The sequence below is a fragment of the Hylobates moloch genome, unplaced genomic scaffold (genome assembly GCF_009828535.3).
Source record: "Hylobates moloch isolate HMO894 unplaced genomic scaffold, HMol_V3 SCAFFOLD_12, whole genome shotgun sequence".
NCBI lineage: Eukaryota > Metazoa > Chordata > Mammalia > Primates > Hylobatidae > Hylobates > Hylobates moloch.
This window is the reverse complement of record NW_026652287.1, coordinates 1,319,226-1,438,328: the sequence shown is the minus strand read 5'-3', so window position 1 is coordinate 1,438,328 and position 119,103 is coordinate 1,319,226. Positions and strand designations below refer to the sequence as shown.

Here is a 119,103-nt window from a genome sequence, read left to right as displayed (position 1 = left end):
TGCTCTGTAGAGTGGGAATCACGCGTGGCCGTTTCCTGCTCTGTAGAGTGGGAATCACGCGTGGCCGTTTCCTGCCCTGTAGAGTGGGAATCACGCGTGGCCGTTTCCTGCTCTGTAGGGTGGGAATCACGCGTGTCTGTTTCCTGCTCTGTAGGGTGGGAATCACGCGTGGCCGTTTCCTGCTCTGTAAAATGGGAATCGCAACGTCATGACTTGGGTGTGTTTCTCACTGGAGTCTGGCACAGATGCATCTGATGGTCAGCAGATCCCTGCACGCCCAAAGGCCCTGCGGTCGGGCTGCAAGGATCTTGAAATCCTCAATAATCTTATATTTGAATTTGAACTTTGTGAGTGAAGTCCAGTGGAGCACATCCTGGGAGCTCAGAGCCTCAGCTCTCTGACTCCCCCTCCTCACGGCCCCATCTCCCAGGCTGCCCATCCCCTACCCTTGGACGCTAGGGCCCTGGGGCTCTAGCCCTGCCCAGCCTCCCCTCCTGCCCTGTGACTGCTGCCACCCTCCCCCTATGCAGTGCCCAGGCCATGCCCACCCTCCATCCCTGTCAGGGGTCTGGGTCAGACACCAGGAGGGTTGGAGTTGGCGTGTGCCATGTGGCAGCAGAGGGTCCATCCACGCCCCACACTGGTGGGCTGGTGCTAGTCCCTGCATCTCTCCTGAGGACACCTGCCATGTATTCTTGCCTATTAAGTGCCCCCCACTGGGCTAGGTCTCCTGTTGCCTTTTCCCATTTCATACTCACCCTCCAGGAGCACAGATGCATCTGCATGACACCAGGGACACCCAGGGCTCAATCCCAGGTTTCCCAGACTCTAAAGCCCATGCATCAACCTGCACCAGACACTGCCTCTGAGTCCAGGAGGGTCAAGGGACGAGGACCCCAGACCTCGAGGCTCCAGCAACCCGGGGGACCCCACGGAGCTGTGTCAGTTGCCCCAGACCCCTCTCATGGTCCTATTGCCCCAGGCCTCAAGAGGGAACAGGCACCACAGAAACACTGCTGACACCGGTGGTGTGTCCCCTGACTGCCCCCAGAGAGGGCCTGGCTGGGATTCAGCACCTGGACTGTGCAGGGGAACATCTCCTCGCAGGAAATCTCCATGCTACGGTTTGAATGTTTGTCCCCTCTGAAACTCGTGTGAAAATGTACTTGCCATCCTCTCGGTGTTAAGAGGTGGAGCCTTTAAGAGGTGATTAGGTCCTGGGGCTGCACCCTCATAAAGGAATTGATGTCGTTCTTGTGGGAGTGGGTTAGTTATGGTGGGAGCGGGTTAGTTATGATGGAGTAGGTTAGTTATGGTGGGAGTGGGTTAGTTATGATGGTAGTGGGTTAGTTATGGTGGGAGTGGGTTAGTTATGATGGGAGTGGGTTAGTTATGATGGGAGTGGGTTAGTTATGGTGGGAATGAGTTTGTTATGGTGAGAGTGGGTTCGTTCTGGTGAGAGTGAGTTTGTTATGGTGGGAGTGGGTTAGTTATGGTGGGATTGGGTGAGTTATGGTAGGAGTGGGTGAGTTATGGTGATAGTGGGTTAGTTATGGTGGGAGTGAATTAGTTATGGTGAGAGTGGATTAGTTATGGTGGGAGTGGGTTAGTTATGGTGGGAGTGGGTTGTTATGAATTGAGCACAGCCCCTTGTGCTGTCTCTTCTCTCTGCAATCACTCACCCTCTTGTTTTCCACCCTTCCACCACAGGATGACCACACCAGAGGCCAGTGCCATGCGTGTGGAGTTCCCAGCCTCTAGAAACATCAGCAGAAGAAATGTCTCGTCTTTATAAATTACCATCTGTGATATTCTGTTATAGCAGCAGAGAACAGCCTAAGACACTCCATTTCTACTAACATTTGATGCAGCAGTCGTCCTGAAAATGCATGGAGAAAGTCTGCTCCAAAACCAATTTTCTGCTCCATAACATCTGCCTTTGGGGAATCTCATATAAATAAGGAATGAGGTGCAGATGTAGAAAGACAGTGGGTTCTGACAGCGTCATTCCAAATGGAGGGGGTCGTAAACGCCCATTAGAATTCAAAGAAAATATGAACTTCAGAGAAAGGAAAAATGTGATGTGACTCTGCACCCTCAGCTGAACATGGTAGAAATTATCCTGTAGAGAAACGGAACAGGGATAAAACAGTCACCTTCCTTAATTTGCATGTATATTATAATTCATTTCCAGACATGAAAGTAAGACTGAGATTTCAGCTGCTGAATTATACATCTTGATTCTTGCATATAGAGGACTCAAAAAATTTCCCCCAAAGGCCTAAATAATGATGTTTGGCCTTATTTTTCCTTCAACACACCTCACACACAAACAAGGATGGGCCATCCTTTCTGGAACTCTATCCCCAGGACATGCGGTGAATGTCACAGATAAAGAACCAAGCTGAATAGCCAGGGGCGTCCAAAAACACAGGCTTGTGACTCGATTGTGCAGCCGTTGGGAAGGACAGAGCCAGGACGGCCAACAGCACCATTCCCTCTGGGCAGCACTGCCAGCAGGGACCACTCTCGCCATCTTCACTGGAGACAGGGATCGAGGCTCTGCATGGCGACTCCAAGGAGCGCAGAATGGAAAAAGGAGAAGTCACTTTAGAGTGGAGAAACCTGGCAACCAGGCTCAGCCAGGAATCAAGGTCAATGTCAGCCGTGATGTCCGATCCATAACAGGGGCCCTCAATATGCTGCGAGAGACAGCCACCTTACCTCTGTACACCCCAGGCTAATCAGGAGCAAAGCACTGGACAAATCCCAACAGAGCGACCACGCACGGAACAGCTGGCCAGTCCTCCTCACAACTGTCAAGGTCATCAAAGCAAGGAAAGTCTGAGAAATGGTCACAGCCAAGAGCAGCCCGAGGAGACACGATGACTGAATGTCACCTGGGATACTGGATGGGAGCCTGGGAGAGTAAAAGGACATTGAGGAAATGAATAAAGTGTGACTGAAGTGTGGACCTGGGTAAAGAGTGATGCATCCGTGCGAACTCATTAACTGTGATGAATGTACCCTGGTAATGAAAGAGGTTAGCGACAGGGAAACGGGACAGGAGCTGGGAGGACTCTGTACAGTCTTCACACCTTCTCAGAAAACCTAAAGCCATGCTAAACTAGGAAAAGTTTCTTTTAAAACATAGGAAACGGTGGGTGTTGCGGTTGCAGAATCAGAGATGAAGAGCTGTAACCCTAAAACTTTATTTCCCAGCTGAAATTGGATGTTTTACAAAAGAGGACACTGGGGCTGGTAGGGCTGGCATTTTCCCACCCTGGCCAAAGTGCTTTCACCCCAGGACAACGTCTGTGTGCACTGGGCTCTAGGGTCTTTTTGGTGTTTTAGTTTTTTGCTTTTATGGCCCCAAAATAAGTCTGTGGTTTAAAAGTGTAGAGTATAAAATACACAGTGGGGAGGAAAAGAAGTTTCTTCTTTATTATTTTGGCCACGATGTCTCTGTGTTAGCCCTCAAAGGCAGCCGTGGTCACCTGCTCTAAAAGGTCTTTCCAAAGATAGTCTCTGCCGGGCATGGTGTCGTGTGCCTATAATCCCTGCGTCTTGGAAGGCCAAGGTAGGAGGATCGCTTGAGTCCAGGAGGTCAAGGCTGCAGTGAGTCATGATCATACCACTGCACTCCAGCCTGGGAGACAGAGCTAGACGCTGTCTCAAAAAATAAAAAATTCAAAGATAGTCTGTACAGGAACAAGTGCACACACATGCAAACATACAGACATGCATATGCACATATATGCACACACACACACACATACACAAAAATGGTAGCACACTTTTTTATATAGCATGATTCTTCCAAGTTGGGACCTTACAGAACCCTCATTATTTTTAATGGCTTCAGCCTGTGCTACTGTATAGGGGCCTCGTAATTTATTTAAGCGATTCGCTATCAACAGACATTTATCTTAGTCTTTTATTACAAATCACACGGTAATGAATATCTTTGTTCAGATGTCCTTGCGCACATTACAGCATTATTTTTAATGCCTGCTTGATATGCAATGAGAATGATGTACAATAACTCATATAATGCATCCTCTATTTTAAACGTCTAGATTGTCTCCAATGTTTTCCACCATTATAAACAATGCTGTTACAATACAAATCTTCACACACGCCTCTGATTGCTTTTCTTGGATGAATTTCTAGAAGGAAGTGCTGGGTGAAAACATTTTCACTTTAAGGTTGCTTCCAGCCCTTTTATGAGGGCTGAGTCTGGGCTGTTCACACGGTGGGGTGGGCGGGCGCCCAAGAATGGGCAGGAGAGGAGTCCTTCGAAAGAGGGGAGCACCAAGCCGCCTCTCCGGGGTCGGGGAGGGGAGGGAGGGCGGGTGCCTGGGACCCTCCTGGTTGTCCTCTCACAGCCCAGCTGGGCCCCGTTTGGGGTCATTTCCTCACTTTTCAGGGTGGTGCCGGACTCCAGAATTCCAAGAGCTTTGGCTGTTGTCAAGGAAGAAATGTCCGCGGAGGCTTCTTTAAACAGAGTCCCCACACGCCTGGGAGGTGCAGTGACGCATCCGACCCCGCCGAGGAGGGGTCCTCTGTGGGGTCACTTCTGCCCCTCTTCCCGGGGTTCTTTCCCTCCGGAGGATCACTTGGCCTCCCTCTGCCACTCTTGGGGCACAGAATGACTCGCACTTGAGCCTGGGGGCTCAGCCAGGCCCTCTCTGCCTGCACACTCAGCCTCCAGCTCGTTCCGGGTCTCGCTCCCTCCCTGACCCTCCCCAGGGGTGAGTCCAGGTCCTCGCTGCTCTGATGCCCCTTGAGTCTCATGGGATATCCCCTCCCTCCTGCCTCCTGCAGAGCTTACACCAGGCAGCCAACGCATCCCCCTTCATGTGTCTTCCAGGGGCCTCTCACTCTGCAATACCGCGCCCCCCACCACACACACCTCCACACTTGGAGAATCTCCTGGGTCCCAGCTGGGGCTAATCTCCCAGGAGCAGGAAGAGGGACCCCACGGGGCTGAGACCCAGACACTGAGGGCCCTGCACAGGAGGACGATGCAGGGAGGCTGGCCAGGGGTGGGCTGGGCTGAGCAGGCAGGAGTCCGGAGCTGCCTGCGCTGTTGGTAGAAGTGTGGCTGCTGGGGGGTGGCGCTCAGAGGAGCAGGAAGCAAACTGGAGGCCACCAGTCCTCTGTCGTTCCACAGTGGGCAGGTGTGGGCAAGTCTATCCGAAAGTCCGAGGAAGCTGAGAGGCTGAAGAAAGAGGCCGACACGTTCAGTTCCTTAAAAAGAAACATCTAATAGTGACTTACGAACAGAAGCCAGGTCTGTGTCTCAGACGACAGCAAGATGAGATGGAGGGTCCCTGCCCCATCACTCCCAGACCCAGGGCCCATGGACCATAGGGAGGGGTGGCTCAGAAGGGACAACTGAAGGATGGTAACCTTAAGACTGACCCAGTGGCAGGATTTAGAGTAAGTGCCTGCTCCTACACAAGAAACAATCAATAAACTGGAAATGTTAGAGGTCTTCTCGGAACAGGGGTTAATCAGAAGCCAACATGGTGGATTCATGAGTTGCTTTGGCCTCCACAGTCCTCCAGTCTCACTGCCTCCCCCTATGACCCCTAAGGCAGGGTCCAAGAGGGGTTTGCAGAGACCATGTCCCAGGGTCACAGGCCACAGAGGACAGTCCCCAGCTGAGACACCACAGCCCAAAAACACACATGCCTACCTTATGGTCCTGCATCCAGGAAAGAGACCAGGGGCCCACTGACCTGCCCGCCCTGCAGCAGACACACCCCCTTGAGGCTTCTGATCCCAGGACTGGGAAGTGAGGAGAGGGCACCTGCTGAAACTCTTTGACAATGACAGTAGGTGAGGCAGAACAGGGCAGAGCAGGGCAGAAAGGATCCTGTAAAAAGGCCGTGCACAGAGTCCACAGCCTGCACAAGAGAGCCTCTGCACACAGGCTGCAGAGAGAGGCTGCACACGGGCTGCAGAGAGAGGCTGTACAATGGAAGCTGCACAGAGAGGCTGCACACAGGCTGCAGAGAGAGGCTGCACACGGGCTGCAGAGAGAGGCTGCACACGGGCTGCAGAGAGAGGCTGCACACGGGCTGCAGAGAGAGGCTGTACAATGGAAGCTGCACAGAGAGGCTGCACACAAAAGCTGCACACAAAGACTTCTCACAGAAGCTGCACAGAAACTGCACACACAGGCTGCATACAGAGGCTTTACACAGAAGCTGCACACAGCTGCCTGTACCTGGGGAAAGCCAGTGAAGCCTCCACTGTGAGGGTGAGTGGAATAGTCCCTTCCCCATGGAAGTCATTCCTACAAAGAGTGTCTGCTCCCTGCACGCAGACTGGACCATCGGAGGGGGCTGTGGGGCTGTTCCTGGTTTAAGTGCTGAGCTCTCCGTGGTCTCCTTGCCAGAGGTGGGTGCTTTAAACACAATTCTGCTGGTTCAAATCACGTTTTAAAATATTTAAAACAGAGATTGCAAAGTAGTGGCATAGCAGGAAGGTATGTTTTCTTTTTTTTTTTTTTTTTTTTGAGACGGAGTCTCACTCCGTCACCCAGGCTGGAGTGCAGTGGCGTGATCTCGGCTCACTGCAAGCTCCGCCTCCCAGGTTCACGCCATTCTCCTGCCTCAGCCTCCCGAGTAGCTGGGACTACAGGCGCCCGCCACCACGCCTGGCTAATTTTTTCTATTTTTAGTAGAGACGGGTTTTCACCCTGTTAGCCAGGATGGTCTCAATCTCCTGACCTCGTGATCCGCCCGCCTCAGCCTCCCAAAGTGCTGGGATTACAGGCGTGAGCCACCGCACCCAGACTCCAACTTTTTTCTTAATGGGGGATTTCACATAAAAATCCATACTCTGAGCTTCTCATCAGGCATCCCCAGCTCATGCTCCTGCAGGATGCAACCAGTGCACCCACGCTGACTCTCTCCACCTCCACCTCTGCAGCATCTTCACATACAGTCCTGGCCCCCGGCGGCACCTGAGCTTAACATTTCTGGTGTGGGGAAAACACTGCGCTGGGACTCTTGAAGAATCGGGCTGTCTTCAGGACGATGTAAACACTTTGAGGTTTGGAAATGCAGAGGTTGAACGCAGAGCAGGTCAGTGAATCGGGAACTTGGTTGCCAAGACCACCCGTTCCTTGTGGAAGGAAATCATGACAGAGTCGGGCTTGATGTCTTAGGGAAAGAAAACCCTTTCCCACTTCGTTTCTGCCTCTGACATGGAAAAGCATCTTGGGTGTGGGAAAGGATGTCCCTGAGTAGCAAGGGCAGTTAGATGCCACCTTTCCAACATGGTTCTTTCATGTTTGTTCAACCCACCACAAAGATGTAACTTGGCAACAGCAGTAAATACTGCATGGCCTCACACCAATTCTACAAGTCACCAGCGTGTCCACACACACGTAAGTGATTACACGTGTGCCTAAGTTAAATCCCCCCAATAGAGACGCCGAATGCTTTTGCAATGGTGTAGGCCACAGAGCTGCGCTAAACGTATTGGCTCACTTGTCCGGTGGTTGCCACTCCATAACCCTGGTGTCCCTCCCTGGCCCTCTCCCCTTCCCTGGTCCTGGTTTCCAATCTTGACACTCACCTCTTCCTCCATCCTTTCTCATTTCACTAGCCTAAAGACGATGACGTTGGCCACACTGATGAGCAATAGGGTCCCTGGGTGTGGCCCCCACATGTGAAAATGCCCAATGGCAAAACAATCTGGTCTGAATCGGGACACCTCCATGGAAAAGCATGGCCGTATCTCCTCAAGCAGGACGCACGCCCACCCTCCAAACCATCAGTCCCACCTGTGATATATACCAGTACAAAAACATGTGAATCATGCACCAAAAGACACGCACATGGCCGGGCGCGGTGGCTCACACCTGTCATCCCAGCACTTTGGGAGGCCAAGGCAGACGAATCACCTGAGGTCAGGAGTTCAAGACCAGCCTGGCCAACATGGGGAAACCCCGTCTCTACTAAAAATACAAAAATACAAAAAATACCAAAAAAATTATCCAGGCATGGTGGCAGGCGCCTGTAATCCCAGCTACTTGGGAGGCAGAGACAGGAGACTCGCTTGAACCCAGGAGGTGGAGGCTGAAATGAGCCAAGATCGTGCCACTGCACTCCAGCCTGGGCAACAAGAGCAAAACTCCATCTTAAAAAAAAAAATGCACCCACATGCTCACAGCAGCACTATTTACAATTGCCCTAGAGTAAAATTACTCAAATGCCCACAGACTACTAAATAGATGATGGTACTATCATAATGGGCCATTATTCAGCAGTGAGAATGAATAAACTAGAAATAACTGTTGACCCAAAGGAAGAAACTGAGGCAAAATTAATACAAGTAGAGAGTTTATTTGGGCCAAACATGAAGATTGTGGCCCAGGAGCACACATTCAAGTTTCCCGAATATACACTCTGATTAGCAACCGTTACAAGTGGATTTTTAAAGGCAAAAGGAAACAAGGAGTGGGCTGATAAAAGTTATGTTAAGAATTATCTGGCCAGGCGCGGTGGCTCATGGCTGTAATCCCAACACTTTGGGAGGCCGAGGCGGATGGATCACCTGAGCTCAGGAGTTCGAGACAAGCCTGGGCAACATGGCGAAATCCTGCCTCTACAAAAAATTAGCTGGGCATGGTTGCCCACGCCTATAATCCCAGCTACTCGGGAGGCTGAGGCAGGAGAATCGCTTGAACCTGGGAGGTGGAGGTTGCAGTGGGCCCAGATCACATCACTGCACTCCAGCCTGGTGACAGAGCAAGACTCCATCTCAAACAAAAGGAAAAAAGAATTCTCATTAGTCTATAGAAATAACATTGACTAGTGATTGGCTGTACCTTGTTACAAGGTAGGGTGTGGGTCAGTGTCCAGTGTGGCGTTACTAGTTTAATTTACAGCTACTTGTGGCAACAGCCCACAGTTTGAAGAGAAAAGTACACAGCTCGAAGCAGGGAGAAGCATGTGGCTACCCCTCATTCTACAGTCTCTCTGGGCCTGATCATTAAAAGGACTTGCATCCCTCAGCCTAAAGTTCTTTACTTTTCTCATAACATTCCTCGGCCTAAAGTTCTTTACTTTTCTCATAACATTCCTCAGCCTAAAGTTCTTTACTTTTCTCATAATATACCATGATTTGGGAAAATCTCACAAACGTAAGTAAAAGACAACAGATTTAGAAGCATGCATACTATATAATTCCATTTACATAAAATATAAAAACAGGCAAAATCAACTTACCATGATAAAAGTCAGGGTAATAGTTACCTTAAAGAAAAAAATTAATCAGCATATCAGGTAATCAGCATCTCAGGATATATGAAAAGTCCATAACTTTTTTGTTGTTGTTTGTTTGTTTTGGAGATGGAATCTCACTCTGTCGCCCAGGCTGGAGTGCAGTGGTGCGATTTTGGCTCACTGCAACCTCCACCTCCCAGGTTCAAGCAATTCTCCTGCCTCAGCCTCTTGAGTAGCTGGGATTATAGGCATGCGCCACCCGGATAATTTTTTGTATTTTTAGTAGAGACAAGCTTTTGCCATGTTGCCCAGGCTGGTCTCGAACTTCTGATCTCAGGTGATCTGCCCGCCTCAGCCTCCCACAGTGCTGGGATTACAGGTGTGAGCCACCTCTCCTGGCCGAAAGTCCATAACTTTTAAATGCGTAAAAGATTTTAATAGACACTTCGCCACAGACTATATCTGGATGGCCAATGACCATAGGACAAGATGCTCGACATCATCAGTCATTAGAGAAACACAAACTAAAACCACAGTGAGACACACAGCCACTAGAATGGCTGTAGACAAAAGGACTGCCCACACCAAGTGGTGATGGGCATGTAACATGTCACAGCCACCTGGAAAACAGTTGGGCAGTGCCTCAGAAGCTTCAGCATGGAGTTGCCATACACACTAATTTCGTATTGCTGCTGTAACCGTTGAAAACGACACAGCTTTACCTCCTTCCCATTCTGAAGGTCAGAAGTCCACAATGAGTCTTTGAGGAGTTGAAACCCAGGTGCTGGCTGGCAGGGCTGGTTCCGTCTAGAAGCTCTAGGGCAGGGGTCCCCAACCCCCGGGCCACAGGCCAGTACCAGGCCTGTTAGGAACCAGGCTGCACAGCAGTAGGTGAGCGGTGGGCAAGTGAAGCTTCATCTGAATTTACAGCCGCTCCCTGTCAATCACATTACCATCTGAGCTCTGCCTCCTGTCGGATCAGCGGCATTAGATCATCACAGGAGGCCAGGCACGGTGGCTCACGCCTGTAATCCCAGCACTTTGAGAGGCCAAGGCAGGCGGATCACCTGAGGTCAGGAATTCAAGACCAGCCTGGCCAACATGGTGAAACCCCATCTCTACTAAAAAAACAAAAATTAGCCGGGCGTGGTGGCGCATGCCTGTAATCCCACCTACTTGGGAGGCTGAGGCAGGAGAATCACTGGAACCCCAGAAGGTGGAGGTTGCAATGAGCCAAAATAACACCACTGCACTCCAGCCTGGGCAACAGAGCGAGACTCCATCTCAAAAAAATTTTTAAAAAGATGATCACAGGAACATGAACCCTACTGTGAACTGCTCACGAGAGGGATCTAGGTTGTGAGCTCCTTATGAGAACCTAATGCCTGGTGATCTGTCACTGCTCCCATCACTCCCAGATAGGACCATCTAGCTGCAGGGAAACAAGCTCAGGGCTCCCACTGCATTGTGGTGAGTTGTATAATTATTTCATTATATATGACAATATAATAATAGAAATAAAGTACACAATAAATGTAATGCACTTGAATCATCCCGAAACCATCCCCACCCCACCCGTGGAAGAATAGTCTTCCACAAAACCAGTTCCTGGTGCCAAAAAGGTTGGGACCACTGATCTAGGAGAGAGTCCATTTCTTGCCTCTTCCAGCTCCCAGAGGCCATCCCGCATCACTCCAACCTCTGCTTCTATATTCACATGACTTTCTCCCGACACAGACACTCCTGCCTCCCTCTCATAAGCATCCATGCGATTATATTGTACACACATGAAGAATCCAGAATCATCGCCCCATCTCAAGACCCTCAGCCACATCTGCGAGGTCCCTTTTGAGTGAATTCAGAGTGAATGTGTGTATTCTGGTTCACTAACGAGTCTAACAAGGAAAGATGAAACAAGAATTCAAGACAGTAGAAGACAAAAACGGTCCATGATCAATTGCCGATGGATTGCACAAATAGAACCACATTCCTTCTTCTTAGTCCCACAGAGCACATCAGGCTCAAATGCTTCTGATCCCAAATGTATCATCATGACTCAACTGAGATTAAATAGTTCATGAACGGTGCTGCAGAGTTAAACAGGAATATAACGCCAATTAGTGAAAGAAATGATGACTGGGGACAATGTGGTGAGGAGTGAAATAGACACAGCTGCATTTTTAAATGGAAACTTGTGCAGTCAGTAAGGGAAGGAGTGAGAACAGAGCCTCCGGTACAACCTGGCTGAGTTAAACATCAAGGTCAATCGATTGATCTACTCAGGGTACTGTTACGAGGAGTAAAAATTGCCAGTTATACATCTGAGTCAAGCCTTGGCCCAGGTGGGAAAGAAATACAAAGCTGTTTTCAAAAAGGCTTCATCGTAACTGTTTACAAGCTTTCACTCTGAACACTGGATTTCAAAGAAACTTAGAAGAAAGGCTAGGTGAAGAAATGCATTAGCTATGAAATCGCCCAGGAAAATGGGAAAACCGGAGATTGTGCTGCTTATTTTGTCATCATGAAAGCAATAATCCCAAAAAACTCAAATACATAGGTTTTTGGGTTTACTGTGGGGCTTGACATCCATGGAGGGCATGCTTTGCTGTGATGAAAAAATGGAGAATAAGCCCCAGCCCCAAGAAGATCTTACATCACACCTTATCAGACCACATATGTGAGTACTGGACCCCAAAACACATATACATCCGTAATTTCAACAGACACATTGACAGCTCAGGCTGTGGCTGGGCTACTCTGTCAGCCTCTGATCTGTTCTTTGAAGCCTCGTTCACAAGCAACACCACTCGCTAGTGTTGAGGGACCTGGTGCGTCTCCCCAGATCTCTGCTGTGCTGGTCAAACTGTCTCTTCCAAGAACTTCCCATAGAAAGGTATGCCTCAAACTTCAGTTAGACTCTACATCCCCAGCAGCCTGCTTCCACCCTAGGGCAACTGGACTTTAATAACTGAACCCTAGAAAAAATGTACCTCATCTGTTGAGTGTATTCCCTGAGAGATTTGTTCTCATCATCCTCCCCATCTTTGAGCATAGTGAAAAAAGGAGTCTCTTTGTATGGCAACTAAACCATGTTATTTGTGAAATCACGCTTTGATCATGGCCTTCTTTTAACCATACAAAACACATATACATGAGTCAGCAAGATGGCTGACTAGAAGCCCCTCATGCTCGGCCCCTCGTGGAGACAGCCAGAACAATGAACACACAACAGCATTGGAACAAAAGTAACTGAGAGAGTGGTGGAGTGCATCAGAGGAATCACAGAAACGCTGGTGAGCACAGAAACTCAGTATGGCCACATCAGGAAGGAAATGCTGGGCCTCCACCACCCCATCCCCCAACTGGGAGCAGCTGGGACCCACAAGGAGCTTCTCCCTGGGGTGAGGAGGAAAGTAAGAGGACCCCAGCAGCCCCCATCACCACCATGGACCCCAGCAGCCCCCACCACCACCATGGACGCCCACAGCCCACACCACCACCATGGACCCCAGCAGCCCTCACCACCACCATGGACGCCCACAGCCCCCACCACCACCATGGACGCCCACAGCCTTCACCACCACCATGGACGCCCACAGCCCTCACCACCAGGGTCCCTGTAGTCCCCACAGGCACTAAGCTCAGCAGAGGGAGCTTCCTGGAGTCTACGTGGCTGTGCTCCCCCAGAGATGGAAGCAACACAGTGCCCACCCCTGTGGCCCACGTGGCTACTGTGCTCCGCCCTCTTGGAACTGGAAGCATGGCTGGAGTGCGTCATGGCCCGTCTGGAACAATAAGGGTGGCTCCTGTGGAACCACCCCAGCCCAATGGCCCAACATCCCCAAGCAGAACTGGAGCAGCTGTTATAGCCTTCCCGGTGTGGCCAGGTGGACGTGAAGCCACTCTGCCTACCCCCTCCCTCTACCCCTTTGGGCCAGAGCTGAAGCAGTGCCCTACATCCCAGGAAACAGTGCCTGGGCTGCCTAGAGCAGTCACGCTCCCCAGGCCTGAGCTGAAATAGCACATTGCTTCCTGAGGAATCAGTGCCCTGGCCAAGCTGAACAGCTTCACATCCCAGAGCTGAGCTGAGATGGTACCCCACATTCCAGGGAAACAGCAGTGGCTGAGCGGAGACACCTACCCTACAGGCCAAACAACTTTAGTACCTGCTTCCCTGGAGGCTGGACTAGCACTCTAGAGTCTCAGCAGCTGACACAGACCTCTATCTGAGAAGTGGAGGCACTGCTGTGTTATTCCCTACCCCCAAGGGCCCAAATGACAACCTTATACCACCATTCTGGCGTTCTTGCCACCATTGCACCTGGCCTCCCAGAGTCTGGGGTACTGCCAAGCCTCACCATCCCAGAGTCTAGAGTCACTACCACCTGGTGCCTCATCCCCTGGGACCCAAGTTGCCACTGAGCCCTATTGGCTGAGGTTACCAAATTGCAGTCATGCCCTCATCCTGAGGCCCAAACCCCCAGGACAACCCTTCTTCCCCAGAGTTGGGCCAGTGCTGTGCCCTGTCCCCCAGGGGTAGAATCACAGCTACAACCCAGACCCCCAGGCCTGAGCTGCTAGGGAGTGTCTCAGAGTCATAGATCTATGGACAACCAACATCCAACCCTGCCACAAAGAATGAACCTAGACCCCAAAACCCAGGTGCCATAATAGGTTTGTGAGACCCTGAGCCTAGGACCCTAGATCCATAGCTGCTGCAAGCACCTGCATCTGGAACCCAGCACCACTAGAGCTGCTTATAGGTCATGTCAGACTGACATCAAGAGAGGTGCCCTGACCTAAGTCCCCTATTGTGGGGAAAACAGAAATAGGAGGACCCAAAAAGCCTTTGATACCAAGGACATTAACCATCTATGCTGGCACCACTGCTACCACAAACTTCTACAGCCTAGACAACTGAGGCACCTACAGTTACTGCTGATATTCAACACAGCTGAAGAAGCTGAGTGGGAACTATATCACCGCACTTATCTGGAAACAGAGTCATCACGTCCTTTTTAATCAGCACATTAAAACCAACCCAACTACATGTGAAAGTCTTTCTCTATGCAAGGCACTCTCAAAATTTGGAGGAGGTGGTTTTTCCACCAGATGCACAGACATCAATGTAAGGGCATGAGAAACATGAAAAAGCAAGGAAATATGACACAACCAAAGGGATCTAATAACCCTCTAGTAGCAGACCTAAATGAAAAGAAAATCAACAAATTGCTAGAAAAGGAATTCAAAATAATGATCTGAAGGAAACTCAACAATACACAAGAAAATCCAGATAGACAATTGACCAAAATCAGGAAAACAAATCAGGACATGAACAAGAAATTCAATAAAGTGATAGAAATCATAGAAAAAAAAACCAACCGAACAGAAATCCAGCAACTGATGAATTCAGTGAATAAAATAAAAACACAATAGAGAGCTTCAGCAGCAGACCTGATCAAGCAGAAGAAAGAATTTCTGAATATGAAGATAGGTCATTTGAAATTACCTAGTCAGAGGAAAAAAAAAGAAGAATGAAAAATATTTAAAAACCTGTAAGACATGGGACACTATTAAGCGCACGCACACACACACACACGCACACACACACATAGTTTGCATTATGGGTATTCCAAAGGAGAAGAGAAGAGAAAAGACATAGAAAACCTATTTAATGAAATAATAGCTGAGAAGTTCCCAAATCTGGAAATAGATATAAACATCCAGATCCAGGAAGTTTGAAGTTTCCCAAATAGATTCAACCCAGAAAGGTCTTCCCCAAGGCAAATTATAGTCTAAATGTCAAAAGTTAAAGGCAGAGAGAATTCTAAAAACATCAAGAGAGTGGGCATGGTGGTTCATGCCTGTAATCCTAACACTTTGGGATGCCAAGGCAGGTGGATCACATGAGCCCAGAAGTTCAAGACCAGGCTGGGCAACATGGTGAATCCTCATCTCTACCAAAAAATATATATATATATATGTACACACACACACACACACACACACACACACACACAAATTAGTCGGGCATGATGGCACGTGCCTGTAATCCCAGCTACTCAGGAGGCTGAGGTCAAGGGATCACCTGAGCCTGGGAGGTTGAGGCTGCAGTGAGCTGAGATCGCATCACTAAACTCCAGCCTGGGTGACAGAGTGAAACCCTGTCTCAAAAGAATAAATAAATAAATAAAAATAAAAACATCAAGAGAAAAGCATCAGTGATGTATAAGGGAATCACCACTAGACTAACAGTAGATTTCTCTGCAGAAATCTTACAGGCCAGATCCAGAGAACAGGATGATATATTTAAAGTGCTGAAAGAAAAAAAAAAAAAAACTTGTCAACCAACAATACTATATCCAGCAAAGCTATCCTTCAGGAATGAGAGAGAAATAAAGTCTTTTGCAGACAGGCAAAAACTGAAGAAATTCATTACCACTAGAATAGCTTTATAAGAAATGACTGAGGGAGTCCTACATCTGGAAGTGAAAAGATAATCGTCACTATCGTGAAAACATGCAAAAGTATAAAACTCACTAGTAGACCAGATACACAAAGGAGAAAGACAAAAGAATAAAAACTTGGTTGGGCAGGGTGGTTCACGCCTGTAATCCCAGCACTTTGGAAGGCCGAGAAAGGCAAATTGCTTGAGCCCAGTAGTTTGAGAGCAGCCTGGGCAACATGGTGAAATCCCATCTCTACAAAAAATACCAAATTAGCCAGGCATGGTGGTGCATGCCTGTGGTCCCAGCTGCCCAGGAGGGTGAGGCAGGAGATTTGCTTGAGCCTGGGAAAATGAGGCTGCAGTGAGCCATGGGCACGCCACTGTACTCAGCCTGGGCAACAGAGTGAGGCCCTGTCTCAAAAAAAAGAAAGAATAAAAACTTGTTACTATAGAAATACACCAAACCAAAATAATAAACAATAAGCAAGGAAGAACGGCACAAAAGATATATAAAACAACCAGAAAACAGTCAACAAAATGGCTGGAATAAGTCTTCACATATTAATAATAACCTTGAATTAAAACAGGTTCAATTCTCCCACTAAAAAGATATATACTGGCTGAAAGGATTTTTTTTTAATGACAAAACTATATGCTACCAACAAGAAATTCACTACACCCATAAAGACACATATAGACTGAAAGTGAAGGGATAGAAAAAGATATTCCATGCAAACAAAAACCAAAAGCAAGCAGGATTAGCTATATTTACATCAGATAAAACAGACTCTAAAGCAACAATTGTAAAAACAGAAAAGGTCATTATGTTATAATAAAAGGATCAATTCAGCAAGAGGATATAATAAATATATATATGCACCCAACACCAAAGCACCCAGATGCATAAATAGCGAGTATTATTAGATCTAAAGGGAGAGATGGACTCCAAATACAACAACAGTTGGGGACTTCAACACCCCACTCATGGCATTGGAGAAGTCATTTAGACAGAAAATAACAAAGAAACATTAGGTTTAAACCGTGCTTTATACCAAAAGGACCTAACAAGACATTTATAGAATCTTTCATCTAACAGCTAAAGATTACATTTTCTTTTCATCAGTACATGGAACATTCTCCAGGATAAAATTCTCCATCAACAAGGAATGGATAAAGAACATGTGGTGTATATATACACAATGGAATACTATTTAGTCACAAAAAAGGAATAAAGTTCTGGACCGGGCACAGTGGCTCACGCCTGTAATCCCAGCACTTTGGGAGGCTGAGGCGAGTGGATCACCTGAGGTCAGGAGTTCAAGACCAGCCTGACCAACAAGGAGAAACCCCATCTCTACCAAAAATACAAAATTAGCCAGGCGTGGTGGCTCATGCCTGTAATCTCAGCTACTCAGGAGGCTGAGGCAAGAGAATTGCTTGAACCTGGGAGGCGGAGGTTGCCAGGAGGCGGAGGTTGCCGTGAGCCGACATTGCGTCATTGCACTCCAGCCTGGGCAACAAGAGTGAAACTCCGTCTTAAAAAAAAAAAGGAATAAAGTTCTGTCATACCAGCAACATGGACGACCTTGGAGGTTATTAAGAGAAATAAGTCAGGCACAGAAAAATAAATATTGTATGTTCTCACTCATATGTGGAGGCTTAAAAAGTTGATCTTATAAAAGTAGAGAGTAAAATAGTGGTTACTAGTGGCTGGGAAGTGTCAGGAGAAGGGGGCATAACGAAAGGTTGATTAAAAAATACAAAAGTAGTCGGCCGGGCACAGTGGCTCACGCCTGTAATCCCAGCACTTTGGGAGGCCGAGGCGGGCAGATTACGAGGTCAGGAGAACAAGACCATCCTGGCCAACATGGTGAAACCCATCTCTACTAAAAATACAAAAATATACAAAAATTAGCTGGGCATAGTGGCGCACGCCTGTAGTCCCAGCTACTTGGGAGGCTGAGGCAGGAGAATCGCTTGAACCTGGGAGGCAGAGGTTGCAGTGAGCCGAGATGGTGCCACTGCACTCCAGCCTGACGACAGAGCAAGACTCTGTCTCAAAAAAATAAATAAATAAATAAACAAATAAAAATAAATAAAAAACAAATACGAAAGTACAGCTAGTTAGGAGGGGTGAGTCTAGTGTTCCGTAACACTGCAGGGTGACTATAATTAACAATTTATAGTATATTTCAAATGGCTAAACGAGCAGATTTTGAATGTTCTCAGCACAAATAAACGATAAATGAGGCAATAGATAAGCTAATTATCCTGATTTGATCACTACACATTGTATACATGCAATGGAAATATCACACTGTACCCATAAATATGTACAATTATTATGTGTCAATTTAAAACAATTTTACAAAACACACATTTGCATGTTTATTCTTAGGTTTTTACAGTTCGTTAATCTTATTTTATTTATTCACCTATTTTTTTGAGACAAGGTCTTGACAGGGTCTTGCTTTGTCGCCCAGGCTATAGTGCAGTGGCACAATCACAGCTCACTGCAGCCTTCACCTTCCAGGCTCAAACAATCCTAAGTTTCACTCTGGACCTATACAGACTAATTTTATTACATTCTAATGTAGTCTCCACCCTGAAGTGAACTTGGGACCACGTAACATGAATGTTTGCTTACCACACATCCTAGTAAGCCCCTTTCATGAATATTCATAGCTCCTCCTATAACCTATTAAATATGTATGTTTAGCCAACCTGTTTAGCATAAAACTCCTCTCCCACCCTTCTTCCTTCAAAGTGCCTCCTTTCTGTCTCAGCCAGAGGGGTCTGCTTCCCAGGCTGTGGGTTGCAACCCTTCTCAGAAATAAAGTTCTCCTTTCCAAATTTAAGATCTTGTGATCTTTACTTTGACATATGAGATTTCCCTAGCCGTTTTTTAGTCCATCCCTGAAAGACCGAATGGTTAGATCTTTGATATCTTTCTCAAGTACCTCCCATTTGACCTCAGCCATCCATTTACAAGTATCACCGGTCTCAGTATCATATGAATAAATTGGGAAAGATCAAGGAATCATGGATCATATACTCCACGAGAATTTTTTACCTCCGAGAAAATTTCTAGGGGCTTTCCTTTGAAACCTTTCACTGTTGCTCTGAACTCAAAAGATTTTTGAACAAGCCATAACAGTAATTAAAGAAACAGACTTATTAATCTGAGGGCCTAACTATATAAGGCATTTGTTTAGCTTTCTTTTTGTCTTTGGGGTAGGAAGGTAACTGAGATAAGAAGTCAGGAGATTCTGAGTAGGCAGAGGATAGAAAGAGAATGTACAATGAGTTCAATCCATCAAAATACAATTTTTTTCTCATAAATTATCTGCTTAAGTTTTTTCTCGTAAATTAGCTGCTTAAGTTTTTCATTTGCTTTTTGTAAGAAGTCATTTAGAAAGGCAATTTTTGGTTCATTTAACCTTTTAGAAGCCTCTGCATGTCAATCAAAATACATCCTGCTGTTTCTGAGGTGTTTTTTATCTTTTCTTAGTATTTTATTTTATTCCTTTCAGACCTAGTCCTGCAAATATCCTTTCTTTTCTAACGTCTTGCAAGTGAACAATTTTATCTAGGTTAAAACTTCCTCACTTTGACTACTGTTAACTCTTAGATTACCTTTGGTAGGTTCACCCATTTCTCTGGAAAAGTGCAGACTCTGGGTTCACAGGTTCTTATATATGAAATTGGCTGGAGTTCCAGGTGGAGGAGTTTGACTCCTTGGATCCAAATGAAGGCATCATTCCCTGTATTCTCATACCCTTTCCTACCATAAGCCTCCTACTGGACTCAGTCCTGTTCCCATAGGCCTTGTACTGGATCCAGTCCCAGTTTCTGTCGTAACTTCTGGACCCAGCTCAAGTCAAAAATGCTCAAATAAACTTTAAAAATTTCACACAAGTTGTAGAGTTTGTATCCAAGCAGGGCCTACAAGTTGTGGCCTCCAAATGTGCAATGAGAAGCCGTGAGCACAAATGGCTCAGTGTGTGAAGCAGGCCCACTGGGCACTGGTTACCAACCTGTTCTGAATTCTCATAAGCAACAATTTACATGCAGTGCATTTATTACCTATAGACAGGTGGTAGGGGACGAAGGCTAGGACTCACTGTGAGCCAATCTCCCCAAAGCTCAGAAAGTTGCCCAGGTGGATGAAGTCGCCACTGCACATTCCTCACTTACACCAGAGATAAGAGATCCCGAAGAGTGGCCCACCCAGATTACATACCACATGTCACATGAATCACTAGGCTAAAGTGTTGAAGGACCTTCTATTTCCAGGAGAGAACTGGAACAGAGCCTGGGCTACTTCAGCCAGTCCCTCCCTACCTCAGGATGTTGCATCCCAGCTCGTTATGCAGTTACTCTTGAAAACTACAAAGGAAAAGGAGGGAGAACTGGGTAGGCCCAAGGCTATCCAGAGAACTGTCCTGCACAATGAAGCACCTGCATCTGTTTAGTCACTGTTTCCAGAGGTCATCATTGAGGGAATGGGGGGGGCCTTCAGATCCCATTTCTGACACCAGAACTGTTAAAAGAAAAACTTTACACAAAACAAATTCAAGTTTATTTGGGCAAAAAAACAATTCATGAATCAGGCAGCATGCACAAACAGAAGAGGTTCAGAGAGTTCCACTCGACAGCAAGAGCAGCAAGCTTTTATAGACCCAACACGGAAGCAGAGAAATTACTTGATTGGGTTTTGGTTTGCTTGCATAGGAGCTGGTGTTACAGAGTTGATCTCAAGCCAATGGCCTCCTTACCTGCTTTAGCACCCCACACCTGAACCCAAGGGAAAGCTTGAATGGAGCCCAGCACCCCAACAAACTAGTATATGCCTGGCGACAAACAACAGTGTTTTTACCAAGTAACCATGACACGTACATCTTCCTCAGCAGTGGCAGAGCAGTCTTGTAGAGTCAGATAGGAAGATGACGGCCTGGCCATGCATGCTCAGCTGCTGGCCCAGCTCATTCTTCAGGCATTAACCAGTATTTGGCCCACAGTGTGATAAGCACCATTCTAGGCACTGAGGATGCTAAGGTGACCCCAACAATGTCCCTGATCTCTTAAAGCTAATTCTAGTGGGATGCTGAACACAGGATGTAACCTAAGGTGGTGATGAGAGGTACACAGACAAATCAGAAGGCACAAGTTAGCCACCAGTGAGGGGAAACTCCAGACAACGTAGACATATAAGGCCAGGTGAAGAAATGGATGACTGAGTTAAACTTGGATAAGGAGCCTGACAAAGAAAAAGACAGAAGCATGACCCAATCAGGGGAAATCACAACAAAAGACATTTGGTGGCAACTGCCTGTTTCTTAATTTCCAAAAATCAGTTAAAGGTTCATATACATTATCTCATTTCAACATCACTGGTAGAAAGATGCCATTTTTATGGAGGGGATCTGAGGCCCAGAAAGGAGACTACCTGTCATCGTTTTCCAGTCAAGGGCAAACATGGGGATATCCCATCCCATTCCCAAAGCCTAAGATTTTGCACTGCAGCCCCTTTGTCTGACCGGAAATTACTGAGCTAAAAGGGACCGAAAGATCCGAATGGAACCACCGATGGGAAAACTGCGGCCCAGGAGGAAACACACCAAGCAAAATCGCACCGCATCCAGGTGGCCAGTCTCCAGACTGGGGTCTCCCTGCCCCGCCAGACCACCTCCCGGCGACAAGGGTCTCAGGTCTCCGAAATCTCGCCACCCGCGAGTGATCTGCGGAGCAGGGGCCTCTGCTGCCTCGGAAACCTTCAAAAGTGGGCGAGTCGGGGAACAAGTCCCCCTAGGGATGGAGAAGGAAACGGGGCCAAGGAAAAGGACATCGCCGCCCTGGGCAGAGCACGCACGGCCCCAGCGACTCGGACATGATGAGGGGCGCGGCGGCTCGGGGTGGACCCGAGACCTCCTCACGCGCGGCAGACTGCAGCAACCCGCCACCCACGAGGACTCGCCCAAAGCCCAGAGCGCGCCCGACCCCTCCCTCCGACTCCGTCGCCGCCCGACTGGCCGCAGCGGAAGCCGGCGCGCGATCCCACGCTGCGCTTTCGCCACGTTCCTGACGGCTGCCCGATAAAACGGACATTAAAATTGCACTTTCCACTGAATACAGCAGCGCCTATTGTGGCGGCACACCTGAATGCGAAAATTAAAGCCAAAATATTTCCTAGCGGCAAAAAGAGCTCCAATCCATGGCGAATCTACCGGTCCGCTCGCCGGAAATGCGGGCTCTCCTGCCGGAAGCTGCCCCTCCACCATTTTGTGGCCCGCTATGGCGGCGGTGTTGAGATTGGGTCCGGGATGCGGGGCCTTTGACTGAAGGGGTAGGTCAAGTGGAGGTATCAGGGACGTCGCGTGGCACAGAAGAGGACCAGCCTGGACGCGGGGGACGCTGTCATGTACGGCGCGGGCGGGGGCCGCGCCAAACCCGAGAGGAAAAGCGGCGCGAAGGAGGAGGCCGGGCCAGGCGGTGCCGGCGCTGGGGGCAGCCGAGTGGAGCTCTTGGTTTTCGGCTATGCCTGCAAGCTGTTCCGGGACGACGAGCGGGCCCTGGCTCAGGAACAGGGACAGCACCTCATCCCCTGGATGGGGGACCACAAGATCCTCATCGACAGGTCGGTTCCTTCCCCCACCCGTCGATCCTTCCCTTCCCTCACCCGCTTGATCTCGTCTCATGTTGACTTGACTGCAAGGACTGCAGAGGGTTTTCTGGAGCCAGCGGGGATTTGGGGGACACCCCCTCCCCTGTCCCCACCTCCTCCTGGTGTTCTGGTGGGGAGGGGGACGGTGAAACCTGCCCTAAGGCACTGGCTGGAATTGCGTGCCGCGTCCGTCTCCGGAGGGATCGTCTCTGGTCCCGCAGCCCCTCTCGACCCCCCACCCTGTCGCTGGGCTGCAGTTGGCGTTTCTGCGCGGTGAAAGCAGCCAGTGCCCAGGGGCTCTTCCTGAGCGCACCTGGGCCTGCCGCCCGGCGATGCCATGGGGTCGTGCGCTGCTTTTCTACTCGCCGCGCTCTCACTGCTCGGTGTACTGGGAGGGTAGCCTGGGAGGCGTGCCTTTATTCTTCCGAACCGCCGCTCACTGAGACAGTGCCTAGAAGTGTCTCTTGGACCCTGTGAGTTAGCCTTAACCTGTTATGCCCCCAGCGCCCTCAGTGGAGCGCCCGTACTTTGCCGGCATGACGTTTGACTTCCCGGTAATAATCCGACGAGTTTGACAGATTGAGGTAGTGAGCAAAGTTGCCCATCAGTTGGCGGCCACTTGACTTCGTGCGGACCCTGGCCTTGCTCTTGGAAGAGATAGTGTTCTTAGGGCTGGTTTCACTGTCTCTTAAAACTGAAGGGTGGAGCTGGGATATAGATGTGTTGTTTCTTTTCAAATCAAACCTGTTTTAGGTCGTCACTCGAGGGTGTCTAGCGATTATGGGCAGTGGGGGCCTGGGATTAGGAATTTCTAAAGGCGTTTGATTTGAAAAGGATAACATTACATGATGTAGGTGGTTTGCTCCCCTCTTTCTTCCCATTTTTTCAATCCCCCTTCCCCTCGTCTCTGGGTTTTGGGGTTGTTGTGGGGTGTTTTTTTCTTTTTTGCCTGTTCGGCTACTTCTGGGGCCCGGACTGAAAAGCTAACCATGACTAACCATGGAACTGTGGAATAGTCTCTCCACATGAAGAAAGCCCATCGTTTCAGACCATTAAAACTGGATTCTTCATAGCCCTGGAGCATGACTGTAGGGATGACCTCTGAGCTGGCCAGAATGGACACATTAATGACCAAATAGGCCTTTTTCCATCCCTGACGTTTCCTCTTGGAATTAGAGCTCGAAAACAGGAACTGGTGAAGGGAAGGCCGCGGAATCAGATCATGTCTGGATGTGACGGCTCTGTGCTGTGCTCAAGCGTGCTGTGCCTTCACACCATGGTTTATATTGAGTGTGTCGCCTGAGTTGTCAGGCTTGCTTTTCCAAAGTGTCACTTGTGATATTTATCATTAAAGTTTGGTAAGCAATGAAGTCTGAGCTCTTCGTACAGTTTTCTTATCATTCTGTACATGATTTGAGTTAGGTCTTCCAAAACTGGTGGGGAGCAAACGCCGCACATGTACATGTATAATATTTTTAATAATAATCTACATTTGTAAGTTAAGGAGGTTTACATCAAAGTCCAATTAATTTTGAAATTTAATGAAATGCAGTAACTTGACTACCCTGGAATTTTGGGCCTTTTTCCTGTAAATGCCTTTTTTGGTCTACATTAATATTTTTGGTTCCCATTACAAAAGTCAGCATTAAAAAAAATAAGCAGACTTTTGTTTGTTTCTCTACATTTGTTTTTGAAACCCTGAACCTGAGTGTTTTACGTAAAATTCACTAACTCACTCATGTATTATGTGACAGTTACACGTTGACAGCATCCTCATTGAATCCTTTATGTTAAAAGCATAGCAGAAAGTGCTCCCATTACTTATTTGGCCAAACTACTGTTTGGTCCATGCAAGAGAAACATGGAAGTGTCTTCATGTATGTTATTTCCTGGAGGGTATAAAGTTCAGAAGGAAATACTGATACCATATCTTCTAATAGTTTTGCTCTTTCCCAGTGAACCTCCTTAAACTGCATGTATATGTCACTGTTCCAATGTATGTGTGTCTCTCTATCACGTAACCCAGCACTTATTTCCTCAGCCAAGTGGCTAGGGGGCGAGCCTAGCCAAGATTTTACCTCCAATGGACGCAAGTTTCTTTGGTGAAGATCTCTCCTGAGAGTTCGGGACTAGCAGAAAGAAGCGAGGAAATTTCGACCGTTTGGTTCTTACGGATAGGTATTTATGTATTTGGTTTGTGTGAATGTAAGCTATGATATTTAACTTTTCAGAAAAAAATAATAATTTTTTGCAAGTGGCATTGAATGGTTGACCAAACCATAATGGTAAGAACTGCCAGTGAAGTGGATACCATTTTTGCTCTTAATGGATTGTTTGCCTTTAGTTATAAATGTTATCTTACTGTGGAAAGGAATTTAGACTTTGTTAAGATAACTTGAGTTTAAAAGTAGGTGAGCTATGACTATCCAAATTAAATATAAATCTGGGAAGAGTTTTTATACTTGTTTTAAGATTTTTATTTATTTTAATCGGTAAGTATGTGTGTGTATATATACAAATATATATACATATATAAAACATCACACACACACCAGTCTAGACGTTAATTTCCTTTTATTGACCAGCTTGTTCACATTACAGATATGATGGACGTGGTCACCTGCATGACCTTTCTGAGTACGATGCTGAGTATTCCACGTGGAACAGAGATTATCAGCTGTCTGAAGAGGAGGCGCGAATAGAGGCCCTGTGTGATGAAGAGAGGTATTTAGCCTTGCATACGGACTTGCTTGAGGAGGAGGCAAGGCAAGGTACTGCTCAAGACAAACTTACTTCAGCAACAAACTTTTTAAAATTTTTAAGTATTTAAAAATTTACTCCCATTCATTTTTTTATACTCACTCTTTCTGATATTATCTTGACAGTACCCAGTGGATTGGAAAAACAGGAGTCTTTGCGTTCTGAGAGGACCTCAGGATAGTTTATATATAGAGCCACAAAGAATTTTCCCAGCTTTTGTGGGCAGACTGGGATTTGAAAAAAACAAAAACCAAACTCTTTAACTGTTCTTCTTTAACAGTATCGTATAAATAAAATTGATGTTCTTGTCTTTGCCATAACAGTCTTTAATACAGTTCTTAATCCCAAAATTTTCTCAGCAGGAAGAAATTTTCCACAAAAGACGTGTATTCAGCTGTCTGTGGGTAAACATGTACTGACAAAAGTACATATTGATAGATATAAAGTGTGAATTTTTAAAAATATTTTACCTCAAAAGTAGGTTGAAAAAAGTATGTTGTATGCTTTACTGATAGCTACAACTTTAGAAATATATAAAGTTTTTCTCAGTAATTTTCTATTTTTGTTGATAAAATTCTCATTTTTATTCAAGAGGAAGAATACAAGCGATTGAGTGAAGCACTAGCAGAGGATGGGAGCTACAATGCCGTGGGGTTCACTTACGGTAGCGACTATTACGACCCGTCAGAGCCGACGGAGGAGGAGGAGCCTTCCAAACAGAGAGGTGAGTGGGGAGCTGCCTGGACTGCTGGTGTAGGGCTACACGTGTACACACAGGCTGCATGCACCATGGTCAAGTCTGCGGAACACATCTCTGGCACTCATGATAACACCACTATGACCACAGGAGAAAACGGGAGTGGTATTCCTTCTTTTGGTAAAACGAAGTTAAAAACTAGAATGATTAATGGAGGTGGAAAGTGAATGCATTGGAGCGTTTATTTCTCATTGATTCGGGTAACAGAATTACTCACTCCGGATTATTTGTTTCTGGATTGGTAACATGTTCATTAATATCCTCAGGGATTCATTCTTGAGGCAGTGAAAGAATAGGTGTTAACTGGGATAAGTTAACATCACCGCCCTCTCACTAACCTGCTTCCCCATATCCCTCCACAACTGAGACAGTGACACATGCCCAGTGGAAGGACACAGTGAGGGAGTTACTGCTCCCCGGAAAACAGCACAGCTTCCTGGTAGCTTTGATGCCACCTAGGACATATACTTACCACAGTATTTTAAATTAAAGATTTGGAATTTATGCTTTTCTGGATTAACATGGGAAACTTTGAATATAAAAAAATAGTGCTGCTGAAAAACCTCGGCTCGTGTAGTATAGACACAAATATTCTCAATCACTTCGGTAAGCGTTGAGAGCTCCACTACCACAGCACTGCATCATGGTCAGTCATTAATTAGTAATAATGGTAACATGAACCTGACACATTAAAGACGGGTCGCTATATTCAGGACATTCTGTTTAAAAAGAAGAAGAACGTTAACTTAGAAACATTCAAATGTTTACGTTACATCAAATGGAGATTTAATTGTAGAGCCAATTTGTTATTCTGAACTTCATTGGTTTCTCCTTAAGTAACACTTTTTATCTTTTTAAATTTTTTTATTATAAAATACACGATAATTTAAAAAAACAGATGGGGTCTCACTGTGTTGCCCAAGCTAGTCTCAAACTCCTGAGCTCAAGTGATCCTACTGCCTTGGCCTCCTAAAGCACTGGGATTACAGGCATGAGCCACGACATCCAGCCAAGTGACACATCTTTTAACAAGTATGAAGCAATTATAGCATTTTAGTATTAAAGCAAAATGATGTTTGCCCTTCCATCCTGTGACTGCACTATGGTTCTACCCATTGGCACTCTCCAAGGGCTGCGATCCTAATGGAATGATAGGATGTGGGGCAAACACACACACAGGCTTTCCTTTTGCCCTGCCTTTAGTCCTGCTCATTACTTTGTGGGCACAAGAATTACTGTTGCACAGCTCTATTTTATGAGCTTTTAGAGAAACTTTCAAGTGTAATTGTAATTACACTGAGTTAAAGGCTAGTTAAGGTATTTAAGACTTTTTGCATTGACTTTCAAACCTACCCATCCCTCAGAAGTTACGATGCACTGGAAATGTTCTATCAGATCTAAAACGTAAACACTCATTTATTTATCCAGAATGAGCTCTCCTTCCTTGGGTTCTAGATAGTTCTGATTTTGTTGTCTTATCTCTAAGCCACACACGAGTTCGGCTTTCTATCTGTGGTGTTTTTATCAGAAGGAAGGAATAGATACTATAGCCACTTCACAGATAAAGAGTTGAAATACAGTCAGCTTATCGGGTCCACATCTGTGGATTCAACCAACCACAGATCTAAAATCTTGGAAAGAAAATAACAAGTAAAGTTTTATTGGAACACAGCAATGCTCATTTGTTTACATATTGTCTGTTGCCACTTTCGCACTTCAACCACAGAGTTGAAGAAATGAAACAGACCATATGGCCCACAAAACCAAAAATATTTATTAATACTGTCTGGCATTTTATAGAGTTTGTCAGCCCCTATTCTAGATGGTGGACCATTGTCTCAGCGTAATTATTGGGCTAAATGATGTTCAGTTTGTTATAATTAATTGAATTTTGAGAACTTCAGCATGACTTAGCTTATCTTCTGAGTATTAGTTTGCTTTCCCCTTAAGATAAAGTTCTCTTTAGTATTTTACAATGTTACTTCTTTTCTTTCTGTAATCATGTTCTTAGAACATTGCCTTCTATGCTGATTCATTTCCTTAATGGAAATTGGGCCCACATAAAACTTAGAGCTTGACATTTTATGTTTAACTTGAATTAATATAAGTGAAACACCTAACACACACACACAAACACACACGTGCATATTGTAATAGAATTCAGTACCACTAACAGCCACGTTGAGTGTCACGTTCTATTAAAATAAAATTTTTTTTCCTGAGCCGTCAATATGTCTACATATGTCTTGATTTTCAAAATTACTCTATTGTATTGTTTGTTAGTATTTTAAAGCTTTGTGATACTAGCCAAAAGCATTTTGATGGTGCCTCCATCTCTGATCTTTACTATTTTCAGTCAAGTTTCTATCCTTTAGATATTCATAATTTTTCATCATTATTCTATATCCATTTTTTTCTCTTTTTTAGGGGAATAATGGGGTGGGACAGGCCCTCACTGCTATATATCCATTTTTTAAACAAAAGATTATTTGAATTTATTTAAATCTGAGTTTCTATTGCAATGGTTGGTTTTTATTTTGTGCTACTAAAGCTGGTTTTTTGTAAATAAAGGTATGTATAAGAATAGACCAAATCTATTTAACCCATCCATCCCGAAAGGCTATTTCAATTAAAATGCCTTGATTTTTATGAATAACTTAACATTAAGGAAAGGCTATTTGCCTAGACAATGTTTTAATCATTTTTTTCACTTTAGGAAAATATAGTAAAAGTTGTATTTTTAAATTTACTTTGTTTTACTTTTTTGAGACAGAGTCTCGCTCTGTCACCCAGGTTGGAATGCAGTGGTGTGATGTCAGCTCACTGCAACCTCCGCCTCCCAGGTTCAAGCAATTCTCGTGCCTTAGCCTCCCGAATAGCTGGGATTACAGGCGCCTGCCGCCACAACTGGCTAATTTTTCTATTTTTAGTGGAGACGGGGTTTCACCATATTGACCAGACTGGTCTCAAACTCCTGACCTCAAGTGATCCGCCTGCCTCGGCCTCCCAAAGTGCTGGGATTACAGGCATGAGCCACCGTGCCCAGCCTTACTTAATTTTTTTAAGGCAGCCTACCTTGGAATATAAAAAGTTGTATTTTTAAACACACACCCTGCCTCATTCCCAAAGAGATTTTGAGAAAGCACATCTGCTACTTGGCATTTTGCCAATAGAAAATCTCTGCAAACCAGCGTTTCTGATATTTTCTAATCTAACTGTGTCATTTGGTTACTGAAGCTGAACAACAAGAGTTATTGCTTTTTAAAAAGCAGTAGTAAATCTCCTCCCTCTCATTCATCTCTGATTTATTTATTTGTTTTTGAGACAGAGTCTTGCTCTGTGGGCCAGGCTGGAGTGCAGTAGTGCAATCTTAGCTCACTGCAACCTCTGCCTCCTGGGTTCAAGCAGTTCTCCTGCCTCAGCCTCCCATGTAGCTGGGATTACAGGCATGTGCCACCATGCCGGGCTAATTTTTTGTATTTTTAGTAGAGACAGAGTTTCACCATGTTGGCCAACCTGGTCTCGAACTCCTGACCTCAGGTGATCCACCTGGCTTGGCCTCCCAAAGCGCTGGGATTACAGGTGTGAGCCACTGCACCCGGCTTTGTCTCTGATTTTTGAAAGAACAGGGGACTCAAACAGAAATGGATGGGACAGTGTTAAATAACTGTAACTTAATAGGGATTGTAATCAACTTGTATCTGATCAGACTGGAATACCCAAGTTTTTATATACCAGGAAACCTGTTTAAAATTCCTCTTTGGTTTCACGGAATGAGGTTTGACAGGAGATCTGTGCAAATTATTGATCGCTTCAAGAGCCTTTACTGTATATGACAGAAACATTTTATTTTGATGAAGATTTAAGGTTTGTTCCTTTAATGTCATCTGTTTGGAAATAAGAACCTCAATAGATCATTGAAATCCTTAAAAAATTACCTTTTTAAAGTTTGCTATGATATTTTTGTACATTTCAGTGTATCTTTTTAAATTGGTAATCATCTGAGTTATTGAGATGTACTTAGGTACCTTAGAATACAGAAAGATAATGTGTAGTACGTTGTCTACCACATAGTAAACAAATATTTAAGTGAATGGTTAATGAATAAATAGAAATGGAAAAATAATTGGTTATTTGTGAAAGAGGTAATTTGCTTAGGTGGAGGAATCTTCATAGTTATGCCCAGGTGGTTAACAATTCAAAGATGAAAATCAGTTATCTAGGAATTGACTACTTTATGTTGTGTCATGCTGTCAGGAATCCACAGAAATAGTTGGAGAGAAATCTTAGCGATACCAATTAAACACTTACATACATACCTGAAAGAGAAGCGGAGGGGAAAGGAACATGGACTGAGCACCTGCCAAGTGCAGAGGGTTATGATAGAGATGTTCACATGGGCTGTCTCACCTAAGCCCCACTCAGCCCTGGGAGTAGATGCGATGACTTCACAGCCAGTGAGGAAACAGAGAACAGCAGAATCCCGGAGCTAACAAGCGGCAGGGCAGGAGTTTAGCTACAGTTACTCTTGAACAACACAGGTTTGAATTGCGTAGGTCCGCTTGTATGAGGATTTTTTTCAGCCAAACACAGATCAGATTGAGGGATGCGAGACCCGCATATATGGAGGGTCAGCTTCTTTATATATGCGGGTTCAAATGGAGCAAATGCAGAATTCGAGCACGTGTGGATTTTGGTGTCTGCAGGGGTCCTAGAACCAGTCCCCTGCGTATACCAAGGGAATACCGTGCAGTCTGACCCTATACACACTCCTGCTGCTGCACCACACCTCCCTGCCGCCGCAACCCCCCACCCCCCGCCTATTTGGAATTTTGTAAAGTGAGTTTCACTTGCATTGTGGGTAGAAGAGAAAGCTGAAAATGGCTTCTAGAAGTAACAACAGAAGGTAAAGAAGCAGGGACAGCCAGTCACATGCTTCCATCTTGCTGCCTGCTGTTGGCAGGTGCTTTCCTCCCTGCATTGTTCTGAATTTTTAAATTTTCTTTTTATGCAGAAAAAAATGAGGCTGAAAATTTAGAGGAAAATGAAGAGCCCTTCGTTGCCCCCTTAGGATTGAGCGTCCCATCTGACGTGGAGCTGGTATGTGTCCTGCATGAGCACTAGTTGTCGTCATTATTATTTATCATAATTCAGTCCTGCTTGTGGGAAAGCTCAATAATGATTATAGCTGCTTTTTAGGCATATAATGCTTTAAAATGGTTTGTGAGTTAATGGAGAAAAACATCACACCCTACTTATTTTCCCCAAAGAAAAAGGGAAGAATTATAGCAAAAGAACTACACTGGAGCATCAGGGACTTCAGGAGTTGGGTGTGTTTCAGTGGCCATATAGTTGAATCCCCAGATTTTACTAGCTTGGAAAAACTAAGTCAGAGTCAGTGGTGAGTGGGCTATTCCCCACACAGATGTAAAAACACTCTTGCTCAAGACAGCGTTGATTTCAGTAACGTTGCTTTGTTCTGGCTTTTTAAAGTGTGATTTTTGGGGGCACTTCACGTTACATTTTCTTAGCAGTTTTCTATGCTGTGATTAGGTCCCTGTGGCATCTCCAGGCCCAGGCCGCCCTGACACTGATGAAGGGGATTCCACCCTGGTTTTCCTCATCTGAGGGCTTCACAGCTGGTTACTGTGTGTTCAGCATTGACCTTTCCTGCTATTTCAGTTATATCACATTAAATTAAGTTATAACAGGTGTTAAAGCCCAAACCAGTATTTTTCCTTTTTTTCTGAATATTCATTGAGGGATTTCCACATTCCAGTCACTGTGCTAAGCTGTTTTTTACATATTATCTTATTTAATGCTAACAACCCTATAAGCGAACTACCGTTTACTATCCCTCTTGTGCCAATGAAGAAACTGAGACTTAGGAAAGTCAAGAATTTGGCTAATAAATGGCAACTGGGAACGGTGGTCTTAACTATGATGCCATCTTCAGTCACCATGCTTTATGGGATTTTTATATGTTTACTAGGGAGGTTGAAAATCTTTTTGTTGCGTGTGTATACTTGGGAAGGACGCTTAAGTGTTCGTGCCTAGCAGGAAGTTTTTTCTTGGACATTTTCGTAACTGGATTGCAAGTGGCATCGATGCAGGCATTCTCGATTCTTGTTTGTGTCCCACATCCTGAATCACTCGCTGCATGGTAGATGCCGGGAAAGCTCCGCACAGAGAGAGCATCTCTCACCTCCCCCTGCGATCACTCGCTGCCACTCTAATTGAGTTCAGCGTGATTTTGGTGGTTCTTACCCTTCATTAATGTGATGAAGGGCAATATAAAAATAGCCCTTTTAATTCCTGCCTCCAACGCTTTCCTTCTCTTCCCTTATTCATTTATATATCCTCTCCCTCTCTTTTATTCTTGCAAATATGGGTAAAATAACTTTTTGGATTTTGCGTGGTATAATTGCTACTTGTTTTGGTCTGTTCTCACACAGCTATAAAAAAATACCTGGGACTGGGTAATTTATAAAGAAGAGGTTTAATTGGCTCACAGTTCTGCAGGCTGTACAGGAAGCTGGGCAGCATCTGCTTCTGGGGAGGCCTCAGGAAACTTACAGTCACGGCGGAAGGTGAGGAGGGAGCAGGCATGTCTTAGCATGTCCAGAGCAGGAGGAAGGCAGGGAGGTGCTACACGCTTTCAAATGACCAGATCTTATGACAGCTCATTCACTGTCTATCACGGGAGCAGCACAGAGGAGATGGTGCGAAACTGCTCATGAAGGATCCACCCCATGATCCCTTCACCTCCCACCAGGCGCCACCTCCAACACTGGTGATGACAATTTGACATGAGATTTGGGTGGGGACACAGATCCAAACTATATTACTACATATGTTTGTTTCTCCATTTCTAGTATTGATCATTTTGCTATAGTTAAAGCTGAAATTACCCAAAGATTTGATATCCTGAGACTTGTATTAATATATTTTCCATGTATTATATATATTATATTCCTATTTGTTCTGAAATATGTTTATTATGCATGAGAGGCACATTAACATGAAGCTTTAAAAAATCATGGTTGCCCCATTTTTATTAAATGCTAAGTGCTCCATCTATATTTAATGCTAAAAAGTGTAGGTGAAGTTGACTATATGGAATTTTACTTGTTTTTAGTGTTAAAGATTTTTAAATTTTTTATCCAAATTTGAATATAGAGGTACAATAGAATTTTGTTGCCTTAATTCCTATTAAAATATTTAATGGCTTTGTGTTCTCAGCCAAAATAAGCATCACTAAGCTCTTGATAGTCTGCCAGATCAAACATACTTGTCACTCACTGGAGAGCAAAGTAAGTCTTAGTGTGTAGCAACTGGCTTTCTTATCATTAGAGTTTCTTCTAAGATATTATAGAGGCCTCTTGAATGTTATTTTGACTGTGGAAACTGAGTGCTTCATTGAGTCTCTCATTTGCATCTTTCATTTATTTTATGGCACTGTTAGTATTTCATTCTCATAATTATTATTTTTTTTGGCAGTAATTCATTGTGTAAATTGTACACTGTGGTGTCCGTGTTAGTGGAGAAAATGTAGAAGACAGAAGTGTCTGCATTATAAGTTGTTTTAGTGGCTAGGCCTCAGAATTGTTGAATTGTGGTTAAGTAGACTATTGCTGCCTCAGGGGGCAGGGCATGGTTTGACTCACTGACAAGAGAAGGTTGGAGTGATTGGGAAAGACAGCAGGTACTTCAGGAGGTTCTTGGTTTTTAAACTAAATGTTGGTTTAGAACCTAATGATGACAGGATCTTTGAGGCTTTTGGATGAAGAGTAAGAAGTAGTTAGAAATTACAGCACCCCAGGCTGGGTACAGTGGCTCACACCTGTAATCTCAGCCCTTTGGGAGGCTAAGGTGGGAGGATCACTTGAGGCCAGGAGTTCGAGACTAGCCTGGGCAACATAGATCCTATCCCTACAAACAAGTAAAAATAATAGGCCAGTGTGGTGGCACGTGCCTGTAGTCCCAGACCTGTTAGGGCGTGGTTCCAAGGGAAATGTGCTCGCTCGAACATGTTTCATGGAAAGGATATGGGGAAGTGTTGCTGTTATGTGCAACACTTACTCTGTTAATGAATAATAACATAGAACCAGCCTTTATGAAGCACTTACTGTGTACCAGACACTGTACTAGGCATATCTCTCAGTTAATACTCAAAATAACTTTACAGGCCAGGTGCAGTGGCTCATGTCTGTGATCCCAGCACTTTGGGAGGCCGAAGTGGGAGAATCGCTTGAGCCCAGGAGTTCAAGACCAGCCTGGGCAACATGGTGAAACTCTGCCTCTACAAAAAATGAAAAAAATTAGCCAGGCATGGTGGTACATGCCTGTAGTCCCAGCTACTCAGGAAGCTGAGGTGGGAGTATGGTTTGAGCCCTGGAGGTGGAGGTTGTAGTGAGCTGATACAGTACTGCTGCACTCCAGCCTAGACAACAGAGCCAGGTCCTGTCTCAAAAAAATAAAAATACAAAAATAACTCTACGAAGCAGATACAGTTGTTGCCAGATGTTAAGGTTTAGAAAGTTAAGAGTAACTGCCCTAAGTTAGATGTGTGAGGGTCAGGCCTGGGGTTCCAGCCAAGGGACTGACTCTAGAGCTCCGAACCACTAAAGTTAAGCTTTATCGAATTTGTGCAGATTAGAGCATTATTTCATCATAATTTAGGTACTGTATTGTCGCGGAAGGTGGGTGGGGAGGGAAAAATGTTGATTTATTCTTGAATTGCTGTGGAGCCACTGGCCTTTTGTTCGGATTCGTAAGGACTCTTGATGTCTAATGAGCCTTAACTCTTGGTCCCCAACGTGTCTTGTGGGTATTTTCTCCCCGCACTTTGTCTTGTAAGTGATTGTATAGAGTGTAGAGTGTATAGAGTGATCTATGTCCCTCTATTCCTTATGGCTTCAGAATTTTAAAGCGTATTTTGGAAGACTTTTCCCACCCGCAAGAGTTTGAAAATATTTTCCTATATTTACTGCTAGTACTTCTGTATTTGTATTTTTGCCTTTGAATTTTGACTCAATCTGATACTTATTTAGGGCTCTGGGCAAAGCAGGTATTTGGTTTTTTTTCTCCCCTAATCCCGCGAGGAGAGGGCTGGCCCCACTGCCCCAGGGGTTCCTTGCTAATTTCCCTGTCTTCATGTCATGCCACCTCCTTCCTGGTCCCCCAGTGGGTCTGAGCTCAAGCCTTTTCCAAAGCTCTTAGGAAGCCGTACATTTGTGTGGGTTTTCTGACCTGTAGATACCTTTCTCCCGTTTCCCATGCCTCCTCTGGAGCTTAAATTCACATTAATGGAATTTCCAGGGAGGGGGAGAGGAGGTGTTAGCCCCCTTCTGGGGCTCCGTCAGCTTCCTTAAACAAAAGGCTTCCCCACTGGATTTAAATTAGAAAAATGGTTTTCCTTTTCTCAGGCCGTTATAACATATGCATATTTATATGTTGACTGTATTTTTTAAATCTCATTGTGTAGTAGGAATGATCATGATATTCTTAAATGGAAAATTATTTACCTAAAGTCTGCCTTATAAAGCAAGTAAAGAATGGCTTTTTCCAAACCAGATGCTTTTTAATCTTATTCAGGGTTCGTAGCCAACCTTGAAATATGTTCGTAAGATGCTTTGTTTTTTTGTGAAATTACCTACACATTGCTTTTTAACCATGGTAATAGTAGTAGTATATAACAGATAGGCCTACTTTTAACAAATTTTGGATCAACAAGTTGGTTTGGTCAATAAAGAAAGCCTAAACTGGGAGTATCATATTTTCCTTTAAGGGTCGTTATTATGAAGTGATCATTAATTATTGATGTGTTTATGGAATATTCTGTTTTAACAATGAATAGCCAGAGCCACTGAGAATCCAAGTCATGGATACGCACACAATGGGCCTTTAACATGAAATTTCAATTATTTGGGGATTAATGAATAACTTTAATTGTAGACATTTATCCTTTTTAAGTGTGAAGGATGTTATTAGTTCCAAAATTAAATTAGAGAATTAAGCCATTAATATTTTATGAAGGATGAAGCCCTGAATTCTTAACCATCCATTTTTAATGAGAATAATTGCCAGATTTATTTACAAGTAATTTCCTAGTGTTAATCTCTTTTGTTGATATGAAAGGTATTTTAGATGTGTGGCTTTCAGCCTTTGGTCTAACAAGATCCATTTGTGGGCAGGAAATGCTAAGAGCATGAGGTTCGTGGAAGTGACTCCTTAGCAGCACATGAAGGGATGGGGGGGCTTTGATGCTGGGAAGAAACTCACCTGGAGTGTCCCATCTGCTCTGGCCAGACCACACCTAGGCGGTCTTCAGCTTGGGATACTGCTTTTAAGTGGGAATGGCAGTGAGCCAGGAACTGTGCAGGGGCTGAGGAGCAGGGCTCAGGTGCAGAAGAAAAGACATGGCATACTCTTATGGCTTTTGTTGGATGTCCAGAAGGGCTGTTTTGTAAGAGCGAGCCTCCAAGCTGTGAGAGCTAGTCCCCGGCTAAGAAGAAGGAAAGAGCAGTGATTCTGATTATTGAGAACCATGGAATGTATACCCTTTCCCTAGAAAAATGCTTGTTTGTAAAATTCGCATGCACAGAGGATTCACAAACCCTCTGAATTCCATCATAGAACCGAACTTAAATATAGAGAAAAATGTTGACTTGGTGCACAAAGAAGTCACCTCCCGTGGGTCTGTACCACGGTGGAGTGGCCTGCCTCAGCTGGCGAGTTTTCTCCCCTGCAAAATCCTGACAAGATTTGGAGATGAGGGGTCCGAACAGCCTGGGCTCTTCCAGCTTAAAGTCTCATATCTCTTAAAATTGACAGTAAAACCAGAGTCATTTCTATGTTTTAATGAAATCCTGTGGCCGGTGGACAAGAGGACAAATGGGTGACGTGAATATGTGTGTTTTCCCATAGCCACCAACCGCTAAAATGCACGCCATCATCGAGCGCACGGCCAGCTTCGTGTGCAGGCAGGGAGCACAGTTTGAGATCATGCTGAAGGCCAAGCAGGCCCGCAACTCCCAGTTCGACTTTCTGCGCTTCGACCACTACCTCAACCCCTACTATAAGTTCATCCAGAAAGCCATGAAAGAGGGACGCTACACCGTCCTGGCAGAAAACAAAAGTGACGAGAAAAAAAGTAGGTCCCACTGCGTCTGTTCCGTCCAGACTTTGGGCCTGTGTTGTGGGGGCGGCAGGCGGGGTGGTTCTGGGAAAAGTATGAAGATACACATTCTTACAGATGCATGGTTGAAAGCTAGACTCGAATTTCTAGAATGTGTCTGAAATCCTGCAGTTAAGGCGTGATCATTACAACCCTGCTGGTGCACCTTTATTAAATCTTTGGTTAATATTTTATAGATAAATGAAATATAATTAAATATTGATGCTATCAGAACATAATCATCTGGGTGGGAAATTTTTGTCCTCATTTTGCCCACTTAACGTTTCACAGAGAAAAGAGTTATATATCCTCTCTTGGATTATTCAAGTACCACAGTGTTCAGGGATGTATAGCTCAATTATTCATGGCCACAAAAGTGAAAATTTTACTTGAATTATCTATTTTAAGCTATTATTTTTATAACAGTGTCTCTATTTTGGAGTTCTTACTGCCAAAGCCAGTTAGCTGTATTCTGAATAAAGATGGTATTTTGACAAGTCTATTTATATAGATGTATATATATATACACACACACATATCTTCCATTAAATTTTTTTTTTTTTTAATTGGAGACAGAGTCTCGCTCTGTGGCCCAGGCTGGAGTGCAATGGCGCGAGCACAATCTTGGCTCACTGCAACCTCCGCCTCCCGGGTTCAAGCAATTCTCGTGCCTCAGCCTCCCAAGTAGCTGGGATCATGGGCATGTGCCACCACGCCCGGCTAATTTTTGTATGTTTAGTAGAGACAGGGTTTCACCATGTTGGCCAGGCTGGTCTCAAACTCCTGACCTCAGGTGATCCACCCTCCTCGGCCTCCCAAAGTGCTGGGATTACAGCCGTGAGCCACTGTGCCTGGCCCTTCCACTGAATTTTGTTCTCTTCAGCCAAAATAAGTTTCAAATCAGTTGTGTAAATCTTATTGCAGATCTCATCTTCAGGTTTGTTGTAGTTGTTTATTTCTGTCGCTATTATTTTGCTTTTCATAAATCAGTACAATTTTTGCCCTTTTTTAAAAAAAGGAAAAAAAAAAGAAAGAATACAGAGCCCCAGACCAGCTGGTGCTCAATGCTGGCAAGGAGTCACCAAATGGCCAAAGATCGCAATCCTTTCTGGCCACCTTCTGAACAACTTGGGTGACTCTATGGAAAAATTTCTAAAAGTGTCTTTTCAACAGATAACCAAGAAGCTCTACCTTTGGCTGCTTCTAAGTTTTTGCATAATTAATTTGTACTTTTTTTCTTATCAAACACCAAAATCTTGAAATGTGATTTTGATTTCAGAATCAGGAGTCAGCTCTGACAATGAAGATGATGATGATGAAGAAGATGGGAATTACCTGCATCCCTCTCTCTTTGCCTCCAAGAAGTGTAACCGCCTTGAAGAGCTGATGAAGGTTTTTATCTCATTGTTGAACTGTATTTTTTATGCCACCACAAAACTTCTGCTAATGTAATTTTGGAAAATTTGAAGCATGTCATTCTTGTGTGTTACAGTTGTATCTTATTTTATCATCATTGAGGTGTATTTGCATTTTTGTTTTTAGCTGGGTGACAAAGCATCTGCTTCTTTGGTTTCTTACCTGTCTAGCTTATAAAATTCATGAGCATTTTTGCTCAAGATAATTTTATCATTTTATTAAAATTTTACTCCTTTGAGATATTTAGAATTCCAAGTAGAGTGTTGGTTAAGACTTGAAAATTGTTTTGTTGTCCGGGTGTGGTGGCTTACATATGTAATCCTAGCACTTTGGGAGGCTGAGGCAGGTGGATCACCTGACATCAGGAGTTCAAGACCAGCCTGGCCAGCATGGCGAAACATCACTACCAAAAATACAAAAATTAGCCAGGCGTGGTGGGTACACCTGTAATTCCAGCTACTCGGGAGGCTGAGGCACGAGAATTGCTTGAACCTAGGAGGTGGAGGTTGCAGTGAGCCAAGATCACACTACTGCACTCCAGCCTGAGAGACGGAATGAGACTCTGTCTCAAAAAGAAAAAAAAAAATTGTTTAGTTGTGATTTCATCATAGGATTGGATTTTATAGGTGATCAGAATATATGCGTCTTCAAGTCCTATGTTACCATCATAGATTGTTTTTAAATAAATATTTTCACTTCTAATTCTCCCCTCATCTGTGTGAAGAAACCACTCAGCAGTATCTTGTGGTTAATTCACACCACTCTGCCATTTGCGACATAAAAAACAGGAGTCTACTAGATTTAAGCATCTGGTTTTCAGCAGTTGTGCAGTGCGGGTGACCTTTTGTGGGAATGATTGCTGATTGATTGGACTGGAAAAGCTGTTGGTGATTAAAAATCAGAAACTCCTATAAGGAAAGACAGTTTCAGATTTTGCGTGGGGTTAGACATTCACACTTTAATTGGTGTCAAAATGGTCTTAGTTGTTCGTCTGTCCTTTTCTTGGTAGTTATTTTGGAAATTGAAACCCTGTGTCCACTCAGTTCCTCTGAGACAGCCAGCTGGGGCATTTGGCCACAACTCGTTAGGACCTCCATGGGTGTGTGCATGTGTGTGTTTTTTCTAAGGCATGTACACTGTGTCCTAGAGGTGAGGAGAAGAGTTCTGCATGGTTCAGTATACTGAATGCTAAGGCTGTGTCTTCTCTGTTTCCAGCCCTTGAAGGTAGTGGACCCAGATCATCCCCTCGCAGCACTTGTTCGTAAGGCACAGGCTGACAGTTCCACTCCCACCCCACACAACGCAGATGGTGCGCCTGTGCAGCCCTCCCAGGTGGAGTACACGGCAGACTGTGAGTACTCACTGTGTGTGTCCTGACCTGTGTTCAGCTGCCTGTGACAGAGCCAGCTACAGGGCTCTAAACCCCAAGTGTTCTGTCCTCCAAGTGTAACAAGTATGGAAGCAGGTGGCCCAGAGCCCGCGTGTGGTCCCGAGGGAGAATGCCATGAGGCTGCCCTTTGCTTGGCCCGGTGTTGGCAAGATGGCTGCCCTACTCCAGCGTTAGCTCTGCATTCCAGGAAGGAGGAGGACCGGCAAAGGTAGCTGGCTGCCTCTGCCCTTCTTTCTTTTTTTTTTTTTGAGACGAGGTTTCACTCTGTCACCCAAGCTGGAGTGCAGGGCTGCAAGCATGGTTCACTGCAGCCTTACCTCCCAGACTCAAACGATCCTCCCGTCTCGGTCTCCCTAGTAGGTGGGACTACAAGCACTATAACACTGGGCTTATTTTGATTTTTTGATAGGGATGGGGTCTCACTATGTTGCCCAGGCTGGTCTCGAGCTCCTGGCTTAAGCAATCCTCCCGCCTTGGCCTTCAAAAGTGCTAGGATTACAGGTATGAGCCACTGCTCCTGGCCCTGGCTCTGCCCTTCTTTAAATATCTCCACCCAAGCCATACCTAGTGGCTTCCCTTACCTCTCAGTGGCTAGCGTGGTGTCACGTGGTCTCCCCACTCAGCAGCGGCTGGGCAATGGGGCCTCCGTTAAACACGTTGCTGCCCTAAACAAAGTCAAATGCTGTTAAGAACAGGGAGAATGGGAGACACATAGTATTGTCTAACACAGTTGCTTTCTTTAAAAAGGTTCACAGCAGGCCAGGCATGGTGGCTAATGCCTATAATCCCAACACTTTGGGAGGCTGAGGTGGGAGAATCACTTAAGCACAGGAGTTTGAGACCAGCCTGGACAACATACTAAAACCCCATCTCGACAAAAAATAAAAAAAAATTAGCTGGGCATGGTGATGTGCCTGTGGTCTGAGCTACTTGGGAGGCTGAGGTGAGAGGATGGCTTAGCCCCAGGAGGTTAAGGCTGCAGTGAGCTGTGATTGCACTGCCACACTCCAGCCTGGGCGATAGAGCAGTACCCTGTCTTAAAAAGAAGAAAAAAAAAAAGAGGCTTACAGCATAAGATAACATATTATATGCACTGAGAAATGACATTTCTTTTTCTTGCTGATTGCAATTCTTTTGTGGTATTAATTGAAGGGAAGTCTTGAAGGGCCATGCAGGAGATCATTTGAAAGTGTTTGGCCTTGGTTCCAGCGTCAGGTCTTTTTGTAATTGTTTTATTCAGAGGTTAAATATGGAATGAGGAAGCTTTAGCAGAGCCGAGGAACCACCTGCTGAGTCTGCTTCCCAGGCAGATCTGGTACCCTGACTCCATTTGTAAAGTTTATCTCCTTCGGTTCAGCCAGAGATGAATTGTTAAAACATCAGCTCCTCTTTATTTGGGACAAGCTTTTGTAAACATCACAGCTGTGTTCTTGGCGCTTCCCTTTTAGCACTGGCACATACTAAACATTTTTAGACTTTTAAAAATTAGTTACTAGAGTGAACTTTCTGCGTGTGTCCCCCCAAAAACCTTTTAAAGCTGAGAATGTCTTTAAATGATTAAATCAAGTCATATCAAATTTCATTGAATGTTCAAATCAAAGGTCAGCTCTACTGCTACAGAGGTGCATGTTAAACAGTGTAGGCAGCCAGCTGTCTGAGGTGCTCTGTAGATCACTCCTGACTCCCAGTCCTCACTGCATGGATTTTTGGATAGACGGCCGCACACCTTTAAGTCCTGAGCCCCACTTGGCAGCCTGTGAAGCTCCCGCCCTGGCGTCATGGGGCGCTGTGCTCTGCCCGGGATGCCTGCCCACTGAGGGACCATCCCTCTGCTTCCTCCTTTCCTTTTCCAAGCCTGTCGTTGAGTTTGCTTGAGCCAAATGCATTGTCCATGCACGTCCACCAGATCCCTGAAGCTGCTGCAAAGCAGAGGACTAGAAATTCAGGGCGGGCTGACCTCGATTATTTGCTGCGCTAATTCCTGGTGGAAGAACAGCCATGTGCACACCCCGCAGGACCAGGCAGGATGGTGGAGCCAGCTGGTAGTGGCCATTCTGTGACACACAGCATCCCCTGGTCTGGTGGGAATGTGATCTGAACTGAGGCATGCAGGGGTGGCATTGTGAGCTGTCTGGGTCAGAAGGCTGGGCACATTCCCAAGGGTTCACTGCAGGGCGGCCAGAGCCCACACACTTTGGTTTCTCCCCACCTGCTAGTGGCTCCCAAGACCACTGATAAGCCGTGACAGCCTCTGCAGGAACCCCAAGCTTACTCTGTTCAGGCCCCCGACTACCACCACCCTGGGCACTGACGGCACCCCACCCCATCCTCCCAACTGCAAGTGCTCTAGTAGGGGGTGCCCTCTCCTCCCCTCAATACGGTGCCGTTGTTTTGAAACTCATTGTCTCCCCTCGACACAGCAAGAGTAGTGGATACACACACGTGAGAGTAAGGGTGCCTGGAGGCTGGTGAAAGCGTGCATGTCTGCTGTTAGGGTCTGTGGGTTTTAGACACACGCTGCTGCACCAGCCATAGGGGTTAGAGCCCTCCTATGAGCCTCCTCACTGAGCACAGCACTCAGGGCCACCACCACAGTCCCACCTGTCTTGGATCTGGAGGGTCAGAAGGTGGAGGAGGTGTCCTCATCCAGTTTCCAAGAAGAGCCAAGAGCTAGAACTTTGGCTGTAAATAACTGTAAAACCTAGCAGAAATCAGTATAAACCTGTACTCAGGCGCTCAGCCTTATGGGACGAGTGGCTGTGGCATGGCGGTAGTCGGGTCCTGCAGCACCACGCAAGCCCTGGCAGTGCAGCCATTGCAGAATCTGCAGAGGTTCCGGGGTGCCTGACTCACACGCGCCTCCCTGCCTGCTGTCTTCCTCTGCTACCCTTTGAGTATCTTGTTCTGCCTGCCTCGTGCTTCTGTGTGCTGTTGAAGTTTCGTGGGTGAAAGTCCCTCATGACCTCATCTTCACCTTCCTGGGTTTTCAGTGAAGTTGTTGCGGAATTTGGGGTCCTGTGTGGTGGGTTGTTGGCAGTTGCAGGTGGAGACAGCAGTCATTGCTCTACCCACGTTGGTCATGATTAGGGAACTGCCTGTAATTCATGGACTGACTACTATGTGGTTATTGGTTTGTAATCAGTCATTGATAACAGCATTTGTTTACAAATACAGTTCAAATAGAGGGAACACTGGTCATAGTTTTTGGGTTGAGTTCTGTCATGCTAAAGTTCAAGATAATATTTTTACATTCATTATATGTAGTTTCCAAAAGTATTAATGCAGTGGGATCTCAACTATGCTTAAAATAATAAACTAGAGAGAGCTGTGCAAAAAATACTGTGAGGCTCAGAGCTACCTCTCAAATTGGCATTTGGTTGATCTTTTTTCTCTGCATACTTTTTTCATTTTCGTAATGTTTTTGAGTATGCATTGCTATTTTACTTCTTTTTTTTTTTTTTTTTTTTCCTTGAGATGGAGTCTCTCTCTGTTACCCAGGCTGGAGTGCAGTGGTGCAATCTCGGCTCACTGCAACCTCCACCTCCTGGGTTCAAGCGAGTCTCCTGCCTCAGCCTCCCAAGTAGCTGGGATCACAGGCAGTCGTCACCATGCCTGGCTAATTTTTGTATTTTTAGTAGAGATGGGGTTTCACCATGTTGGCCAGGCTGGTCTCAAACTTCTGACCTCAGGTGATCTGCCCACCTCAGCCTCCCAAAGTGCTGGGATTACAGGCTGAGCCACCGCACCCAGCCGTGTTGCTATTATACTTAAGAAACAAAGTAAAATACAAAGTTCATAGAATAACTGTAACGTTTGAAACGCCGGACAGTGAGGACAAGAGCAGCCTGTGGCTTGGCCTGAGTTTGTGGCAAGCCCGAGCCTGTACAGATCTCCCGAAGTTCCTTCTCAGACTGTTGCGAGGACGTCGCTGAGTTGCTTCAAGAAAAGACCTTAACTCATGGGCTGTGTCTGATGAGACTTTGTGAATGTAGCGTATGAGGTTGGTGGGCTATTTTGAAATTCCTGCTTCAGCCAGCACAGAGGAAGGTTTCTGTCTTGGGCACACCCAGCCCTGTTCAGGAGAGCTTGAGAAGCAGGTCTGCGGGTGCTGCTGCCCTTGGCTGGTCTCGGCTTGCTCCTCATCTCCACTTGATGTACCCAGTGTGTTCACAGAAGTGTTGTCCCTTGGGGTTTCATATACAGCCTGTTATTCCTGTATCTCTAATGTGTGACTTTCCATCTCTGGGCATGCATGGCTTTGTTTCTTAAACAGCCAGCTTTCTACAGAGAAGGCACAACTGTCAGAGGCATTGAAGTAATTTTCAGAAGAGGGCTTAAATTGTGGGCTTTGCACTTGGGAAATACTCTAGTAGGATACTGGAGAGAAAGCTGTCTGGAAAATTACTAACATTACTGATAACATTTTGGGAGACTCTTAGTTGGGGCAAACCTGGGGCCCCGTGGGGTCTGGAAAAGGGCGGGGCTAGTGTCCGTCAAGCACGTCAGCTTCCACAGCACCCAGTTACTTTTCCCGAGGACAGAGGAGTTGCATGTGAGGGAGGAGGCGTGATTTAAAGCATGCAGAGAATCATGCCCCACAATGAAAGCAGAGCCCTGCGACCCGCATTTCAGACCACTGCCAACCATGGACACCAGAGACAAGACAAAGGACGTCTGGCCAAGGACTTGAAACATCAGCTCTCTGAGAGCGGGCGGGGGGTGGCGCGGTCTCCCTGGGACTTACTGGGAAGGTGCGTGTCGTCAAGAGCTCCTCACCCTGCCCTGTGAGAACTTTCCTATGTGTGTCTCTGCCATCTCCTCCTCCTCCCATTCCTGACCTGTGGAGCCAGGGGTGGATTGGCAGGTCTGTAAGGCACCTTTCACATTGAGGGTCTTAGGATTTGCAGTCCAGGTTTGCAGGGAGCGGCAGTTTGTCATTTGTAGGAGGAAATTTCGTGATCATAAAGCACGGCATGCATCCTGAGAGCCAGGCAGCGATGGAGCGCCCAGAGGCCACAGGAGCAGGGCTTCCTCCTTGCCTCCGAGCACTGGAGCCAAGGCTGGAGGTGGGCGCAGCTCCATGTTCTCGGGCGATTTCTTCACTGTGTTTCTTGGGGGCTCACCGACTGCAGCCGTATTCCTGGAGAGAGGAGGAGGTCTGTCACAGCGTCTGTGACAGCCCGGAAGGAAACAGCAGTCCATACAGTCCCCTCAGGACAGGCACAGAGGACTCCGCCCTGGGGTCACAGGCTTGGTGAGGTGGGGGACAGGCAGAGGTGGGCCTCAAGGCGTGCAGAGTGTGTGTTCAGGCTTGTCTTCCCGCCGCAGCGCAGCAGCCCTCCCAGGCCTGGGTCCTGGCACCTGCCCCTCCACTCCCCATGCAGCTTCATCCTCCAGGGCATGGCCTCCAGATGACTTACCCCCTGGATACAAACAAGACCCCAAACACACACATGGGAGCCCTGAGCCCACCCTGGGGCAGGGTGACACATGGGAGCAGGTCAGCGCCCTGAGTGTGGCTTGCCACCATCATTCGGGAACTTTGCTCCTGTCCTAGGTGAGTGCCCACCCTGTGGCACTGAGACCCAACAGCTCAGGTGACAGTGACACCAGCAGCGGAGGCTGGCGAAGCATCAGAGCCTCTGCTGTGGTGGACGCCAGGTGGCCTCTGGCACAAAGAGCGTGTTCATTGCTGGCTCCTGCCGCCCTCGGGGACTTGAAGGCTGACGTTGGGCTGGGTGTGGCTCGTACATAGGAGAGGGCCCACACACTGGATTCATGTTTTTCCCCACAACTTAGAATAGCAAAGTTACAGACTTTGGGTTCTTACGAAGACAAGAATGAATGTCTTGGCTAACCATGATCTTACCCAAGAGGACTTTAAAATGAATGTGCAGGGGAAATGAGAAGAGGACTTATGATGAAAAAGAGAGCGACTTAGGAGGTCAGAGAGGCAGCTGCCGCACCCCACACACTCCCTGCTTGTAAACCGGGGCCCCGTTGTTGTGTTACCGCACTTCTGTTTTAGAGCCTGTTACGGTTTTGAGTTACACAGTCATGTGTGGGCTTGTGCATGTTTGAATGCCCTGTGGACCCGGAGCTCCGTGAGGCAAAGGCTGGGACTGTCTTACTGGCCAGCGTGCTCCCTGCACCTCCCTGCATTTTTTCAGCGTGACTCGTCACCTTCTCAAAACATGCAGATTGACGGTGGTGCTTATTTTGAGACTAAACTGGTATCCTGAATTAATTCCATACAATTCTGTATTTTAATAATAGGTGCTTTTATAATTTTGAGGTGTTTCATCAGCTCTGTGTATTTTGTTTAGGCGGAAGTGGCCCCCGTAACATCTTTTTCCCCTGTAAAGACTTGCATGCCCAGTACTGCTATGTCTCGTGGGAGGCTGTTGGGTCACTAAGCTTTTCTGGCTTTCATGTGGCTTGGTATTTAATAATAACCTTAGGATATACTCAGTCATTCTTTCTTATTTACTTCCTACTGATAGAGATTTTCCTACATTTTGGCAGCCTGGAAAGAAAAGCATCTATTTTTTTCCTTAAAGTCCAGCAGAATTTTATATACATATATATGTATATAAAATAATTTTTCTAGAAGCTCATTAAATATAGATGTGTAAAACTAACAATTTATTTCATTTATTAATTAGCCTGACAATGAACTACTTTTCATGCTCTTTATTTTTCATTACTTGTCTTCTGCTATTTAGCTATAAATCCTTACAGAAGAGTATAAATAAATAAAATTAATTATGCAGGAGGCAGTAATAGTGAAATGCTGCCCACTGTGATGGCCTATGGTTTTTTTTTAATAAAATGCCAGCTCAGTTTTTCTTAATATTTATTCTATAATTATCTGAAGTGAAATTAAACCATTGCACGTGGCTACTATAGATATTTTCTTGCTTCTATCCCGATTTTTTAAATGTACCTTTGCTGTTTATGGTATATTTTTCCTGCAAATCATGACTTTGAAGTTATTTACGTACTTTCCAAACCCATTTTTAAAAATGGTTTTATTGTATGTCAAGAGAGAAAGGAAGAAAGCAAAAATATTACCCAAGATTCCACCGTCCAGAAATAGCCATTAGTGAACATCATTAGCAAAGTGGAAAACACTGAGGTAATCGTGCTAAATAAAAAGGAAAGAAAGAAGCTTGTTATCTGTAGAACACAAAGATCATCTTTATGCACGGATATCAATTAAAATGTTGGATGTGTCTCTAGAAATACTTACGTTAAAGTGGAAATAAACTTAATTTTACTTAAACAGAAGAGCCTGCAACCTAAAAGTGAAGTAACTGTCGAACTTCGGATGAAAGTTTCTTTTATGCCTAAAGAATTCAGTTCTGAAAAAAGGTTAGGAGAACATTGAGAGGTTGTCATTGTAGATATTTTTTAAAGCTATATATTTTTCCTGATTTTTGTTAGAATTTTTTAACTTTTTCTTTGCATTTAATATATGTCGAACATCTTTGTATTAACAGTGCGTGTATATCTCTCTCTCCTAGCTGTAGCAACTGCCTAGTATCCTGCTGTATAGATTTATTATGAAACAGCCCTCCATTAATTGATAATTTGATTATTTATGATTTCCAATTATTTCTACTTTTCCAGTGCTGTAATGAACATTATTCTTTTTTTTTTTTTTTTTTTTTTTTTTGAGACAGGGTCTTGCTCTATCACCTAGGCTGGAGTGCAGTAGCGTGATCTTGGCTCACTGCAACCTTAACCTCCCAGGCTCAAGGTATCCTCCCACCTCAGCCTCCTGACCAGCTGGGACCACAGGCATGTGCCGCCACACCTGGCTGATTTTTTAGATAAATTTTTAGAGGGTCTTGCTGTGTTCCCCAGGCTGATCTTAAACTCCTGGGCTCAAGTGATCCACCCACCTTGGCTTCCCAAAGTGCTGGGATTATAGGCATGAGCCACTGTGCCCTGCCAATTATTTGTTACTTTTAAGCACTAATACATTATAATTCTATATGCAAGATAAAAATCTTAGAAAATAAACAGCTAGGTCAAAGAGTATATGCATTTGTTTAAAGTATTGCCAGTGACTGAGCAGTTGCTTTCTGAAACATTGTGTCAATATGCATTGCCACCGCTGGGATATGAGTGCTTCTTAGTTTTGTAACCATTTAAAATGTAAGATTGATTTGAATATGCTGATATAGAAATATATTTATTTAAGAGTGAGTAGGACAGTCAATATACTATATATATGACTTTGACTTTGGTTCCTTTATAGAAATACTATTTTTATATTATGAGAGTTTATAAATAGTATAAATAGTATTTGCGTTCTGTTATTCCCCAGTTGCTTAATTTTTTTTTTTTTTTTTTTTTTGAGACGGAATCTCGCTCTGTCACCCAGGCTGAAGTGCAGTGGCACAATCTCGGCTCACTGCAAGCTCTGCCTCCTGGATTCACGCCATTCTCCTGCCTCAGCCTCTCCGAGTAGCTGGGACTACAGGCGCCCGCCACCACGCCTGGTTAATTTTTTGTATTTTTAGTAGAGACAGAGTTTCACTGTGCTAGCCAGGATGGTCTCGATCTCCTGACCTCATGATTCGCCTGCCTCGGCCTCCCAAAGTGCTGGGATTACAGGCGTGAGCCACTGCGTCCAGCCCCCAGTTGCTTACTTTTAGTTTTATGGTTGACTGGATTTGTTTTTTCCCTACAGCTTCTCCTTTTGAGTTATTCAATTCATCTTTTCTTGATCATTTGAATTTCATAAACAAGTACATTTTTACAAGGGCTGTAGTTCATGAATTCTGTCTGTTGAAAAATGCCTGCGTTTGACCTTTATGTGAACAGGACGGCTTGTCTGGGTATAAAACTGTTGGTTAATGCTGTGGGCCTCTCAGATCTCTGAGAACTAGAATCTGATGCTGTCCTTTCCACCGCAGGGTGGCCTGGGGTAGCTGGATGGGTCATGACTACCTGTTTGGGTTTGTTCATTGGTTGGTTTGCATTCATTGCTCCTATGCTGCTCTCTGAGTTTTTTCATGCTTGAAAATCTTTCTCAGCTGCCTTTTAACATAAATAGCAATTTGCAGGGAACGATGACCAAGTCGCTTGCCTAGGATTCAGAAGTGGAGTTGAACGTTGCTGTGGACAGGGCAAGGCCAGCCCTGCCTTCCCTACCCTCCCCTGGGAGGTGGATGCTCTTTCTGACCCAACATCTGAGGAAGTCTTGCTTTGCCCTTAACTTTTATTAACTTAATTTCCCATTTTTCACGAACTATATTGTATACCTTTCAGTCAAAGATTCAGTTCTCAATTCCAGGAAGTTCTTTTCTCTTGTGCCTTGAGCACCTTTCCTGTCCCACACATTGGTGCCTCTGCTTGAAGGACACAGTCTCTTGGTTCGGGTCACCTTTCTTCTTCGAGCCTGTGCTCCCTGTGTTTCTCTTTGGCACTCAGCAGGACTGTGTCCATCTTCCCTGTCAGCGACTTTTTTCAGCCATGTCTATTTATTCCTCGTAGTTTAAATTCCATTGGTTCTGCAGTGGTATTGTTTGGATCCTCGGCTGGTTTTCTAAGCTTTACAGCAGGGCCCCACAGCCTTTCTATATAAAGGTGCATGTCTTAAGCCCTGCAGCTGCCCAGCCTCTATGCAGCCCCTGCTCTGTCCCTGGGGGTGTGGAGGCAGCTGCAGATGGTCGTAGACCCGTGAGTGTGGCAGGGCTTCGCTAAAGCTTAATTGATGGATACGAGGGTTTTCATTTCTTTTTTTTTTTTTTTTTTTTTTTGAGATGGAGTCTCACTCTGTTGCCCAAGCTGGAGTGCAGTGGCACGATCTCAGCTCACTGCAACCTCCACCTCCTGGGTTCAAGCAGTTCTCTGCCTCGGCCTCTCGAGTAGCTGGTATTACAGGCGTCCGACACCACACTTGGCTAGTTTTTGTATTTTTAGTAGAGACAGGGTTTCACCATCTTGGCCAGGCTGGGAACTCCTGACTTTGTGATCCACCTGCCTCGGCCCCTCAAAGTGCGGGATTACAGGCGTGAGCCACCGCGCCCAGCCTAGGGTTTTAATTTCATACAATTTTGATGTCATAAAATATTATTATTTTGTTTGTATTTTTTCAACCATTTAAAAATGTAAAAACCAGGCCAGCCATGGTGGCTCACACCTATAGTCCCAGCACTTTGGGAGGCCAAAGTGGGTGGATCTCTTGAGCTCAGGAGGTCAAGACCAGGCTGGGCAACATAGTGAGACTGTCTCTACAAAAAAAATTAAGAAAATTAGGTGACCATAATGGTGCACATCTGTGGTCCCAGCTGCTGGGGAGAGTGAGGTGTGAGGGTTGGCAGAGGGGAGGGCATCGAGGAGTTCCAGGCTGCAGGGAGCAATGGTTGTGCCACTGTGCTCCAGCCTGGGCAACAGAGCAAGACTCTGTCTCAAAAAAAAAAAGCCAGTAAACACCATTCTGCTGATGGCTGTACAAGAACAGGAAGAGCGCCTGTTGGCCTCTGCCTCACAGCCTCCCCCTCTATTGCATTTGGTTTGTGCTTTGTTGAATTCCTGTCGTCCCAGATTCATCTGTGGCTCAGACAGCTCAGAGGTTCCTCGGGTCACATGCTCCTCCAGCCTGAGTTGCCATTCACATGCCATGCTGCTTCCCTCCGCTGCTTTTCCTGGGGGCATGTGCAGGGTCTCATGCCGTCTGGCGTTCCTCCTTCCCTGGTGTGCAAGCCTGTGTGTTCTTGGTGTGGGTAGATTCTCCTTGATGCTCTCTCACCTTCTCTTAGCTCCTTTTTCTTCCCTTCCAACAGCCTTCTTGGGAAGACCTATCCTCTGCTGTCTTTTTTGAGATTCTAAAAATGTCCTAGAGTGGATTTCCTTCCCCCAGTGAGGGACCCACAGGGAGAGACATTCTTGAGTATCACAGCATATCTGTCAGGCAGGGCCCCAGGTCCACAAGCCCCGTTCTCCTCACTGTCAGGATCCCCACTGCAGGTCAATGGCATTTCCACCTGCTTCTCTCCATGGTGGGGCCCAGGTCTCACTTCAGCCACTTGCTCTCTTTACCCACAACTCTCTGGAACCTATTTTTATGTAAGAAGTCTTCAAAACCTCAATACAGCATTAAAAATTGAAAACTTTTTACTTTGAGGGTCACTGATGAAAATGGTAAGTTATGTTTAGAGATAAGCTTTTTTTTTTCTAGAGGAAAGTTTTATTTGCCAGAAAGAGGTGACTTTTAGGCACAGTGGGCTAAAATTCCAGATAGCTGGTTAAATGCCCAAAACGGATTCATTTTGGTAGTTTCCCAGTTTGACGAATGAGTAATCTTGAATCACTACAGAAGTCATTCAGGTTTCCCTAATCCAATTTGGTGATGTCAGAACAAGTCTTCTCTTGTTGGGGGACTTTTTTTTTTTTTAAGATACTAAGTCGTCTGGAGGTTACAACAAAATACAGTGTGGTTGTGATGGACTGCGTGTTAAGTGATTTTCTTGTAGGTCTTGGGGATTCACATTCAGCTCCTGGTTGCTTATGCAAATTTCTGCAGCCAGCCTGAATTTCTTCTCAGAAAATGGAATTTTCTTTTCTATCGTCAGACTGCAAATTTTCCAGACCTTTATGCTCTGTTTCCTTATAAAACTGAATGCCTTTAACAGCACCCAAGTCACCTCTCGAATGCTTTGCTGCTTAGAAATTTCTTTCACCAGAAACCCTAAGTCATCTCTCTCAAGTTTAAAGTTCCACAAATCTCTAGGGCAGGGGCAAAATGCCACCAGTGTCTTTGCCAAAACATAATGAGTCACCTTTGCCCCAGTTCCCAACAAGTTCCTCATCTCCATCTAAGATCACCTCAGCCTGGACCTTATTGTTCCTGTCACTATCAGCATTTTGGGCAAAGCCATTCAACAAATCTCTGGGAAGTTCCAAACTTTCCCAAATTTTCCTGTCTTCTTGTGAGCCCTCCAGACTGTTCTAACCTCTGCCTGTTACCCAGTTCCAAAGTCACTTCCACATTTTGGGGTTATCTTTTTCAGCAGTACCCCAATTCTGGTACCAAATTACTGTATTAGTCCATTTTCACACTGCTGATAAAGACATACCGGAGACTGGAGAGAAAAAGAGGTTTAATGGACTTAACAGTTCCACATGGCTGGGGAGGCCTCACAATCATGGTGGAACGCAAGGAGGAGCAAAGTCATGTCTTACATGGATGGCAGCAGGCGAAGAGAGCCTGTACAGAGAAGCTCCTGTTTTTGAAACTATCAGATCTTGTGGGACTCATTCATTAACATGAGAACAGCGCAGGAAAGACCCACCCCCATAATTCTGTCACCTCCCACCAGGCTCCTCCCACAATCATGGGAATTGTGCTAGTTACTAATCAAGATGAGATTTGGATGGGGGCACAGCCAAACCATACGAGTTTTATCTCAGTTGGGAAATACTTGGACACAATGTATGATGAGCCAAATAATAAATGCTTTTAAGTATTTAGGAGGATGGGAAGGAAGATCATATTTTCTTAAAAACTGTGGGCTTACATCTTAAGGAGTTTTCGGTTTGTTTTGCCATTTTTATTCTTGCAGTATGAGATTTATGTTATAGAGAGCTAGTAGATAACCACCCTGCCTAAAACAATTGCCAGAAGGGATCTTTTAGGAATTCTTGAAAATTATCTGAGTTGAGGAGATGAAGTCAGAAGTCTTGAGAATGGAGATAATTGAGTGGAAAAGAGAAACTTGCAGAAGGAGAAAGAGTTTCTCCGCCCCGTTTTCTCTCATTCACTTCTGGAGGACCTTGAAGGTTTCTAACATCCCCTGGGTGTGTTAGGCACTTTCCTCACTCTTGAGAATGCAGAATTCAGTAATAAAAACAATTATTCTTGAATTGTGTTGTCAATGCCTGACATTTACATGCATAGAATTTGGACCTCTCCTGGGGTGCAGGTCTTCACTGTGAATAAGGCAGCACTAACTGTAGGCAGAGTAAGAGTCTCAAATCAGGCAGGCTGCCACAGTCTGAAGGACCTAAAAATACCTGTTTCAGGGATCTGCATCTTCAGATGGCAATAAAACTTTTAGTAAGGCTTTTTTTTTTTTTTTTTTTGGCAAAAAAAATGTAGTATTGTAGAATTTTACATTAAATAGTGGAATTGCCATGAAAACAACTTATTCTGACATTGATCCAGCAGCCGAATAAGCCTACAGGGAACGGCGGCTCTTGGCAGCGGGTCAGGCTGTGGGCTTCAGAGCTCACCAGCCCTGCTAGGGCAAATCTGCTCTCAGCGGCTTCCTCCTAGAATCCAGCTTGAAAATTAAATGGAAATAAGCGAACATCGGTTATGGTCTGGGAAATTTGCTACACATTGCATGTTCTGTATGACACACTAATACATGTACATGCGTAGTATTAGATGACTGCATATATCGGTGAACCATTAGCCTGAATTGGAGAGGAGATCTCAGGTGAGTATTGGGAACGTGCACATCATCTTCGCAGTGCAGCCCACCTTGTATCTCTGAGAAGTCAGTGTGCATGTGGAGAAAGAATGGAAGGGAATGCAGGCAAGTTAAGATCACCCTTGAGAGGTGGTTCTCAGAGATGTGCTGACTTCCTAGCTGAGGACCTACAGCGCTGTTGCAGTGTAGACTCATGTAACGGTGCCATCTTTTAAGCAAGTCTTGACTTTTGATGCCTCATTTGCTGCTGCTAGACCCAGGCAGAGCGAGCTTCTCTGGCATGTAGGTCATTTGTTTGCAGTGTGCATTTGTTGAAATTGACAGCTGGGTTTCTCTGTCCCCCGTCGCCGCCTGGAACATCAGTGTTCTGAGCCTGTAGCCAGTGCCTTTCTGTGACTTCTCTTTCTTTCCTGTGTTCATTCCTGTTACTGTTGTTTGTATGTTTACTTCTGTATTTTGCTGGAGCACATCCTCCAATAGTTTCCCAAGAAAGGGTACATAGGAACACAAAGTTTTTTAAATTCTTGGATATCTGAAAATGCCTTAATTTTGCCCTCCCGTTTGGCAGGTAGTTTGGAAGCACCTAAAATTGCGGGGTGGGTATGACTTTCCCTAAGAATGTGGGTGCTGGATGCCGCCATCTGCAGGAGGCTTTGCTGCCATGGAGAAGCTCATGCCAGCTGGGCACGGTGGCTCACGCCTGTAATCCCAACATTTTGGGAGGCTGAGGCGGGCAGATCATGAGGTCAGGAGATCGAGACCATCCTGGCTAACACGATGAAACCCCGTCTCTACTAAAAATACAAAAAATTAGCCAGGTGTGGTGGCGGGCGCCTGTAGTCCCAGCTACTCAGGAGGCTGAAGCAGGAGAATGGCGTGAACCCGGGAGGTGGAGCTTGCAAGGAGCCGAGATTGCGCCACTGCACTCCAGCCTGGGCAACAGAGCGAGACTCCGTCTCAAAAAAAAAAAAAAAAAAGCTCATGACATGCTCGTTCCCATTGTCTCCTGTGTAACTTATACAGGCGTTGGGCAATTTGCATCCTGCTCTGCCATGCCAGGAACACAGTGGACAAAGCTCCTTCTGCCATAGAGCTTATGTTCTGGAGGGCAGAGCCAGACAGTGACAGTGGACACGTGACTAAGAGCAATGGAGAAAGTGGCCATGACAAGGGGGCCAGGGTTTTGGGAGGCCAGCAGTGCTGGCGTCATGGGGACAGGGAGGTCTCCTGTGACCAGAGATCAGAGGAAGTGCAGGTGAGCCCAGTAATTACCATGTGCAGGATGGGGGATGGGACAGCGATGGGACATGAGGTAGGAAAAGCAGGCAGGTGGGTTTGCAGGAGGGCTTCCCAGACAAGGGACTTAGCTTGACCCTGGTTGAGAGAAGTCGCCGTGGGAGGGATTCAGGCAGAAACTCTGGAGGCAAGAGCAGAAAACCCAGGGCAGGCAGCAGCCAAGAGGCTGTGCACGTGGAGGGCGGGACTCAGAGCTGAATCGTTGGGCGTCAGCCATGGGGTCTGCCAGATGAACTGGATGGATGAGGGTTGTGGCCACCTCCTGCATTGGGGGACTACAGAGGAGAGGCATGGGGAGAAATCAGGGGCTCTGTTCTGGACACATTTGGCTTGAAATATGTACGAGACATCCCAGTGGGAATGTTGAGTAGGTGGTTAATGCACAAGTTCAAGTTCAGCTCAGGGCTGGCGATGTGAATTCTGCAGCCATCAAGTATAAATAGAATTCAAAGCCATTGAACTTAGAAGAGTCCCTGTCAACAGGATTTAGATCCAGGAAAGGAGACCAAGAGGCATGGCCGCTGCCGAGGAAGAGCCTGGGGCTGTGGGAGCAGCGAGGCCACCATCTGGCTCTGGATGCCTGGAGAGCCGGGAGACAGGAAGGCTGGCTTGTTGCTGCCTCTCAGATGTGCTCAGCTAGTGACATTTGCCTGGCTAAAACACAGGGGCCATCTCTTTAACGTTTCTTATTAAAATAGGTATGTGTTTTCAGAATATCTATACTTATCTCCATAGAACGCTTAACTATTTTAAATCTTTTTTTTTTTTTTTTTTTTTTGAGACAGTCTGGCTCTGATCTCAGCTCGCTGCAGCCTCCACCTCCCAGATTCAAGTGATTCTCCTGCCACAGCCTCCCAAATAGCTCATTTTTTTTGTATTTTTTAGTAGAGATGGGGTTTCACCATGTTGGCCAGGCTGGTCTGGAACTCCTGGCCTCGAGTGATCCCCCCATCTTGGCCTCCCAAAGTGCTGGGATGACAGGCGTGAGCCACCCTGGCCAGCCTATTTTCATTCTTTTTTTTTTTTTTTTTTTTTTTTGAGACGGAGTCTCGCTGTCGCCCAGGCTGGAGTGCAGTGGCACATCTCGGCTCACTGCAGGCTCCGCCCCCCATGGTTCACGCCATTCTCCTGCCTCAGCCTCCCGAGTAGCTGGGACTACAGGCGCCCACCACCTCGCCCGGCTAATTTTTTGTGTTTTTAGTAGAGACAGGGTTTCACCGTGTTGGCCAGGATGGTCTCGATCTCCTGACCTCGTGATCCGCCCGCCTCAGCCTCCCAAAGTGCTGGGATTACAGGCGTGAGCCGCCGTGCTCGGCTATTTTCATTCTTAATATACACATTGTTCATCCTCCCTGACTTAGCTCTTCCAGAAAGGTGGTTGCTCACCAGTCTCCTCCTAAGAACCTTCTCAGCACAGGAGTTCTGTTCTGTGTGTTAAATTTCCACAAGATTAAGATCATGCGGAGATACGAGGGAACTGGCTCTGATTTTTGCAAGAAGCCAGTTGAATAGAGGGCCTTGGGAGATAATTAGGCAGATTTCTCTGACCTGTGTTAAGTAGCTCTGCACATTTCAGAGGAGGCAGTATTGGAGAAGGACTTACAAATGTGCTTCCTGCTTTTAAGCAGCTTGGTTCTTGTCATACAACTACACTTGCCTTTATGGACTGTGTAGGTACCTGTTGGAATTTCTTTCTTGGATTTATTTGGAGTAGGCTTTCGTAGTACTCCTAGTGTTTATTAGAGTAACATTACATCAGCATTTAACTTAGTTTAAAACCTAGTCCCCTTTGGGAAATTCAATATAAAATCCTGAGAACAGCAACAAACCTAACAAGATATGTAAGGTCCCAGCTTACTGAGGGTTCAACTCGATGATGGTGCAAATGCAATTTGCATTCAGTAGAACATCAGTATAACACTTGAGATACTAAAAACTTTGTTATAAAATAGGCTTTGTGTTAGATGATTTCATCCAGCCATCAGCTACTGTAGGTGCCCTGAGCACATTTAAGGCAGGTGAGGCTGTGCCATGGTGTTCGGTAGGTTATAGGTGGATCAGTGCATTTTCCACTTCACGGTGTTGCCGGTGTATGGTGGGGTTGTTGGGAAGTAGCCTCACTATAAGCCCAGGAGAATCCCTGCATGTCGTGGCAGCCTGAGGACAGCAGGAGCCCCTTGGCACATTGTGCCCTCCCCCATCCATGACTAGTAATGGCACAGTTATTGTAAAGCTGATGTGGCTTTTGCCAGCCCAGACTTCAGTTTGTAGACTACAGCCCAGCTTGTAGATTTTGTTTCTGTTCTCACCCTGTTCTAGTCCAGAAATTCTTAAAATTTAGCGTTCACGAGAATTGCTGTATACAACATACAAGGGGCTGTATACAAAATCCCTGTGTCCTGTAGTTGGTAGTCAGTTTAAAGGGCTTCAGTCCAGTTAAATGGTTCTTTGAGCTGTATGGTGCCACCATTGTGTAGGGGCACGTGTCAAGCAGCTTCATGGCCACTGCAGGATATTTTAGCACTGAGGCATTTTAGAAGCAGTCCAGGCTGTGCCACCAGCTGGCATGAACTCACTCATTAAACACTTACTGAGGGCCTGCTCATGCCAGGAGCTGTGCGAGCTGCTAATTTTGTGGTCACTGTTTGGAGATATGGAGTCCTTGGGGACATAGCTGCACACCAGTCCTAGTGGCGCAGGAGTCGCCATAGGGCGTTGTTTACAGGGTCCCCACGTGAGCCCAGGGCAAAGGCCTCCTGAGTCTGCCAAGGAGGCAGAGGCTTCCGGAAAGAGGTGGCACTGGAGATAAGCTGAATAGGGGCCTCATGGCAGGCAGAGACCCTGTGAGGTCGTGCAAAGGACAGAGACCTGGGGAACAGAAGCCAGGGCAAGGGGTGGGCCGGGCAAGCGGCAGAAGCCCTTCGGGAGGCTGGCCCTGGGCTGCTCCAGATGCCTTGTACCCGTCCTGCCTCCCACCAGGGCCACAGCGTCTGGGGAAGGATGGATCTGATGTCCTCCCTCAGATCTTCACATCCCTGACACCCTACGAATTGAGAATCTGGGAGAAGCAACCCAGGAACAGTGTAGCGGAATTCATGAACCACTGTGGTGTTGGTTCCCAGGCTGCCTCCGAGCATGGCAGTGCCACAGGACACGTCCCACGTTCCCACTGTCTGCCAACAGAGAAGTGTTTTCATCTCATCAAACAACACATACTTTATTTCTCTTAGAGTCCTTTTAAGAGGCAGGATGATTTTCAAATTTGATTAAAACCTTGGAGAGAATCACAGGTGTGTGGGGGGGATAGGTGACAGCAGCAGTGGCTAGCAGCAGACCGCCTCACAGAGGCCGTGCGTATCTCGGCTTCACAGCTCTCCTCTGTGAGAATCTCCTGGGTCTGGGTCAAGGGTGTGCCCAGAGCATTGTCAGCCTGGGTGGTTTTTAGCGTGGAACTTCTGAAGCAAGTTGTGGACCTAGGCTAGGATATCCCTGGAGGTGTTTTCAGATTTGGGGATTTGTTTCATTTTTACACCTAGAGACAGCCTTTTTTTCTTTTTGTGAGCTCAGCTCAGGGCCTCACTCCATCACCCAAGCTAGAGCGCAATGGTGCCATCACACCTCACTGCAGCCCCAAACCCTGGGCTCAAGCCATCTTCCTGCCACAGCCTCCCAAGTAGCTGGGACTATAGATGTGGACCACGCGCAGCTAGTTAATTTAATTTTATTTTTTGGAGATGGGGTCTGATGATATTGCCCAGGCCTGAAGCATCCTCCCGCCTCAGCCCCCCAAAGTGCTGGGATTATAGGTGTTACCCACGGCACCCAGCCTAAATTTTTCATTATATTTTAGCTGACATTTTTGACATTTGTAGTGGATGAGTCTCTGAGTAGTCTGCCATTTTGCCGGCACTGCTATTTTTTTTAACACTTCGTTTTATTTAACAAGATGGAAGGCTCAGGAAAGTCATATAGACTTAACAGTCTGCGTGTTCTTTCAAAAGAATGGTGCTCAGCTTTGAAAACAGCTTCTTCATCTCTGTTGTGTTCCAGTGTGATTGCACTTTACACAATTACATAAAGAATGCAGGTATCAGGTTGGAGCTGTATAACGTGTACGACTAGTTGAAATAATTATAAACTGTTTTTTGTGTTTTTTTTTTAAATTTTTTTTTGCACACAATAAACATTTTCTAAAAATACATACAAACAAAAAGATGTATATCAAACATATTAGGAAGGTTGCACGTGGGAAGACAGGAAATAGAAATGGGGGGTGGGAATTAAAGAAAATAAATGAGAGAGGGACTTCGTATGGTTCAATGATAATAACTCAATCCTCTGTTTGACAAAGAAGAAGGAGAAGGAAGAGGAAGAAAAAGAAAGTGGGATAAAGGATCAGAAAGGGAGGAAAATAGAAAAAATAGAGTATGACTCCAGGGTAGACCTGTTTTGTTGTCGCTGGGTTGGTTGGTTGGTTTGTCTGTTGTATTTTTCATGTTTCGCCATGTTGGCCAGGCTGGTCTCGAACTCCTAGCCTCAAGTGATCAACCCGCCTCGGCCTCCCAGAGTACTGGGACTACAGGCGTGAGCCACCACGTCCAGCCCTCACATTGCTTCTGGCCTCTGTGGTAGACCTCCCAGACGGGGCGGCCGGACAGAGGCGCTCCCCACATCCCAGACGGGGCGGCCAGGCAGAGACGCTCCTCACTTCCTAGACGGGGTGGCAGCCGGGCAGAGGTGCTCCTCACATCCCAGATGTGGTAGCTCCTCACATCCCTCTGTGGTAGACCTCCCAGACGGGGCGGCCGGGCAGAGGCGCTCCTCACTTCCCAGACGGGGCGGCGGGGGGGCAGAGTCGCTCCTCACATCCCAGACGATGGGCGGCCGGGCAGAGGCGCTCCTCACATCCCAGATGATGGGCGGCCGGGCAGAGACGTTCTCACTTCCTAGACGGGGTGGCGGCTGGGCAGAGGCGCTCCTCACCTCCCAGACGGGGCGGCCGGGCAGAGGAGCTCCTCATAACCCAAACGATGGGCGGCCAGGCAGAGACGCTCCCCACCTCCCAGACGGGGCGGCGGACGGGCAGAGGCTGCAATCCCAGCACCCTGGGAGGCCAAGGCAGGCGGCTGGGAGGCGGAGGCTGCAGCGAGCCAAGACCATGCCACCGCACTCCAGCCCGGGCAACACCGAGCACCGAGTGAGCGAGACTCCGTCTGCAGTCCCAGCACCTCGGGAGGCGGAGGTGGGCAGACCACTGGAGGTCAGGAGCTGGAGACCAGCCTGGCCGACATGGCGAAACCGCGCCTCCAGCCAAAGGAGAAAAACCAGGCAGGGGTGGTGGAGCGCGCCGGCAATCCCAGGCAGCCCGCAGGCCAGGGCAGGAGAATCACGGGAGCCGGACGCAGAGAGTCTGCAGCGAGCCGAGTGTAGTCCAGCCTGGGCCACAGAGGGAAGAAAAGAAAGAAAGAGAGAGAGAGAGAAAGAAAAGAAAGAGAGGGACGGAGGGAGGGAGGGTTTTGTTTGTTTTTATGAATTCAGATCCCTTCCTTTGTGGCCCCAGTTTAAAACATATTTGGGCTGCTTTTTAGGGATGAGACTGACTGTCCAGAGCAGGACATGGGGTTTCCGTCCTTCCTGCTGATGGGGGAGGCTTGAGACCTGACAGTAGCCAGTCGTAGTGGGGTCGGTTCCGCCTGGCCCTCCCCAGAGCCAAGCGCACACTGGGCTGCAATCTCTCCGCTGGAGTGCTGGCTTCGCCCTGGCTGAGAGGAAGCATCCATACATAGTAGCCTGATGGCTCCAGCAGGGAGTGGGTGGAAGCAGCAGCTCCCCCCTTCCAGGGATGAGGTTGTCTCTTACAGAAGCACGTGCTTATATTCGGATTCCTGATTTTGATAGGAAAGGCTATGTGGTACCATCAGGTCAGTTCGTCGGTCCAGCACATACTCTGTGCTCAACGCAGAGGCTGCAGAGACAGTGAAGACAGGACCTGCCACTGCAGGAGCCTCAGAGACAGTGCCTGCCCTGCTGTCAGCCTCCCATTGACATCCAAGGGTCTCATCCCTGCCCCCGGCCTTTTCTCAGAGATGTTGCTCAGATATTTCTATGTTGACGATAATGTGGAGTACATTGAACCCACTTATCTTATTTTGAAAATTTGGAGTATTGCTGTTTCTGTGTCATGGTGGTTGGTGTGTAACATGGAGCTAGAGAACAACGGTTTAGGAGTTCATCGTGTATAATTAATTTAAATAAGTCGTTAGCAGCTGGGGAATATGCCTACAGCACATAGGAATTACGCTGCCTTGCCAATCTAAGATGGAAAGGTCAAGATAGTCTAAGTTGTACTTCTGAAAATTTTCTCTGCATAGCATACATTACTGGAAGCCATGGTTAAGCTTTCACTGTTTTTTCAGTGTTACTGTTTTTTTTTTTTTTTTTTTTTTTGAGACGGAGTCTTGCTGTCGCCCATGCTGGAGTGCAGTGGCGTGATCTCTGCTCACTGCAGGCTCCGCCCCCTGGGGTTCACGCCATTCTCCTGCCTCAGTCTCCCGAGTAGCTGGGACGACAGGCGCCTGCCACCTCGCCGGGCCAATTTTTTGTATTTTTAGTAGAGACGGGGTTTCACCGTGTTAGCCAGGATGGTCTCGATCTCCTGACCTCGTGATCCGCCCGCCTCGGCCTCCCAAAGTGCTGGGATTACAGGCGTGAGCCACCGTGCCTGGCCCAGTGTTATTATTTTAAGGTGAATTAATTGAAAGTGAAGATAAAAGTTCTTAATTCGAAAAATATTTTTGCCATCTCCTAATAAAGAGGAAATTAAATCTCGATGTAGTCAGAACTACTTGCTTATCTACAACAGGACTGGAAATTAAATTTCGTAATTAATCATTGAATCTTCTGTGATTCGTGGTTCTGAACATTTAACCCCAAAAAGGATAAATGTGCAGGATTTTTAATTGTTAAGACAGCGTGCCACTACCCTACAGATAACCTGCATGTGTGCACAGAGTAGGTGGCAAGACGGCGTACATCACTGTCTGTGATGGAAAGGTCCAGACACAGCCTCAGTGCCCCGGGAACTTTTATTTACTGAATAAATTCCTGCACAGCATGTGTTGCTGGGGCCAGGGGCTGACGCCAGGGTTGCCAGGAGCAGCTGCCTTACCAAGGGGATGGTTTCCAGATTAACATGTGAACGGAGGGAGCAGCATGCCTGGAGAATGAAAGCTGGTGTCAGCGCGGGGAGCTAGGCAAAGGCATTTCCTCACATGTGCATTTAGGAGCGTAGGTGGCCTTGGGCCGTGTGAGCAAAGGGATGACTGGTTGCCGCTAGAGAGGAGACTGTTCCCAACCGGCACATTTTGAAGTTAAGGAGAATATTAATTTGTCTAGAGAATATTCACGTCTGGTGCCTTTGAATGTCCTCATGCCATTCACTTTCCATCTGTGTTTGGATGTGTGTTGTGGCTTTGCCTGGTTCTTTTAAATTGCATATTGCGCAGACAACCTTTTTGTATCGGAAAAGTCTAGAAAACGGCATGGTTGGAAGTGAGCAGAGGCAAGGCTGCATCTTGCCGGGGGAAGGGCTCTTGTGGCTGCATAGTGGACTCGTGGACCAGCCTGTGGCCGGCAATGCTCACTCCAGGGCAATGTGTCTCCACAGCGACCGTGGCAGCCATGTATTATAGCTACTACATGCTACCGGACGGCACTTACTGCCTGGCGCCGCCCCCTCCCGGAATCGACGTGGCCACTTACTACAGCACCCTTCCTGCTGGCGTGACCGTGTCTAACTCCCCCGGAGTGACGACCACCGCCCCACCACCTCCTGGGACCACACCACCGCCACCCCCAACCACAGCAGAGACAAGCAGCGGGGCCACCTCCACAACCACCACCACAAGGTAGGCGCAGCGTCCACCACCACCTGCTGTGTGAGTCACTCAGCACTGCAGTCACTGGGGCCGTCTGTGTCTCCATGGGGGGGCTTGTAATCTAGATCACATATGGGGTCCCCATTATCTGAGTAGTTATTATTCCAAATCCCCAAGTTACAGAGTTGACAGGAAAACAGAAATGGTTGTAGCACAAACTTTTTAGCATTGAAGTTAAACCTCTTATAAAGTTGAATTCATTTCACGTTGCACGCTGGCTCCAGATCCCCAGCATCTGTTCTTGTGCTTTGTGTCAGAGTCTCAGTTGAGCTGTGCTAGGTAAAATCAGTATGCAGTGAAACTGCTGTTGTTTGCAAAACATGCAGGTTCATAAAGTTGACGCAGGTGATGTTGGGGTGCTTCATGAGTCTCTCCCAAGCTGTTGGCCCACTGGGGGACCCTGGCAGCTACTTTAGTTAACCTGTGAAGCCATCGGCAGAGCCCTAGCTTCTCCAACAGCGAGGGCCCCCAGTGTTCGGGGGACGAGTGGGAGACAGGCGCTTTACCGGAGGGCCTGGAATGCCCCGCCTTGAAAGGAGGCTCTTGGGAAATGTAATGAAACATGGGAGTTTCTGTGAAAATGACTCTTTCTGGTCATGCTGAGCAAGTCAAACAGGAAATGAAGGAGGTTGAATCATGCTTGCTGACTTTTTTTTTAATATAACAACAACAACAAAAAAAAACTACTTATTCTTGGTTATTTCTAAGAATTAGCTTGTGATTGGGGGGAAATGTTAATTAGTAGGAAAAATGCACCTTTTATCACTAAAATCCCCATTTTCACTCTTGACAACAATCCTGTCTAGTTGACTTTAGTTTCTGTCATATGCATCACCTTCAGCAAGAGCCTCACGTAATACACTGTAACTCACATGTCTCTCTGGGCATCTGAGGCGGTGAGGACCCCTGAGCAGCCAGGACTGAGCGTGGCGAGACCCTGAGGCCCAGGGGTCTCACAGACTCTTCTCCCGCAGTGCACTTGCCCCCGTGGCCGCCATCATCCCCCCGCCCCCCGACGTCCAGCCCGTGATTGACAAGCTGGCCGAGTATGTCGCCAGGAACGGCCTGAAGTTCGAGACCAGTGTTCGTGCCAAGAATGATCAAAGGTCAGAAGAAGAATTTTATATGTTAGGTATATGGCATTTGGGGGTTTCGTTTAGCCTTTTTTAAAAAATGTAGGTACGGAATTAATTTTTTTATGTATTTTTAATCCTTTTCTTGGCTCAAATGTCTTTTTTTTTTTTTTTTTTTTTGATATGGAGTCTCGGTCTGTCATCCAGGCTGGAGTGCAGTGGCGTGATCTTGATTCACTGCAACCTCTACCTCCTGGGCTCAAGCAATTCTCCTGTCTCAGCCTCCTGAGTAGCTGGGACTACAGGCGCGCACCACCACGCCTGGTTAATTTTTGTATTTTAGTAGAGACAGGGTTTCACTGTGTTGGCCAGGCTGGTCTCAAACTCCTGACCTCAAGTGATCCACTTGCCTTGGCCTCCCAAAGTGCTAGGATTACAGGCGTGAGCCACCACGCCCAACCAATGTCTTTAGATAAATACATTTTTTAATTGGCTTGTTAAATTGCTTAGACTTGGGTGGTGTTTTTAAATTATGTTACCTGTTTTTTGTTTGTTTCATTTTTTAAGTAAGAATTTTGAAGCTACCTAAAATAAAAGCCTATAATTCGTGGTTTTCAAGAATCTGCCTTAAAAATCTAGACACAAACCCTTGTTTTTAAAAACCAAGTAATGTCCCACGCCTCAGTACTAGTAAAGCATAAAAATATGTTGTCACATTTGCGGCGTGACCTGTGTAACCCCGGGCAAGCTATTTCGACCCCCTGTGTGCAGTCTCCCTCGTTTATAAGATGAGTAGCTATAACAGTAACCACCTTGGGGGTTGTTGAGATCAGTAAAGAGCTAGGAGAACAGGGCCTGTTGTTACTTCAGTGAGCTTGTCTTAATAAATGACCCATTTTCTTTCTTTTTCTGCTCAGATTTGAGTTCCTGCAGCCGTGGCACCAGTATAATGCCTATTATGAGTTTAAGAAGCAGTTCTTCCTCCAGAAAGAAGGAGGCGATAGCACGCAGGTACGTGTCTGAACGCAGGGAGGCTGTGAAGCTGTTACAAGTGGCTCTGCCTTCTAGATCAGAAGTCACTTTCTGTTTATTCTCCTACAGGTGAAAGGGCTGGGTGATTCTTCACCTTTTTTTAATGTGTATCTGGCATACTCCATCTTTCATGTCCCCCTTAGCTCTGGAACTTGATCTGTTGAAAGCATCTGCCCACATTCACAGCGTTGATGATTGTTTGTCCAGCACGTTCTAAACAAACAAAAAAAATCCTGTTCCTTCAACTGTTTGATGTTTTGGCCATCTACAGTTTTTAGCTACATTTCATGACAGCCGGGTACCCTGCTTCTGTTGTGTTAACATGTATGAAATATATAAAATATAAGTGGGTGCCTCACGCGTGGCCAGCTGGTGCTGGGGGTGTCCTGCAGCACGGCCTCTGCCTGCGCCTGCACGCCCTTCCCCCTCACCAGGTCCCCAGCATGGTGCTGGCACACTTGGAAGTGCTTTTTGTCCCACAGCCCCCTCTTCTGCCTTTGCTCTGCTCTTCTCAGTTATATAGACACCCTGACATTTTTGTAAAGCCAGATTTGGTGAAGAGATGACATGGGCCTTGCTTCTCAGGAGATTTCTTCAGACCCTTATCTCCAGTGGCCCACACTGAAAGAAACTGCCTCCTCTGTAGGTGACGGGGATGATTTGGTATTTTTAAACGATTCTGAGTAATCAGTGTCCAGAGAAAAGATACTGAAAATTGGTTCCCAAGGCAATATGAGGGCTTCAAAGAGTGTAGTGTTTTTTCAGACAGGAGAAAATCTTCCATTCCTCTTTGATACATTCCGTTGTAAGAAAAAATAGCAGATCTGGATTTGGAAGTCTGTTCCCAGTGCTGCTTGGGCAGTAATGTACAATTGCCGTTGTCCAGTGAAACATACATACTGTATACATCTCTCTTTTTTAAAAATTTCTGTATAATTTCCTGCTGACAGTTTATAGTGACATTTAATCTCTAGGCTGTGTCTGCACCAGAAGAGGCTGCCACAGACTCTGCTCCCGAGAAGCCAAGTGACGCCGGGGAGGATGGCGCGCCTGAAGACGCAGCCGAGGTGGGAGCACGGGCAGGCTCAGGCGGGAAGAAGGAGGCATCGTCCAGTAAGAGCGTCCCGGACGGGAAGCTGGTGAAAGGTATGCTGCCACTTGCATGCTGGCCTTGCACATTCCACCGTGAGTCGGCAAGCGTAGGATCCTCGGTGACCTCAGACCCAGCGCCCTCACCTGCAGGCTGGGGTGGGGTTGGCGGCCCCCTGGAGGTTGCTGTGGTGAAACCTCCGCCTTCCATGCTGTGTCATGCTTGCCTCGCGTGGCATTGGAGGTAATGTGAGTGTGAGCAGCCCTTAGGTATGTGTCTGTTTAACAGTCTGTTCAGTGTACTGGACATTTGTACAGAAAGTTTCAAATAATCCATCGTACTCCCTGGGACTTGTGAAACTATTTATATGCAAACTGTTGTACCAATGAAATTCATGTATTAATTTGTCAAAGCAGGTTCCTTGAGAATCTCTACCAGGCAATACTTCACTCACTCGATTTCAGTTACTTTGTTATGTTCTTGGAGGGAGACTTTTCATGTCGCAAGACAGACAGGCACGTAAAAATAAAAAGCCAGTGTAATTAAAAAGCAGACAGAAGCAAAGGCCAGAGCAGGCCCTTAGCCAGGAACCTCATGGAGCAGCAGTGGGCTCCCCCCGCGGGAGGGAGGTTCTGTGGAGGAGAGGCGTTCAGCTGGTGTTGCGAGAGGAATGGGAGGCTCTGAGGCAGGGGCGCAGCCCGAGGCCGGAGCCCCGTGGTGCGAGCTGCCTGGCCCCCTGCTGAGATGCGGTAGGTGGTCAGCAGTGACTTGGGGGGGGGTGGCTGGTGAAGGAGCCTTGGCCAGCTTGCCAGGGCGCGCCCTGTCGGGGAGGGGCCAGCCCATCTGACAGGTTTTAGGTCAGCAGAATAACTTTATCCAGTCTGGTGACTTTGTGATGCAGTTAAGCCACTGGAGCTACTTCAGAGATTTCTAGTGGCATTGGTGGCCTGGAATGGAGTGTGACAGGTGTGGCAGTGGGGTGAGGTGTGGCAGTGGGGCGAGGTGACAGCTCTTGGGTCAGAAGGAAAGGCAGAGTGGAGATAAGAGATTGAGGAAGTAGGCTGGGGTGGTAAGAGGACCGTCCTTTGCATAAAGATGCGTTGTATGAGAATGGTGATCATTCAGCGAAACCAAATCCATGTGGATGAACCACTAACTAGGCAATTCACTATGTGTGTCTTTGGGCCTCTTATTCGAGGAGGTTACCTGAGCACGAATGATCCATCTCTCACCCTTCCTGGCCACCCGCAGACTCTCACTGGGATAACCAAAGGAATGTAATAAGTAGAGGATGAAAATGGTTATTGCTTTAGAAACCAGGGGAAGGTACTGTCCATAGGTCAGGGTAAGGCAGCATACCTGGAGCTTGCAGAGAAGTGCCATTGAGACTCAGGGCAGTGACTCCAGGGGAGTCGACTGTCAGCCACAGAGGGGCAGGCAGGAGACTGGAACAAGCTGGGAGCGTCCCAGAGGCAGCAGTACCTCATCCCTTCTCACACCCCAGAAAGCAACCACAGCCCGAGCCTGCCTCCTGCCCCAGGGTTTGTGAGCCCAGGGAAGGCGCCTGACCTCTGCCAGCTGTGGGGCCCGCAGAGCAGCAGCCCTGCCCACAAGGCTGCTGCCAACCAGCATGGCCTTCTCCACACCTCCCTGATTGTCCTAGAACCTGGCAGATGAAACAGCACACCGAGAAGTTTCCCGTCTACATCCACCCAAGCCTGAGACACTTGAACAGAGATCTACTCAATATCTGACAAAACCCACGGTAACTCTCAGTTCTCAAAAGCACAGGCCAGCCTCTCTTTGAAAAGATGCGGAGACAGAAATGTCATTGCGCCCACAGAGATTCCGAAGTTCGGGAGACACAGCTGAGCCTCCAGGCATATGGGCATCTCCGAAACAGACTCCTGCATAACAGGAGAAAAATCTTTAAGTCTCTAATTTGTATTCTACAAAATAGAAAATATTATAAAACTAGTGCTACTGATAATCAGACGTGGAAAAGATTGCTTAGAAATAAATTGCTGTGGAGTGTGGTGGCTCACACCCATAATCCCAGCACATTGGTAGGCCAGGGCAGGCAGATCACTTGAGTCCAGGAATTCGAGACCAGCCTGGGCAACACGACAAAACCCCGTCTCTGCTAAAAATACAAAAATGTAGCCGGGCGTGGTGGCGCATGCCTGTAGCACCAGCTCCTCACAGAGGCTGTGAAGTGGGAGGGTCACTTAAGCCTGGGAGATAGAAACCAGCCTGGACAACATCGTGAGACCATGTCTCTACAAAAAATTAAATTAAATTAGCCAGGCGTGGTGGCACCCATCTGTGCTCCCGGCCGCTTGCGAGGCCAAGGTGGGAGGATCTTTTGAGCCCAGGAGACGGAGGTTGCAGTGAGCCAAGACCACGCCACTGCGTTCTAGCCTGCGTGACAGAGGAAGAAAATTATAGGTATCTTTTTAAAGTACACAAGAAACAACTAGAAGTTAACACTAGAAAATAAAGTATACGAAAACATATATTTTAAATTTGAATGAATTTGAAAATCAGTGAAAAATATCGTTTTCTAAGAAAATGCAAGTGCTGAAATTATTTCATAAAGAAATAAGGAACCGACATAGATCTATAGACCTGAAAGAATTTTGAAAATAATTGGTTAGTGAAATACCTCTAAACCCAGGCAGTCAGCCAAGACAAATTAAAGGTCAAGTTAATTCACCCTCAAGAAATAGAATGCCTACATCATTAAAGCCACTCCAGAGCATTAAGAAAGATGGAAAAGTATGAAGCTCTCAAAGCTTGGCAATCTGTAGACCACAGTCACTTACAAGTATAGATGTTAAAATACTAAACTGAATTCAGCTATGTATGAAAATAGTAATAGATTATGAGCAAGTAGGATTGTTCCAGGAATCCCGGTATGTCACAAAATGAGAAGATCTTCTAGTATAGTTTATCATATTAACAGATGAGTGGCTTTCTCAGATGCCGAGAAAGCAGCAACATTCTCTCAAATGTTTATGATGAAACTTCTTTAGTATAACAGTAATTGATGTTGGAAAAACAGGCTCTCCATTTTGAAAAATAATAAGGCATCACATATTTGACAACCATAATTCCATATAAATCCAGTATTTAAATGTAAAACATAAAACTAGAAAAGTAGAAAAATATAAAGGTAATTTTCCTTTTAAAATAATCTTGGAGCTAGAAAGAAGTGTCTGAGAACTGAAGCTGTAAATCATACGGAAAGATTAGTTGGTCTAATGGGGGCATGGCCTGAATAAAGTTAAAAGACAAATACAGAAATGGCAGTAACTGCTAATACATAAAAATAAAGGTTAACATCCTCACTATAGAAAGAGCTTTTATAAATCAATACGAAAAGACAGTCACTGACCTAGAGAAATAGACAAAGGACATTAAAAGATGGTTCCAAAAAGAAGAAAAATCGATGGCCAGTAAATATATTTTTTCAATGTATCCTCATTAACAAGTTTTTATTTTTTGCCTCTCAAATTGATAAAGTTTTTAAAAAGTAACAATGATAGAGAGGCTGTGGGCAGTGGGAATACTGTTTTTGAGTGTAAGTTGATAGAACCTAGTAATATGGACTGAGTTTTAAATGAAAATGACCTTCTACTCCTAGAAACGTGTTTTACCAAGATGTCTATACATGGATGTTCGTTGTAGGGCATGTTTGTTTTTTTAAATTAAAAAAAAAAAAAATTTGAAACAGTTATGGGAAATTGTGGATTGGCATGTCCATACTACATATTGCTATCTGTTTAAGTGTCTGTGTTGACACGGAAACCTGTCTACACAGTAAAGAAAGGAGTTGCCGGGGCCAGACGCGGTGGTTGACGCCTGTAATCCCAGGACTTTGGGAGGCCGAGGGAGGCAGATCATGAAGTCAGGATTTCGAGACCAGCCTGGTCAACATGGTGAAACCCTGTCTCTACTAAAAATACAAAAATCAGCCAGATGTGATGGTGGGCACCTGTAATCCCAACTAATCGGGAGGCTGAGGCAGGAGAATCGCTTGAAACTGGAAGGTGGAGGTTTCAGTGAGCCTAGATTGCGCCACTGCACTCCAGCCTGGGTGAAAGAGCGAAACTCCGTCTCAAAGTGAAAATAGGTTATGAAACAAGGAGCTGTGCCCCCATTTTACACACGTGTGCCATTGTACACTTCTGCCTGGGAATCCACTGATTATGTTCAGGTGATTTTTTTCCATATTGGAATTGCAGTTGATCTTTTTGCTCATGTGTTTTCGAAATTTCCCACAGAGAATATATATTACTTTTAAAGTTAGAAGTTAGCAATAAGAGTTGCTAGCTAAAAAACAGAAACCTATTTGCTATGGAAGATGGCGGGTTCACTCAGGGGTGCCCGATGCCATGTCGGCCGTGCATCTGTCCCCGCGTGGTCCCGTCCTCCACCGCCTAGGAGATAGTGGACCATCAGTGCCTGAATGCAAATCATAGTGAATGGTGTGCAGGAAAGAGGTTGGGCAGGGCCTGTCTGAGGAGGCATCGTGGGGGCCGATCCTTGAAGAATGTGAAAGGGACAGGAGAAGAGCAGGCAGCTCTCAGGCAGAGGTGAGGGGCAGTGCAAACGTGGAGCAGTGGCCCCGGTCACGCAGGGATGTGGCAGCCTTGGGAAGGAACTGGTTTATTCTGAATGCAGCGTGAGACCACTCACTGAAGCTGTCGGACATGCTTTCCATGTGCTATGACGTGATCTGCAAGGAAGATTCTAGGCAGAAGCAACAATTTTGTGATTGAAAAATTCCACATAAGGAAGTAATTCCTGATTCCCTGCACTGACCTGAGGCACCTTGAAAAACTTAATCTTTTCAGACTCGGTTTTTCCATCTGTAGAATGGGAAGCCTCTCCGTGTCCATCCTGTGGAGCTGTAAAGGCTGAGTAAGGGAGGCCTGTGGGCTGTTTGCCATAGGCAGCTCTTAGTGTGAGTAGCTGTGGTTTTGACTTTGTGTTTGGTGTGCATAGATACTAGCTTTAAAATGTCTGCTTGAGAGGCTGGACAAGGTGGATCACCTGAGGTCAGGAGTTCGAGACCAGCCTGGCCAACATGGTGAAACCCATCTCTACTAAAACAAAAAATTAGCTGGGCATGGTGGCGAGCGACTGTAATCCCAGCTACTCGAGGCTGAGGCAGGAGAACCGCTTGAACCTGGGAGGCAGAGGTTGCAGTGAGCTGAGATCGCGCCTTTGCACTTCAGCCTGGGCGACAGAGCGAGACTCCGTCTCAAAAAAAAAAAAAAAGGTCTACTTGAGGCTGGGCATGGTGGCTCATGCTTGTCATCCCAGCACTTCAGGAGGCTCAGGCATGAGGATTGCTTGAGGCCAGGAAGTCAAGGGTGCAATAAGCTGTGATTGCACCACGGCACTGCAGCCTGGGCAACACAGTGAAATCTTGTCTCAGAAAATAAAATGTAAAATGAAATAAGCATTGCTAGAAAGTGTTCCAGAAGCTTTCATCTTAATACTCTTATTTGTTGATTGCATATTTTTCTAATTTGGGGAGATGGTTTGGAAATAATTGTTATTAAATCATTTTGTGATATATTTTAGTCTAGCCCCTTGTTTGTTTTGTTTTGTTTTTTATTTTTTGAGACAGAATCTCACACTGTCGCCCAGGCTGGAGTAGTGCAGTGGCGTGATCTCAGCCCGCTGTAACCTCTGCCTTCCGGGTTCAAGTGATTCTCCTGTCTCAGCCTCCCAAGTAGCTGGGATTACAGGCACCCGCCACCACATCCAGCTAATTTGTATATTTTTAGTAGAGACAGGGTTTCACCATGTTGGCCCTGCTGGTCTCGAACTCCTGACCTTGTGATCCACCCGCCTTGGCCTACCAAAGTACTGGGATTACAGGCATGAGCCGCTGCACCCGGCCAATTTTTTTTTCTTATGGAAAATCTCAAACGTACGAAACCAGAATATCACATAATGACCGCTCACGGCCCACACGCATGCTCATCATCTGGCTTCAGCTGCCGGCCCTGCTCCTTTTTATTTTGATGTTATAAAATACTGCTCTCCCGGTATCAGTATCTTTGTGTGTGCCCTGTCCCTTGAGGCAGTCGTTGATGAAAAGTGGTTATATTTCAGAGGGTCTGGGCTATCACATGCTTAACTGTCTACTTCACATCACACGTGGGTTTGGAGCCGTAAAATGCTAAAGCGGGAGGACCTCCTCCAGGGGCCAGCCAGGTAGCCCACCCTGTGCTGCAGAGGTGGCGTCACAAACATAAGTTGCAGCCCTTCCAGAAGCTGCCTTATTTACCCAGAACCCACTTCCCTCTCAGTCACCTGGTTTGCGGTGCACTTAGCATCCCCTTCATTGTGGGTGACTTGAATATTCATAAATAACAACTGATGATTTTTTAAAATACTGTATCTTATTGCAACCAGTTAGTTCTTGTCAAGAGCCATTTATCAGCATCTGAAAGAGAAAGGGACTCTGTGTTTATTGAGTGGTGGGCGGGAAAGATGATTTTTTCTTCAGGGCCTCCTTATTTCCCTTGAATTTAAGCCTTCTGGATATTCTCGGAGGGATTGCTTCTGACTTTTGTCACGCTGGGTTTGACATTTTCTTACAGGTGTGGAAAATGGTCTAACATAATGCCTGTCACAAAGTAGGTAAAAATGTTGGCTGAATAAAGGCATGGATTCTGTAATTTTTACTTTGTAAGAAAAGGCTATTTTATATCATGGGGAATTTTTGAAAGAGACCTGTTTATAGTGGAGTCACATCATATGCCTCCTGAAGCAAATCTACATATATGCTGAGCCGTGAACTTTTTTTTTTTTTTTTTTAAAGAAAAATGAGGCCGGGCACAGTGGCTCACGTCTATAATCCCAGCACTTTGGGAGGCCAAGGCAGGCGGATCACGAGGTCAGGAGATCAAGACCATCCTGGCTAACATGGTGAAACCCCATCTCTACTAAAAATAGAAAAATTTAGCCAGGCATGGTGGCGGGCACCTGTACTCCCAGCTACTCAGGAGGCTGAGGCAGGAGAATCGCTTGAACCCGGGAGGCAGAGGTTGCAGTGAGCCGAGATTGTGCCACTGCACTCCAGCCTGGGTGACAGAGCGAGACTCCATCTCAAAAAGAAAAGAAAAAAGAAAAATGACAAGAATTGGCCATTTAAAATTGCAGGTGACTGCCCTGGCATTAGCGAGTGTGCCCTTGCCATGCAGTCCCCAGTCAGTGTGGTTCTCACAGTATGGTTCAGGGGCTCGCCCCAGCCCCACACCATGCAGTGCACATCTGCACAGGTCTGCTCTGACGGCATGGCGTACCCCACCGTAGACCCTGCATATGATGTGGCTCCATGCTAGTCATCCCCTTCCCAGCAGCCGATGCTCAGGTGGGTAGCAGGGCCTGCAAAGATTTCCACTCTGTAACATGTATCATAATTCTCACCTTTCCTCAATAGCTTCCTTTGCTCCAATAAGCTTTGCAATCAAGGCCAAAGAAAATGATCTGCTTCCCCTGGAAAAAAATCGTGTTAAGCTAGATGATGACAGTGATGATGATGAAGAAAGCCAAGAAGGCCAAGAAAGTTCTAGTAGTGCTGCAAACACTAACCCAGCAGCTGCCCCACCCTGTGTAGTTGTTGAGGAGAAGAAGCCTCAACTTACCCAGGAGGAGCTAGAAGCAAAGCAAGGTTTGTTGATAGCTTTTAAACTTCTTGAAAGAAAGGAAATACATAAATATAAGATTTATCTGCTAAGCCAAAAAATCTCGAGGCTGCCAACTAGAATCTGAAGTCTTTGGAAATCAGACCCATTTGGGAGTTGTGTAACACGTCTGAGGTTTTGAAACGTTCTCTGTTAGAGGAATGAGCTCTGCTCTTCACTGAGCCTCAAATTCAGTGCCGTTGGCAGTTTGTTTTCGAAGCAACTAAGTTGGCCATCTTAGCCCTAATGCGCCACAGTGGAATGCATTAATGGAAGCTCACTTTGCGCTTGGCCGGCAGCCCTAGGGTAAAAGGCTCAGCCTGTCTTCCCAGCTCAGGAACCAAACTAGGAGATGCCCTCTTGTGAGGCTGCCTCCCCACAGAACCATTGGGCCCTTGAAGGTGATGTGTACCCAGCTGGTTTTCCGGCTGCGGCTCATCTTCACGGGCCACAGCGTGGCCACCACACCCACCCCAACACTGCTGGCAGCATGGGGACAGCATATAGACTTCCCATCCTGACTTCAAAATAAATTCTATTCTGCATTAAAGCAGTCAAATAATGGTTGCTGCATTGTGGTTGTTATCTATTCTAACTGATTTTCTTAAATTGCTTTTCCTGTATACACACATTCAGATCAAGCAACATTTAAAAGAGGCCAATTTTCAGACCAGGCACGGTGGCTCATGCCTGTAATCCCAGCACTTTGGGAGGCTGAGGTGGGTGGATCACCTGAGGTCAGAAGTTAGAAACCAGCCTGGCCAACATGGTGAGACCCCATCTTTACTGAAAAAACAAAATTAGCCGGGCATGGTGGCACACTCCTGTAATCCCAGCTACTTGGGAGGCTGAGACAGGAGAATTGCTTGAACCCGGGAGGCAGAGGTTGCAATGAGCTGAGATCACACCATTGCACTCCAGCCTGGGCAAGAAGAGCAAAACTCCGTCTCAAAAAAAAAAAAAAAAAAAAAAGGCCATTTTCAACCACAATCCACCATCAAGAACTTCCATTGTGCTGTGGTGTTCTCCCTAAGCAAACTTGTACTCATGCCTGTACATCTGAATCTGTCCTTCCTGTGTGTAAACTAACCAACTGTCGGATCATTTGGAATAAAACACTTCTCATAGAGTATTCATTGCCTGGTGTGAATATTTTGGATATATGCTGAGAGCCATTCTGAGGTTTTCATTATTCCAGCTTTCGTTAGTATAGAGTCTCATCAACCTTCTAACTCTGAAAGTAAAATGTCCAAAAAAGGGCACGTTATAAACTAATTCTCTCAAAATTTGATTTGTCCAATGTATGTACCTATTCAGAAACTTTAACTAACTGCATCGTATGACACTTTCGCAACCTGTGAAGATTAAGGTCAGATAAAATACTGTTTGCTCTAAACTTCTCTTTTTTCTTTGTTTATTCCTTAAGCAAAGCAAAAGCTGGAAGATCGCCTTGCGGCTGCTGCCCGGGAAAAGCTGGCCCAGGCGTCTAAGGAGTCAAAAGAGAAACAGCTTCAAGCAGAACGTAAAAGGAAAGCGGCGTTATTTTTACAGACCCTCAAAAATCCTCTACCGGAAGCAGAAGCTGGGAAAATTGAGGAGAGTCCTTTCAGCGTCGAGGTATAGTAAAATCCCACATTGGTATTTGCGGGGCTGCATGGTACATAGAAGCAGGGAGGATGTGTCTCCCTCCAGCTGCCCTAGTCTCTGGCATGAGTGAGGGATATGAGCTCCCAGCTCTTCCTTCCTACGTGGGTTGACCGACTTTTACTTTATAGCTGTGAATCTAAGAATTTGACAACAGTTTCCCCCGTAAGTGCACATTCATGTCAACAGCAAATACTGCCTGCGATTTCAGGGGAGCCTCTGCTTCACAGCTGCCCTTATGGGGCTGGCAGGAGGGCTTAGGGAATGCCTCCCATGGGTCCTGCTGGGGAAATGTGGTGGACACGCTTCACTGTAGCCCCGCCTCCGCAGCAGCACCAGTATTGCGCTCACACGTAGGGCAGAAATCCTTTTGCCACGGTCTGTATCAATGTCAGCACTTGAATTAAAGAGAAAAAGGAAGGGGGAGTTAAGAGAACAGACTCCGGGAATATGTGGCTCCTTCCTCAGTGGTGTGAGCAGGAATATGCCCTTACATGGGAGTCATCACGTGGCTGCCTTACAAGTCTCCTTGCCAACTGGGGGTGCTCAGAACAGTGCCTCGGACCAGAGGCCTTCAGTAGACACGGGCTCCTGTGCCAAGGGGATTGCTCACGTGGGCATCCGAGACCAGAGGCCTTCAGTAGACACGGGCTCCTGTGCCAAGGGGATTGCTCACGTGGGCATCTGAGACCAGAGGCCTTCAGTAGACACGGGCTCCTGTGCCAAGGGGATTGCTCACATGGGCATCCGAGACCAGAGGCCTTCAGTAGACACGGGCTCCTGTGCCAAGGGGATTGCTCACATGGGCGTCCGAGACCAGAGGCCTTCAGTAGACACGGGCTCCTGTGCCAAGGGGATTGCTCACATGGGCATCCGAGACCAGAGGCCTTCCAGTAGACACGGAGCTCTCCCCATGTGCCAAGGGGATTGCTCACATGGGCATCCGAGGCCAGAGGCCTTCAGTAGACACGGGCTCCTGTGCCAAGGGGATTGCTCACATCGACGTCCGAGACCAGAGGCCTTCAGGAAATACTGATGCCTTCAGCAGCAACAGTACAGCAATTAATCATATTCAGCAAAAACTCGGCTTTTTTTTTGTCACATCAATTTAGAATCTTTTAAGTTTAATTTTAGATTCCTTATAGTAGTTCTATCTCTGAATTTTATTTTGTATTTAAACTACAAGAATATCCAGAAATTCTTTGGAGAGTTTAGGTGCATTTTGGAGCCATAACTCTTTTAAAGTAAGAAAAATAATAGAGTAGGACACATCCTTTGAGGATTAAAGGAGGATTGTCTTTGTAGCAATAAACTATGGCAAAACTGGGCATTTTAGTAGCTAGTTCTATAATTGTAGGTGAATTAAAAGCTGACTTAACATTTGAACGATAATATTAGAATGGGTTTACATCTACAATTAGACAATAGCTAAAAAGTTGTGGTTTTATGTTATTTCAAGAGCACTTAAAAATCATTTTATAAAATCTTTCTCAACCTAATCTCTCTCTAAAAGAATGAATGAACACAGGAACAGAAAATCAGACACCACATGTTCTCGCTTATAAGTGGGAGCTAAACATTGAGTGCACATGGACACAGAGAAGAGAACAGCAGACACGAGGGCTTCATTGAGGGTAGAGGGAGGGAGGGAGGAGGGTGAAGATCAAAAACCTCCCTATTAGCTGCTATGCTCACTGCCTAGGCGATGAAATAAATAAAAGTTGGAAAGAATAAAAAAGGTAGTAACTACGGGAATTTTACTTTTTGAAAAGTTTCAAACCTTCAAAAAATTGGAAAGAATGGTAAGATGCCCCCAGCACCCCAGGCGATTGCATGCACATGCTCACTCATCTATATGTGCGCACGTTGACCCACGCGTGCTCGCCCTCTCTGAGAGTCGTTGCAGATGTGGTGACCGCTCTGCCCTGAATACTGCAGCTGCATTTCCCATGAAGGGCCTTCCCCTAGGAAACACAGCGCTGCATGCAGATTGTCCACTGATGGTACATCACTTCCTCTGCAGGCTGCAGCCGCATTGCTCCAAGTGGCCCCACATGTCTTTTGTAGCTCTTTTTTTCCCATAGTATAGAATGAGCCCTTCACTTTAATTATATTGACATTTCTAAGAGTCCAGGGCCATTATTCAAAACTGATTTTCTGCTTGAAGTCACTTCGCTTATTTTTCTGTGGAAAACAACATTCTAAGCTCAGACTTTTCAAATGATGCTGAAGGCTGAATCAGCTTTCTTGTTTTGGGAGTCAGTCTGAAATCCAGTCTGAAATCCTCTCACATCTGGCAGGAGGCCTCAGAAATAATACCTGATGAGCAAGGAGGGGAGAATTAGATAAGAAGAGCAGAGGAGATGAGTTTGTGTGAGACCCTGTCGAGTCCCTGAGTGCCATAGCGTGGGCTCCTGCCCTGATTCCTGAGTGCCCCAGCCACCCGCTGTAGCCTCAGCTCCACGGGTCGGTGGTGCCCAGTCCTCTGAGCCATTTGACATGCCAGTCCCAGAAATGAACATTTTCAGGGAAGGTGGGAACCCCCAGCAGCCCCCCAGGACACCATTTCACAGCCTTTCCACAGCTCTCAGAGTCAGGACTGCCTCCTGGCTCCTCACTTCAGACAATTATGGCAGAAGGATCTGTGGTCATTCCTTAGCTTTAATAGGATTTCTTGGCTGGGCGTGGTGGCTCATGCCTATAATCCGAACACTTTGGGAGGCCAAGGCAGGTGGATCAATTTTGAGGCCAGGAGTTCGAGATCAGTCTGGCCAACATGGTGAAACCTCGTCTCTACTAAAAATACAAAAAATTAGCCGAGCGTGGTGGCGCATGCCTATAATGCCAGCTACTCAGGAGGCTGAGGCAGGAGAATCTCTTGAACCTGGCAGGCAGAGGTTGCAGTGAGCTAAGACTGCGCCACTGTACTCCAGCCTGGGCGACAGAGCGAGACTCCTCAAAAAAAAAAAGGATACTCTGCAGCAATAAGGGGATGAAATACACAACAACAAAAATGATCATGAGGACGCTTGCAGCCACACAGAAAATGCTTCTGATGTAATAAGCAGGAGAAGCACAGTATAAAATATATCCACTTCTGTGGTTACAGCCATGAAAATATGCATGTAGCAAGGAGGGAAGGGAATTTAAGAAAGTAAGGGACCTGTTACGGTGGCGTACGGGTTATCATGTTTTGATATCATTTGTGCAGTGGGTAAAGGGGTTAATTGAAAGACATTCACAAGAATACTTTAACCAGTTATATTACATGACTGTATGTGTATGTTGTAATAAAATTTCCAGTGAAACTCAGTCACAAGTATAATTTATCACTAGCCCAGTTTTTCCCAATCTGCTGTAGTTCTGCATCACAGCAACCAGAATTATTTCCTTATAAACACAAGATATGTTACAGCTTAGGCCTTTGTCCTATTTATTTTTTTGATTTTATTTATTTATTTATTTGTTTGTTTTTTGAGATGGAATCTCACTCTGCCGCCCAGGCTGGAGTGCAGTGGCGCAGTCTTGGCTCACCGCAACCTCCGCCTCCCGGGTTCACGCCATTCTCCTGCCTCAGCCTCCCGAGTAGCTGGGACTACAGGCGCCCGCCACCACGCCCGGCTAATTTTTTTTGTATTTTTAGTAGAGACGGGGTTTCATCATGTTAGCCAAGATGGTCTCAATCTGTCCTATTTATTTTTATACGTACCTTCTCTCACCTCTCCTGTTTGCAAGCATTGGTTTTTGAATCTATAGAACATAGAAATGAGTGTTTAAATCACTAGGATGCTCTCCCTGCGTATATGTGTGTGTATATGCAGATTACAGCTACCAAGCCATTTCAACAAAAATGTAATGGTTGTAGCAGATGATGATAAATGTCTTTAATTGCTTCTGAAACAAAAATACTTGTAATTAAATTGGCAATTGCCATAAATAAAATTCAAACTCGAAAATATTTTTAGCCTAAAACAACTTCTGGGACAGGTTACCCTTGACTTTGCTAAGTATTCTAGCACCTACTTTACTCGCTGATGTTGAGACATTTGACCCAGCTATGTAGTTGTAAAATTCTCGGAATCCAGGAGGACTTGAGACAAGACCACGTTTGGCCACCGCACGCCCTGGGTGAGGAAGCCTGTGTGGCTGAGGGCGCGTCGGCACCAGGAGGCTCATGGCACCCCCAGGTCTGTCGGGGCCATGGCTAGCTCCGGCCTGCTCTGCAGAGTGGCATGAGGACACTCCCTTATACAAGGCCTGGCGTAACATGGCAGGAATTTTACTGTCACCTTAAAGTTAACTGAAAACAGCCACAGTGCAGCTTATGTGCCTGAAGGACGGTCACTTCTCTGTCTTTACTTTTTATAAAACTGATGTATACATATGAGTTTTAAAGTTCAAATGCTAGAGAAAGGTATAAAACAGAGGAAAGGTCCTTTCCTTCTTGTGTATTTTTTTTTAATTCCTGTGGAAATGGCACTTTTTAAAATTCCTCTCAATTCTCTCCCTTCTGTACAGTTTGAGTTTTTAACATAAAGGTTACCATTTTACCTTTTTTAACTGTGCAGTTTATGCTGGCATTAAGTATATTCACGCTGTGCAACCATTACCACCCAACCATTCCCAGAATGTCTGTCTTCTAAAACCAAAACTCTATAGCCATTAAATAGTAACTCCCCGCTCTCCCCTCCCCCAGCCCTGGCACCCACCTGCTTGCAGCCTCTGTGAACGGGACTCCTGGGGACCGCGTGTGAGTGGGATTCTGTGGTATCTGTGCTTCTGTGCCCGGCTGACTTCACCTAGCGTGGTGTCCTCCGGGTCCAGCCATGCGGCAGCCGCATTGGACCCCCTTTCCTTTTTACGGTTGAATGATGCTCGGTCGTGTGCATCTACTCCGTTTGTTTCCTGTGCATCCTTGAGGGGAAAAACTCAATTCAATTCATGTATGTAGAGATGTAAAACCTCACAGGGGATCATACCCTACATATTTTTCTGACATCTTTTTTCACTTACAGTAGAGATCCTTCTGTTATCAGTGCTTACAGTAGTGTTTGGTGTGTTACAGGCACTCGATAGATATTTATTGACTGAATGACTGTAAGTAGTTTACCTGTAAATCACCCCCTCTGTGTGTGCCCCTCCCCTGCTGTAGGAAATGTGAGCTGTGTCTCGGGTCTGTCTGTGAATGATGCCGCTTTCACCCAATCTGTGTCCTGTATCTTGTGTACTCCAGTGAGTGCACCCATGGCGGAAATCCTCACCATGGAATTCTTTTTTTAATTTGAGATACTGCTCAATTGACCTCTGAAGGGATCGTAGCAGTTTTATTTGCCCCCATAGGGTGTGAGAACTATTTCTTCATGCCCCTGTCGGCATTGGTTACCATCAGCCTTTCGGTGGGAAAGCAGCATCTGCTGTAACTTACGTACTTAATGATAAGTAATACTGAGTCGCTTTGCTAATGTTTCTTTTTTTTGAGACGGAGTCTCGCTCTGTCTCCAGGCTGGAATGCAGTGGTGCTACTCGGCTCAATCGGCTCACTGCAACCTCCGCCTCCCGGGTTCAAGTGATTCTCCTGCCTCAGCCTCCCAAGTAGCTGGGACTATAGGTGGGCGCCACCACGCCCCGCTAATTTTTATATTTGTAGTAGAGACAGGGTTTCGCCATGTTGGCCAGGATGGTCTCGATCTCTTGACCTCATGATCCGCCCGCCTCAGCATCTCAAAGTGCTGGGATTACAAGCCTGAGCCACCGCGCCCGGCCACTTCGCTAATGTTTCTTGGCATTGTCTGCTGCCTTTTGAACTGGCTTTCCCTTAGCCTGGGCCCGTGTTTCTTCTGGGCCCGGGAAGGGCCCTTTCTTTGTCTTATGCTGCATCATGTTAGCTGTTTGTCATCAGTGTCACAAACGTTTTTTCCCCTGGTACGCTTCTGACCTGCCACACTTGGAATTTATTTCAGTTTGAGGAGCATGTCGCTATAGATGCAACACATTAACTAAGTCATACATCTTTTCCCCAGTGACCCACAGCCTTCTTTACAACGTGCTGAATTCCCATTTGAACTCGATCTTTCTGCATCCATGTTCCTGTTCAGTCCCGTTGATGGTTAGGAGAGGTGATTTTACATATTCAAGTACAGTTGTAAATGATGTCCTAAAGTGTGCCTATTGGCATGGAAAGATATTGGCAGTACTCTCAATTTTTCAAGTGGCATATAAAATATATAAAAGCATATGCAAAAATCGTGCATATAAACCTGCATATGAGACTGGAGAGTTCCTTGACCCCTTCTCAGGACTGGCAAAGGGGGTGGCTTGTTTACTCGCCACCACTCAATCCCTTACGGGAGGGACCACATGAACGGACAGGTGCGGGAACCAGAGCAAAGGAACGCTCCTCTCTGGCGGGAGCAGGCTCTGCGCTGGCCTCACGGCAGCCTCCAAGCATATTACAATGCTCTTTCAGCTCTGCCATCCGGGAACGGGTATCTGTGACCCCTGGAGCCCCAGAAAGCCTGTTACAATCAGTGTTGAGTGTTAATCAGCTCAGTGGAGGGTCAGGGTGACAGCCATTACACCCTGCCCTCTTGGTACCTGAGTTCTTGTCCAGCATCCAGCAAGAATCAGGTCACACGAACGAATTAAAGGGTGGTGAATGTGGAGGACTTTATTGAGCTGTGGAAGTGGCTCTCAGCAGAAAGGGAAGCTGAAAAGGGGATACAGCAGTAAGATAATTTTCCCCTGGAGTGTGGCCATCCCTCAGCCAAATTCCTCTCCAACATCCAGCTGCGTCCTCTCCTCTCTTCACTCAGATGCTTGCTCTTCTGTGTGTGTCCCCTGAGTCTGGAGTCTGGGGTTCTTACGGGCACAGGATAGGGGGCAGAGCAGGCCAAAAGGCAACATTCAGGTGGGAAAACAGGGATAGTTGTCACTTTGGGCAACGGGTCCAGGCTTGAGTGTGAAGCCCTCGCCAGTATTTCCCTGCCTCCTGCCCATATCACATACATTCTCTATTCATTCCTAGTGTGTGTTCTTAATCCAGGATGAAGAGAAGGCAGAAGTCTTCATTGAACCCCTTTTTTCATGCAGTCATTTACATAGTAGCAACAGACTGCAAGGTGATTTCTTAGATTCCACAAATTTTTTTCTTTTTCTTTTTTGAGAGAGTCTCACTCTGTCGCCCAAGCTGGAATGCAGTGGTACCATCACAGCTCACTGCAGCCTTGACCTCCCAGCCTGAAGCAGTCCTCCTACCTCAGCCTCCAGAGTAGCTAGGACTTACATGCACTTGCCACCATGCCCAGCTAAATTTTTTTGTATTTTTGGTAGAGACGGGATTTTGCTATATTGCCCAGACTGGTCTTGAACTCCTGGCCTCAAGCAGTTCTCCCGCCTTGGCCTCTCAAGATGCTAGGATGACAGGCATGAGCCGCTGCACCCAGCCCACAAATGTTTTCAAGTTACTGATCCTGCCAGGTTTACGATTCCAGTAAGGGTTTGAAAAGGAAATAGGAACTGAAACCCGCCTGTGTTTGCTGAATCTCTGCTGTGTGCTAGGTGCTGAGGTGCTTTGGGATATGCATTAGAAGCTTGCTTGTTAACCAGTGACCGTGACTGCATTTAAGCTGTTGCTGTTCACACATGGGCATTTCCATCAGGACAGCACAGCCAGGAGGAGAGTGGCGGCTCTGGGACCTGGGGCTCAGGCGAGGCCTTGAGGAGCTTACCACAATAGTGAGGGCCCATGAGGGCCAAAGACCCACAAGTGATAAAGGACAGGTGGCCCCACTCGGGAAGATGCGTTCTCAGGCAGAACGGGAATGACAATGGGAGGCCAGTTGTGGAGAGCCTGGGATGCCAGAATAAGTGAGCACGAGAGACCGACAGGATGAGAGCCGCATTTCCACTGAAACAGTGTGGCTGGGGGGCTGGGGGCAGGGGTGGGAGGACGCACCTGGGCAGGACGTGGTAGGGCAGTGGGGCTGGGTGAAGGGTGGAGAGCGACGCTGCAGTGTTGGTCATCCATCCGTGGGATTGGCCCATTTCATAGTTAATGTAGTGCCCTTCACAAATAAGATTTCTTTTATTTTCAAATACAATCAGATACAAAGTCGGTCTGCTTTTGAGCAATTTGTTTTGGCACAGTAGGAAATAATAGTTACTAGTTCGTGTGCTAATTTTGTTGCCAAATTCTTCATTGTGATAAAGGGGGACTAATCAGTGTTATTTTCCAGTGTTACAGAAGTGGCAGGCAGTAACCTTTTAGTGCCCATAAATGACCGTTTTTCAGAAGTTACTTGCGTTGTCCCAGATTCTACCTAAACCAATGTATGTCTGCCCCCTACACCCAAACGTGACTTCAGTTTTGATCATTTTTTCTGGAATATTAAAATTCATCTCAAAGGCAGCGGTGGTTTCTGGGAAGCTGTGTTTGGCATCAGTCCTTGTGCACTTTTAGCACTTGAAGCTGAAAAAAGCAGTAATGTCAACATAATGAACCATCTTAATTCAGCCTGGCAGAGGTCACAGCAGCTCCAGTTTTCACCTTCATGGTGAAGGATGATCGTGTTGTTGGAATAAATAGACTGGACTTGATTACAAGTGACATTTGAAAGTGTTGATTCAGACTGTCCCGTCGCTTCAGAATGGAGCCCTGGTCTTGAACCGCAGTGGTGAGATAAGTATTATTAATGACAGGCGTTAGTTAGGGTAAAGGCAAAAAGAAAAGTTAAGAGGCTCAAATCATTAAGTTGGCAGCAGAAATATGAATAGAAACCCAGCTGGAGAGTTGACTCCTCGCACTCCTGTTCGTCTTGACTGTGCCTCAGATGGCGTCTCGCGCCCGTTTGGTTTTGTCTTTCACAGACGTTTGCCAGGGACCATGTTTTTCCATCTCCCCTCTGTTTTAACGCAGCGCGTTATCAATCACACACCAAATTAGTGCAGTGATTTTGTGAGCGTGGAGAGAGTAAATGAGGAGAGTTCTTCACCAGAAAAAGACAGCAAAGACGTGTTTCTCTTCCTTCTCGTCACAGAACAAACTCATTACTCGAGGGTGGAGTATGTGTCTCGGCTCTCCTTCTCTTCAGCTTTCTCTTTGTTTTCCTGGGGAAATCCCGGGCCTTGTTGAAAGGACCTGCAGCAGCTCTGACTTCCCCGAACACTCACAGGCACCTGTGCTGAGGTTCCCAATGGCGTCTTTCATCCCCGGGGCCGGCTTGCTTTCTGTGCAGTGTGTGCTCCTGAGGTAGAGGCCGTGGATATTGGGGGGCTGTCTTGCTTTCTGCGCAGCGTGTACTCCTAATTTAGAGTCCGTGGATATTGGGATTTTTTGTTTCATCCCCGGGGCCAGCTTGCTTTCTGCACAGCGTGTACTCCTGATGTAGAGGCCGTGGATATTGGGATTTTTTTTAGTGCATCAGCTGATTTATCTGGTGTCCACCCAGGGCTCGCCTCAGAGGATGTCCTCAGCTCACAAACCTGTGTTCTTTGCTCTTTGCAGAATGGAAGCCCTCTCCCTTTCGGTGTATATGGGAGAGGCCATAGCTAGGATGTTGAGCCTCTGAAGTTGTAAAGCTTACTACCTTTTTATTTATTGTATTTTTAATTTAAAGGATCATTTAGCATTGCTTGTGGGCAAATCCTGACTAATGCCAGAGTGGAGGTATTCTTAGATATAGAGCTTGGTTTGTCATTGGACGTTTGTGTGTTAGAATTATGTAAGCAATAAAATATTTTAGCTGGGCGCGGTGGTTCACGCCTGTAATTTCAGCACTTGGAGAGGCTGAGGCGTGCAGATCACTTGAGGCCAGGAGTTTGAGACCAGCCTGGCCAAAATAGCAAAACCCTTTCTCTACTAAAAATACAAAAAAAAAAAAATTGGCTGGGCATGATGGCACATGCCTGTAATCCCAGCTACTCTGGAGGCTGAGGCACAAGAATCACTTGAGGCCGGGAGGCGGAGGTTGTGGTGAGCTGAGATCACGCCACTGCGCTCCACCCCAGCAACAGAGCAAGACTCTGCCCCAAAACAAACAAACAAAAAGAACAAAAAAAATTTAAAAGTTTGACCTGAAAAATATTGTTACACTTACAGAATTTTAAATGAGAAAGACCTTTTTGATAAGAACTGTCCCACAGTAAAATGGATTTTTTTGCCAAAATATCCCTGGAGATAATTTAGGCAGAGCCTTAAAGATGAACTTGGTAGCGGCCATCAGATCCCGAGGAGGAATTCATTCCTGCCCTCCTGCCCGCAGCACGCCCACCACCAGGGAGGGGCGTTAGAGAGCACGGTGTAAACGGAAACAGCAAGGAGGCTGAACAGAGGGCTGTGAAATCACGGTGCCATCATAAAGCAGCCAGCTCAAGTGGAATCTCATCTTAAATTGGGGCCTGCCCCACCCGGGCTCTGCTGAATTGCTTTTGATCTCAAAGCCAAAGTAAGAAGCATAACTGTAGAGGAATCATTTCTGCAGTGTTTTCCCGCAGCCAGCTGGCCTTGCCACAGCGGACCTAAGGAGAGGAAAGGAGGGAGGGAAGCCCCCTCAGCACTTTGCCCTTCACAGATGCCGTCCTGCACACGCTGTGCCACGGGCTGGGCTGGAGCTCTGTCCCCGGGGAGCAGCTGGGGGCAGCCTGGGAGACTGGGTCCCACCCCAGCACCTAACCTGAATTTCTTCAAGGCACAAAGGATAAATTGCAGATTTTTCACTGTGTCTAAAGGTGTGAAATGTTTAATGGCTGTAGTTTAAAATTCACTTAAAGTGAGGAGAGAGTGAGCTTTCTGGGGAAAGAGGGGCAGCCTGCAGGCCTATGCTGTTGAAGGGTGCTGTCTCCTGATCTGGTTCTGATGAGCTGTGGTGGAAATGTGTCAGGATGCATTGAAGATTCATATGCTGTTCTGTATGTATGTGACACTCAGACGGAGAGGTTTTAAAACATCAAAGGGAAACCTAGACCTTCTTTAAAAATTATTGTCAGAGTAGTGCAGATGTTCATTTAAAAACCTAATATTGGAGGTTTGAGGACTCTCTCCTCTGGTAGTTAAAACTATTTTTTTTTCCTTAAGAACTATTTTTTTTTATTATACTTTAAGTTTTAGGGTACATGTGCACAACGTGCAAGTTAGTTACATATGTATACATGTGCTATGTTGGTGTGCTGCACCCATTAACTCGTCATTTAACATTAGGTGTAGCTCCTAATGCTATCCCTCCCCCCTCCCCCCACCCCACAACAGGCCCCGGTGTCTGATGTTCCCCTTCCTGTGTCCATGTGTTCTCATTGTTCAATTCCCACCTGTGAGTGAGAACATGCGGTGTTTGGTTTTTTGTCCTTGAGATAGTTTGCTGAGAATGATGGTATCCAGCTTCATCCATGTCCCTACAAAGGACATGAACTCATCATTTTTTATGGCTGCATAGTATTCCATGGTGTATATGTGCCACATTTTCTTAATCCAGTCTATCATTGTTGGACATTTGGGTTGGTTCCAAGTCTTTGCTGTTGTGAATAGTGCCACAATAAACATACATGTGCATGTGTCTTTATAGCAGCATGATTTATAATCCTTTGGATATATACACCCAGTAATGGGATGGCTGGGTCAAATGGCATTTCTAGTTCAAGATCCCTGAGGAATCGCCACACTGACTTCCACAATGGTTGGACTAAAAAGGAATGTATTTTTTCCAGCATAGCATCTCTAATACTCTAATACTGTGCTCCTCTTGTTGGCTCCGGCTGTCCACAGCCTGGGGCCTGGGAAGGGAGTGCCGCCTGTGAAAGGCTCGGGAACCAGAGGGTTCACTTTCTCCTTTTGCATCTGGGAGGTGACAAGGTCACTCTGGATAGCCACAGGAGGAGACTTTCTAAGAGATGGTTGCTGTGTTTGTTGGTATGAGGGGCCCAAAGTTGAAATTTTATAAATATACATCTTCAATGTTCTGTTTTCCCTGTTAACACCCAGATTTTCCTTTTATTCTTAGGAATCCAGCACTACGCCCTGCCCTCTACTGACTGGAGGCAGACCTCTGCCTACTTTAGAAGTTAAACCACCCGATAGGCCTTCGAGCAAAAGCAAAGATCCACCAAGAGAAGAAGAGAAAGAAAAGAAAAAGAAAAAGCACAAAAAGAGATCTCGAACAAGATCGCGTTCTCCCAAGTACCATTCGTCATCCAAGTCCAGGTCTAGATCACACTCAAAAGCAAAGCATTCGCTTCCCAGTGCCTATCGGACAGTGCGGCGGTCGAGGTGGGTGTGAAAGGGGCAGCACCTCTGGTGCCCTCATGACTTCTGTGTCCTTCACAGGACACCCAGTAGAGCTAGGTAGAACGTTTAAAATCAGTGCCGCTTTCATTAAGCAGATGCGTGTATGCATGTGCATGTGTGCCTTGCAAGTCCAAGTAAGATCTTTTTCAGATATTTGTTTTATACTTAACTTTTTTTTTTTTTTTGAAACAGGGTTTTGTTCTTGTTGCCCAGGCTAGAGTGCAGTGGTGCGATCTTGGCTCACTGCAACCTCCACCTCCCAGGTTCAAGTGATTCTCTTGCCTCAGCCTCCTGAGTAGCTGGAATTACAGGCACCCACCACCATGCCAGCCTAATTTTTGTGTTTTTAGTAGAGACGGGGTTTCACCGTGTTGGCCAGGCTGGTCTTAAACTCCTGACCTCAGGTAATCCACCCACCTCGGCCTCCCAGAGTGCTGGGATTACGGGCCTGAGCCACCGCGCAGGCCCCTACTTAACTTTTCAAAGCTCATAAACTACTGCCAGGTTTTTAAAAATTGGTTTGTTTAGGCCGGGCGCGGTGGCTCACGCTTGTAATCCCAGCACTTTGGGAGGCGGAGGCGGGCGGATCACGAGGTCAGGAGACCGAGACCCCGTCTCTACTAAAAATACAAAAAAAAAAATTAGCCGGGCGTGGTGGCGGGCGCCTGTAGTCCCAGCTACTCGGAGAGGCAGAGGCAGGAGAATGACGTGAACCCAGGAGGCGGAGCTTGCAGTGAGCCGAGATCGCGCCACTGCACTCCAGCCCGGGCGACAGAGCCAGACTCCGTCTCAAAAAAAAAAAAAAAAAAAAATTGGTTTGTTTAAATTCTAATGGGTCCTGGAAGCGAGCCTACCACATTTGCTGATTGTGTGAAAGATTCACAGGGTGGTGTGCTGGGGGGTCTTCTGTTTTATTTGTATAAGTAAAGTTTCCCATGCTAATTTCTCTCAAATGTGTAAAGTTGCAAGACAGGAGAACTCTTTAGCACTGGTCCTGGGTTTGGATTCTCTGCTCTGCACACGCACTCACCGGCGCCGCACTCTGCACATACACTCACTGGTGCCGCATTCTGCACACACTTCGTGTGGCACCAGTGAGCGTGTGTGCAGAGATGCAGCACCGGTGAGTGTGTGTGAAGAGGATGGCACAGATGAGTGTGTGTGAAGAGGACAGCACAGGTGAGCATGTGTGAATAGGGCGCTGGTGGGCGTGTGTGAAGAGGGTGGCACGGGTGGGTGTGTGTGAAGAGGGCAGCGCGGGTGAGTGTATGTGAAGAGGGTGGCACAGGTGGGCGTGTGTGAAGAGGGCGCTGGTGGGTGTGTGTGAAGAGGGCGCTGGTGGGTGTGTGTGAAGAGGGTGGCACGGGTGGGTGTGTGTGAAGAGGGTGGCACGGGTGGGTGTGTGTGAAGAGGGTGGCACGGGTGGGCATGTGTGAAGAGGGCGCTGGTGGGTGTGTGTGAAGAGGGTGGCATGGGTGGGTGTGTGTGAAGAGGGTGGCACGGGTGGGCGTGTGTGAAGAGGGCGCTGGTGGGTGTGGGTGAAGAGGGTGGTGCAGGTGAGTGTGTGAAGAGGGCGCTGGTGGGTGTGTGTGAAGAGGGTGGTGCAGGTGAGTGTGTGTGAAGAGGGTGCGGGTGGGCGTGTGTGAAGAGGGTGGCGCGGGTGGATGTGTGTGAAGAGGGCGGTGCAGGTGGGTGTGTGTGAAGAGGGCGGGAGAGCATGTTTCCTCTCCACCCTCCCTCCAGGAGTCACTATTAAACCAAAGCTGTTCTTGATGAGGAGCCAGTTTTTCAGAAAGCAGGTTAACATTTCTGGCAACAGAAATTAAAAATGTAAAAACATTTAAGAGTCACAGAATTTACATCTTGGTGAAAACCATTTTTTAAAAACAGAACAGTGGCTGGCCTACAGGAGGTTGGCACAGTTCGCCCTGTTTTCAGGACGCCGTTACACCTCGGGTTCGCTGCTGAACACTGGCTGACTCTCCTCGGTTTCTCTAACCCCTCACTGACTGTGCTCATCTAGTTTTTCTTCTGGAATTGGTGTTAGCTCTTATGTTTCCGTGGGAAAAATACAGATGCCTTGGGAGCTTTACGGGCTTTTTAAGTATAATTTTACACATTTGCTTCTCCGAATATATCCTAAAAACAATATGCTTGCTTTCTTTACTTATTTATTCGTTTATTTATTTAGAGACGGAGTTTTTGCTCTTGTTTCCCAGGCGGGAGTGCATTGGTGCAATCTTGGCTCACTGCAACCTCTGCCTCCTGGGTTCAAGCAATTCTTCTGCCTCAGCCTCCCAAGTAGCTGAGATTACAGGCATGCACCACCACGCCCAGCTAATTTTGTTTTTTTTAGTAGAGATGGGGTTTCACCATGTTGGCCAGGCTGGCCTCAAACTCCTGACCTCAGGTGATCCACCCACCTCAGCCTCCCACAGTACTGAGGTTACAGGCGTGAGCCACCATGCCCAGCCTGCTTTCCTTATTTTTACCCTGGCCAACACTTAAAGTTTGACAAGCATTTACACTCCTCTGCAGTGAAATTGGATCTGACTCCATGATAAATCAATTTGATCTTTCACTCTACATTTTTGCGAGTGTTTTAAATGTTTCATCACTTCATACGCTTATACATGCAAAAAAGAAACCTTGCTATTTTGTAATCAAATGAACAGTTTTGCTAACATATCTTCAATTTTTGAAGGCTCCCAGGAACTTGTATTGTATATCGAAGCTTTTTAAAAATTTCTCATTTGAGGCCAGGCACAATGGCTCACACCTGAAATTCCGTGCTTTGGGAAGCCAAGATGAGAGGATTACTTTGAGGCCTGGAGTTCAAGACTAGCTTTGGCAACATAGTGAAAACCTATCTCTACAAAATATTTTTTTTTAATTAGCCAGGCGTGGCAGTGCATGCTTTGAACTCCTGAGCTCAAGCGTAGAGTCTGAGGTGGAAGGATTGCTTGAGCTGAGCTCAGGAGTTTGAGGCTGCAGTGAGCTATGATCACGCCACTGCACTCCAGCCGGGGTGACGGAGCGAGACCCTGCCTCTAAATGTAATTAAATGAAGATTAAAATAAAAAATTTCCCACTTGAAAATGTTTCTTACAACATTACGTAGCTGAAGATAGACAGAAACAAGCCCTCCTAGTAACCACATTCAGTAAAATTCTTCCCAATTTTCCTTTTCTACAGGCTCAAAAGAAAGCACAATTCCTTCCTAAATCCCAAGCCTTGGGGACCGATCATTGTAAGAGCTGTTCATGGTGTTTCTTTAGCGTAAGAAATTAGCTCAGCTTTCATTTGGGGAGTTTTTGCAAACACAGCGGATGTGATGTCTGATATTTCCGGGTATCCCACCATTCACTTCTAAGGACAGGTGATGCCGTGGCCCCCAGCTTTTCCCACATGGTATATTCAGAGCTGAAAGGCTTCACCTAACACTCGGAATTTCAGGTTTCTAAGTTGTACATCCTTTTTGTTGACTAGTCTATAGTAGAAAAGGTCATTTTACATATTATTTGAATATTTATTTTAGAATAGATTTAGAGTTACATATTTTTGAATAATTTACTTTAGAATAGCTTTAGTTACATATTCCTTTATATATAAATATATCTTTATATTATTTTTGTATATTCACTGCTGACAAGTCCAAGAAGCAGAATCCTACTCATTTGTTTGTAACTTTCAGTTAAAAGAAAAAATTAAGGTGAGAATTGTCTGAGTAAGGTTTCTACCGTGATGGCAGGCTACCAATTTTAATCCGGCCTACATTTAAAATACTCTACAGTGTCAGCAGAGCAAAGTGTTTTCAGAACACTCCGATTTTTCATTAATCTCCATGGCTGAGGAGGTAGTGTCTACATACTTTTAGTTAATTATAGTTAAATAACTGATTAAAAAGCATTTGATTTTGCAACTAAGACAAAACATGAAGGCAAAGTGCAAGTTTATTATAAAATGAAAATAAGAATATTATAAAACAAAACCTTCCGGGTGTTGGATTGTCTAGCAAGTTCTACTGTGGGTGCTGGCCCCTGGCAGTGGTTCCCCTCCACAGGGCCAAGGGCATAGCTGGGTGCAGAGACCAGCAGCGCCTTGGGCTCTGGAGTCCGAGGACATAAGTTAAACAAGCTAGTCAAGCCCCAGATGCTTGGGAGGCAGAAGCAGGAGGATTCCTTCAGCCCAGGAGATCAAATCTAGCCTGATCAACATAGTCTTATAACAAAAGAAGAAGAAGCTGGTGGTTTCTCACCATAACCTTTTCTTGTAGAATTCTGCCTCAGCTCTTCTGGGAACAGGGAGTGCGTGTTTTATTGAGTAGGATTTTGCATTTTTCTAAGCTGGCTGCAAACCTGCCTCCTCCATCCAAGCTCTGCCAGCACTAATCATTTCCAGGGATCCAAGTGGCTTTAAAACACAAGTTAGAAATGGGAGGGGTGGTGATCTCCTCAGTCATATGAATAATTGGAGTATAAAAGATAACTAAATTTTAACCAAAATATTGAAAGTGTTAATGCTGTTGTTATCAGATAGAATAAACTGTTACAAATGCAGCCTCCACTCAGAATGGATCAGACTTGTCACCTGGGCCTGAACAGACCGAACTGATCATTTTTAATGACTGCTGCCAGCCCACAGCAGAATACCGCAGTTGTTATTATTTCTAATTGTGGTAGGATGCTGTATGGAATGGATTTTGTTTTATATATTACTAAAATTCTATGTAAAATACAGAAAGTTAAGATTAGAAAGCCTTCGTACAGCACAATGAATATTTATTTAATGGTTATACTGTTCCTGTGGTTGAAGTCCCATTTATTTAGTATGTCTAAGTTATAGGTGACTCTGGATCTCCAAAGGCAAATTAGTCGTGGAAAAATCTTTAGTTTTGGAAAATCACTATGTTGCTTCTCAAAAAGTATACTAGTTACGACAAGGTAGTATTTAGTGTCTTTTATATCAACATTGAGGCTGGCGCGGTGGCTCACGCCTATAATCCCAGCTCTTTGGGAGGCTGATGCAGGTAGATCACCTGAGGTCAGGAGTTTAAGGCCAGCCTGGCCTTAAACTCCACTAAAAATACAAAAATTAGCCAGGGGTGTTGGTGTGTGCCTGTAATCCCAGCTACTCGGGAGGCTGAGGCAGGAGAATTGCTTGAACCCGGGAGGTGGAGGTTGCAGTGAGCCAAGATCGTGTCACTGCACTCCAGCCTGGGCAACAGAGCAAGACTCCGTCTAAAAAAAAAAAAGATTAAAGTAAAATACTTTTATTGTCTTGTTTTCTGTTTTCATTTGTATTTTGATATTGTATCTGGTTCTCTATCTTAATGGAATGAAGAAGTACTCATGCAGTTCATTTACAACCTGAAATTAAATTTTAATAAGTATCAGCTTGAAACTAAGTTTATTTTTAAAACTTTTGCTAAGATAGTCTCTTGTGTTCATTTAGTTATCTAAATGCATCTTCAGAGTTAGCCTGGGCTTCTTGGAGTTCTAGATAGATCTTTGAATGTTATCATTTTAAGATATCTTCCAGTGTAGAGATCTATGTGATAAAAATATATTTCTGGCCAGGCGCGGTGGCTCACGCCTGTAATCCCAACACTTTGGGAGGCCGAGGCGGGCAGATCACGAGGTCAGGAGATCGAGACCATCTGGCTAACACGGTGAAACTCCATCTCTACTAAAAATACAAAAAAATTAGCCAGGCATCGTGGCAGGCACCTGTAGTCCCAGCTACTCGGGAGGCTGAGGCAGGAGAATGGCGTGGACCCGGGAGGTGGAGCTTGTTGTGAGCCGAGATCGCACCACTGCACTCCAGCCCGGGCTACAGAGCGAGACTCCGTCTCAAAAAAAAAAAAAAAAAAAAAAAAAATTCATATATATATATGTATATAATTCTTTGTAGAAATTAGCTCCCTGGGGTTGGTGAAGACCGGGGATTTGGAAGACTTTTCTTAGGAGACTTGTTTAGCATTCAGAAGGGACTCAGGCCACACTGGGTTTCTATTTTAGGTTGCAAGTTGTGGCTCCTCACTGCCCTTTTTACCCAGAATAAACTGCATAGCAAATCAGTAAAAGCAATGACTCATCTCCTAATCCTGCTCCTTAAAGGGGGAAACCAGATGCTTGCAGTTCCCCGAGTGGTAGCTTTTTTCTTTTTTTTTTTTTTTTGAGACAGAGTCTCGCAGAGTCTCGCTGTCGCCCAGGCTGGAGTGCAATGGCGCTCCGCCCACTGCAGGCGCCGCCCCCGGGGTTCACGCCATTCTCCTGCCTCAGCCTCCGGAGTAGCTGGGACTACAGGCGCCCGCCACCTCGCCCGGCTAATTTTTTGTATTTCTAGTAGAGATGGGGTTTCACTGTGTTAGCCAGGATGGTCTCGATCTCCTGACCTCGTGATCCGCCCGCCTCGGCCTCCCAAAGTGCTGGGATTACAGGCGTGAGCCACCGTGCCCGGCCTTTGATCATGCCAAGGTGAGGACCGTCGTTCCATCCCTTGCAAAGTGAATCAAAGTGAATTGTAGCCAAACACAGATAAGACCAGAGGGTGTCTGCACTGAGCAGTCCAGGAAGGAGGGGAGCTGCAGCGGCTGTCACCGGGCTGGGGACACAAGGAGGAATTGCAGGTGAAATCAGATCCAATTTCAACTTGAGGAAAATTAAGCCCTGGGAGCTGCTGGTAGAGCCCAGACCTTGCTGCTGAGTCATCTGCAGGGATTATCCCGGGAGTTGGTGGTAGTTCCAGCTGTGGTAGAGCCAGACCTTGCCGCTGAGTCATCTGCACAGATAATTCCGTGACTGAAAGGCCGTGGGTAGGGACGTGAATGGAGGAAGTGGAGTAGATGAAATGGTTAAATGTTGGAGAAAAGAGGCTATTTATGAATATGACCACTGTCGTTTAGATAAAATTTCTGGAGTTTTATCATTGAAAAAAGTCTCATTATGTTTATATTTGAAAGCAAACCATTATGCTTTTTTCCGGAAAAAAAAAAAACCATGAGTCACGTTATGCTTGAAAGTATTTAATTCAGACCATTTCATCTTTAAGAAGGCCGCTGGTCACGTTATGCGGGTGATTGGCTTATTAAATGGAATTCCTGTTTCTTGCACTATGTTGTGGTATCAGTATGAGAAGCCTAATTAACAGAATAAAAAGCATTAAAGCTTCTTTAGCTAAAGTCAAACTTAGAGAATTGTCTAATGGTATGTAGCCCCTCGTTCTGAGATGGGCGTTTTCCCCAGATAACTTGAAAATCTACTGGTAACAGCCACTTCCCTTTAAAGAAGTCTATTACTAATAGCCACAACAAAATGGTATTGTATTTCAAAGTTACGAATTTGCAGGCCTTAAAAACTAACTTATTTTTCCTGATTATTGAGTTTATTGTAGAATTCTACATGTAAGCATTCCCTAGCCGCTATAGCTTTGAATAAGCAGAGCTTTTTTCAGAGTTCTGGTAGCGCCCAGCCCAGCACCTTTTATTCTGAATGTGAAGTGTGTGCCTCCGTGTCACAGAGCCACAGCCTCCCCAGGGACGCTGCGCGCGGAGCCCTGTCAGAGCAGCACGTCAGTGACAGCGGCAGCCGAGCCAGGAAGTTATCAGGCAGCCTCGACCACCACCAGATTTGACTCCGCGAGCTCTTTTGGGGGAAAACCTGGTAAAACGTCAAGGTGTCTAACTGACCTCGCCTTTATCATCTGTTCTGTAAATCTTAGGAAAGGTCTGGAAAAAAAATAAAAACCATTCTGTCAGTTAAAGGGCAGCCACTCCTGGCTCTCCAGGATGCCAAGGGCTGAGGGATCCCGAGCTGATCTGCAGAAGCACAGCCTGTGGCATTTGCGGTTTATTGTCATGAAAATGATTCAATGTAGAACTTTTTCAAATGGCAAAATCAAACCGCTCTTTATATTGTTTTTGAATGAGTTGTCATGGAAACAAAATGGAAATAAATGGTGTTTTTTTTCCAGATTCGTGCTCATCGCAGGTCTTCCCAAAATAGTAGCTTTACTGAATGAACAAAGAACTAAAATGAAGGTCCCAAACTCATTGCTAAGGGGCCTCCACTAAAGAGCGTCACCCCCAGAGGGGCGCGGGTCTCAGGGTCCTCATGGCCGCGTATGAATTATGGCACCACAGGAGAGGAACGAGTCCTTTCCGGGCACATGAGGAGGAGGAATCAGTGTTAATGGGTGGCTTTGCATCTGTGTAATCTCATAAACTTAAGTTAGCCGAAGCTGTCGTGAGACTGGCGTTTCCGAATTGGATTGAAGGCTTCAGGCTTCACGCCAGTGCACCACAGCCTGTTCTGAGTATCTGTGCTGAGAGGCCGTAAGATTAGTGTGAACAGGAGAAGTTTCCAGGTAGGCCTCTCACTTCATTACCATTGGGTTTCTTACTGCCGGTGTTTAGACAGGTAGCCATGACTCGCTGGAGTTTGATCGCCTTTTCTTCCCTCATGTTGGTGGAAACATCAGTGAGCTGAAATGTGTAGCGAGATAAAGTGGGCAAATGCAGGAGGAAGGAAGAGGCAGCACCAGCCTTAGGTGGTCATAAATTGCATACTCAGACCGTGGCTCATGGGGAATTGGTTGCCATTGACCATGTGAAGCAGCTCCAGCCTCCACGCCAGTTGTATATTGGTTAAAAGTTTATCCTTGGTGTGATAAGTGTGTGGAACGGGAGAGAGGCCATCTCTGCCTCTGAGATGGGATTCGGGTTTCAGTTCGTTATCGGCAGAGTAGTGAAGTTTGGCAGGGGTTCTCTGAAGCCTCAGGGTCTACGCAGGCACCACCCTGAGGAGCAGCCTCTGCAGATGGGGCCTGATCTCTGCCAGGGCAGTAGGAAGCGTGACACGTCCCGCCAGCCATGCCACAGAGCTGAACGCTGCCTCCTCCTTTGTCCAGGTCCCGCTCCCGGTCCCCTCGGAGGAGAGCCCACTCCCCTGAGAGACGGAGGGAAGAGAGGAGTGTGCCCACTGCCTACCGCGTGAGCAGCAGCCCCGGGGCCAGCAGGAAGCGGACCCGCTCCAGGTAGGCCACTGGGTGTGCACACAGGTGCCAGATGCGGGCCAGGTTTCCCTGGGTGGAAAGGGCGTCTGAAGGTCGGGTATCTGTGAGCAGAGCTGTGGATGACCAGAGGGAGGTGCTGAGTCCCCACCACCATGGCGTGGCCATCACTGTTGACACTTGATCACACTGAGCTCCTGTGTCTGGTGGGCAGGTGTCACTCACCCACTGGGGCTCTGCACGGCCTGGCTTCGCGTCCAGCTTTCCACTGTGCTGGTACCTCGGCTGTGTCCACATGCAGCTGCTGCCCCTCTACCTGCTGGTGGAGAGGACAGGAAGGCACAAACAGAAGGAAAATGCAAGCTTCTGGTCCTAAAGCCTCCTGGTCTCAAGGACAGTCACTGTGGTTGCCTGGGTGCTGTGTGACTGCGACCACGGCCCAGGCTGGAGCTCCCAGGAGAGGCCGTGGAGTCCTGCTGGGGCCTAGAGGGCATGGAGCATCCATCCCTTACCTCTTGACCACTAAGGAGACCCTATCTTGGTTGGAGCAGGAGATGGAGGGAGGTTGGCGTTCATGTTCATCAAGTAGAAGCCCTAGCCGTGGTGCCTGGCAGGGCCTCTGACAGCCCAGGGTGCCACGGGCTCACCCCTCACTCAGTGCCTGGCACTCAGTAGAGGTTCCACCTTTCACTTCAGGAAATACGTCCACCATCTGTCCTCTCGCCCCGGCTTCCAGTAGCTGTGGACGGCCACCTCCATTGGTGCCGCCAGTGAGCACTACCCTCTTGGCCGTGGGAGTGCCATCTCACGAGTGCCTCCTCTGGTTCTCACCCACTGATGTCGCCACCCAGTGCCTTGCGTGGGGCAATCGTGCATTTCCACTCTTTCCAAGCACAGGGAGCTTGTTTTGTGTCCCACGTGGAGTTCGTGCAGCCTCCTGGCTGTGTGGGTGGACCGTGTCTGCGTCTGGAGTCACATAGAGAAGGATGGAGCGTTGCACATCGTAGCCTTGAGTTTCTTAACACGGTGCTGCTAAGTGCGTGGGGGTCAGGACACTTAGGGTCCCAGAGCCTTCCAGAGGACGAGCCTTACATTGCCAGGGTCACCAACACGCTGGGACCCTCCTTCTCCTGGAACAGATGGCCCCAGCCATCACCCACACTGCCTAGCCACAAGGCACACACTAGGCAGAGAGCCGCAGCAGGTCCTGGGCAAGAAGAGCGTGCTGCGGTTGGCCTAGTACCACAGTTCCCTCCGTTGACAAGATGTGATTTTTTCTTAAAACAGAAAAATTAGCAAAGGAACCATAAAGCAGATAGATACCAGCAAATGTTTCATGTACAACTGGCTCTGTTTGTAAATTACATTGTGCTTAGTAATCCTACACTGAGCATTCATGTCTCCTCTCATACAATCTGATGAAAATTACAATGTTAGAATCCATCCCTTAAGTAATTTCACATCAGAAATTCACCATCACCTTTGGTATATGTGAAGGGCATGGTTAGAAATTAATTCCTTCTGTCTCAACAGAAAAGGCCTTCCTTTGCCTTCACATTAACCTTTGCTTTAAGAGAGACCTCGTGGGAGCAGGTAGTGATTGTATCTGGAAGTAGCAGCGTCCCGACGGCAGCCAGCACGCTCAGATGCCAGACTCGCGTGACCCGCTGACATTCTCACCGAGCGCTAACAGGTCACACGAGAGAAGCAAAGGGTTAGACTCAGTGCAGTGCTGAGCCCTGAGCTGCCCTGCCCAGACAGACGGAATTAAACCTGCAAACCTAACTCTGCAGAGTGTTAAACTGTGATTCACTAGGAACTCAGTAGAGGTGAATACGTGTGTAATTACTGGTCAATTTTGTAGTCTTAATTACAAGCCCCCAGTTAGTCTGTAAATCCAGAATATGGGTTTGGTTTTGTTTTCTTTGGGGGGTGTTTTTTTGAGACAGGGTCTCACCCTGTTTCCCAGGCTGGAGTGCAGTGGCGTAATCACAGCTCACTGCAGCTTCTACCTCCTGGACTCAAGCCATCCTCCCACCTCAGCTTCCTGAGTTGCTGGGGCCACAGGCTCTCACCACCGTGCCTGGCTGGCTGCTCTCAAGCTCCTGGCCTCAAGTGATCGACCTGCCTCAACCTCCAAAAGTACTGGGATTGCCGGCATGAGCTACCGTGCCTGGTACAGAATATGTTTTATTAGCAATCGTTATATTAATCCTACAGCCAGGCTGTGTCCCTGTCTCAGAGTGGGCGTCCACTTCCTTGCTGCGGCACAGTGCACGTAATTCAGCTACCACGTTGCTGTCACTTTAATGCTGTGACAGCACCAGACCAAACCCGGGGAAATGCCCACTACCCAGATTTGACTCTTTTTTCTTTTTCTTTTTTATTTTTATTTGAGATAGGGTCTCACTCCCATTGCCCAGGCTGGAGTGCAGTGGCACGAACTCAGCTCACTGCAGCCTCAACCTTCTGGGTTCAGCTGATCCTCCCACCTCAGCCTCCGGTGTAGCTGAGACTACAGGCACATGGAACCATGCCCAGCTAATTTTTTTGTATTTTTAGTAGAGACAGGGTTTTGCCATGTTGCCCAGGATGGTCTCAAAATTCTGAGCTCAAGCAATCTGCCTACCTCAGCCTCCCAAAGTGCTGGCGTAAACCATCGTGTCCAGCCCTAAAGGGTCATTTCTGTAAACTAATTATTGCCTGATTCTTTCACTGACTTCTTACTTTGGAATTTTTTTAACTTACAGGAAAGTTTTTAAAATAGTACAATGGGGCCAGGCTCAGTAGCTCACACCTATAATCCCAGCACTTGGAGGCCAAGATAGGAGGATCACTTGAGCTCAGGAGTTGGCGGCTGTAGTGTGGGCTGTGATCGTGCCTGTGAATAGCCACTGCACCCCCCACCTGGGCAATAGAGTGAAACCCTCTCTTTCAAAAAGAAGTGTACAATAAACACCCATATGCATAAAATCTGTAGCTCAGTTCCACAAGAGCTGACATTTTGCCACATTGCTCTCTCTCACCCCTTCCCATCCCGCCCATCCCATCCACTCCCCTCCCTCCCTCCTCCGTTCGTATGTGTATTTCATGACCTTGGCATTCCTGAGAATTCCCGGCCAGCTGCACTATAAATGGTCCCACAGTCGGGCTTCGTCTTGCTATGTCCCCGTGGCTGGGTTCAGGGCGGATGTTTTGGCTGCATAGGCGACATTGCGTAGCTTCCCATTGCATCACAGATCAGGAGACAGAAGTGTCCATTCGTCCCGTCATTCATGATGCTGAGTTTGACCACTTGATTAAGGCTGCATCTGCCCCTTCGTCTCCCCACCGGCGAGGAATCCAGGAGGTGACACTGAAGCAGCGCAGCTCTCCTGCTCCCAGCAGCTGTCTTCTCATTTGTCTCAGCATCCCTGGATGACCCCTGCCTGAATCAGTTTTTACACTGCTGACTGCAAAATAGTGACTTTCCCTCTGTCTTCTTCCTTCTGTGTTTATGCTGAAGACCCTGCCCCTTTGTTTAAATCTCACCACGGACTCAGGAGCATTTTTGGTTTTGATGTTTGATTTGTTGTGTGATAATCCATTGCTATTATTATTCTATTAGATGGTGACATTGTCTCCAGTTTGGCCAGTGGCAACCCTTTCAAGTCAGTTCTGTTCTTTTGACACCTCCCATAGTTCTTTGCGTTGTTGCTTTTGGTACAAGATGTTCCAGGTTTACCGGGTGTTTTCCCTTCTCCAGCCCTGGAATCTGCCATTTCTTCAAGGACCTCTGGTTCCTTTTAGTGAATATTTGAAAATCCAGATGTGGATGTATGAGGAATTTTTAGGAGTAAAATTTGGTACAGTGTGGAAATATGTAAAACAACATTCATGAAAGTTATTTTGAGTATGTCATAAAAGTGTTTTTCAGCCAGGCACAATGGCAGGCACCTATAGCCGCAGCTACCTGAAGGGCTGAGTGGATCTCTTGAGCCTAGGAGTTCACATCCAGGGCTTTTCACAAGAATGTTGACCAAATCTTCTGGTAGCACACTTCAACAAGATGTCCCGGTTATCTTATTGTAGCAAATACAATGAATAATTAGTTACAAGTTTTTCCCATTGAGTTTCTAGTACTTAACACTGCACAAGGCACATGGACAACTATTTGTTGAGCGAGTGAATGGGAGTTTACTGCTGCAGTAAAGATCTTTCTTTATACATGAAATGTTAATTCAAGGTAGACTTTGCTAACTGAAGGATGCATAACCTAATTCCCTAGAGCAACCACTAAAAACAAAAATGTAGCGAAAAAGCCAATAGAAGATATAAAGTAGGATTCTAGATGCTTTCTTAAATTCATGAAACAACACAAAAGGGCAGGTGGGGGAAAGAACAAATGGGACAAATAAAAAGCAAGATTGTAGACTTAAAACCATCTGTAAAATAATTAAATGTAAGAAGACTAAAGACTAGTTAAAAGGCAGTGATTGCAGAGTGGATTAAAGAGCAAGACCTGGCCTGGCGTGGTGGCTTATACCTGTAATCCAGCACTTTGGGAGGCCGAGGCAAGCGGATCACCTGGGGTCAGGAGTTCAAGACCAGCCTGGCCAACAAGGTGAAACCCCATCTCTACTAAAAATATAAAAATTAGTCAGGTGTGGTGTCACATAATCCCAGCTACTCGGGAGGCTGAGGCAGGAGAATCACTTGAACTTGGGAGGCGGAGGCTGCAGTGAGTCGAGATTGCGCCACAGCCCGCAACGATGCAAGACTCCGTCTCAAAAAACAAAAAGAAAGAAGGGACACTCTTTAAAAAATAGATGAAGAACACTTCCCATCTCATCTCTTGAGTCTATCATAACTCTCATAACGAAGCCAGATAAGGATTCTGTGTTTGGGGGAAGGAGTGTGCACATGCACCCGTGTCTGTTCACAGATCAGTACTGTGTGCGCCCGTGTGTGTTCACAAACCGGTACTGTGTGTGCCCGTGTGTGTTCACAAACCGGTACTGTGTGTGCACCTGTGTCTGTTCACAGATCAGTGCTGTGTGTGCGCCCGTGTGTGTTCACAGACCAGTACTGTGTGCGCCTGTGTTCACAGACCAGTACTGTATATGCGCCCGTGTGTGTTCACAGACCAGTACTGTGTGTGTGCCCGTGTGTGTTCACAGACCAGTACTGTGTGCGTGCCCGTGTGCGTTCACAGCTCGGTGCTGTGTGCGTGCCCGTGTGTGTTCACAGCTCGGTACTGTGTGCGCGCCCATGTGTGTTCACAGCTCGGTACTGTGTGTGCGCCCGTGTGTGTTCACAGATCGGTACTGTGTGCACCCGTGTGTTCACAGATCGGTACTGTGTGCGCCCGTGTGTTCACAGATCGGTGCTGTGTGTGCACGTGTGTGTTCACAGATCGGTACTGGTGTGCATGCGTGTGTGTTCACAGACCAGTGCTGTGTGTGCACATGTGTATATGTTCACATACCAGGACTCTCAAGAACATAGATGCAAAAATACTTCACAAAATATTAGCCAACTAAGCATTACTGAGACTCCTGTTCTCCACAAGTTGATGCAAAGATGCAGTGCAGTCCCACTCAGAGCTCCCACGGCTTTTCTAGAAATTGGCACACAAACTCCGAAGCGTGTGTGGAAATGCAGATGACCTGGGAGAGCCAAAACAACCTCCTTGACAGAGGGCAGGATTTCAAGACTTACCAGAAAGCTACAGTAACCAAGGCAGCGTGGTGTTAGCATGAGGATACAATAGAGCAGTGGGATGGAATAGAAAGTACAGAAAAAAATTCCCATACCCAGAGGGCAGGGGGCGAGGACCACCGCCACAGCCATTCAGTGAGGAAAAAGAGAAAGGAAAGTCTTTTTTTTTTTTTTAAGAGACAGGGTCTCACTCTGTGGCCCACGCTGGAGTGCAGCAGTGGTGTGATCTCGGCTCAGCCCGGCTGACTGCAGCCTCCTGGGCTCAAGGAATCCTCCCGCCTCAGCTGGGACTGCAGGCACATGCCACCATGCCCGGCCAATTTTTTTTTATTATTTGTAGAGACGGGGTCTCGCTCTGTTGCCCAGGCCGATGTTTAACTCCTAGGCTCAAGCAGCCCTCCTACCTTGGCCTCCCAAAATGCTGTGACTGCAGGCGTGAGCCACAGCACCCAGCCAGGAAAGTCTTTCCAACAAAACTTGCATGAACAGCTGGATATCGGAATGGGGAAAAAGTGCACTGCACACTATATGCAAAATTTAATTCAGGGCGGATCAGAGATCTAAACAAAAACTAGAACCATTAAGCTTTTTGAAGAAAACACAGAATATGTTCATGAATTTGAGGGTGGCAAAGATTCCTTAAGATGTGGAAAACCCTCTGATAGGAGGAAAAAGCCAATTAGACTTCATGGAAGTTTAAAAACTTCTCTCAAAAGGCACAGTTAAGAAGATGAATAGGCAGGCCGCAGGCTTTGCTGCATGTGTCTCTGACAAAAGCCTGTGTCAGTACCAAAAAGACAAAGGACCCAATTAGAAGGGGGCAGATGACTCCAGCCGACTTCACAGAAGGATCTCTTAAATAGCGGGTAAGCACATGGAAAGATGTGGAATGGCATGAGTCACCAGTCAGGGACATGCCGATGAAACCACCGAGACAGGACTGGACGGGGGTCGCCCGTCCCTGAAAACCAGGACGGGCTCTGGGGAGAGAGGGCACGGGCCCAACGGCTACGCTTTCAGACACTGGGTTTGGAAACGTTTGTGGTTTCTTGTGAAGTTAAGTATACACCTACTCCCTGACCAGCTGTCCTGTTCCTAGCTGTGAACTCCCGTATAAAGTCAACATTTAACCAAAAACACTTTGATTCATAATTACCGAAAACTGGAAACAACCAAATCTCTATTAACAGGAGAATGAACCAACAGATGATGGTAGCATCCTGTCATGTAATACTATTCATCGGTAAAAAGAACAAATTGAGGATCCGCCCGCGTCATGGAGGAGTCTCAGACATGCTTTGCTGAGCAAAAGCAGCCAGACACGGGCCAGGCACAGCGGCTCACACCTGTGATCCCAGCACTTTGGGAGGCCAAGGCAGGAGGATTGCTTGAGCCCAGGATTTCCAGGCTTTTTTTTTTTTTTTTTAGTAGTAGAGACCCCCATCTCTACTTAAAAAAAAAAAAATTAGCCATTTGTGGTGGTGTCTGCCTGTCGTCCCAGCTACTTGGGAGGCTGAGGCAAGAGGATCACTGGAGCCTGGGAGGTCAAGGCTACAGTGGGCAGGGATTATGCCCCTGCACTCCAGTTTGGGCAACAGAGGGAAACTGTCTCAGAAACAAACAACAGAAAACCAAGAAGCCAAACCAACAGACAGACACAGACATAGTGTGGGGTTCGTCTACATAGAGCTTTAAGCTGTGCCCTAGAAACCAGAGCAGTGGGGAACGCTGAGGGTGGAGAAGGGGTATAGAGGAAGTGGCATTGAGGAACCTTCTGGAATGAAGGGACGCCCCTGTGTGGATAGGGCCCAGGTGTCAGGGTGTGCGCACTTGCCAAGCTCGGCAGCAGCACCGAGGACAGCGTTTCACCCAATGGATGGTGGCACCTCGGTGCTTCAGAAACAATGAATGAGTTGCTCCGTTCCTTCAGCAAGGGCTTAGATCAGATTGTAGCAGAATTGAACCAGTTTGCAGTTAAGGATTAGTAACCTGCCTTTTGTTCATTGTGTAGCCACATAAACTCAGCTGGATTGGGGGAGTAAGTCATTTTGGACACATGTCACATGCTGGTATATATTTTATTTATTTGCTGCTTCGTTTGAAATCCTGGCACGTGTTTACAGACAACAATTTCACAAAACATTTTGCAGTTTAGAAAACTGGCTCTTGCGGCCGGGCGCGGTGGCTCACGCCTGTAATCCCAGCACTTTGGGAGGCCGAGGCGGGCGGATCACGAGGTCAGGAGATCGAGACCATCCTGGCTAACACGGTGAAACCCCATCTCTACTAAAAATACAAAAAATTAGCCGGGCGAGGTGGCGGGCGCCTGTAGTTCCCAGCTACTTGGAGAGGCTGAGGCAGGAGAATGGCGTGAACCCCGGGGGGCGGAGCCTGCAGTGAACCGAGATCGCGCCACTGCACTCCAGCCTGGGTGAAAGAGCGAGACTCCGTCTCAAAAAAAAAAAAAAAAAAAAGAAAACTGGCTCTTGCGTGCAGGCCCCACGTGCGTGTATTGAACACTAAGAGCAGCATCTCCATTTACAACATTTTGTCGTCACTGGGCATGTCGGGCAGGCTTCCAGAAGATGCCAGGTCGTCTGTCTGGGCCCAGCTCACCAGGGACAGCCCCTCCGGCAGCTGGATTTAAGCTGCCAGCGAGCACCGCCTCTGGCAGGTCCCACCTTGTTTGAATGGAGCTGGGTGGGAGCGCCCCAGGCCTGGCGCCGCTGCTTTAGGTCACTTCATTGGCACCAACACAGTCTGCTCACGCCCAGAACCACACAAGGGAGCCTGGACAGAAACGCTCAGTGCCCCTCTGCATATTGGGGCTGTCCCTACCAGGGCATGCTGTGGTCCCTGGCTGCCGCAGCTCTAAGTTCTGCAGGGCCAGACGCTAGTGGGGTCCTAGAGATGGGTAGAGGGCACAGCCCCTCGATGGGGTCTGCACCCCAGACTGTGAGCACAGCCCTAGCCATTAAGCAAGAATGTTCCAGATATCGGGGGGTGGCACAAGAAATGCATGAAGTTGGGAGGCCCTGATGAGGGGCAGGGCTTGGGGTAACTGGGCCTGTGCACAGGCCCTGGGGGTCTTCCTGGAAGGTAGAGGAGGCCAGGCCGGGAAGGGGCTTCGTGGCACGCAGAATCATAAGAGAGGCCAGACGCTTGCAAGCTGTGCAGATAGCAACCCCAGGAGAGTCAGACACCAGCAGGGAACCACAGTTCCCCCTTCAGGTTGGCACATTGAGCAGTTTGGGTCCACCTGGATAGTGAGGGTGAGGCTGAGCCAGGGAGGGCAGCTTCTGCAGCAGAGGAGCCCGCAGCCCTACTCCTAGGATCTGTCCTGTCCAGGTACCAGCAAGCAGGACGGGAGGGAAGGAAGGAAGGGAGGGGAGAGGGGGAGGGGAGGGAAGGAAGGAAATTAGTGATGCAAATGACCCATGCAAAGACTCTCCAAGAAACACTGTACTCAGGGCCAGAAGCACAGCTGCAGCGTCTGTTACAGATGAATTCTGAAAGAAGATGCCAGGTAGGGCACCTCAAGGCCTGGAGGGCCTCACGGGAAGGGCTCAGGCCTGTCTCCCTTTACCAAGTACATGTTCACTCTCTTAGGTGTTTGTAGGGGAGTGGCCAGGACAGCCACGTGGCTCAGGTGTGGAATGGAGCTAGACCAGGCGGAAGCCGAAGGGTCAGCCTGTCCAGGCAGGAGAGAAGGATGGTCTAAGGGCAGGTGCAGGCCGGAATGTCTGGAAAGCATTTCTGGTGCGGGATTGTCAGTTTGGTGACGTGGACTCTGGGAAGCAAGGGGACAGGGGACAGCAGTCAGAGCTGAGCTGCTGCCCACAGAGCAGGCTCCACTGCCCAGAGGCTAAGCGGTATCACCAAGCAGCGGACAACTGGCAGATCAGGAAGAAGCACCACTCCAGCCTGGACAACAGAGTGAGACCCCGTCTCTTAAGAAAAAGGAAGAAGCAGCACCAGAAACTGCGCCCTCTAGTCTCAACTGTCTGGGAGGCTGAGGCAGGAGGTTGCTTGAGGTCAGGAGGTGAAGGCCGCAGTGAGCTGTGATGGTACCACTGCACTCCAGCCTGGACAGCAGCGCAAGACCCTGTCTTTTAAAAAACAAAAAACAAACAAAAAAAAAAACGCTAAACTTTGATGTATTGATACTTTAATAAATTTCCTGTATCTTTTTGGAAATTTTTATTGATGAAACATAAGTGGCAAAGCACTATGAACTGCCTGTGGTTGCTTATCTTAGGTATTTTACATGTAAATAAAATGCTGGTTGCATCTTAAATACCACAAGTATTTTACTTGAGGTCCTAAACGGGGACGAAGCTGCTTCCAGGGGAGACCATGCCATCTTCAGTGTCCTGGGTGGTTTTTGTTAAACCCATGGATCGATTCCCCATGTCGTCAGTTACTGGTTAAATGAAATAAGTAGCTCTAAGAGAAATTAATGGGTTTGGAGTGGTTCCGTCCCTGAATTGTGCCTTGATGAACTCTTAGCCAAAAACTTGCTCAGATCCGAGCTTCTCCCTTTGTGCTCTGCCTTTAAACCAAAGGTACATCTCTCACAGAAACACTTGCCTTTCAGAAGTCCCCACGAGAAGAAGAAGAAGAGGCGGTCCCGGTCGCGGACCAAGTCCAAGGCCAGGTCTCAGTCGGTGTCACCCAGCAAGCAGGCAGCTCCCCGGCCCGCGGCCCCCTCGGCCCACTCGGCCAGCGTCTCCCCTGTGGAGAGTCGGGGCTCCAGCCAGGAGCGCTCCAGGTAACCCCTGTCCTCTAGCAGCTCTCCGGGGAAAGGCAAGGGGCGGCCAGCAGGGCTCTCCCTCCTCCCGGAGTCCTTGTCTATGTCAGTCCTTGTCTGTGTCCGGGGGCACCAGCCACAAAGCCAAACCGCACCCCCTCTAGCAAGGAAGTGGCCCTAGATGTGGCTTCTCACAATCCATGAGCACTCAGAGGAGCAGGTCCTGTAGTGGGGAGACCCTCCTGCAGAGCCCAGGAGTGGAGCAGTCCACTTTAAGCAGCCCAGGTGTCACACACGTGCCTGATGCCCACCAGGCACACTGGACTGTGCAATGACCAGTAGACCCGGAACTGTCAGCAGGTCCCCAGGCTGCAACGGCCGGGGCCAAATGACGCCAACCTGTCACCAGGCATCACACCTGGGCAGCAGCAGAGACGTGGGCATCCCAGTCCCGGGCTAGTTGATAATGACTTCAGGTCAGACACCCTCCACTGCCCAGGCACCCACACCCTGAAGGGACCAGAGAGGGCAGCATCTGGGAACAGCTGCTCCCTTTAAACTGATTGCTTCCATAAATGTCAATCATGGGAGTGACATGCAACTGTTCCATTCTAGTGGCAGAGGCCTCAGCTCATTTGAAATGGATTAGAATCTAAGAGGTGGCACCTTTAGAGTTAAAATGTAAATCAGGCTGGGCACCGTGGCTCGTGCCTGTAATCCCAGCACTTTGGGAGGCCAGGGCAGGAATTTGAGACCAGTCTGGACAACATGGCAGGACCTTGTCTCTACTAAAAATAGGTGGCACGTGTCTGTAATCCCAGCTACTCAGGAGGCTAAGGCAACAGGATTGCTTGAGCCCAGGAGGTAGAGGCTGCTGTGAGCCATGACGGCACCACTGCACATCAGCCTGGGTGACAGAGAGAGACCCTGTCTCCGAAAATGTAATAATGATAAAATGTACATCAGTGCAGGAGGCTGAGCATCGCTGCAGGGAGGGGGTGTTGGCTGCAGCACACAGACGCCTCCTGCACGGGCCGAGGGCACCCACAGCCAAGGCCGTGGTTCTGGGAGGGCTGCACTATTCTACATCTTTCCTTTCTTTGTTTCTTTTTTCCTTTGTGTTTAAGGTAATTTTATATGAAAATCTTTTTGAGTTAGATTTGCAATTTGTAAACGTTTCAGATGAGTATAACACAGCATGTTTATGATGCCAATTTTTATTGAAGGATACTGGAGGGCCAGGCGCAGCGGCTCACACCTATAATCCCAGCACTTTGGGAGGCCGAGGCGGGTGGATCACCTGAGATCAGGAGTTCGAGACCACCCTGACCAATATGGTGAAACCCCGTCTCTACTAAAAATACAAAAATTAGCCGGTCATGGTGGCACACGCCTGCAATCCCAGCTACTCAGGAGGCTGAGGCAGGAGAATTGCTTGAATCTGGGAGGCAGAAGTTGCAGTGAGCTGAGAACGTGCCATTGCACTCCAGCCTGGGTGACAGAGTGAAACTCTTGTCTGGAAAAAAAAAAAAAAAAGGATACAGATGCAGTGGGCGCTTCTCAGTTCTGGAGCTGGGGTTTGGAGGTGGGGATGCTGTTCGCTGGTCCTGGCTCAACGTCTTCACACGGTTGTCAGCTCTGCTCTCTCTCTCTCTGCACTAGGGGAGTCTCTCAGGAAAAAGAAGCGCAGATCTCTTCAGCAATCGTTTCTTCCGTGCAGAGCAAAATCACTCAGGTCAGTGGGCACGCCCCCCTCCCGCTCCCAGCCTTTCATCAAGGGGCCTTGTGGTTTCTCTTTTGCTAATTTTCATTCCCTGTCCCTCCTGTCATCGACACCGGCATGGGACAGGGATCTCGGGCAAAATGCCACAGGCCCTGGGTGAGGCCGAGGGCAAAGCCGTGTGGCCCGCACCCTGCACAGCCAGGCTCCTCCGCCGCCCCCATGGTGCTAGCACCGTCTTTGGTCTTGACCACCAACTCGCTGATGAATTTCTTCACCGCGTGGGCTGTCTGGCCAGGTCTTCACAGGTTCTCCTCTGTGTCTCGCCCTGCACAGGATCTCATGGCCAAAGTCAGAGCGATGCTTGCAGCTTCCAAAAACCTGCAAACCAGCGCCTCCTGAGACGGGGCCAGCGGAGGCAGAGCCGGGAGGCTGCGTGGGCTTCTGGGCAGGCTCACGCGGACGCTGGCCACACCATCCACCTGGCCGCCTCCGTGGACCCTTGGTGGCTTTTGTAAATTAATTTTTGATGACATTTTAAGTTTTAAGATTTCTGACCAGCAGTCTCTTACCTGTATATTTGTAAATATATCATGTTTCTGTGAAAATGTATTATGAAATAAAATGGGAGGAAACACCTTTTCTAGCTAGACCCTGGCGTGTTTCTTCCTTCTCTCCTGGGTTGGTTTCTGGGTCTGTTTGACCGTTTGTCGTCTGTTATACGTGTAGTCATGGAGGTGTGGCAAGGACAGGTGGGCAGCACTGGGCCTCCCTGTCCTGGGCCCCCAGCCCTCCGACAGCAGCCACTGGACTCACCTTCCCCCTCTCCACGCCTCCTGTGGTCACCGCGCACCCCTTCCCAGGCCGTCAGCTCCCCGTGGGCATGTGTCCCTGCCAGCACCCATGCTGCAGCTGCTGGACAGGCCCTCCCTGCGGCAGTGACACACAGCAGGGGAGCAGCCCAGCCCCACCTCACCATGCTGAGCACCACGTGTTGCCTTGAGCGCTGGCTGCTTGCTCCTGGCGCCTTTCCTGACATGCAGATGCCCGGGACTCCACTGCAGGCTTCGGCCCCCCAGTGGAAACACAATCTGTGTGTAGCTGAGGGTCCGGCCACCTGGAGTTGGGGCTCATAAGGTCCTTACACCAGAAATGAGGATTTGCTGCTTGTCTGCTGTAGGCAGGTCACAGTGACACTTTTGTCCCCACAGGAAGGAAACTCCCTGGCGTTCACTTAAACCCCTGCTGTGCCGAGGTCAAGTTCCATTTTCAGTTCTGCCAGTTTACCAAAACCCAGAAATTCAATGACGCTTTTTCCTCCTTACGGCGCTTGGGGTCCAGACACTGCCTGCCCGTGAAGGCCAGTGTGGGTGAGGCAGGTAGGCAATCTGGGGCAGGTGGGTGGGTGGGGCCAGGCACACACACAGGCACAGGCCCCACAGCTGCCCCCAACCACTCAGAAATGCTACAGGCCCTGAACGAGGCAGAGGGCAACGTCGTGTGGCCTGCGCCCTGCAGAGCCAGGCTCCTCCGCCACCCCCACCCCCACAGTACCGTATACCTGGTTCCTCTCACAACCGGTGGCCAACTTTATGTAGCACTCTGTGCATCTCCCGATGCGTTGGTTTCTGAGATGACATCACTCAGGGCCCCCCTGCCCACGGTTTGCAGTAGCCATCCATCCCACAAATGCTCATCGGCCCCTCTGCACCTGGACGTGAAGCCGTCTCCGGGAAGACGCTGGCGTCCTGCCACTGCGGCACGCTGGAGTTCAGTTCAGGGCTCCCCAGTGGCTGCTCCGGGTCGCAGGTGGCCTTTGCTGCCGGGTCAGTGCTGTGGTGACCGTCCTCAGGCAGATGTTGCCCACATCCTGCTGGTGCAGCGTCTGCAAACATTTTTATCTTTGCTAAATCAGATGGAAAGGTCTTGATTTTGATTGCATTTCTTCAGTGATGAGTCAAATGGCACAGTTTCTCTTCTGTTTAAAAATGCGTTTACATGCCGGGCGCGGTGGCTCACGCCTATAATCCCAGCACTTTGGGAGGCCGAGGAGGGTGGATCACGAGGTCAGGAGATCGAGACCACGGTGAAACCCCGTCTCTACTAAAAATACAAAATTTAGCCGGGCGCGGTGGCGGGCGCCTGTAGTCCCAGCTACTCCGGAGGCTGAGGCAGGAGAATGGCGTGAACCCGGGAGGCGGAGCTTGCAGTGAGCTGAGATCGCGCCACTGCACTCCAGCCTGGGAGACAGAGCGAGACTCCGTCTCAAAAAAAAAAAAAAAAAAATGCGTTTACATTGCTTTGTGAACTCAACCATGTCCATTCCTGTGTGTTGCTATGGAGTTCTTTTTCAATCATAACCACTCTCTACATATTAAGGGACTTAGCCTTCTGGTATTATTTATTTTGTAAATGTTTGCCCCAATTTGTCATCGCTGTTTTCACTTTTTTTAGGGTTTTTTACATGGAAAAATTTTTGTATGTAGTCTTTTTTTTTTTTTTTTTTTTTTTGCCAAAAGCCTCCAGCACCTGATACTCCCAGTTGGTCTCCCATCCAAGTACTAACCAGGCCCAACCCTGCTTAGCCTCCGCAATCAGATGCAACCGGCACGTTCAGGCGTGGCTATTCGTGTTTGTCGTGGCTGTTCGTGTTTGCCGTGGCTTCTGGGCGCTGCTCCTGAGGTAGGCTCTGTGTGTGCAGAGGTGACCTTGCTTTGCCTCGGGTTTGCGCCTCCAAGTTTTACACACACCCTCCTTGTTTTGCTGGGTCATTTTCCACTGTAAAGGGTCAGGAATCATGAGCCGGAAATCGGCGTCTTGATGCAGGGAGATCGTTACGTGGGACCAGACGTCAGCAGGACCGTGGTTTTACCCGTGCACCGTCAAGTGGACATTTATGCCGGCGGCAGCTAGGATCATCGGAGAGGGCAATACGGACTTGGCCAGCGTCTGGAACCTCGGGGAATCCTGAGGGACCTGCCACGTTCCGATATAGTGATGTTTTTGTTTGGTGCGTTGGTGCTGGAAGGGCTGGGGCGCTTCCCTGGTAGATGGGAGCAGGCGTCAGTGCCTGGAGCAAGGAAGACTACCCACCCGGCCCTCCAACCACTCGCCTCCAGAGTTGCCATTCATGATGGCCAGTGTCCCCCGGAAATGAGTACAGTGGTGTCACACTCTGCATAGACCCCCCGGTAAACTCAACAGCACACGTGCACTCTAAATGTTGGAGCCAGGCGTGGTGCACGCATTTGAGGTCCCAGCCACTTGAGAGACGGAGGCAGGAGGATCACTTCAGCCCAGCAGGTCGAGACTGCAGTGAGCTGCGATCACGCCACTGTGCTGCCGCTTGGGTGACAGAGGTGACATCTTTTTTTTTCTTTTTGGAGATGGATTCTCACTCTGTCACCCAGGCTGGAGTGCAGTAGCATGATCTCAGCTCACTACAACCTCTGCCTCCCGGGTTCAAGAGATTCTCTTGCCTCGGCCTCCTGAGTAGCTGAGACTACAGCTGACCCTATCTTTAAAAACAAAATACTGGGTCAAGCACAGTGATTCAATCCCAGCACCTTGGGAGGCCAAGGCAGGAGGATCACATGAGGCCAGGAGTTCAAGACCAGCCTGGGCAAGAGAGCAAGACTCCGTCTCTACAAAAAATACAAAAGTTAGCCAGACGTGGTGACACCTGTAGTCCCACCTACTCAGGAGGCTGAGGTGGGAGGGCAGCTTCAGCCTGGGAGGTCAAGGCTGCAGTGAGCCATGAATGAGCCACTGCACTCCAGACTGGACAACAAAGTGAGACCCTGTCTCAAAAAAAAGAAAAAAACTGTAAAATTAGACTTTGCATAGTGTATACAAACACATTACTGGCCGGGCACAGTGGCTCACGCTTGTAATCCCAGCGCTTTGGGAGGCCGAGGCAGGCGGATCATGAGGTCAGGAGATCGAGACCACGGTGAAACCCCGTCTCTACTAAAAATACAAAAAATTAGCCGGGCGTGGTGGCGGGCGCCTGTAGTCCCAGCTACTCGGAGAGGCTGAGGCAGGAGAATGGCGTGAACCCCGGGGGGCAGAGCTTGCAGTGAGCCGAGATTGCACCACTGCACTCCAGCCTAGGCAACAAAGCGAGACTCCGTCTCAAAATTACAAAAATTAGCCGGGCATGATGGTGGGCACCTGTAGTCCCAGCTACTCGGGAGGCTGAGGCAGGAGGCTTGCTTGAACCCAGCAGGCAGAAGTTGCAGTGAGCCGAGATCACGCCATTGCACTCCAGCCTGTGTGACAGAATGAAACTCCAGTCTCAAAAAAAAAAAGTCTTATCACGGCTAAGGACTATTATGTTAAACCCCAAATGTCTTACTTTATGGGTGATTGAAGAAATTTCCAAGGGTGACTTTGACCGGACCCCTCACCCATGTGAGATGCAACCCCACCCTCCCTGGGCCTAACTCTCCTGCCATTGGACATCTGGACAGCTTCCTGCCTTTCACTGTCGGCAAGGATGCCGCTGTGAAACTAGAGTTTTTCCCCTTTAAAAAGATTCCTTCTGGGGTCGGGCATGGTGGCTCTGGCCTGTAATCCCAGCACTTTGGAAGGCCAAGGTGGGTGGATCACTTGAGGCCAGGAGTTCCAGACCAGCATGGGTAACATAGTGAAACCCCGTCTCTACCAAAAAACACAAAAATTAGCTGGGCAAGGTGGTGCACACCTGTAATCCCAGCTATTCAGGAGGCAGGAGAATTGCTTGAATCAGGAGGGAGAGGTTGCAGTGAGCCGAGATGGCGCCATTGCACTCCAGCCTGGGCGATAGAGTGAGACTGTCTCAGCAGCAACAACAACAAATATTCTCTCCTTCTTTAGGACAGATTTACAGTAGTTTTACTATATCATTTCTAAGGCTCTTAAACTGTGCTAATAAAATTGTTCTCCAAAGATTGTCTCCCTTCACCTGTGTTCAGTAGGGCTGGCTTTTGTCAGAAGCCGTTTGCCTTGATGTTTGCTGGTGCGTGGCTTGGATCACTGCCCCGTGTGTCCCTGGGTGTGACCCGTGTCTGGATCGTTCAGCTATCTGAGCCCTAATGCAAGCTGAGAGGGCTGGGTCGCTCCACCAGATTCCCGGAGCCAGACAGGCACTGGGGGCTGTGAATAAGAAGGGGACCAGGCAGGGGAAGGGCTTGGGAACAGGGCACTGAGGAGGCTGGGCAGGCCATTGAGTGGGAGGAGTCGCTAAGAAAGCTGCAAACTTCCACCTCAGGGCCAACATTTGGGGCTTTATTTGTCTTGAATAAGTGATTCACTCACGTGGCTACATAGGAATTTCTTGTGAATCCTTCCAAGTTCCTTTGTATAAATACAAGCAAATATGCAAATGTATTCTCCCCCTCCAGCCCCAATACACATCTTTATACACAGAAAGTGTGTATCGTTTCCATTCTGTGCCAGCTTCATCTTGCTTTTGCGGTTACTGTATGTCTTGGAGTCATTTCCTTATCTGAACATAAAGAGCTTCCCTATTTTTTTAACAATAAGCTTTTTTTTTTTTTTTTTGAGATGGAGTCTCACTCTGTCGCCCAGGCTGGAATGCAGTGGTGTGATCTCGGCTCACTGCAATCTCTGCCTCCTGGGTTCAAGCGATTCTCTTGCCTTAGCCTCCTGCGTAGCTGGGACTACAGGCACGCACCACCACACTCGGCTAATTTTTATATTTTTGTAGAGACGGGGTTTCACTATGTTAGCCTGGCTGGTCTTGAACTCCTGACCTTGTGATCCGTCCGCCTCAGCCTCCCAAAGTGCTGGGATTATAGGCGTGAGCCACCGCGCCCGGCAGCACCTTACATTAGGATGGTACATTTGTTATAATCAATTAATCAATATTGATACATTATTATTATTGAAAGTCTGTACTTCAGATTCCCTTTGTTTCCCTAATGTCCTTGTTTTGTCCCAGGATCCCATCCAGGTTCCCACCTTGTATCGAGTCCTATCTCCCTGGGCACCTCTGGGCTGGGGAAGTTCTTCATTCTTTTTTTTTTTTTTTTTTTTTTGAGACGGAGTCTCGCTCTGTCGCCCAGGCTGGAGTGCAGTGGCACAATCTCGGCTCACTGCAAGCTCCGCCTCCCGGGTTCACGCCATTCTCCTGCCTCAGCCTCTCCGAGTAGCTGGGACTACAGGCGCCCGCCACCACGCCCGGCTAATTTTTTGTATTTTTAGTAGAGACGGGGTTTCACCGTGGTCTCGATCTCCTGACCTCGGGATCCACCTGCCTCGGCCTCCCAAAGTGCTGGGATTACAAGCGTGAGCCACCGCGCCCGGCCGAAGTTCTTCATTCTTTTCATAGCTGTGTAATATTCCATTTTATAAATGACGCATTGCTGATTCACCAGTCCTCTTCTGGGGCACATTTGGGTTGTTTCTGATCCTACTGTTACAAATAACACTACTCTAAAAACCTTGTACCTAAGTCATTTCTCATATCTGCACAAACATATTTAGCATAAGCAAACATTCAGCAAAGGCCAGATGGTAAACATCTTAGTATTTGCAGAGCATCCAGTTGCTGTTATTCAACTCTGCTGTTGCATAAAAGCAGCCAGAGACGATATGTAAATGAGTGGGTGTGGCTGTGTTCCAATACAATTTTATGTGTGAACCCTGAGATCTGAATTTCATAGAATTTTTACATATCACAAAATATTCTTTTCTCACAATTTTTTTAAATAAATTTGTTTCAAAATTAAAAGTGTATAACTTGGCCAGGTGCAGTAGCTCACTCCTGTAATCCCAGCACTTTGAGAGGCCAAGGCAGGTGGATCACCTGAGGTCAGGAGTTCGAGACCAGCCTGGCCAACATGGTGAAACCCCATCTCTACTAAAAATATAAAAATGAGCTGGGCGTGGTGGCACGTGCCTGTAATCCCAGCTACTCGGGAGGCTGATGCAGGAGAATCGTTTCAACACAGGAGGCAGTGGTTACAGTAAGCCGAGATCACACCATTGCACTCCAGCCTGGGTGACAGAGCGAGACTGTCTCAAAAAAAAAAAAAAAGCATTTGTACCCAGAATAGCCAAAACACTCATGAAAAAGAACAAAGTTGGAAGACTCACAATTCACAGTTGGAAAACTTACTGGACAGCGCAGGGACCCGGACCGAGCAGAACTGACCGATGGGGCAGAACTGAAAGCCCAGGCAATTCAGGGGAGAAAAAAGTGCCGATTCCGACAAGCGGTGCTGGGGAAGGCATGTGGCCACGTGCAAAGAACAAAGCTGGATCCTTCCCTCATATCATGTGCAAAAGTGAACTCAGACTGGCTCAGAGGCCGACATGTAAGAGTGGAAGCTGCGGACCACCGTTAGAAGCTAAACCTTTGCGACCATGGTGGCCGTGGTGTCTTCAACAGGACCACAGAAGCACGAGCAACGAGAGAAAAAAATGACAGATTGGACTTCATCAAAACGTACAACTTTCGTGCGTCAAAGGACACCATCAAAGTGAAAAGCTCACAGAATGGAAGGAAAACTGCAAATCACGTATCTGGTAAGGGATTTGTATATAGCATATGTAAGGAACTCTTACAATTCAATAATAAAAAGAAAATAACCCAATTAAAAAATGGTCAAAAGATCTGAATAGACATTCCTCCACATAACATATACAGATGCCAATCAGCACAGAAAAAGAGGCTCAACACCATTAGCCCTCAGGGAAGGGCAACACAAACCACAGTGAGGCGCCACCGCCCACCCGTTAGGACGGCTGTAATCAAGCAGACGGCAGCGAGGCGCCACCACACACCCGTTAGGACGGCTGAAATCAAGCAGACGGCAGCGAGGCGCCACCACACACCCGTTAGGATGGCTGTAATCAAGCAGACGGCAAGGAGGCGCCACCACACACCCGTTAGGACGGCTGTAATCAAGAAGATGGTACAGGTGTTGGCAAGAGTCGGGGGTGCTGGAGAAATTGGAACGCTCATACACTGCAGGTGGGATGTAAAATGGTACAGCGCTTTGGAAAACAGTCCGGCTCTTCCTCAAAAGGCTGAACATGCAACCTGGCAATCCTACTCCTCGGCAGCTACCTAAGATCCCGTTTATGTGAAATGTCCAGAATAGGTACATTCATAAGCACTAGTGGTTGTCTAGGGCTGGGGGGATTGGGGAGAAATAAGGAGTGACTACTGATGGCTGCAAGGTTCTTTTTGAAGTGCTAAAAATATTCTAAAACAGGCTGGTGATGGTTGCACAATTCTGTGAATACACTGAAAACCTTTTTTTTTTTGAGACAGAGTTTCCCTCTTGTCACCCAGGCTGCAGTGCAATGACGTGATCTTGGCTCACTGCAACCTCCACCTCCCGGGTTCGAGCAGTTCTCCGGCCTCAGCCCCCTGAGTAGCTGGGATTATAGGTGCCCGCCACCACGCCCAGCTAATTTTTGTTTTTTGCTTTTTTTGTTTTTTTGAGATGGAGTCTCCATCTGTCGCCCAGGCTGGAGTGCAGTGGCAGGATCTCGACTCACTGCAACCTCCACCTCCTGGGTTCAAGTGATTCTCCTGCCTCAGCCTCCTGAGTAGCTGGGATTACAGGCACGTGCCACCCCTGGCTAATTTTTGTATTTTTAGTAGAGTCAGGGTTCCGGCTAATTTTTGTATTTTTAGTAGAGACAGGGTTTCGTCATGTTGGTCAGGCTGGTCTCGAACTCCTGACTGCATGATCCGTCTGCCTCGGCCTCCCAAAGTGCCGGGATTACAGGCGGGAGCCACCTCGCCCGGCCTAATTTTTGTATTTTTAGTAGAGGCGGGGTTTCACCTTGTTGGCCAGGCTGGTCTGAAACTCCTGACCTCAGGTGATCTGCCCACCTTAGCCTCCCAAAGTGCTGGGATTATAGGTGTGAGCCACCACGCCAGGCCCCTGAAAAACGTTTAGTTGTACATTTTAAATGGTTGAATTGTATGGTATGTAGATTATATCAATAAAGCTGTTGTTAATTTTTTTTTTTTTTTTTTTTGAGACAAGTTCTATGTCGCCCCTGGAGTGTAATGGTGCGATCTTGGGTCACTGCAACCTCCACCTCCCGGGTTCAAGCAATTCTGCCTCAGCCTCCTGAGTAGCTGGGACTACAGACATGCAACACCACGCCCCACTAATTTTTGTATTTTTTGGTAGAGATGGGGGTTTCACTGTGTTGGCCAGGCTGGTCTCGAACTCCTGGCCTCAAGTGATCCACTCAACTCGTACTGTCAAAGCGATGGGATTACAGGCATGAGCCACCAAACTCAACCTGAACTTTTTTTTTTCTTTGAGATGGAGTCTCACTCTGTCGCCCAGACTGGAGTGCAGTGGTTCGATCTTGGCTCCCGGGTTCCAGCAATTCTCCCACCTCAGCCTCTGGACGGAGAAGATGGGATTACAGGCACGTGCCCCAAGCCCAGCTAATATTTTTTTTTTGTGTGTGTGTGTTTTTAGGAGAGACGGGGTTTCACCATGTTAAACAAGCTGGTCTCAAACTCCTGACCTGAAGTAATCCGCCCACCTCGGCCTCCCAGAGTGCTGGGATTACAGGCGTGAGCCACCGCGCCCGGCCCTAAATAAACTTTTTAAAGATACATTTGTGGCTGGGAGTGGTGGCTCATGCCTGTAATCTCAGCACTTTGGGAGGCCGAGGCAGGTGGATCGCCTGAGGTCAGGAGTTCAAGACCAGCTCGGCCAACATGGTGAAACCCCGTCTCTACTAAAAATACAAAAAATTCGCTGGGCGTGATGGCGGGCGCTTGTAATCCCAGCTACTCGGGAGGCTGAGGTGGGAGAATCACTTGAACCGGGGAGGTGTGGAGGCTGCAGTGAGCCGAGATCGCACCACTGTACTCCTGGGTGAGAGTGAGACCCTGTATCAAAAAAGAAAAAAAAAAAGAGCTGGCGTCGTAGAAACGTTACTCAACCCAGACAGAGCCCTCTCCGGGTAAAGCATGCACCCCGCTGGGACCTGCAAACCAGGGACAGAAGGCCGTGTGGGTGGAGTGAGGCAGGCAGGGGACCACCCTCCCCGAGCTGCCGCTCCCGCCGGGGCCGCTTCCGCCTCAATTTCCTCGGCTGCAGGGAGCTGCCTGGAGATCCAGGCGCCCCCCAACTGCTCTCGCCTCCTGCGTTGTTGGGGCAGAGCCCCGCCGCTGCCCCGTTTTGACTGCAGATCTAAACGCTGCGTCAGGCTCCTTTCCCGTGAGCAGCAGAAGCCAGCTCTCCCGCCCTAACCACGGGAATCACCGCCGGGCAGCGGGCGGTTCCCTGGAGGGCAGGGAGGGCTGGGGCCCCGGCCGCCCCAGAGGGTCCCAGAGCAGGAGGGACGCATCGACGACCATCCCAGCACCGGTGCAGCACGAGGCCCAGGCTGCCTCCGCCTTTTTTCAACTCCTTTCAGAATCCAAATTGCAGGGAATTGGGCTTTCACTGAGCACAGTACGGCCACCCTTCCCCTGGCTGAAAGCAGCCAGCACCCTGGTGTCCCTCGTGGGGCCAGGTCAGCCCCCAAGAAGGTGTTCCCACAAGAAGGTGCACAGGGGC

At 47.3% G+C, this 119,103-nt stretch overlaps 1 protein-coding gene across 5 annotated transcripts; it reads left to right on the top strand.

The window, feature by feature from the left end:
• Positions 1-21,968: 21,968 nt before the first annotated feature.
• On the top strand, positions 21,969-109,208 carry SFSWAP (splicing factor SWAP). Of its 5 annotated transcripts, none has more exons than XM_032168254.2 (19): positions 21,969-22,333; positions 24,962-25,131; positions 25,713-25,844; positions 30,892-30,977; positions 36,807-37,032; positions 38,336-38,448; positions 39,688-39,823; positions 62,276-62,516; positions 63,521-63,652; positions 64,537-64,630; positions 65,626-65,797; positions 73,207-73,437; positions 74,877-75,067; positions 87,085-87,350; positions 94,890-95,045; positions 96,279-96,404; positions 106,678-106,851; positions 108,493-108,565; positions 108,887-109,208. In XM_032168254.2, exons 1-19 carry the CDS (start codon positions 22,116-22,118, stop codon positions 108,950-108,952), a joined length of 3,003 nt encoding a protein of 1,000 aa, XP_032024145.1. In that variant the 5' UTR covers positions 21,969-22,115; the 3' UTR covers positions 108,953-109,208. The 5 variants fall into 5 exon arrangements, with proteins under 5 accessions (XP_032024145.1, XP_032024147.1, XP_032024146.1 ...); XM_032168257.2 differs by having other exon boundaries at positions 22,314-22,333; positions 24,962-25,084; XM_058424954.1 differs by lacking the exon at positions 21,969-22,333 and adding an exon at positions 22,653-24,538 and having other exon boundaries at positions 24,962-25,084.
• The last annotated feature ends 9,895 nt before the right edge of the window (positions 109,209-119,103 follow it).

Bases quoted from the DNA above. Each gene is read 5' to 3' on its own strand.
- SFSWAP (XM_032168254.2), top strand. From the start codon at position 22,116: ATGTACGGCGCGGGCGGGGGCCGCGCCAAACCCGAGAGGAAAAGCGGC. The intron at 96,405-106,677 runs GTAGGCCACTGG...CTTGCCTTTCAG, and splicing joins AGGAAGCGGACCCGCTCCAG to AAGTCCCCACGAGAAGAAGA. The intron at 108,566-108,886 runs GTCAGTGGGCAC...CGCCCTGCACAG, and splicing joins TGCAGAGCAAAATCACTCAG to GATCTCATGGCCAAAGTCAG.